Below are 144,179 nucleotides of genomic sequence, written 5' to 3' on the forward strand. Positions count from 1 at the left end.
CAGTTTTCAGCTGATTGGTGTTGGTCCTGGATCCCCACAGATCCCATATTGCAGATTTATCCTTTAGATTGGTCATCAACACTTCAGTCTTGAACACAGAGGTGTATCTAGGTTTTCTGGCACTCAGGGGATAAGAATTGAGTTTAGCCCCCACCCCCCCAAACACATATGCGATTTGCACACTTAGTTAATTGCTGACGAGCTGCTCTCCCTAATTCTCTCAATGTTCAGTGAAAAACTGAGAGAAGCAGGAAGAAAAGTCACTGGTTCAATGAGCACATACGGAATCAGCTGCGTTCAAAAGCGCTGCTGATTACTGACCATGGGCACGTACCCCAATGGCTAAATCCGCTGCGGGAAAAGTCTACTATATTTCGACAGACTGCAATGTATGGCTTGGATAAAAATCCTGTCCCGAACTCAACAGCCTCATTGGCATACAGTATACAGAGGCGAAAATAAGTATTTGATACACTGCCAATTTTCCTTCCTACAAAGAATGGAGACGTCTAATTTTTATCGTAGGTACACTTCAACTGTGAGAGACAGATTCTAAAAATAAAAACCCAAAAATCACATTATATGATTTTTTACATAATTAAATTGCATTTTATTGCATGAAATAAGTATTTGATCACCTACCAACCAGCAAGAATTCTGGCTCTCACAAATCTGTTTTTCTTTAAGAAGTCCTCCTACTCTGCACTCATTACATGAATTAATTTAATCTGATTGAACTCGTTACCTGTATAAAAGACACCTGTCCACACACTCAATCAATCACACTCCAACCTCTGCACCATGGCCAAGACCATAGAAATTTCTAAGGACACCAGGGACAAAATTGTAGACATACACAAGGCAGGGATGAGCTACAGGATAATAAGCTGGCAGCTTGATGAAAAGTTGTTGGCACAATTATTAGAAAATGGAACAAACACAAGATGACTGTCAATCTTCCTTGGTCTGGGGCTACATGCAATGTCTCGCTTTGTGGGGTAAGGGGGACTCTGAGAAAAGTCAGAAATCAGCCCAGAAGTACACGGGAGGACCTGGTCAATGCCCTGAAGATAGCTGGAACCACAGTCTCAAACATTACTGTTAGTAACACACTACGCCGTCATGGATTAAAATCCTGCAGGGCACGCAAGGTCCCCCTGCTCACGCCAGTACACATCTAGGTCCTTTTGAAGTTCACCAATGACCATTTGGATGATCCAGAAGAGACATGGGAGAAGGCCATGTGGTCAGATGAGACCAAAATATAACTTTTTGGTAGCAACTTGACTCGCCGTGTTTGGAGGAAGAAAAAAGATGCGTACAACCCCAAGAACACCGTCCCAAAAATGAAGCATGGTGGGGAAACATACTTTGAGGGTGCTTTTCTGCAAAGGGGATAGAATGACTGCACCGTATTAAAGGGAGGATGGATGGGGTCATGTATCACAAGATTTTGGCCAACAACCTCCTTCCTTTAGTAAGAGTATTGAATATGGATCATGGCTGGGTCTTGCAGCATGACAATGACCTGAAACACACAGCTAAAGGCAACTATAGGATTGGCTCCATAAAAGCATTTCAAGGTCCTGGAGTGGCCTAGCCAGTCTCCAGACCTGAACCCAATAGGAAATCTTTAGACAGAGCTGAAACTCAATGTTACCCAGTGACAGCCCTGAAACCTGAAAGATCTGGAGAAGATCTGTATGGAGGAGTGGGCCAAAATCCCTGCTGCAGTGTGTGCAAACTTGGTCAAGAACTACAGGAAACGTCTGACCTCTGTAATTGCAAACAAAGGTTTCTGTATCAAATATTAAGTTCTGTGTTTCTATTGTATTAAATACTTATTTTATGCAATAAAATGCAAATTAATTATGTAAAAATCATACAATGTGATATCTGGATTTTTTTTTTAAGATTCTGTCTCTCACAGTTGAAGTGTACCTACGATAAAAATTACAGACCTCTCCATTGTTTTTAGGTAGGAAAATTTGAATATTGTGCTAAAATGGGATCATTATACAGTATAAAATACTACTTTCAAAAAGGACAAAACATATTTCTATATTCAAGACATTCTTTATTTTTAAGCCATTGCTGTTTTCTCTACACAAATCACAAATACAAGTAATGAACATGTAAAAGTTCATGTGATTTTCTTTAAAAAGCTTTGTAAGGTGCCTCTTCTTGGTAGATCGTTATATTCGGAGACACGGAAAACTTTATTCTCAATTGAATCAAAATTGAAGCTATTTATCTTTCCGCTCACTAACTGACAAATGCCAATTTCATAAAAGGTGCCGACAGTTACTGCAAACAGTTCAGTCGTGGGATTTAAGGTTGCTGCTGCCTGCGCCGCAATCTGGTTTTGGGCAATCCCTGAAGATTTACCATCAGAAAATATTATAACTTTTCTCTTTACATTGGGTCTCCCACTGCTACTGAAATACTTCCGCAGGTACTTTAAAGCATCTGGTAGGTCTGTGGACTCATCTATATATGTAACATTAGACAAATTGGACATTGCATCCTCTAAGTTGTCAGTTAAAGGTACTTCAAGCCTTTGTGTCCCAGTATTGCTGTACTGAATCACAGCCAGTCGTAGCATTCTGTTGAGGTTCATGCCTTCAGAGAGGATCTTAGAAGTTGTGATCTTTACAAATTCTTTTACTTTTTCAAAGTTGTTGTAGCCAACACTGCTGGAGCCGTCCATCAGGAATACGATGTCAGTGGGTTCATCGAACTCAACTGCAAAAAAATCAAAAGCAATCTTAAAGAGGTTGTCCACTGCTTTAACATTGATGACTGATCCTTAGGATAGCAGAGGAAGAAACAACCGCACTCTTATGGATTCTTGAAGTAAAAAATAAAGTGGCTTTTTATTCGTGCAATACAATTCATATATTGTAGTGGGCACAAAGACGTGAAGATTATTGCAACAAATCTGGACGTTTCCACCCTATCCAAGGTCTTTTTCTATTTTTTTTTCCAAAGAATGTTTTTATTAACATTTTTCAGATTATAAAAACACATAAAATATACAGTGCCTTGTGAAAGTATTCGGCCCCCTGGAACTTTTCAACCTATTCCCACATATTATGCTTCAAACATAAAGATACCAAATGTAAATTTTTGGTGAAGAATCAACAACAAGTGGGACACAAATGTGAAGTTGAATGAAATTTATTGGTTATTTTAAATTTTTGTGGAAATACAAAAACTGAAAAGTGGGGCGTGCAATATTATTCGGCCCCTTTAACTTAATACTTTGATGCGCCACCTTTTGCTGCGATTACAGCTGCAAGTCACTTGGGGTATGTCTCTATCAGTTTTGTACATCAAGAGACTTCTTGTCCATTCTTCCTTGGCAAGCTGCTCGAGCTCAGTGAGGTTTGATGGAGATCGTTTGTGAACAGCAGTTTTCAGCTCTTTCCACAGATTCTCGATTGGATTCAGGTCTGGACTTTGACTTGGCCATTCTAACACCTGGATACGTTTATTTGTGAACCATTCCACTGTAGATTTTGCTTTATGTTTGGGATCATTGTCTTGTTGGAAGACAAATCTCCTTCCCAGTCCAACAGGTTTTCTTCAACAATGGTCCTGTATTTGGCTCCATCCATCTTCCCATCAATTTTAACCATCTTCCCTGTCCCTGCTGAAGAAAAGCAGGCCCAAGCCATGATGCTGCCACCACCATGTTTGACAGTGGCGATGGTGTGTTCAGGGTGATGAGCTGTGTTGCCTTTACGCCAAACATATCATTTGGCAATGTTGCCAAAAAGTTCGATTTTGGTTTCATCTGACCAGAGCACCTTCTTCCACATGTTTGGTGTGTCTCCCAGGTGGCTTGGTGCAAACTTTAAACGACACTTTTTATGGATATCTTTGAGAAATGGCTTTCTTCTTGCCACTCTTCCATGAAGGCCAGATTTGTGCAGTGTACGACTGATTGTTGTCCTATGGACAGACTGTCCCACCTCAGCTGTAGATCTCTGCAGTTCATCAGAGTTATCATGGGCCTCTTGGCTGCATCTCTGATCAGTCTTCTCCATGCTTGAGATTAAAGTTTAGAGGGACAGCCGGGTCTTGGTAGATTTGCAGTCATATGATACTCCTTCCATTTCAATATGATCGCTTGCACAGTGCTCCTTGGGATGTTTAAAGCTTTGGAAATCATTTTGTATCCAAATCCGGCTTTAAACTTCTCCACAACAGTATCACGGACCTGCCTGTTGGGTTCCTTGGTCTTCATGATGCTCTCTGTGCATCAAACAGAACCCTGAGACTATCACAGAGCAGGTGCATTTATACGAATACTTGATTACACACAGGTGGATTATATTTATCATCATTAGTCATTTAGGATCACATTGGATCATTCAGAGATCCACAAAGAACTTCTGGAGTGAGTTTGCTGCACAGAAACTAAAGGAGCCGAATAATATTGCACGACCCACTTTTCAGTTTTTGTATTTCCACAGAAATTTAAAATATCCAATACATTTCGTTCAACTTCACAATTGTGTCCCACTTGTTGTTGATTCTTCACCAAAAATGTACATTTGGTATCTTTATGTTTGAAGCATGATATATGGGAAAAGGTTGAAAAGTTCCAGGAGGCCGATTACTTTTGCAAGGCACTGTAGCTAGGGGAAGAATGCAATAGAGATTTTGGGGTATTTAGAATTAAGCTCTGAAATGGTTAGTATCCGTCAATGTGAATGATCTAATAAAATATCAATAGATCTAAGTACCATTTCATATCAAACGAAAAAAGTATGATGAGATTGTCCACGTTGGAAGTTAGGGTTTTGAATTAGGGGTAGGGAAGTGGAATTGCTAGGGTATAATTGTCATGACTCTGTTGTCAGGTGTCCCGGGACCAGGGGCTCCTTCCCTGCACCTACCTGTGGATAGAAATCACGCACCAAGAAGAAGCATCAACGAAACGCGCGTCGGGTTGAGGGGAGACAGCATGCAGCCACCATTCATGTCTTAGCTGTGATTTCTATCCACAGGTAATATGTAGTTTTCTTAGCTTGTGGAATGCTGACTAGTGATGAGCGAGTATACTCATTGCTCCGGTTTCCCCGAGCATGCTCGGGTGGTCTCCGAGTATTTGGAAGTGCTCGGAGATTTAGTTTCTGTCACCGCAGCTGCATGATTTGCAGCTACTTGATAGCCTGAATACATGTGAGGAATACCTGTTTGTTAGGAAATCCCCACATGTATTCAGGCTGTCAAGTAACCGCAAATCATGCAGCTGTGGCAATAGAAACTAAATCTCCGAGCACTTCCAAATACTCGGAGATCACCCGAGCAACGAGTATACTTGCTCATCACTTAAAGGGCCATTATAAAACAGTGGGTCTCCTATACTGTTATTGCCTATGCATTGAGTGGCTGGGCTGCCCAAAATTAGGACGGACCCCCAAAACCCCTTTCATGAGACGTACAGGAGGGCCTCCTGAAAAAAATGTTCCCATTATAAGAAAGTGAGTCTCCCATAGTGTTTGCCTATGCATTGAATGCAAGGACTGCCTTGCCCCAATGTTACACACACCCTTGGAACAGACGTACTGGATGTGCACATGAAACCAAAGTTCCCATTATTTTTCATTTGGTACTGCCATACTGTCAGCCTATGCATTGAATGCAAGACCTGCCCTGCCACAAAGTTACATGCACCCCAATAAGCCTTTAAACCCACATACTGGATGGCCACAGGAAAACCAAGATCACCTTATTCTTTTGGTACTGCCATACTGTTAGCCTATGCATTGAATGCAAGGCCTACCCTGCACCAAAGTAACACGCACCACAATAAGACTTTCAACAGATGTACTTGAGGGCCTCATGACGCAAATGTTCCCATTAGAAGGAAGTGAGTCTCCCATAGTGTTTGCCTTTGCATTGAATGCAAGGCCTGCCCTGCAACAAAGTCACATGCACCCCAATAAGCCTTTTAACATACGAACTGGAAGGCCACAGGAAAACCAAGTTCACATTATTCTTTCGGTACTGCCATAGTGTTAGCCTACGCATTGAATGCAAGGCCCGTCCTGTACCAAAATTACATGCACCCCAATAAGCCTTTGAACCCACGTACTGGATGGCCACAGGAAACCAAGTTCACATTATTCTTTTGGTAATGCCATACTGTTAGCCTATGCATTGAATGCAAGGCCTGCCCTGCACCAAAGTAATACGCACCACAATAAGACTTTCAACAGATGTACTTGAGGGCCTCATGACACAAATGTTCCCATTAGAAGGAAGTGGGTCTCCCATAGTGTTTGCCTTTGCATTGAATGCAAGGCCTGCCCTGCCACAAAGTTACATGCACTCCAATAAGCCTTTGAACCCACATACTGGATGGCTACAGGAAAACCAAGTTCACATTATTCTTTTGGTTCTGCCATGCTGTTGGCCTATGCATTGAATGCAAGGCCCATCCTGCACCAAAGTTACATGCACCCCAATAAGCCTTTGAACCCACGTACTGGATGGCCACAGGAAAACTAAGTTCACATTATTCTTTTGGTACTGCCATACTGTTAGTCTATGCATTGAATGCAAGGCCCGCCCTGCACCAAAGATACATGCACCCCAATAAGCCTTTGAACCCACGTACTGGATGGCCACAGGAAAACTAAGTTCACATTATTCTTTTGGTTCTGCCATGCTGTTGGCCTATGCATTGAATGCAAGGCCCGCCCTGCACCAAAGATACATGCACCCCAATAAGCCTTTGAACGCACGTACTGGATGGCCACAGGAAAACCATTATTCATTTGGTTCCGCCATACTGTTAGCCTATGCATTGAATTCAAGAGCTGCCAAAAATTAGGAGGCACTCAAATGCCCCTTGAAAGAGACGTGGAGGAAGGCCTCATAAAAAAGTTCCCATTATAAAGGAGCGGGTCTCCTATACTTGGAATGCCCATACACTAAGTGTGTGGGCTGACAAACATTTGCCCCTGGGGGTACATGTTTTTTTAAATTTAATGGGCATAATAAACACCCTTTCAAAAAACTAGAGTGGCTGTAGCATCACAGATCACATTCACCCTCGTGTTCTAGTGGTGGTGGATGATGAGGATGAGGAGAAGGAGGAGGATGACACCAAATAGCCAAAATCAGGAAGCGTATACCCACATGTGGGTGTGAAGAGGTGCATGTGAATACAACTCCCAAAAAAGATACTGTATTGGCAGTTATGTTTCGCTGTTATCATTTGGTGGTGTAGAGAAGTCTGGCCCAATCCAGCCCCTGTTCATTTTTGTAAGAGTCAGCCTGTCTGCATTTTCTGTTGACAGGTGAATGCGCTTATCAGTTATAATTCCTCCAGCGGCACTAAAATCCCGCTCTGACAAAACGCTAGCAGCAGGACAGGCCAGGACCTCTAAGGTGTAAAGAGCCAGTTCATGCCACGTGTCCAGTTTAATGCCTAATAATTAAAAGGCACAGAGGAATCACGGAGGGCGTTGGTATGGTCATCAAGGTACTCCCTCATCATCTTCCAAAACATTCCATTCCTTGTGACATTACCCTGCGCCTCTGGGCCAGGGCGATAGGAGGGTCTGAGAAAACTCTCCCAGAACCTTGCCAGTGTTCCCCTGCTTCTGCTGGATTGGAGCTGTGTCTCCCTCACCTGTACTCCTTGGTTGTCCAATGAACTGTGACGTCTGCCACCAGCGTTTTCAGATGGGAATTTTTTTTAATAATTCCGCAACAAGGGCCCTTTCGTACTGCACCATTTTAATAGACCGGTCTCTGGAAGAAGAGATTGAAAGTTCTCCTTGTAGCGTGGGTCTAGAAGTGTCACTAACCAGTAATGAGTGTCACTGTAAATTTTCATAATGTGAAGGTCACGGGAAAGGCAGCACAAGATAACGTCAGCCATGCATGCCAGACTGGTAACAGGCAAGCCTTCCGTGTCCTCACCAACAGGATGACTGACCATGGTGTCCTCCTCCTCCCTGTCCTCAGGCCATCCACGCTGAACAGACGGTATGACAGTTGTGCTTGTAGTATCGTCTATAGCGCATGAAAGTAGCTCCTGTTCTTCATCCTCTTCCTCATTCTCAACCATCCACGTTGGGATGACATGAGTCTGGTCTGTGTGTAATTACCCTGTATGCTTCCTTGCTCCATGTCCTCATGCTCCGCCTGCAATGCATCCTCTTTCATTGTGAGCAGAGAGCTTTTTAGAATGCAGAGAAGTGGGATGGTGATGCTAATTATGGCGTCATCTCCGCTCACTATCTTGGTGGATTCCTCAAAATTTTGGAGGATGGTAAATATGTCTGACATCCATGTCCTCTCCTGAGGTCTTATGTGTGGTGTCTGACCTGAATAACGACAGCCTTGTTGATGCTGGTAGTCAACAACTGCCCTCTTCTGCTCACAAATCCTTTACAACATATTCAGTGTAGAGTTCCACGCGGGGGGACATCACACACCAGTTGATGAGCCGGAAGCTGCAAACGCTGATGAAGCACGGCAAGGGCGGCGGAAGCTGGAGCTGACTTTCGAAAATGGGCACACAGACGGCATACTTTCACAAGCAGGTCCGGCAGCTCTGAGTAGCTTTTGAGAAAACGTTGAACAACGACGTTAAGCACATGGGCTAGGCATGGTAAGTGTGTGAGCTTGCCTAGCCTCAGACTCGCGACCAGGTTCCGGCCATTGTCACACATGACCAGGCCTTGCTGTAGTTTCAGCGGTGTCAGCCACAGATCTGCCTGCTCTTTCAGAGCTGTCCACAACTCTTCAGCATTGTGTGGTTTGTCACCTAAGCATATTAGCTTCAGTACAGCCTGTTGACGCTTGGCTGAGGCAGTGCTGCAATGTTTCCAGCTTGTGACTGATGTGCTCATTTCAGAGATGGAGGCTGAAGAGGAGGTGCAGGAGCTTTAGACTGTGGGGCAACCCTGATTGACGTAGGGCCTGCAATCCTTGGCATCGGGAGGATGTGTTCCATTCCAAGGTCCGTCTGGGTCCTGGCTTCCACTATGTTAACCCAGTGTGCCATCAGCGAGATGTAGCGTCCCTGCCCACAAGCACTTGTCCATGTATCCGTGGTTAGATAGACTTTCCCAGTAACAGCATTGTTCAGGGCATGAGTAATGTTGAGAGACACGTGCTGGTGTAATGCCGTGACAGCACACCAAGAGAAATAGTAGCGGCTGGGGACCGAGTACCTTGGGACTGCCGCCGCCATCAGGTTGCAGAAAGCTTCCATCTCCACAAGCCTACAAGGCAACATTTCGACCGCAAGCAGATGAGAAATGTGTGAATTTAGTACTGTGACCTTTTGGGCACTGGCTGCGTATTTACACTTGCGTTCCATTGACTGGGGTATGGACAAATGAAGGCTGCGCTGGGAAAAGGACATGCTTTATGATGGTGGTAGTTGAGTGTGGGCAACGACAGGTGCAGGGCAGGAGGCATCTTTGCAAGCACCGTGGACAGAGAATTGGCTTGCACGCACAACAGTGGAAGAAGCAGTGATTTCACCCACAGACACTGTTCCTGGGGTTTGGCCCATAAAGTTGGGTGCTTTGCTGCCATGTGCCTGATCATGCTGGTAGTGGTCTGGCTGTTAGTTTTGCTACCCTTGCTGATGCGAGCATGGCAGGTGGTGCAAATGGCCTGTTTGGGGTTATTGGCAGAGTCTTTAAAAAAACAACCAGACTCGGGAAGACCTACCAGTTGTACTGCCAACTTCCATCGTGTTGGTTTTACGAGGAATGGTTACCTGCCTTCTGTCTGCGGCCACCACAATGCTTCCTGCCTGTTGGGGTGCTATGCCTCCTTCCCCCTGTGTGTTGCTGTCCTTGCTTTACATGTCCTCCTGCCAGGTTGGGTCAGTTACTATATCATCCACCACCTCAGCTTCCACTTCCGCACCCTGGTCCTCCTCCTGACTTGCTGGCAGTTGTGCCTCATCATCGTCCACCTCTTGTTGCACACTCCCTGATCAGCTGTTCTCAGTGATAGCAGCCACTGGAACTGCTCATTTACTTAGCCGCTAAGTCTACTGTATAGTGGCTGTGGCCGGGTATTGCACAACATCCCTTTATTGATTTGAACATGAGGCGGATGTGCAATACCCGGCCACGGCCACTATGAGAAGACGGAGCAGCTCTGTAACTGGTCAGTTCTGGCAAAAGCGAACACAGTGAATAGCTAATCAGTGGGGGTTATGGGTGTTGTGCCACGATCACCGAGAACATCTGATCGACGGGCGTGTCGGGTGTTGCACCACCATCGCTGAGAACAGCTGATCAGCCGGGTGTCGCTCCACCATCGATCAGACATTTATGACCCATCCTAACACTAGGCTATCAATGTTAAAGTTGTGGACAACCTCTTTAAACCTGTTCTACATGCAATACTACTTCAATGATTTTTACTGTAACTTCACTGTAACTAAAGTTAGCATGTAATTAGTGTTGCATGCCAGATTCTGTTTAACTTGCTGGGAATTGTAGTGCTGGGTACGACCAGCAGGAAAAGTTGGAAGCATTTAGACATTTTTGTCCCAAGCTAAGTTGAAAAACTAATTTTACTATTCAATATGCTTTTCTTGCATAGTTTGAACTGTGTGTGGGTGTGGTGCACATATCGTAGTTGCTCTGCAAGACCAATGCCTGGAACGCTTCTCCAAGTATTTAACTTTAAAGGGAACCTGTCTCCTGATATACGGTTATTCTGCAGGTTAACACTGTTATTATGCTGCCCGCACACTGTCGAAATCAGCGGGCAGAAAATTTTCTTTATTCTCCCCACCAGCATTCAGTATTCAGCCAAGGGGTGGGGGTGGCACTGATTCAGTCACCGCTTTGTTACAGAGAGACTGCTGTAACCGCGCCATCGGCCCTGACTGACAGCTGAGCCTCAATGTAGAGGGAGTGTCAGTCAGGGCCGACGGCGCGGTCACAGGGGCTGCTCTGTATGCTCAAACCGTGACTGAACCAGTGCTGCCCCCGCTTCCATGACTGAATCCCGAATGCTGGTGGGGCGAATAAAGATAATTTTCTCCCCGCTGCATTTGGCTGCGTGCAGGTGCCAGACAGCATCATAACGCTGCTAACCTGTACATTAACCCCGTATTTGCAGGGTTATTCATGGTGACAGGTTCCCTATAAGAATTATAATCTTATACAGTGCCAGCACTTATCACAGCACTGACTAATTCAGAAAGGACATGTATAAACAATATAAGATATTAGAAAGTAACACAGGTCAGCAATACAAACGAGGAGTGAGCGTCCTGTGCACAGGAGCTTACAATCTGAGGAGATAATGCTATAAAGCATCTGTACTGCTTCACTAGATGCCTATACAGGTGTATAATGATTCACTTGCTTTACAGTCAAGGAACTGGAATGATAACAGTGAAAAAAGTAGTACTATTTGCAAGAAGAGCCATTTTTTGAGCCAAAAAGTGGTGAGCGGAGCCGAGTGAACCAGATCTCCAAAAAGTCAGACTGCCCATCACTAGTAAAAAGCAGCCTTGCAAGATGCCTTGCTCCCAGAAGTCCCCTCGGTCTTTTTCATATAGTCGATGCGCCAGAATGTGGAGCAGGGTAAGAAAAACGCACACTGAATGTGATTAAAGGTTTGTGTTAGCCATACACTGCATGCATTCATCCTACCCTCACCACATTCTGGCACAGCGACTATATGAAAAAGACCCAGGAAGGGTAGAAATGTCTAGGTTTTTTGCAATAATCTTCACATCTTTATGCCCACTATATGAATTGTATTGCATGAATAAAAAAACACATCATTGTTGAATTCATGAGAGTGCGGTTGTTTCTTCCTCTGCTATATATTGAGGACCACCCATTTCCATCAACGCCTATCATCACCGTGTGCACGATAAACATCTTTCTCTTATCAGCGATTCAAATCAACAGGGAAGGATGAGCAGTACAAGGCCGCGGCCACTGTCAGTTATCGAGCTGCTTCGTCTACTAAGTCCTTCAGGCTGGTACCGAGAACAGCTGATCGGCGGGGTTGCTAGGTGTCGCACCCCCGGCCGGTCAGACATTGATGATCTATCCTAAGGGTAGGCCATCAGTGTTAAAATAGTGGACAACCTCTTTAACTAAGGTCGGGTACAGACGGTATCAGAGTGCACAACAGACTGCACATGGATTGCACAATGACTAATGTTACCTTACGTGTTAATGCAGGTAGACCTTAGGTCCATATTTAAAAACTTGCAGCATGCACTATTCTGGTCTGTTTTAAGGATGAGAATAGTACTTGCCATGGCAGATAATTCTTGCACCTGTTCGCAATGTGGATGAGTGCGTAGTAATGTGCGCCGACTGGGGGTGGTCCCTTTTTCACCGCGAACAGACTAGAGGCAGAAACTGGTGTACGTTCAAAAGGTCCTCTTTATTGGCCTTCCTCCCGATGACCACAGCAACATGACAGCTTCCGTACACACAGGCCCGGGTACCCTGCACCTTCTTCTCTTTCCTAAAGTGACATTCCTCGCGGTTCTATCACTGTGACTGCCCTAGGCCTACCACCACAGCGCTTCGCCCGTCCGAATCCGTCCGTCTGGTAACCCCGGACGTCTTCTGTCCTGCGGCTATCCTGTCAGGGCCACCCCCCTGACTGTCTCTCCTTCCAGTCCTCTCCAGAGCTCTTCATCTTTCAGTCTCTTCCTCCTTCAGTCTCTTACTCAGCTGAACTCCTCGTCCTGGACTGGCTTGCCTGGACTCGCGCTCTCTCTCTCTCTTTTATTCCCCTTCCTGGGAATTCCCCTCTCGAGTCCCCGTAACTCCACCCACCATGACTTTGCGGTTTCTTTAGCATTAGCTGCTGTTAAGTCCTTTCCCTGCTTTCTTCTGTCTCCCTCTAGTGGCCAAACCTTAGTACTGCACCGTCTCCTTTTCCTGCTGTTCTTTGTCTCCCCCTAGTGGCCAAAACCCAGTACTTCACATCTTTCACTATTTTTAGCTGTCTCCACACATGTATATACAAATTAACTTCAAGTATGTTTACTGCACATTTTCCATTCACTGTTCCTTTTCAGACAGGTCCATGGGTCAGTCCACTTCCCTACAAGTGCATGGAGCTGCACACAAAATTTGAGCTGTGACTGACTCAATTATTTCAACAACTGCCTAGAATACCTGCATATGTCATGCTCCAGCTCCATATACAGATAGCATTTGCTGCTCTGACTGGGTCTCACAACCTGAACTTACAGACTCACAGATCCCTGTACAGCTGGAAGCTGGGGTAGGGAGACCCACTGTTAATCTAAGCATTGGAATTCATATACATATCAAGAAATACAACTGAAACATGGCAGTTATAAAAAGTGCTGTTTACCATAGCATCAGACAACGACAATGTATTCTACATATATAGGGCCATGTTTTTTAAGAATTTTTTAAGCTGTGGGGATGATTACCTTGACATATAAACTCTGGACATGTGGAATCTGGAAAAAAAGCAGAAACATTATAAAGAGGGTACACATTTTACAAGACTATTATATAAGACCAAGATAGCATGTTGGAATCCTTTACAACCTTTACAAGTATATCTTGTAATGTTATGCAGGGTGGTCTCATCAAGCAGATCTTCATATTCTGTAATCAACACCTGCATTCCCTGTGCCCTGGTCCCATGGCAGGTGATTTCTTGTAAGGCCTTCATATGTGGTGTTCGCTTAAATAGGTCTCCTACACCAATGCCTACCACCTGTGAAAAAATAACCCTGGTACACGTCACTTCATACAGTGGGTACAATACCGCACAACTACAAGGCACAGGAAGGTTGTAAGGTGTAATGTGATAGAATCAGTATCAATCAAAAGCATTTTAGCTTAATATCCATGAATATATTACCTGGCGACAGAGGCGAACATACCATTGGTCCAAACTATTTAGTTGCACAGGGGCTCAAGAGATAAGGGGACCACTATCATCTCCAATGCGGGTAGAATTGTGCATTATGTTGAGCTATTGGACTGCAAAGGTCCAATACAGTTGTGTGAAAAAGTGTTTGCCCCTTCCCGATTTCCTATTCTTTTGCATGTTTGTCACATTTAAATGTTTGTAATCACCAAATAAATTTAAATATTAGACAAAGGTAACACAAGTAAACACAAAATGCAGTTTTTAAATGAAGGTCTTTATTATAAACCCCTTTCCGACCTTAGATGTATAGGTACGTCTTACGTTACCTCCCCATGTTTGCTGCAGGCTCCGGTGATGAGCCTGCGAGTCTTCCGGCACATATTAGCTGATTTCATCAGCTAACATGTGCCCCTAACAGCCACAAGTGGAATCGCGATCTGCGCGCGGCGGTTAACATGTTAAATGCCGCTGTCAATCTCTGACAGCAGCATTTAACATAATTGCGCCGGAAGTGTGTCACAAACCTCGCTCATCGGCGCCCGTGTCACATAACCGCGAGTTGCCGATGGGTTTGCGTGACAACGCAGGATCTGCAGGAGACTCCTGTGGTTGCATTACAGGATAGCTATGAGCACAGCCGAGCGGCCGGTGCTCATAGCAGGTGATCATTTTAGCTACACAGAGCAGGGCTGAAGCACTGCTCTGCGTAGCACAGGTGATTGGATGTTCACAGCTTCTAATCTCCCATATAGACTGCTGAAGCAAGTGAAAAGTAAAAAAAATAAAGTTTCTAAAAAAAATTAAAAAATATAAAACTTTAAATCACCTCTCCCATATGCCCCAATCAAAATTAAACAATAAAATTAAAATAAAAAAATACACATATTTGGTATCGCCGCGATCAAAATCGCCCGATCTATCAATGTATAAAAAGATTTAATCCGATCGGTAAACGGCGTAATGAGGAAAAAAAAAGCAAAACACCATTACAACTTTTTTTGGTCACCGCAACATTGCATTAAAATCCAATAATGGGCGATCAAAAAATTGTATTTACACCAAAATGGTATCAATAAAAACATCAGCTCGGAACGCAAAAAATAAGCCCTCCCCTAGCCCAGATCACGAAAAATGGAGAGGCTTCGGTTCTCGGAAAATGGCGGCTTTTTTTTTATTTTTTACATCTTTAAGTTTCTTTTTATTTAAGTGATGAAAATAAAATCCAGACGTGTTAGGTATCTACAAACTCACAATGACCTGGAGAATCATAATGGCAGGTCAGTTCTAGCATTTGGTGAACATGGTAAAAAACAAAATAAAAAACAATTGTGGAATTGCAGTTTTTGTTTTGCAATTTCACCGCATTTTGAATTGTGTTCCCGGTTTCCAGTGCACTACATGGCAAAACCAATAGTGTCATTCAAAAGTACAACTCATTTCACAAAAAAACAAGCCCTCACTTGGCCACATTGAAAAATCAAAAAGTTATGGCTCTTGGAAGAAGAGAAGCAAAAAATGGAATCTCAAAAATGGAAAAGCCCAAGGTGGTGAAGGGGTTAAGGGAAAAATAATCCAAACCTACAAGGCCCTGTGTGAAAAAGTGATTGCCCCCTAAACCTAATAACTGGTTGGGCCACTCTTAACAGCAACAACTGCAATCAAGCATTTGCGATAACTGGCAATGAGTCTTACAACGCTACGGAGAAATTTTTGCCCACACATATTTACAGAAATATTGTAGTTCAGCCACATTGGAGGGTTTCCGAGTATGAACCGCCTATTTATCATGCCACAGCATATTAATCGGATTAATGTCAGGACTTTGACTAGGCCACGCCAAAGTCTTAATTTTGTTTTTCTTAAACCATTCAGAGGTGGACTTGCTGGTGTGTTTTGGATCATTATCCTGCTGCATAACTCAAGTGTGCTTCAGTTTGAGGTCACGAACTGATGGCCGGACATTCTCCTTCAGGATTTTTTGGTAGACAGCAGAATTCATGGTTCCATTTACCACAGCAAGTCTTCCAGGTCCTGAAGCAGCAAAACAGCCCCAGACCATCACACTACCACCACCATATTTTACTATTGGTATGATGTTTTTTTTTTTTTTGAAATGCTGGGTTACTTAATACACACATCTTTCCAAAAGTCTTGGGGATAATCAAGATGTTTTTGGCAAAACTGAGACTAGCCTTTACGTTTTTATTGCTCAGGAGTGATTTTCGTCTTTGAACTCTGCTATGCAGGTCATTTCTGCTCAGTCTCTTGCTTATGGTGGAGTCATGAACACTGACCTTAACTAAGGCAAGTAAGGCCTGCAGTTCTTTAGATGTTGTTCTGGAGTCTTTTGTGATCTCTTAGAAGAGACGCTGCTGCATTCTTGGGGTAATTTTGGTTGGCCGGCCACTCCTGGGAAAGTTCACCCCTGTTTCATGTTTTCACCAACATCAAAAGTCAAATATGAAGCACTCAATAATTGTTTTGGAATACACTGAAATATTTGATTGACTTTTTTTGATCTTGCTCCTTCTACACGACCATCACACCATGAGTCTCTACCCAAATTGTCATTTATCATTCTGTGAGCCTCCCTTTAAATAAGAAAAAAATTTGCAATATAGGCTGACTTTTTGTGAATTATTTGTGGCTCTGCATAAAAATCCTCAAGTCCAAAATCTAATACAAAATTGTAAATTAAAAAAATTAAATAAAAAACACGATCGTCGCCTCCTCAACTGCTCCTAGTAGTGTTTTAAAGAGGTTGTCCACTACTAGGACAACACATTTTTATCACTCATGTTTTGCCCCATTAAAATAAAGTAAAAAGCTTGTACTCGCCTACCGTGCCGGCACCACTCCAGCGGTATCCTCACTCGCATTCCTGGTGCTCACGTGATATTGTTATGTCACGTGAGCCCTGCGCCCAATCAGCGCTGGTGTCATTATCTCCTCCTTCAGACATATAAGTAATCAAGGAAAAGTGAGAGCTGTCGATCACTTCCTGTTGATTACTTATTATGTCTGAAGGCGGACCAGTGACACCAGCTCTGATTGGGCGCATGGCTCACATGACATAACAATATCACGTGAGCACCAGAAACGTGAGTGCCGACACCTCTGGAACGGTGGTGGCACAGGAGGTGAGTATAAGCTTTTTTAATTTAATAGGGCAAAACGTGGGGGGAATGAGAAGGGGGTGTCCAAGTAGTGGTCAACTCCTTTAACTGCTTTTCTCGATAAATACTAGCTTCCTCTATTGAGTTTTCATCCAATGTTACCATTACAGTTACATGAGAGGAAATGTGTTTATGAGAAGCCAGAATGTAGCAAGACGGATACAATGTAACAAAACAGGCAGACGAGGTGAGTAGTCTTCATTTTTTCTGCCTAGTAACATCTTCTTTCTTGGTAAATGCCATATTCTAATCAGAATACTAATCAGAATCACATTCATTAGTAAAGTTTTTTTACACACAGTTCACCATTGTGATTTTCCCATTCATGATATTTCTAATACTGTTTACACAACAAGGTTACTTACATTCATGTTTGGCACTGTACAAAGCGAAGATAAGGATTTACTATCTCGAGTGTCAAATCTACCATCTGTTAACACTATTGCAACTTTATGGGTGAGTATGGATTCTTGCAAAGTTTTCTTGGCAAAATCTAATGCTTCTCCTGTGAATGTTCCCCCTGCCATCCACTGCATGTTCTTCACAGAACTGAAGCGAAAAAAAGGGCAATAACATATGAAAATAAGAATCATAAATATAATAACATTGTTATACATTATTGTCCACAGCATTGATTCACAAACTGCTGTAGTGGTTATGGAGGGAGACAGGCTGCAAAGACAGGGAGTGGAGCTGGATGAGGAGCTGGTGGCAGAGAAATCAGGTAGAAGAGGAAAGAGGGTCTGCGGAGGAGGAGAAGGGGAACTAAGGACAATGCTGTGGGCGGGCCAGAAGTCAGCAGCCAACTAGATGCAGTGGGTGGGCTGTGAGGATGGGAATTATGGATATGCGGGGCTTAATTCTCATTACTTCTAGTCTCTTGATGTGATCGTTCACTTGTTTGACCACCGATAACAGCAAACTCAATATATTACATTCACAATATTCACTTCAGAGTCTATGCAAAGACCCCTCACATTTGTTATGCCGGAAACCAACCAGGCTATAAATGTAGACAAATCTGAAGCTGGGTTCCTTATGCGTTTCGGAAAGACCCTCTGATGAAGGAAATTGAGTCTCTCCGAAACGCATAAGGTATCTGTTAGGGTTGGCGGTTTGTATCATAAAGTGCAATTGCAACTCGGGGTCCACCATGCAGAGATATAAAACTGCTGCTATAGAGTAATGACGGAACCAGGACAGCGAGCGATTACTAGATCACACAGTGTAGTGTGAACGATACACAGAGTACCCAGCTCCGTTACTTCAGCGAGCGGTACTGAACAAAAGAGCACTGCGTGCAATACCCTGTTAAATGTCACAGGGATAAAGCAAATATGACGCTAGGTATGGTCCCTATTGCTCCCCCAGGGAAGTCTAGGCTGGTTGTGCTTGCTCTGAAACTCAGCTGAGCTAACTACACACACACGACCAGAGGCAGAAGCTAAGCTAAGTGGGAGATCCCACCCTACACTGCCTGCCTAGACACACAGTCACCACCATAAGAGCGGCCCACGTGCAAACAGAGTGGTATCGTATCCACTCACATAATCACAAATGACACTAGAGCACCGGCGTGCGTCTAAGAGAGTCTATTATACAATAGGCTCAAGTCCAGTCAGGACTTTGACCATAGACCAATCCGGAGCTGCCACATGACCAGAGCAGCTGACGATCAACCACCAATGTGAAGGTGCCACCTCACGGACATGCTCAGTATGGTGATCTCCGGACTTAGACTCCAGATCGCTGGACTGTCCCCGAACATCATTGGTTACTAAAGACTTGGCAGGAAAACCAGCAGCAACCAAGCGTACAGCACGAGCTTGAGCTAGACGCTGGGACCGACGTCTATGCTCACCAGCGCCTGCAGTGACCGAGTCTGAATGGGAGAACAACGAGGCAGACAAGGCTTGGGATCCACCCTGTGCAGTGGGAGAATCCCATAGCCTAACAGTATCAGTGCAGCCCCCTCAGGCATCCATACCTTGGAGAGAGTGTGACATCACATGCCATCTGCTCCAGCGCGCTGAATCCAGCTTCCGGTATGTCTCTGTTTGGGACACCCTGAATACCACAGCGCAGCTCCACTGTAACACTGTTACTTTCCCTTATTATGTACATGTACCAAACAAACTATGCTTTTTTCTGCAGTACACTTATTTAATTGATAAACCTTTATAGAATGGTTGATTTCCTGCATAAGAAATGTGAGGGGTCTCTGCAGAGACTATGATTGTAATATATTGAATTTGCTGCTATCGGTGGTCAATCAAGTGAACAACCATGACCATACTTACCCTATTCACTATTTTATATAGATTTTTTTTTATATTGGTTGATAATTCACATAAGCGGCTACTTGATGAGTAATTTAGCCCGGCAGGGCCATCTTCCATAGCACGGTGGATTTATTTATATTTTAGTGATTTCCTATATTGTGGAACACTAGAAACGTGTGTTATTTACCTGCAGCTTGAGAAGCATTTTTTGGAGTGGGTGCAGGTGCATCATATACTAGGGATTATGGATATGTGTTGTGCAATGAATCATGGTAAATGTAGTCTGGATATCCCAAGAACATAAACAGTAACACAATGCGGGTGTCACGGTCACGTGTGTCTGGATGCAGCGAGTACCGCAAGGCGAACCCATATGACACACGTGACCCTGGATACACCGCCTCCAGTTGGGCGAATTTAAATAATAGGACATGCAGCTGGATACACCGCCTCCAACTGGCGAATTTAGATATTACACGTATATATAAAGTAGTCTGGAAACCCCACCTCCAGTAAGGCAAATTTAAATAATAAAGGGGAACCTGGGTAACATTAACAATGGTGGGCCCTGCAATAGGGAATAGGAAAGTGGAGACCTCCTGTACTCCCCTGAGCCAGTGTCCCTGCACTCCTAACGTTCCCTATGCCGGTTCTGCACCAAGCGATGCACAGGAACCTAAAAACCCTAGCTCGCCCTGAACCTAAACCCTCACTAGGGAATTGGTCGGTGCGGAAACTAATCCCACTACTGCACTAAACACACATGAGGGAAAATGACAATACAGGGGAAACATCACTTAGCTTTGCTCTGTTGCGTACGCTCCGAGCAACAGAGCCCACCACCTGTGTGCATCTTCTCCTACACCCGGATCCATCACCATAACTGGATCCTTCACCATAGTGCAGCCTTGGAGCAGAGTCCACCACCAGTTGCAGCTGCCCAGTAAACAGAGTTCCAAAGATGAGTCCAGCTTCTGCCAAAAAGTCCAGCATGCTTGAGTCCAATTTTCAGCAACCAAGTCCAGCATGCTGAGTGCATCTCTCACCATTGTCTCCACTCCACCAAGCCATGCAAGCACCTCCTGCTGACACCATAAACTGTGACTCCACCACGCCATGCCAGCCCTTCCTGCAGACAACATAGCTGCCACTCGTCCCCTCTGGCTGGGCTGCGCAGGACTCATGTTCAGCTCCTTCTTTCACCCAGGCCTCCTTGTGAATGACTAACACACAATATCACCAACAGTGATTGAACACACCTGGCTCTCTTTTATAGAGCCTCACACCTGAATTATAATTACGTGCACTAAACCAAAGAAACTAAAGTGCACTACCACTCACCACCACCGGGGCAACTTAGAATGAACGACACCACATGTAATAATTCTAATGGCCAACGGGGGCAATCACATAACTTTGGCACCTAGCCAAAGGGAAAAAAGTTCACTTATCCATTTAAACTGTCAGATCCACGCTGGATCATGACAGTACCCCCTCCTTAATGAGGGGCCTCTGGACCCTCAAGACCACTCCCCATTAGGGAAACACCAACAGCGGGGACGCCCAGATCCTGAGTTCACCCCACCACTACCTGACACTTCAGGTTAATGACAAACGCACCGCTGGTATTGGCAATAATGTTCGTTTTGGAGGCACCACTCATTTCCACAGTGCCGACCTGGGGAACAAGGTTATGCATGTGAATGTTTAGTATGTGCTGGTAACACTTCGCAACACACTTCCAGTGATGGTTTTTTTTGGTGGCCACCCATACACTCTCGTTCACACACAGGTCCGGACCTGAACATTTATTGCACACATTCGTTTGTCATATATTTGGTGAACTCCTGCTGTACACGACAACAGAGGCGCCCCCCTGCTGTCACCGCACTCACACCCCTGCTATTCACCAAGGGACACCACCCTCCAACCCTTTTACCATGAGGTCTGCGCCTCCCAGGGTTGGTTAATGGCGAGGGGTGAGATTTGTCCCTACTCCCCCGCAGCACACCTGCTGCTCACACCTGGAGGAGAAGGGGACAGGAATATGGAGGAAATATACACTCGCTGGTCGCCTTCCTCCAAACGACCAGGAGGGGGCGGCCTCTTCGGTGGTATAGAAGATTTGGCGTGAGCCCCGCGGACTATCACCAGACTGCTCACTACAGGGACGTACCCCTTCACCTCGGGGAACCCCAGACAGCACCATGGGATCACCAACTCCACCCACCTGTCTGGTTACGTCCACCTGTATGAACAAGTCCCGCTCACCAGCAGCGACTCAAGGGGGCTTTTGCCAGACCCGCAATTTGCCAAAGCCGCCATTTTGATTTCCTGGTTGCCTGAGCAGAGGCCTCAGACCCTGATAACTGCTGCTGCAGCGGCTCTAACACACCTTGCCGCTCCCCACTCACCTCAGTGAGGCCCGGCAGCAATTACTCACAGGTCTCCACATGGCCAAAGCTCACCAGAAGGAAAAAAAACGTAGGGTTGGTGATAATGTCACGGTCACGTGTGACTGGACGCAGCCACTACCGCAAGGCGAACCCATATGACACACGTGACCCTGGATACATCGCCTCCAGTGGGGCGAATTTAAATAATAACACGTGCAGCTGGATACACCGCCTCCAACTGGCGAATTTAGATATTACACGTATATATAAAGTAGTCTGGAAACCCCGCCTCCAGTAAGGCGAATTTAAATAATAAAGGGGAACCTGGGTAACATTAACAATGGTGGGCCCTGCAATAGGGAATGGGGAAGTGGAGACCTCCTGTACTCCCCTGAGCCAGTGTCCCCGCACTCCTAACGTTCCCTATGCCGGTTCCGCACCGGGCGACGCACAGGAACCTAAAAACCCTAGCTCGCTCTGAACCTAAACCCTCACTAGGGAATTGGTCGGTGCGGAAACTAATCCCACCACTGCACTAAACACACATGAGGAAAAATGACAATACAGGGGAAACACCACTTAGCTTTGCTCTGTTGCGTACGCTTCTAGCAACAGAGCTCACCACCTGTGTGCATCTTCTCCTCCACCCGGATCCATCACCATAACTGGATCCTTCACCATAGTGCAGCCTTGGAGCAGAGTCCACCACCAGTTGCAGCTGCCCAGTAAACAGAGTTCCAAAGATGAGTCCAGCTTCTGTCAAAAAGTCCAGCATGCTTGAGTCCAGTATTCAGCAACCAAGTCCAGCATGCTGAGTGCAACTCTCACCATCGTCGCCACTCCACCAAGCCATGCAAGCACCTCCTGGTGACACCGTAAACTGCGACTCCACCACGCCATGCCAGCCCTTCCTGCAGACCACATAGCTGCCACTCGTCCCCTCTGGCTGGGCTGCGCAGGACTCATGTTCAGCTCCTTCTTTCACCCAGGCCTCCTTGTGAATGACTAACACACAATATCACCAACAGTGATTGAACACACCTGGCTCTCTTTTATAGAGCCTCACACCTGAATTATAATTACATGCACTAATCCAAAGAAACTAAAGTGCACTACCACTCACCACCACCAGGGCAACTTAGAATGAACGACACCACGTGTAATAATTCTAATGGCCAACGGGGGCAATCACATCACTTTGGCACCTAGTCAAAGGAAAAAAGTTCACTTATCCATTTAAACTGTCAGATCCACGCTGGATCATGACAGCGGGGTTGGCTGCTGGATGTAAAGGGTAGCTCAAAATGTAAAATAAAAGTTACAGAGGGGTTGCTGGGCTCATGCATGGGGAATGCAAAATATTATTCTTGTGTCCAGGTCACCTCTTTAAGTATTATAATAATTAGATTATTTCACGATAATATTGATAATGTGAATAATTTATGATGTAGTATATTATTAAGTATAACTTTTACAAATGTGCTATTATTTTAAAGTGACAGTATATCCTTAAAAATGATTCTACAGTATATCCTTAATAATTCTTTTTCTCATCTGAGCTATGTTTTTGGATACAGAACTACAGATTCCTTACATAGAAAATAAGTCAAAGATGCAATAATTAAAATAAAATTTGTAGGGCCTCATTTTGTTATATTATTAAATTCATTGAATACATGTATTCAGTAAGCTCCTAAGCCCCTCCTAGTTGAGGCAGCAAACAGATATTTAAGCACTAGAGGTGTGCCCGATGCTATCTCATCGGGAGTTTAGTGTGTGTGTGTGAGTACGTATGTATGTGAGTTCGTGTGTGTATGAGTACATGTGTGGGTACGTGTGTGTGTGAGTACATGTGTGTGTATATGTGTGTGTACATGTGTGTGCGCGTGTGTGTACATGTGTGTGTGTGAGTACGTGTGTGTGTATGTGTGTGTACATGTGTGTGTGTGTTAGTACATGTGTGTGTGTGTGAGTACGTGAGTGTGTGTGTCCCGCAGCTGCCTGCCCACCCACCAACGTGCAGTCACAGTCAGCAGGAAAGAGGGTGGTTTGCGGCCTGTGCTGGAGATGTGAATTCATGTGTGTGTGTATATGTGAGTACATGTGTGTATTTGAGTACGTGTGTGTGTATGTGAGTACATGTGTGTGTACATGTGTGTGTGTGTGTGTGAGTGTGCGTACATGTGTGTATATGTACATGTGTGTGTGATAACCCCCTCATTATATCCCCCTCATTGGCAGCAGCGGGTCCGGCGGGGGGGTATGGCGGTGTGGCCAGCAGCGGCGGGGGGTTCCAGCGGCAGGGTGTCCTGGCGGCGGTGGCAGCGGGCAGCCGGCAGGAAAGACCGCGGCTTGCGGCCTGTGCTGGAGCTGGGGTGTGGCGCAACCAGAGGGCACCCACACCCCGTCTCCAGCACAGCCGCAAGCCATGGTCTTTCCTGTCGGCTGTGACTGTACGGAGGCGGGTGGGCAGGTAGCGGCGGCGTGTCCAGCAGCAGCGATGGCGTGTCCAGCAGCGACAGCGGGTCCAGCGGCGGGGGGTCCGGCAGCGGTGGGGGGGTCCGGCGGTGGCGGGGGGTTCCGACGGTGTCCCGCTGGTGGTACTATGGCGGTTGGCTTACTTCCGGTGCGGTGGATTGTGGGATTTGAGGACATCCAGATGGAAGTGGATGATGGACAATTTAAGGCAATTATATATATAGATACCTACACTTTTTTGCTTTCTAATATGGGGCAAGGCCTGAAGAGCCCCGGTTTTCTGGCAGCTGCAGGATTTGTCCACCTTTATTTCCACCCTGGCCTCCTTCCTCAGCTTTGACATAATTTCCAGGGGAGCCATCTGGAGTTCCAGTGTCTGGTGGAGCAGCAATTCTTCAGCTTCCATTTCCGTCCTGTTTTGATGGAGATCCCAAGGAGAGCCGTGGTTTCATCAACCAGTGTCAGATCAACTTCACTCTCCACGCTCATCTTTTTTCTTCGAACCATACCAAGATTGCGTTCATTTTTCACTCTGCTGTCTGGGCAAGCCCTGGCTTCATCATACCCCATTTGGGAACATGGAGGACTCGCAATGCTGTGAGATTCTTGGAGATGTTCTGGGCAGTATGTGAGGAACCTGTTTGCACCTTGTCTTCTGCCTCATCCCTGCTGACTCTAAGACAGGGTACATATACCTTGGCTCAGTATGCCTTATGCTTCCACACCCTGGAGGTAGATTTGGCCTTGAATGAAGAGGCCCTGGTGGCAACCTTTCGGCAGGGTCTGTCCAGTTAAATTAAGGATGACTTGGCAGGCAGAGATCTACCATCCTTGCTGGATGCCCTTATACACTTTGTTGATAGAATTGATGTCTCTTTACTCTAACAGGCTCAAGTGTCTTCTCTTTTCAGGGACCCTACCAGGTCGGGTTCAGCCTCTCTGCGCCCTTTGCTGCTACAAGCTACACCACCTGCTATAGAGATGCAGGTAGAGCGAGTCAAACTCTGTACAAGAGTGACAGCTAAGGTATCAAGACACCATGTGCATGAACTGTGGTGGCAAAGGTCATTATATTTGTCAGTGCTCAGTGGAGCACGGAGAACCCCTGCTTCAAGGGTTGGTCAGAGAGATGACACTTGGTGAGAGAGATTGCTCTCTAAAACTTGTAACCGTATTTACCCTGTCCTGGCACAAGAAGGCCCTCTCCGCGGCTGCCCATCTGCAGCTTCTTTAGCAATAACCTTTTGCGGCTTACCGTCCTTGTGGAGTGTGTCAATGACTGCCATCTGGACATCTGTCAAGTCAGCAGTCTTCCCCATGATTGTGGAGCCTACTGAAAAAGACTAAGGCTGAGTTCACACTTAGCGTTTTTTTTGCATTTCCGCGGCGGTTTTAATCGCGCGATTTTGCCGCGAAAACGCGAAAAATAAGCATCCCATGCATTCCTATGGGATTCCGCAATGCTGTGCTAATGCTGCGGTTTTTACCGCGGCGGAATCGCTTCACGGTAAAAACCGCAGCATGCTCATTAATTTGCGGAATTGCGGCGATCCTGCACCCATAGGAATGCATTGTTCCGCTTACTTCCCGCATGTGGCTGTGCACACCATGCGGAAAGTAAGCAGAACATTTGCGGATGGTACCCACGGTCCGGAGGAGAGGAGACTGTCCTCCGGGCTTTGGGTACCATATTCCTGTAAAAAAAAGAATTTAAAAATAAAAAATATTGTTATTCTCACCCTCCGGCGTCCCGCGCAGCCTTCCCGCTTCTCTCCACGCATCCGTTCCCAGTAGTCCTTTGCGAAAATGCTCGCGATGACGTCCGTTCTCGCGGGATCGCGAAGTCTCGCGGTCATTCGCGCGACATCATCGCGAATTACCGCGAGACGTCGCGATCCCGCGAGAACTGACGTCATCGCGGGCATTTTCGCAAAGGATTACTGGGAACGGATGCGTGGGACGTCGGAGGGTAAGAATAACACTATTTTTTATTTTTTTTTACATCCTATCTTTTACTACTGATGCTGCATAGGCGGCCTCAGTAGTAAAAAGTTGGTCACACTGTCAAACACTGTGTTTGACGAGTGTGACCAACCTGTCAATCAGTTCTCCAAGCGATGCTACAGATCGCTTGGGAAACGCTAGCATTTTGCAAGCTAATTACGCTTGCAAAATGCTAGTTTTTCCGCGGGAAAATCGCGGGAATTTAAAATGCGATTTTCCCGCGGACTGGAATTCCGGAACTCTCGCGGTAATTTCCGTGAGAGTTCCGTTACGTGTGCACTTAGCCTTAGGGATCTTCTTAAGGCTGTGTGCCCACGTAAGCGTTTTTTCCGCATTTTTGAAGTGTTTGTCCTGGTCAAAACGCTTAAAAAACATATAGAAGAAGCATCCCATTCATTTTAAATGAATTCCGCACTTTTTGTGCACATTGATGCGTTTTTTTCAGCGCAAAAAACGCTTAGCGGTAAAAAAACGCAGCATGCTCATTAATTTTGCAGAAAAGTCTGCGTTTTTAGCTGTTTTCTATGAGTCAGAAGACACGCGGAAAAATGCAAAAAACGCATGGAAAAGGCACAAAAAACGCGCGGAAATAAAATGCGCGCTTTCTGGGAAGGTGTCCGGTTTTGAAGCAGAAATTTTCTGCATACGTAAGCACATAGCCTAAAAGCTTAGGAAGCCTTTGCATGTGTTTTTTGTTAATTATTCTAGTTTACTGAGATAATGACTTGGGTTTGCTTTGACTGTAAGCCATAATCATCAACATTAACAGAAATAAACACATGAAATAGATCACTCTGTTTGTAATGACTCTATATAATATGAGTTTCACTTTTTGTATTGAAGAACTGAAATAAATTAAATTTTTGATATTTTAATTTAGTGAGAAACATCTGTATGTGTAATAATGAGAAATGACACAGGAAAAAGTATTCAACACACTTTAATTTAAATTAATTAATTACATTTGATTAATACTTCGTACAAAAGGCCTCCTGATGAAGTACTAGATGAAACCTGTTGGGGCGGTGGGGACGCTTTAACAAGTAGAATTTTTATGTAAGTACTGTACTTGTTTCCATACTTACATCTATTTTGTGTAAATACTGCTTCATATGTAGATTGATAAGTTATGACAAGCATTCTATCATATGTAGTTTGTACTCTAGAGCGTCTCCATTTAGTCTGTTCGGCAGCTTCTTTGTTTCCATTTGAATTTGTGTTGATTTTAACATGTTTAATAAAAATAAAACATTTAAGGGTATATACTCCATGGTTATTTATTTAATCTCTTCTTATATGAGTTTGGTTACCCTAAGCACAATTTCTAGTGGGTTTTTCTGCTGTCTACCTTATCTGAAAGCAGCTTACTGTAGACTTAGAAACCCTGATTCGGGTGATGTGTCACCTGCCAGGCTGCTTACTGTAGCTTTGATTAAAACACTTTTTATCAGCAGGAGATTATCACTGTTCTCATATCCCTATTAATGGATATGGACATATTTTTTTAAAATTGACTTTCAGCTTAGAAGATAGTTCAGGAGATGACATAATGGTTACAAATCCTTAATTCCAACAAGCTTGGATTTATTTGAAGCATTTCACTGTAACTTCGTTTTGTAGGTTGCTACGTCATGTGATACATAAAAGCTGTACAAGTACGTGCATTTAAGGGAACTTGTGTCTTAGATGAAATGTAATATAAATGCACAATACAATGTAGCACATGATACCTGTGCTATTATTTGAGTTGTTCTTGTGCTTCACCCCAGATTGTCTATGGGCTAAAAAAAACCCCTAACATATTGCTAACAAAAGTATGGAAAAGTTTGTTGAAACAACAGTAACTAAGTAAAAAAATGCCTTCAAAGACATCAATATGCTTTTAATAACTGGTAACATTGTAAATGAGAACAGATACCTCTTAAACTGGGTGAGTGTTTTAATGTTGGGGTCATCTGTAGAAAGAAGCTCTTGTTTGCCTTCATGGCTGTACTGAACGATGACAAAACGGTTGGCAACAACTTCTTTACTCTGGTAAAAGAGCAACAAATACACAAAAAATAATGTTATATATATTACATTTACTATTGTCATTGAGAAAAATGGCTTGATTGCACATTGTGATCTTGTATGGTAATTGTAACAGTTCACCACTAGATGTCGCAATTCAATTAAAGAACATAAATGAATGAAAAATAGTTTACAAGAGAATTTACTAATAATATCCTGCTATAAAATTAGACACTAAGTCGCTTTCTGTCTCACATCACATGTAAACCCAGTAAAAAAAAAATCTGCCCAGCCACATGCTGAGCACATAACCCCCAAAGTATGCATTCATGTGCATTAAAGTTGTATATATTTCACATTAACTATTAGTGAGAAAATAGTATACAAAACTGTCTATGTTCATTCCTGAGACAGAAAGAAGGTCTCATAGGAATGGAGACAGAAACAACTTAAAGGGAACTTGTCACCAGGGTTGGCCGATATGAGATAAGGTCATTACCTTTCAGGGCTGATATACAGCATTCTGTAAAGCTGCACATCTACCCCAACCGGGCCTGCAAGACAAGAAAAAGACCTTTCATTATACTCACCTGCAGGGCGGTCCTGTCTGATGGGTGTTACTGGTCTTGATCCGGCACCTGCCATCTTCTTCTCATGCAAGCCTCTTTCTTGCTTTGTGCGGATGACACATCCTACGTCATCCACACGGTCTCCCCGGCTTCGCGCTCCGGCACATACATACTTCTTTGCCCTGACCAGGGTCTGCCCTGTACTGTCTGTACAGTACTGCAGTATGCATGCGCCAGGACTCTTTGTCCTTTGCAGACACTGGTGCACTGCAGGACTTTGCTCTACCCTCAACAGGCCAGAGATGTACGTATGAGTGATGCTGGGGAGTTTGTCTGAATGACACATCATCCACACAAAGCAAGAAGGAGGACGGCATCACAAGAAGATTGGAGGCGCCGGACCGAGACCAGCGACACCCCTCGGACTGGACCGCCCCACAGATGTTTATAATAAAAGCTCTTCTTCTCTTTCAGTTCAGGTTGGCGGCAGATAGGCAACATTATAGAATGCTGTATATCAGCCCTGAGCGGTGGTGGCCGTATCTCATATCAGTCAAACCTGGGGACAGGTTCCCTTTAAGAGTTCTCACACATGACGCAGAATAATTTAGCAAGTCTAATTGCAGGTTACATAGTGCATCGGGGGATCAAAATGGACACCTTAAAATTCTAAGGTGAGGATACATCGTCAGTATTCTCACATTTTCACATACAGTATGTTATATTGAAATAAACATATCCAAAATACAGTAAATTGTTCCAAATAGCTTATATATCAGCCTTAGTTACATGGGAAATCAGAATTAAAACATTGGATTGATATTTAAAATGTTCCCAAAGGTTTTTTAATACCTTACTGGGAGCACAGTCTGCGGAACAAATAAAAATAAAAAATAAAACAAAACAAAAAATAGATACCACACTCCCTATTGTTGTTTCTAGTCCTGCCTCCCTTGGAAAAAATATTAACAATATATAAAAATAATTTGTACGGAAAGAGGAGCTTAAATTAGAATGTTTTTTAACAGTCCTTATGGTCATAAATGAAATGTTAAAAGTGGATACGTACTTTCTTTGCAATTATCAACAAAAAAGGAAAAAGGAAAATAAATGTCTAAAAATGTAACCCAGTGTGTCGCGAAAAAACAAGCAAAAATTATTTCTATATCTGAATGAGAAAATAGTACACATGAAAATAATCAACTTTGTTATTTACCTTATTAAAGAAATTATCACTTCCTATATTGATTTTTCACTCTCTATGGGTAAAATCTGTCGTCAGTGAAGACTTTCACATCATTGAGACAGGAGTTGACAGTTGGTACTTATAAGATTTTATAGTGAGGGGGAAGGAGGAGCTAGAGGCCGACACAGACATTCTGCTGCAAGTTTTCCTGAAACATCAGTTACAGTTCTCCATAGAACTTTACGAGCACTAACTGTCATCTCCTATCTTAGGCTACTTTCACACTTGCTTTGTTTTGCAGCGCGTTTTTCCCACAAAAAAACGCATGGAAAAAACGCATACAAACGCATACAAATGCTGCGTTTTTTCAAGCATTTTTATGAGCATGCATGAAAAAAACGCAGCGTTTTTATGCGTTTGTATGCATTTTTAGTGCGTTTTTACCGCGTTTGCGTTTTTTTCCAACATTAGTTGGCCCCTCACACTAACCCAAACCATGACTTTACTAACCCTAACCCTTAACCAAACCATACCCTACCCCTAACCCTGACCTTAACCCTAACCCTTAACCAAACCATACTAACCCTAACCCTTAACCAAACCCTACTAACCCTAAACCCTAACTAACCCTAAACCCTAACCCTTAACCAAACCATACTAACCCTAGCCCAAACCCTAACCCTAACCCTGACTCTAACTCTAACCCTAACCCTAAGCCCCCTTAACTAACCCTAACTCTAACCCAAACCCCTAATTTCCATTGTCTAACCAATGGTCAACAAAAAAACGCATGCGCAAAAAACGCATACATGAGCATGCCAATGCGCACATATGCGCACCCATAGACTTATAATGGGTGTCTTGCTGTAAAAAAAAACGCATTGCGCGCGCATGCGTTTTTTTGAGGCAAGTCGGACACCCAAAAAATGCAACAGGATGCATTTTGTGCGCCCGAGCGCACACCACAAAAAAACGCATGCGCGTAAAAACGCATACAAACGCATGTGTATGCGCACATAAGCGCATCCCATGCAAAATATAGGGAAAAAAAGCGCATGCGTTTTTTAGCGCTAAAATACAGCGCAAAAAACGCAAGTGTGAAACCAGCCTTAGTCATGGGAAAATCTCCGGTCCCTGAAGATAGATTGTACCAGTGATTTGGCAAGGTTTTGGCAATGCTACATTTTAAAAAAAGTTTTGAGAAAAAAACAAAACAGGTACTGCAAAATGGTTTTTAATAGACAATTGCCAAATCATTTTTTGGCCGCATTTCTGGACTGTTTTTTTTTTTTGGTAGTTAAAACTGAAAATTTAAATTCCGATTCACCCAATTTTTTCGTAGTCCCAAGATCAGTTTTTACTCCGGTTGCAATACTCTCTATTTGTAGCATCTTCACTGCACTTTAATTTTGCAGAAAATACATAAATCACAGAGTAATGCCGTATTTTTACATTTTGTTTTTAGAGCACTTTCTATGCATCACACCATTGTGTACTATACCGTTTTCCTGCCTTGTTTGGTCATTTTGTTGATCACACGTAGGATAAATTCTTTCTGCAGAGTAAAATTAGTGAATCCCACACTTTCAGAACTATCCAGAACAAAGAGTACCATGACTGGTCCACATGGACATTCTGTACAAAGACAGTAACAGATCCAAGAAAATAAGGTTAAGAAAAATGTTTACATTCTTTTTTATTATAATTATATTACCATTAAAATGGACTGTCAGCTCTTTTAGTAAATACTTGCTTTACCCATGGGACAACAGTGCTGGAGCATCATTTCAGGACGAAGAAAAATAGCCGAATTTACAACTCAATTAATAAAAAATATATTTTATTTGTTGATACAAAGTTAAAATGTAGGTAAAGGTAGAAACAAATACACAGGAAACAAGAAGAGGATAAAATACACTGAGTACAGATAAAAAAATATCTCAAATAACAAAAATATGTTAATCATAGCAGAACTATGGCAATTCATGAATAATAAATTATATTAAAGGCTGCTAATGTTTTAAATATCCAAATAAGTATATAAAGACAGATCCTCATAAAAAACATATAGCATAAAGTAGGAATGGCAAAAAAAAGGTAAAAAGTATGGGCAGGGAAAAATCATTGTAATATTTATCAGAAATGATAAAGTGCATGCGTAGCGCCCCTGAGGGTTCTGTCGCCACAGAGGTACTGCACCTCAGCTAGAGGTGTGGTTCTCCGCTCTCAGGTAAGGAAGGGGCACTACCCAGAACCCACACTCTTACATCCAACACTGTACCTCTCAGGGCCTTATTATTATTACTACCTTTATGCATTATTTGCAGTATATTTTTTACTTTTTAGTTCAGGATATTTGTGTTTTTTGCTTTTTGTTTTCTCTGGTTAATGGTCATGTGTTAATATGCACTTACATTGTGCATACACATTAACTTACTTTCTCAGTTCAGATTTGTTTTTTATTCATTTCATTGTGCATTCAGTGCATATATGGGTGTGACCGCCCTCTTTCTGAGCTGGGAAAGCCATCCAGTCTGGCCTAAGCTGTTACTAGTGGTTCAGCCGCTCGATCCTTATTCACATTCACGCCACTTGGCAAGTGAAAAGGTTTTAAATACTAGAGTAGGGACTGTCCCACAAGGGTTGCCGTGACGTGGCAGGATGGCTTGTGCATTATTTTGATCAAAATTATGTTTACTAAATACCCTTATTATTATTACTACCTTTATGCATTATTTGCAGTATATTTTTTACTTTTTAGTTCAGGATATTTGTGTTTTTTGCTTTTTGTTTTAATAATGTGGTATGGCAGAGTACAAGATAATATACAATGACTGCAAAAGAAGTTACTATATTACCAATATAAGGTGCAAGTGCCTATACAGTCATGTAAAGCCACTAATAATAAGATGAAAAGGATCAAATCAATAAGTGCTCACAGTGTGAGAAAAAAATGACATGCTGCCATATGGTAGAAAGATTAAGTACCTGCTGGAAAGATAAGTGCGAGGGTCCAGCTGCTGTCCCAAGGTTGCGTTCACCTTGTTTCCTGTGTATTTGTTTCTACCTTTACCTACATTTTAACATTGTATCAACAAATAAAATATATTCTTTTATTAATTGAGTTGTAAATTCGGCTGTTTTTTTTGTCCTTAATTTATCTTGTCAATATGCTCTCTATTATATCCATATTACACATATAATGGCATATATGGTATTATTCCTCATGATGTACTAAAAATATACATTTAACTGCCATTTTTTATATCGTATTGTGTATTGTGTTTTTGAGATTGTGACTGGAGCATCATTTAGTGGAACCCAGCGTTGTGCCGTTCCTTTGTTATTCCTTTGTTATTGGTGCTAGAAATGCTACATGTTAATTAGTATGGAAGTGCATTTGGGACGTAATAACACAATGAATTACTACAAAACAGTTATACATTTTCTATTTTTTGTACTCAGACCTATCATTTCAGTAGTAAAATTATAGTTGCTTATGATATATGATAAATCTAGTGCATTTTGGACTGTCTAATCAATGTTTACCCAACTATTACTTGACTTACTTTTTAGCCTAAAAGTGAAGAACACCTTTAGCAAATATGGCATATTTTACAAACATAATTAGACACACGACTATTTTTAATCACTTTGGCACTCCGATTCAAACTGTTGATTCTTTGTTCTGTGGTCGATGTCTTTTTTTGTTGAGCCACAGCAGATACATTTTTTCTTTGGGTGTTTTAGTTCTTTTTCATTTACTCTGTTTGTCTGTTTTATCACCTTTCGGGTGCAGCTTTTAATACATTCTCATACTGGTGATTCCTGCTGGTGATAGACTTTGTTGGATTCATTCACTGTGCTGAAGTTTGTGTTGTTGCCATTGCTGATTCTTTATACATTTAGGGAACTTCTACTCTACCAATTCTAGGAGCTGCTAAGGGCATTCATTGTAAGCTGCTGATGAGTGGGGGGCACCATTGCTTTACCTTAGGGTGCCAACCTCCGCGGTCAGGCAGGGACAGACCAGGGTCAGAGACGGGCTTTTCCTAGTCTGAAGAGGGACTTGTCAGGTTCAGGTATTTGTCTTTCTGGTTTGTACGTTACCCATGTGAATGTGCTTTGGCAGTCATAACACATACTGTGTATAGAGGGCTAGTACACTGTGCATACAGATCTATCAGAGCTATTATACTGCACATACAGAGCTGTAGGGCCATAATACTATATAAAAGAAGCTGTGGTGCCATAATACTATATAGAAGGAGCTGTGGGGGACCATTATACTATATATAGGGATCTGTAGGGGACATCCTAAGGTCATCAGTGAAAAAGTAGTGGACAATCTCTAAGTCCACATGTGAAAATATAACGATGCAAATATAAATATAAAGGTTTGCTGTTACTCACCACAGCAAGCTGTAATAATGAAAAGACAAATGACATGGTTATTTAAATAGTTAAGCATCATAAATTATCTGCATAAAACGATTTATACGTGAAGGTAACAGAGAATTTTGAAAAGTCTAACACTACGGTCTACAACATCTAATGAGAGGATTTGGAGTCATTATAAAAACAATTATGATTTAGGCAACCCTAAATATTTTAAGAGATTAAAATATTGCTGTAAAATGGGACTTCACAAAGAATAAATATACGTACAGTGAGTTATAATGTTTACATGTAGCATGCAAGAAGTTTCAGACCCATCTATGGCGATGAATTGAAGAAGAAATGAGAATATCAGTTGGCCTAGCTCAATGTATCATTATCTTTTGGCAGAACATCTGATCCTGGTGTTTTAAGTGTATTTTTGTATAAGACTAAGATAAATTTACTAGGTTATCTGATCCATCTCCGGAAACAGAGAGGATTTTTCATAGTAAGTAAATTGCAAAGTTTCTTTTGCATGAGTGCACACAGAGTGCTGAGTAAAGGCTCAATAGAAACTATATGAGCGGGCACTCTTCTCTTTGTAAAGGCTCATAAACCACTCCGGTATCCTGAGCAGAGTACATCATACAAGTGTTTTGAGTGCTCAGTGGGGGGGTCTCAAGACTTGAACACCCCCCCCATTTAGCAGGGCTTTTCAGCTTCTATCAAATACAGTAGTTAACAAAAATAAAAAGCGGCTACTTTTTAAGATATTGGGTGTATAAGGAATATAAATTGCAATTTTACTTCTACAATTTCAAAATATCCACACTGCAACTTTCACATTGCAAACTCTTTATCTTTCAAATAATAAATATTAGTCGTATCATGCATCATTCAAGATATGGCAGCTTCAAAGGAAGGAATCATTTACAAAAAAATATATCTACTGTATATAAGTGCTTATGTTGATTTTCCAGTTTTTTTTCTCAGTATTGTTAAATCATATGGCGAAACCGCTAGGACGTTGAACATGAATGATGGATCAGATAAGAAAAAATGTGCAAACAAGACCATGGGTAAACATAAAAAACAAAAGTTTATAGGTAATAAATAAAACAATTAAAAGTAAAAGTTGACCAGCTGAACCAATGCAGCGGTGCAAAACACAGATCTAGTGCTTGGGATGCATTAAATAGTAATAATACCTCTATATATAGATGCAATACATAGGACAACAATAAAAGAATGATGAGCCAGCTTATGTGTGTTGGTATTAATAATGTAATGGTATAATACAATAAGTAATGGTACCAAGAGCAAGCCTGAAGATAAAGTTCAGTTACTAGTCCATAAATGTGCTGGATAAGTAGGTATGGTAAAGTGCAAATGCAAATAGAGGTAGGAAAAAATTATAGAGAGGTAATTACCCAAGAATAGGTGTGCAACCAGGTCCCGGAGAACTTGAATGATGTACGATACGGCTGTTATGTAATATGTTTAAAAGATAAAGCTAATGCAAAGTGCCTATTACTGTGTACATGATAATACGTGTGTAATATAAGGGTTAGGCTACATTCACACAGTTGTGTGACAATTCCTTGTGCTGTCCATTTTTTTTCTTGGACAGCACACTGACGCATTAACTTTCATTGATCCATACTGTATACACATCAGTTTTAAAAACCGATGTGTCTCTAGTTGGTGAGACTCAGAGCTTGTCCTATTTTCATCCGTTTTGCGGATCAGACGCTATCAGTAAAGTTTATGGGGATTAGTATAAGACTAGAATCACACAGCTGTGTGAGTGTTACCGTCCGAGAGAAACAGACTGATAGTTGGTTCTGTTATTTTTCCACTGAAGGTATGCTTGCTTCCAAGCCGATACAAAACTCTTGGAAGGTCACGTTTGTATTCAACTTTATCATTAAGCAACAAATCTGTGATACAAAGAGGTAAAACTAAAGCAAATCAGAAGCCTTATTTGCATCCATGTCTTATAAATGCCATAGACTTGAAAGGTTGAGTCTGAGTCACATACATCAATCTCAGCTGTATGACTTTATTTGATTTGTGAATACATCCATTGTATTCTATGGGTTAAAGTACTGTACTGTAAAGGGGAAAAAAGGAATCGGACTGCACTTGGACATATCACACAAATGTGTGAATGTAGCCTTAAAGGGGTATTCCCATCTCCAAGAACCTACCCCAATATATAGTAGGTATAATAATAATAATAATAATAATAATAATAATAATATTAGAAAACCTGCTGACAGATTCCTTTTACAGTGATCCTGTCACCAGGTTTGGTCGATACGAGATACGGCCACCGTCTTTCAGGCCTGATATACAGCATTCTATAATGCTGTACATCTGCCCCCGACCTGACCTGTAAAAGAAGAAAAATAACTTTTATTATACTCACCTGCAGGGCGGTCCAGTCCGAGGGGTGTCACTCTTCTTGATCTGGCGCCTCCCATCTTCTTGCGATGCCATCCTCCTTCTTGGTTTGTATGGATGACGCGTCACTGCATCATCCACACAGTCTCTCCATCACCCCTTGGACAGGACTGCCCCGCAGGTGAGTATAATAAAAGTTATTTTTCTCTTACAGGTCGGGTCAGGGGCAGATATGCAGCCTTATAGAATGCTGTATATCATCCCTGAAAGGTGGTGGCTGTAACTCGTGTCGGCCAAAATTGGTGACAGGTTCCCTTTAATCACACTTCTAGCCAAACATCACTATAATATGAAAACAGCACAAACCAGACTGCAGCTCTGTTCACCCCATAAATCAATGCAATTTGGTTATTTAGGGTGTATGCAACTGGAAAAGTTTTGTTGTCAACTGAAGCTATAATGCAGATGTGACCAGAGAGTAACTGTATACACGAAAGCTCCTAAACACGGGTGCTGCGTGAAATCTGTCTATTTCTCATATTCCGTTTCAGGTGGCAATATACCAAAGGTAAAGAAAGCATGTAGGTGTAGTGTAACTTTCTGTTTTTAAAGATGAAGTAAAATGGGATTACTTACAGCTCATTCTTTGGATGATGTCAAGTATTTCACACTCCTAAAAAGAAAAAAAAAAATCCACAATGTGCAAACAATTCTTTGCAAAAACAATTCCTATGCTTAATGTGATTGGTGAAAGGCCTATAGCAAAGACCAGCTAAAATATACCATGTTTGGTATAATGTACAGGTTAGGTCGGGATACAGTTGCTGATCTGAAGAGCACAGTCTACTATAATAAAATGCACACTGTGCAGGATGTAATCCACAGGAGGCTCATGAGTGGTATTACGGTTTGCCTGCATTCATTCAATAGTAAGATTCATTTGTTACCTTCAGAGATGAACGAATTTGTTCAGATTCGGTTCCGAATACGATCGGAATCAAATATTGTTTTTGCAATATTCGTTGAACACAGCTGAACGCCATTAGAATCAATGGGAGTAGAAATTATCAAATATGTTCGGAACCGATCATAAGACATACATGCGGCACGAATAATGTTCGAATATGGCCCGAATATGTCAAAATCAGATTCAGGGCCAAAATTCGAACAAATTCGCTCATCTCTAGTTACCTCTAGTGCATAAAACTGTCCTGGTCATGTGAATGATACACATTATACTATGACATAATAGGTTATTTCTCCTATTAGCCAAAATGGCATAACATACACTGGATATATAGGGCACAATTCATCACACCTTTTATTCCAGTATACTAGCTTATAAAGCTTTGAAAATTCACAAAATGTTGGCGCAATTCGAGGCTGTGCTTTAACTTTGCAACTAGTGATAAGCGAGCGTATTCGGATAAGGAGTCATCCAAGCACGCTCGAGTGCTAATAGTATTAGAGCACTCCAAAGATACTCTATGTTCTAGTCAACGTGGATGCATGTTTCATGGCTCTTCGACAGCCGCAACACATGCCGTGATTGTCAAGCAAACAAGCAATCCCTGCATGTGCTGCAACTGGTGAACAGCCGAGAGACATGCAGCCATGGCGCTTCTAGCATAGTATTAGAGCACGCCAAAGATGCTCTATTAGCACTTGAGCGTGCTTGGATGACTCATTATCTGAGCACAACCTCCCAATTGTGCCAACATTTTGTGACTTTATAACGCTTTTTACGCCAGTAAACCATCAATATCACTATTTCCTACTTTTAGCATTTTCACCCAGTTTCGAGAAAGTGGCAGGTCAGTGGTGTAGCCACTGCTGCTCACCAAATTCATGAAGGGTGGCATTTGCTACCCCACAAATCATCCACCAGTGGTGACTGGAGTAGGATTTCTGGTGATGTGTAGACTGAGGTAAATGCCACTCATCCAACATGACTGATTCATGAAGAGCATCTGACTCCAGCACATCTCCTCAAGACCAGAGCGAACAATGCCAGTGTCGATCAATTGGACCCATAGCTCATGCGTCTGTTGTACAGTGGGTACGGAAAGTATTCAGACCCCTTTAATTGTTTCACTCTTTGTGTCATTACAGTAAATTCAAAAAAGTTCATTTTTTTTCTCATTAATGTACACTCTGCACTCCATCTTGACTGAAAAAAACAGAAATATAGAAATTTTTGCAAATTCATTAAAAAATAAGCCATAAGTCTTTTTGGGAATGATGCAACAAGTTTTTCACACCTGGATTTGGGGATCTTCTGCCATTCTTCCTTGCAGATCCTCTCCAGTTCTGTCAGGTTGGATGGTGAACATTGGTGGACAGCCATTTTCAGGCCTCTCCAGAGATGCTCAATTGGGTTTAGGTCAGGGCTCTGGCTGGGCCAGTCAAGAATGGTCACAGAGTTGTCCTGAAGCCACTCCTTTGTTAATTTTAGCTGTGTGCTTAGGGACATTGTCTTGTTGGAAGGTGAACCTTCGGCCAAGTCTGAGGTCCAGAGCACTCTGGAAGAGGTTTTCATCCAGGATATATCTGTACTTGGCCGCATTCATGTTTCCTTCAATTGCAATCAGTCGTCCTGTCCCTACAGCTGAAAAACACCCGCATAGCAGGATGCTGCCACCACCATGTTTCACTGTTGGGATTGTATTGGGCAGGTGATGAGCAGTGACTGGTTTTCTTCACACATACCGCATAGAATTATCACTAAAAAGTTCTATCTTCTTCTCATCAGAACATAGAATCTTATTTCTTATAGTCTGGGAGTCCTTCATGTGTTTTTTAGCAAACTCTATGGGGGCTTTCATATGTCTGGTACTGAGGAGAGACTTCCGTCGGGCCACTCTGCCATAAAGGCCTAGAGGGCTGCAGTGATAGTTGACTTTGTGAAACTTTCTCCCATCTCGCTACTGCATCTGTGGAGCTCAGCCACAGTGATCTTGGGGCTCTTATTTACCTCTCGCACCAAGGCTCTTCTCCCACGATTGCTCAGTTTGCTGGACAGCCAGGTCTGGGAAGACTTCTGTTGGTCCCAAACGTCTTCCATTTAAGGATTATGGAAGCCACTCTGCTCTTAGGAACCTTGACTATTGCAGAAATTCTTTTGTAACCTTGGCCAGATCAGGGCATTGCCACAATTCTGTCTCTGAGCTTCTTGGCCAGTTCCTTTGACCTCATGATTCTCATTTGGTCTGACATGCACTGTGAGCTGTGAGGTCTTATATAGAGAGGTGTGTGCCTTTGCAAATCAAGTCCTATCAGTTTAATTAAACACAGCTGTACTCCAATGAAGGAGTAGAACCATCTCAGGGAGGATCACAAGGAAATGGACAGCATGTGACTTAAATATGAAAGTGTGAGCAAAGGTTCTGAATACTTATGACCATGTGATATTACATTTTTTCTTTTTTAAAAGGGGTGCAGAGTGTACATTAATGAGAAAAAAATGAACTTTTTTTGAATTTATCAAATGGCTGCAAAGAAACAAAGGATGAAAAATTTAAAGGGGTCTGAACACTTTCCGTACCCACTGTATTTATCAGAAGAGTACTCTACCTGCCTCTCCCTGCTTTTTCCAGAAGTGATTGCTGACTGATATTGTGTTTCTGCATACTCATAAGCAGTCTATCACTGGTTGGCGACAGGCCGGTACAGCGCTTGTCTCTTGAATACACCGGACTCATCAACAATTTGTAAAACTTATTTTTCGGTACTCCTAATATTCTATTAATAAGGAGGTAGACTTGAATTATCCTTATTAATTGTAATTGTTCATTTAATGTGTAAGATAAAAACTCACAACACTGAAAAAAGCTTTTAGGGGCAAATACTCACTTTGGCTTCATTCCAACTATTTTCAGGCTGATTACTGTATATCTTATTAGTAACAATAAGCTATCACCAAAAGCTGTGATATTTGTGATTGTTTCGTAAATTTTTAATGTGCCCATCATTTTATCAGACAATATCGGAAAAAACTGGAAGACCCAGGTACATCAGAGGGTTGTCCAGTCCTGACAAAATTGGCAGACTTGACCAACTTTAGTCTGATTTGTATGATTCTCCTTGCCACAGATCTGCATCTCGGCTTTCTCAAGTATAATATGGTTTCTGACTTTAACATCTTTTACATTAGGTATCTGGTAATACTCGATGGTTAGGTTTAGTCTTTCTGAACTATTAGTAACTGTAACAATAAGCTAGTATACAAAGTCCAAACAATGAGTAACCACAAATATATCCAGGTTATAGTTTGCTGCTAGGCACATACATTTGGTCCTGGGAGTCCTGGCATGCCGGGGGGACCCTGCAACACATAAGTTTCATGTTAACAATTTATCCAGGACATAAATATATGGAGTTGTTTGGAGCTACATGGAATAAACAGATTAACAATGTATGTATACATTTCAGTAGTGACTCTAGATCATTCCTGAGGGCTTTGACATCTGCTCCCAACCACACAGTAAAGTTTGTGCTGAGTACATGTCTGTGGATTGAAAATACTAAATGAAGGTCAGTCCAAATCTTAAACCTCTTCACTGTACAGTAGGCCACAGCACTGAGACTTTATGGCAGCAAACGCCCAGGACCTCCACACTACTTGGCCACAAGCAGCATATGCCACTTTAAGGTACCTGTGTAGGGCCGTATAAAAATTTTGTCTCCTAAAACCAAATCCTGCTATAATATGAAGCATGAGAAATCACGTTTTTTCCTTAAGAAAGTCCACAGAAAATCCAAGCAAGTCCACAGAGAATTCACTGTGCATTTGTCCTGTTATATCATAGCCTAATATAAAATCTGAAGGAACACACTTCCATATACCTTTTATATGAAATGAATGGCCTTGTAAGGGGTTGGAGAATTAACCCCTTTAAGCCTTCTTATTGTATGTATATATTTAACATATTTATATTGTTGTTGCTGTAGTACCCATGTATTATATGTTGTCTTAATGCTGTTACTTGTGTATGATAGGGATAGTGCAGTCTGTGTTGTAGACACTAAATGGAGGCATTGAGTCCACTACATGCAGGATACACTGCAGCACACATAGGAGTTAATTTGTAGGAGGGGTTCATAGGGGAATAAGCCAGGAAGGTCTTCCTGTTCTAGTCAGTCTGGGGCCTGACCCTGTAGTGCTTGGAGGGGAAATATGCCCGAGCTGCCTATCTACCCCATAACGTTAAAAGGTATTCCCAGTCATTCACAGGGGGAAATTAGAGAAGAACCAGCTACAGCAGAACCAGTAGTAGAGAGGAAAAGAAGGAAGTAGAGGAAGATGGAAGGTCATAGTAAAAGTGTAAGGGCAGGTCGCTCCAGTATGTGGTGGATAGCCTCGTGGGCTGGATCTCTGTTGTCTGAGACGAAGCAGACAGGCGAATGTTCTACTGTTGTGACACTCCACAGGGAGGACACTGAGGGGTCGTCTAAGACACCATGTCCTGCGGAAACACTTAGTGACACAAGGAACAGTGAAGGGAAAGATGAAGTTATGTGCCGTCTTTACTGTGATGGAAATGCTGGAAACTACGTGGATGTTTTGTGTCCTGAAGCTAATAAATATGTTCAGTTAAGAGTTGCCTTGGACTCTGTCTCTATTCTTTGGGATCCAGGACCAGCTTCAAGTCAATGCTGCCAAGAAGACACTGGTAGCACCGTGAGTACCGATGGTAACATGCAAGAAGAAAGGTACTGTTCCTGTAGAGTGAGGCCAGGGTGTTCAATGCCCGACAACCTCAGCCACGACTACCACCCAGGCGGACCTTTACAATTGGCATAGTTGGCAGGATGCCGACACCTTACAATGCGGAGGACCCGCAAGGAAAGAAGATGATGTTGATTCAAGTGTTCCTGATTGACCAGTAAAAAGACCCAGAAAGATCTGGATGTGACAAGTTTGACCCGAGGAGTGCGGGTTGAAGATTCTGCAATTGTGAGTAAATTACCGGATGTGACTGAAGAGCTGGATTTGTCAAGGACTGTGATTGTGACTGACATTGTGAGTGATAAGATGGTGGCCATGAAGATGGAGGACTTTGGTGCCAAAAATGACTGTAATGACACACTTTGTGAGCATGAGAGTGCAGGCAATGGTGCCAAAAGTTGACTGTCAGTCCCCCTGGTCCGCCCTTGGTGGACGCGACGAAGAAGAACAAGGACTCGCCCCTTTCAACAGGTTGCAAGACCATGGGAGGAGTGGCTAGAAGCGACCCCACCTCGGAACGGTCGGAGCCCAGAAGAGGAACTAGTGTGCATAGGCCACGTAAAATTAAAATGGCGGCAGGAGGAGGAAAGAATATGACCCAGATGGAAGGACGCCGCCACAGAAGAGTACCTGTTACCGGAGAAGAGTAACCGGCTGTTGCCAGAACCCGAGCTACAATGTCCACATAGCCTGAAACGCCATCAACCTGAGCCAGAACCAGCGACCACCCCGTCGGAACATCTACCGGAGAAGCATGCCACGGGATTCTAGGCCGAGGCCTCCACAACAACTGGAACAGAAGTCGGAGCATCACCGGGAGGCAGAACGTTCATGTCCAGAGCTTGTTTCTTCAATCCAGTGGGGACCGGAAGTAAAGACAGCCCCGGAGGAACCAGAGCCGGAAGAGAAGGCCAAGCTGAAACTTCATCATCGGGAGCCAGAGCGTAAAGCAGCATCCGTGTAGGGATCTGTCGTATGCAGGACGGATGCGGCCGGAGCTTCGATATCACCAACAGTGAGTGAACCATGACCCCTGACACCAGAGGGCTGGTTCTTGCCAAGACCTTCTACCCCGATAGGCCATACTGTCCATCGGTCCACTGTCCTGGGGAGTGAGCCACTTGATTTGTCCCAAAGTCATCGGGGATGATAGGTCAGGTCCATGATGGGCGCAGGTGCGGAGTCGGATAACAGGGGTCTGCAGTTTCATCTTGAATGGAGCAGAGTTGAGCATGCTTGGCCTCTGCTCTCTCCATTATCTATAGCAGTGTTTTTCAACGCCAGTCCTTTCAAGATTTCCTTAGTATTGCAAAGGTGATGGAATTAATGCCTGAGCAGGTGATGAAATTATCACCTGAGGACTGAAGTTGAGAAACACTGATCTATAGAGAGAGTAGAATTGGGCGAACCTGAACAGTAAAGTTTGAGCACGGACACCAAACACCGACTTCACCAGGAAGTCCGTGTTACTGTTTGGGTTCAACAGTAACCGCCAGTTAGAGAGCTGCTGTACCCATGCTCTCAAATGACAGCGTGAGCCCACAACTGTGATTGAAGGTAAAAAGTTTCTCTTCTTTCACAGGCATCGGCTAATGGGACTACTATTTCCATCAGCATACGCCTGCTCCTGCTAATAACAGTGAGAGTAGGCGATGGCTGATGGGAGTATGCCTGCACTCTAAATAAATAATTTATGATTGCGGGGGTCAATCCTGTCAAAGGAGTTCTTTTAATCACTTAGAAGCTTCTGACACGGTTGACAGTAGTATTTTAGAGGTTAGTCAGCTCCAAACGGTTTCGGAACCAGTTGGGGTCGATGCCACAGGGTGTTAGCTGTCACCCATGGGATTTGTGCCCGCTGGGATGAACTATTCACTTTTTCTTTGGTGCCTTGAAAAAACGGCTCTGAGGAATAAGGTCTTTTATTGGCCACTGTTAAAAGGATCATGATCAGTTGTTAAGAGGTTAAATGGGTTGTCCACTACGCAGACCTGGCTTCACTACAAGTTCGCAGGCAGGAAGAAAATCTTGTGCATGTGAAAGATTTGTACATTTGTGACAGGCCTATGAGCACAATATCTAGAGTATGTCAATTAAACGCTCATGGAAGCGATTACAGGATCGGAGGCCAGACTGGTCTGGAAGAATCAACACTCACCCAGACTAGTCCTGTCTTATTTGTATATAACCAGTCTCATTTTAAACTTGTTTTTAAAGAGAGAAGTTTCTATGACACATAAAAAAATGTTGGTCTTATTCATTAAGCCTTGTTTTTCATATGCCAGTCTTAATTATGGATGTGCAAGATATGCATAATTCATTAAATGGTGCACGTAACTTAAAGAAGTACTCCTCCTCCCAACAAAATCTTTATCCTCTTAATATTTTGCAGTCATCATATTATATAGCACTGTGTACTTACAGTTGCTCATTTTGCCTTTCTACCCCACTAACTCTTCTCTTTTCCATTCGATCTATGACATCACGTGATTAAAAACTGTCTAGCGAAATGCTACTAAGCTCTATGTAGTCACTGTAAATGTCCGTGGCACGGGGAGGAGGGAGAAGCTGGGTCAGGAATTGAAGAGGAAAATGATTTCTGCAGGGAAAAGAGACTTTCTATTTATACATAGACCTAATTGAAAAGAGAACAATTAGCTGGGTAAAAGGGGAAAATGAGCAACTGTAAATACACGGTGCTATATAATATGATGACTGCAATGTATTAAGAGGATAAAAACTTTGTTTGAAGAACTTTTGTAATGAATAAAGCACATTGTATCACTGGCATGCGTGTCCGAGCATCTCACCAGAAACGTTACTCCAGTCGATGACTGGACAAATATTTCTGGCGTAAGTTACGCAACAACTTTTGATTGGATGGGATTGGACATGCCCCGTTCTCCCACAGCTCTGTCCACTTTGGCAGAGCTGGCCAAAGCTATTGTGAAAAACTGAAAGCTGTAATTTTTTTTCTGCAACTTCATGTTGTGCAAAAAAATTGTGACATTTGGTTCTATTTTAAAAAACAGTATTATGGCGAAAACACCTTCATGAATCACAACCTTTGTTTTAAGACTACGCTTATTGATAGTTATAGTGGCACATTATTTAGTGTAGGGGAGCTGCAAGGTTCCCTGTAAGAATTTTTTGTATAGTAGACAAGGTTTATTTCATCACATTCCTATTCAGAGTGTTGTGTTTACAAGTGAAGAATAAATCTACTTGGATAAGAACACTAAGTTTTGTGTGTTATTCGGACTCAGTTTCTTATACAGATAAATTACTTTAATCTGGCATCCAGTCTGGAAATTTCTACAATATGGCAAACTACTTGATTCTCACTAATTTAAGAATAGAACTAGGAAAAGTAGTTGGAGAGAAGGTACTATATTAAAAGTATCTAAAGTTTTTTTTTAAAAGGCTCATAAAGACAAATACTATATAAAAAATATTTGTGGATATTTGGCCTACATTATTATTTTTATTGTGCAGAATTCCATTCCATTCATTCCATCCATTGTGCATTCTTTAAAATGTATTCATGTAGACATTCTGATAAGGATCATCATTAGAGAGATTTTTTTTTCTTCACTTTACATTTGTAGAATACACATGGAATATGCTGCAAAGTTCGGTCAGAGAGGAGTCCGAATGCTGAGGGGCAAAACTGGTAAGCAATGGCACTGTATGTTGCCTACTGTAAGGAGGAAGGGAATGGTTGTCCAACTGCCCATGTGCTGTTTTCTCCATTATAGTCTGCATGAGATATAAAAATACTTTTACCTGCTGATATGGCTTTTCCCCATTTTACTTTTCTAAAATGTCCCAGTACTTGAGCATTTTATGCTCCTCTGTCTCTTTTCTCTCTTGTGTACAGTACAGGAGATTGCAGTTCTGGAATATGACCGCACTGGAGGATAATGGGTTTCGATCGCTTCTCGTTTGTTCTTCTGAAATCTTTGTGTGTTAATGTGAATCTTTTTTTCTCAACAGATTTTTTGTGACCTTGTTAATTATTTGAATTAAAATTTGTGATGGTTCTGTGATCACGACCCGATATCTTAGAAATTTCAATAGTGCCCCATCCCTCTGTATGACTTGTAGCAATTTTTGGACTTTTCAATTCAATAAATCTTTCTGGACTCATTTTGCATGAGAAATACAAGCTGCCTAATAATTCTGCACACCGTGATAAAGAGTGTTGTATCCTCAGGCTATGTGCACATGGTGCAGATTCTGCTGTGGATCCGCAGCGTTTCCGGCTCTGTGGGTCCGCAGCAGATTTAGCTGCGTTGTACAGTACCATTGTTTTCAATGGTTAACTGAAAAACGCTGTGCACATGCTGCAGATTTTTCCGCGTGGATTTGCTGCGGGTTCAAATCCGCAGCATGTCAATTCTGTGTGCGGATTCCGCTGCGGTTTCACACCTTCTCCATTGTAGAGGTGTAAAACCGCAGGCTAATCCGCAGGTAAACCGCAGGTCTTTTGACCTGAGAATTTACCTGCGGATTTTTCCAAATCCGCGCGTAAAAATCCGCAGGACCTAAATCTACGTGTGCACATAGCCTTAGGCCTCACACTTCGACATTACACAAAATACATCCCTTGATATACTTAATCTAATAAGCATTTAAGGTTATACAACTTAGAGTTGGAAAATCTGCATAAAATGATGATCAAAATTAGAGCTGAATATCTTCAGTTCCCCGCTTCTTCGGCATGCTATAGCGCATACCGAATAAGCTACAGCGGGAACACGGCTTCCTGATCGGTGCCGCAGCTGTATGTGTTGCTGCTGTGTCACAGTGACAACACATGTATGGAGAGCCTGTGTGTTGGGCTCTCCATGCATGTGCTGTGACTGTGACACAGCCGCGACACATGCGGCGATCAGCTGTTCAGCCGGTGCGATCCAGGAAGCGTGCCGAAGAAGCGGGGAACCGAAGATATTCGCTCAACTCTAATCAAAATATTCACTTGCCTAATAATTCTGCACACAGTGTATCAATTGATTATTTACAGTTTGGAATCCTAATAAAATAATACAAATTTGTATTGGAATGCGGATGGGATGCCTAAAGGCGTAGGAAACTTGTTGCATAGGTTTATGAGCTTTATCTGTCATGTTTTAGCTTCCGTACCTTCTTTTTTATTTTTACATTTGTGGCGCCCCTGAGGCTCAGTCGCCACAGAGGTACTGCACCTCCTCCTGAGGTGTGGTATCCCACCATCCAGGTAAGGTGGAGACTCCAGACCACCCTCCAACACCTGCACCCCACACCACAAAGTAGTGTAGCAAAGCACCTTCGGCGGCTCCCTGCTTGGAGTGTAGCATAGCACCCCTTGGTGGCTCCCTGCTTGGAACACGAAACATGCTGGGAGGTGGGTGGAGTTAGATTACATTAAAAAGAGCGGGAAGAGTTGAGGAGGACAGTTCAGTTCAGTTCAGTTGGTTAGAGAGTTGGAGAGAAGAAGATCCGCGGAGAGAGGGATAGATGGATGGAAGTGCTGCAGCAGACCCCAGTGACCTGGGTCTGCTGGCATGGGAACGGGAGAGAGAGAGAGAGCAACATAGACTGAAAGCCAGATTCTCCATAGAAAGAAAGACTAGTATGGAACGTGAGGAGTAAAAGAGAACAGAGGATGTGGGTTAGAAGAGAACCCTTCCTAGAAGTTCTAAGCGCAAGGCCAGGGCCCGGTCCCCGAGGTTGTATGGATACTAATGGTCCTGCAGCAGACACCGGAGGAATAGAAGTAGTGACCACTTTATTCCCACACCAGACTTGGGGGCACAACAGCAACTGGATAGTGAGCCGGGACTTAGTAGCCAGGCATCCCCGAAGCAGGCTACAGCTGTCTGCCGTACAAGTAGAGTTCATAAGAACACCGGACAGGAGGCACTCCAGTGTAACTCAGTACAAGGAGTACTTCACTCAAAGGCTCTATAAGAGGAGACGTTCAGAAAGGCACATGTTGGCGGAGTGTTGGAAAGGAGTATTCCATCTGGCCTGGAGGATGACTGAGTCCCTGACCCGGAGGACTCGGTACGGAGGCAGTCACCTGTTTGTACAACAGACTGTGAGTAAAGCTTTGGAACTACATGCCCTGGTGTCTTCCACTTATTCCTGCGCCAACCTGCCCAGCACTGCTACATCCTTTGCGCCTGACACTACACCATCTATGTGTCACTTCATTTACTCTGCCCTGGGACTACAGCCCTGCCTGTGGAGGGCTATAACATCATTACTGCACCACACCATTTGTCCCAGAGGATCTGTCTGCAGCGTCGGCTTATATCTTCATTGCCGAACACCACAGGTGGCGTCACGAATCACTTATAAACTTTCATCACCATAAGCACACTGAAACAATCCCTTTTACAATGGGCGCCCAGGGCCACGGGCCGGGTTACAGCTGCCGTGACATCTCCTATTGAAGCTCATCGGGCCCGGTACCGAGTACCCCACAGCCCTGGGAGGGCAACCCACATTCTATTCAATTTTGCTTTAAAATGCCATTTAGTAGATCCTATAGATCCTAATAAATGAATAAGGCAGCATGTATATACTTTATTTTGTTGATATGAACCTATTTTTAACCCCTTACCTACATAGGATGTACTGGTATGTCCCGTTTTGAAGTGCCTTCCCAACATTGGATGTACCAGTACGTCCTGGTGATTGTGCGGGTACAGGAGCGGTGCCCGCACGAACGCCGCCAGGAGCTCAACTTTAGTGATAGACTCTGCTTTCACAGCCGGGATGGGTGCCGTGCCCACCCTGCCCCTGCCTCTCTAACTTTTTAAATGCTACAATCAATAGTGATTGCAGCATTTAGAAGGAAGGGAGAGGGAGGGGGCTCTCTCTCCCACCCGATTGGCGCCCCTGTCCTGAGTGGGGGGGACCAATGGATGCCATTACAGCAGGAGATCAAATGATGACCTCCTGATCTGTCAGCTACTGTGGTATAGTCTAACAGGCGTTCAGTGTCTTACTGACAGGTATATACTGTATAATGTATTGCAGTGCTGGTGCATGGCAATGTATTATACCAGTGATTAGAGTCATAAAAGTTAAAGTCCCATACAAGTAAACAAGTAAAAAAAAAGTTTAAATAAATTGTAAAAATATTTTTTTAAGAATCACAAAATAAAGAAAAGAAAATGGAAAACATATATAGATTTATGTAAAAAAAGTACATATATTTGGCATTGCCACGTTCAGAATGACCTGATGTATGAAACTGTAAAAGTAGTTAACTTCTTCAGTAAAAAATAAAAAATGTGCTAAAAACTATGCTTTTTTATCATACTGTTAAACAAAAAGTAAAATAAAATGCGAACAAAACGTCGAATGTAAATAAAAATGGTATACCTGAAAACGCCATCTTGTCCTGCAAAAAACAAGCCATCACATAGCTCCATCAGCGGAGAAATAAATAGCTCTGAAAATTGCAAAAACTATTGTTTTTTCTTAAAAAATGTTTTTATTGTGTAAAAGCGGCAAAACATGAAATAAAAGGAAGCAAAGCTGTAATCAAACTGACCTGAAGAATAAAACTGCTTTATTGCTTTTACAACGGCATTAACCCCCCAAAAAAATACAGTTTCTGAATGGCTGTTTTGTGTTTATTCTGCCTCCCAAAGATTTGAATAGAATATTTTGTGCCAGTGTTACCCATTTTTATGTATGAAAATGTTAAATCTTGGGCTAAAACAAAATTTTTGTAGTAAAAATGTAATTATTTTTTATTCACTGCCTAATGGTATAAAATTCTGTGACACACCTGTGGTGTCAATATGATCACTGCACCCTGAGGGTATGTGCACATGGTGCATATTCTGCTTTGGAATTTTCTGCGCAGATTTCACTAAATCTGCAGGTCAAATGCATATTTTCTGCGGATTTAGTGCTTTTTTTGTGCGGTTTCACTGCATGTTTTGTGCAGTTTTCCCCTGCGGTTTACCACCTGTGGATTTCTAGAATGGAGCAGGTGGAAAACTGCACCAAAAGCGCACAAAAGAAGTGACATGTGCACAGTGGATTTTCTTTCACATAGGTTGCAATGGTGCTGTACATCACATGTAGTTCTGCTGCGTATAAGCAGGGCCAAATCTGCTGCGTATATGCAGCAGAAACGCACCGTGTGCACATAGCCTTAGACGAATTCACTGAGAGGTGTAGTTTGTTAAAGGAGGTCACTTTTCAGGGGTTCTGCTGTTCTGGCACCTCAGGGGCTCTTCCAGTGGGTTATGGCACCCACAAACCTAACAGCAAAATCTGCACTACACTATGGGGTTGTTCTGTTGTTCTTGCACCTCTGGGTCTTTGCCAATGTGACATGGCACTCTGAAACCATTCCTGCAAAATCTGCTCCAATATGGTGCTTCTTGACTTCTGAGCTTTACGCTGTTCCTCAGAAGTAGTTTACGACCACATATGGTGTACTGGCGTACTCACAAGTAATTGTGTAACAAATTGTACCATTCATATTCTCCTATTATAACTTTTGAAAATTAAAATCTTGGGGCTAAATTAAAATTATAGCAGAAGAAATGGTAATTTTCCATTTACTCAGCCCAATGTTATCCAATTCTATGAATCAACTGGGGGTTAAAAATGCTCACTAAACCCCTATATGAATTCCTCAAGGGTTGTAATTTTCAAAATGGGATAAATTGTGGTAGTTTCTGCTGTTTTGGCATGTCAGGACGGAGCTCTTCAAATGTGACATAGCATCGCAATCTATTTTAGTCAAAATTGTGCACCAGGATTCAATTGTTCTCCTTCCCTTATGAGCCCTGCTGTGTGCCCAAACTATAGTTTTCAACCATGTATGGGGTATAGTGTACTCAGGAAAAATTGCTCAACAAATTGTACAGTCCATTTTCTCCTCTTACCTTTGTGAAAATTAAAAGATTATGGTTAAATCAGTATTTTTGAGGGAAAATTGTATTTTTTCATTTTCACGGCTCAACGTTATAAAATTCTGTGAAGCACCTGTGGGTTCACACCTCTAGATCAGTTTCTTGAGAGGTGTAGTTTCCAAATTGGGGTCACTTGTGGGCGGTTTCCACTCTTTTGCACATCAGGAGCTCTGCAAATGCAACATGGTGTCCTCTATCTATTCCAGTGAATATTGCACTCTTAAAGTCAAATGGTGCTCTTTCCCTTCTAAGCCCTGCCATATGCCCAAATAATAGTTTTCCACCACATATGGCTTATCATTGTACTCAGTAGAATTTATACAACACGTTTTATGGTCCATTTTCTCCTGTTACCCTTGTGAAAATGAAAAATTTGGGGCTAAAGCAACATTTTTGCGGGAAATTTATTTTTTTCATTTTCACGGCTCAACATTGTAAAATTCTGTGAAATACCTGTGGTTTCAAGGTGCTCATCATACCTCTACATAAGTTCCTTGAGAGTAGTGTCCAAAATGGGGTCACTTGTGGGGAGTTTCCAATGTTCAGGCTCTGCAAACACAACATGGTGTCTGCTATTGGAGCATCCCCAGGGCTGTGGGATTACTCGGTACCGGGCCGGTGTCTTAAAGGGATGTGTCGCGGTGGCAGTGACCCGGTCCTTGGTCCTGGGTGTCCATGTGAAATAGGTGGAATGAAGCTGAATAAAGTTTATAGGTAGATAGCTCGTGACACCACCTGTGGTATCTGGTCAGAAGGGAACTAACACTGCAGTTCAGATCCTCTGGGACAGATGGTGTGGTGCAGCAAGGATGGAATAGTTCTCCACAGGCAGAGCTGTAGTCCCAGGGCAGCGGTAATAGATGTTGAGGTAGATGGTGTAGTGTTAGGCACAGAGATTTAGCAGTGCTGAGTAGGTGGGCGCAGGAAGAAGGCAATGACACAGCTGAATGCAGTTCAAATGCTTTACTCACGTTTCTGGCATAGACAGGTGCCCGCTTCAGTGCTATGTCCTCCAGGTCAGGGGCTCAGCCAACTCTCAGGCAGATGGAGTATACCCTTCCAGCACACCCTCTCGGGTGCCTTTTCTGAACGTCTCCTTATTAGCGCTAATCTGAAGTACTTGTAGTTATGAATTACACTCAAGTTCCTCTTTCTTGCTGTTCCTTAGAACTCCACTCACATGACAGGCAACTGTAGCCTACTTCAGAGACTCCTTACAATCATCTCACGGCTCACATACGTTGCTGCTGTGTCTTCAAGTCTTAGGTGGGAATAAAGTGGTCACAACTTCTATTACTCCGGTTTCTGCTGTAGGATCATTAGCATCACACACAGCCTCGGATACCAGCGCCCGGCCTTTGGTGCTTAAACTTCGAGAAGGGCTCTGCTCTAGCCCTAGTCCCCAGTCTCTCTCCTCCTCATGTTCCATTCTTATCTATCTTCCTTCTGAACAACTGATCTTTCCTTTTCTCTCTTTCCTTGCCAACAGCTCCAGCTCACAGGAGGCTGCTGCAAACATGTCCTCTCTCCATCCCCCTCCGGGGATCTCCTGTCTTCCTCCCCTCTCTATAGAATCATAGAATCATAGAATCGTAGAGTTGGAAGGGACCTCCTGGGCCATCTGGTCCAACCCCCTGCTCAAAGCAGGATTTGCTAAATCATCCCAGTCAGATGTCTGTCCAGCCTCTGTTTGAAGACTTCCATTGAAGGAGAACTCACCACTTCTCGTGGCAGCCTGTTCCACTCATTGATCACTCTAACTGTCAAAAAGTTTTTTCTAATATCTAATCTGTGTCTCCTCCCATTCAGTTTCATCCCATTGCTTCTAGTCTTTCCTTGTGCAAATGAGAATAACGTTGATCCTGCTACAATATGACAGCCCTTTAGATATTTGTAGACAGCTATTAAGTCTCCTCTCAGTCTTCTCTTTTGCAAACTAAACATTCCCAAATCCTGCAACCTTTCCTCATAAGACAGGGTTTGCAGACCGGTCACCATTCTGGTCGCACTTTTCTGAACTTGCTCCAGTTTGTTGATGTCTTTTTTAAAATGTGGTGCCCAAAACTGGACACAATATTCCAGATGAGGTCTGACCAAAGAGGAGGGAAATAATGACTTCACGTGATCTAGACTGTATGCTTCTGTTAATACATCCTAGAATTGCATTTGCCTTTTTTGCTGCTGCATCACACTGTTGACTCATATTCAGTCTGTGATCTATTAGTATACCCAAGTCTTTTTTACATGTGCTGTCACTTAGCCCTATTCCTCCCATTCTGTATATGCTTTTTTCATTTTATTGCCCAGATGTAGTACTTTGCATTTCTCCCTGTTAAAAACCATTCTGTTAGTTGCTGCCCACTTCTCCAGTTTATTTATATCTTTTTGAATCTTCTCTCTCTCTTCTCTCGTATTAGCTATCCCTCCTAGCTTTGTGTCATCAGCAAATTTAATCAGTTTACCCTCAATTCCTTCATCTAAATCGATAAAGATGTTGAACAATACAGGGCCCAGGACAGAGCCCTGTGGTACCTCACTTGAGACATTCTTCCAACTGGATGTGCAGCCATTTACGACCACTCTTTGGGTCCGATCGCTAAGCCAGTTATGAATCCACCTAACAGTTGCCTTGTCCATTACATACTTAGCCATTTTTTCAATAAGGATTGTATGAGAGACTGTCAAATGCTTTGCTGAAGTCAAGATATACTATATCTACAGCATTTCCTTGATCCACCCAATTAGTGATTCCTTCATAGAAGGAAATTAAGTTAGTCTGACATGACTTATTAGTTACAAACCCATGCTGACTCTGTTTAATCACTTCATTCTTATCCAGGTACTGACATACATGTTTAATAATTTGTTCAAAGATCTTTCCTGGTATAGAAGTCAGACTCACCGGCCTATAGTTGCCTGGGTCCACCTTCTTCCCCTTTTTGAAGATAGGAACAATATTTGCTCTTCTCTAGTCTTCTGGCACTTCTCCTGTTCTCCAAGAATTTTCAAAGATTATGGAGAGGGGTTCAAAAATTTCTTCTGCTTTCTCCTTCAGTACTCTGGGGTGTAATTCATCTGGACTTGGAGACTTGAATTCATTTAGGTTAGCTAAGTGTTTCCTCACTATATTTCTGTTTATAGATATCCTGGATTCTTCTATTCCCTTAATAGGACAGTGAAGAACAGTTGATGTTACATTTCCTTTCTGAGAGAAAACAGATGCAAAATAGGAATTTAAAAGTTCAGCCTTCTCAACATCCTGTCTTACCATTTCATCATTTTCATCCTGTAAAAATCCTATAGCATCTTTGACTTTTCTTTTACTTTTGACATATCCCCAAAATCCTTTATTATTGCTTTTGACATCTCTTGCAAGCCTCAATTCATTTTCAGCTTTAGATAATCTGATTTGTGCCCTGCAGGTTCTGCAGACAGCAATATATTCTTCTTTAGATATGCCTCCCTCTTTCCATTTTATAAACATTTTTTTCTTTCTTTTTAGCATGTGCTTAAGTTCTGTGTTCATCCATCCTAGTTTCCTTAAATGCTTCCTATTCTTCCCTCTTTTCAGAATTGTTAACAACTGTACTTTGAAAATTTCATTTTTCAAGATTTCCCATCCTTCCTGGACATTTTTGTCTTTAAGGATATCCAGCCATTGGATCCCTCCAATTCTCTTTCTGAATCCCTTAAAATTTGCCTTTCTGAAATCTAACCTTGACATCTGAGTCTTCACAGGTCTTCCGCCTCTAGTTATCCAAAATTCTAAAATAGCATGGTCGCTACCTCCTAGAGTCCCAGCCACTTTTACCTCCTCAACCATTTCCTCCCTGTTTATAAGGATTAGATCCAAGGTAGCAGTTCCCCTTGTTTTCTCCCCTACCTTTTAGAAGATAAAGTTGTCAGCAAGAGAGGATAAGAATTTCCTTGACCTGTTAGTTTTGCCTGAGAGAGATTCCCAACAAATGTCTGGATAGTTGAAATCTCCCATGACAACTATGTCATATTTTTTGGAGAACTTGGCCATTTGATGCATAAAGAGTTCATCCATGTCTTCAGCTTGCACAGGCGGCCTGTAGTAAATCAAAAGGAATCTACAGTGGCGCTCAGAGTAAATGGTGCTGCAGAATTAAACAAAAAAACACTATTTTGTCAGTATAATCATAAAGAAATAAATAAAAATAAAAATAATAAATTCGCGCACACAAAACCCTTCACCTTAATAAGGAATTGGTTGAGATGAAAAACTATTAAGTAGCAATAAACACAATATACCAAGGAAGTAAATAATTCCGTAAAAAAGCAAAATACTTAAAATTAAAAATTAAAAATATGCTGTTGGAGATTCAACTGGAAAAAGTCCAAAATAATTAATCACTTCAGTAAAAAATCGGAATATATTCTGAGGTTATAACAATTTATTTATTTAACATACACATAGGGGTAAAATACTCGTTTAGAAAACAAAACCTCAGTGTAAAACATATGAAATAATCAGCAATAAATATAAATGGATATAGCGCTATATCTCTAAATGAAAAAAGGGTCAAAAGATATGTATGTACCACCACTTGAAGTAAAAAATGTTACTAAACGTCATCCAACTAAAAAAAAAAAAAAAAAAAAAAGAAAAAAAAATTTTTTTTTTAGACAAATAAATATTTTCAGATAAATGGCAAATTAATTGTAATCACATGGAGATTGCCCCGGCCGGTGGCTATATCTCCTACCAAATAATTTCCTATATAAAAAAGATACCTTTAGTATTCCCAATAGAAATAGCAGGCTATTAATGAGCAGCTGTGGCACATGAGATCTGTACTTGCGGTTCCATTAGATACGGCAGCTCCATTCTATGAAATAAAGGAAGCGGGACCTGAAGTAACACCGGTAACATATGTTCAGCAGCGTTCAGGCTGTGTAGTGTTTGTCTCCATTAGTTTCAGCGTCTCCGCTCTCTGGATTGAAAAGAACAGAACCTAGTGTGACGCTGGTGTCACGTGTTCAAATGCGCTCCACATGAAACACTGGCGCTAGAGACCGGTGCGGTATGCGCCTCCACAACAACCAAAAGATAGGGGACACTTGCGCCGATCAGTTGCAGAGAAAGTTCCGATAGTCCAAATTAGCAGCTGCAGGTCTGCTATTAAACGAAATAGAAGTCGAACTAGACTTGCCACAGATGATCACACGACCAGAGCTTGCCTGCTGGCTAAACGGAATACAGGTTGCAGAAAGGACCAAAAAGCATGGTCTCATGTGCCACAGCTGCTCATTAATAGCCTGCTATTTCTATTGGGGATACTGAAGGTACCTTTTTTATATAGGAAATTATTTGGTAGGAGATATAGCCACCGGCCGGGGCAATCTCCATGTGATTACAATTAATTTGCCATTTATCTGAAAATATTTATTTGTCTAAAAAAAAATTTTTTTTTTTTTTTTTAGTTGGATGACGTTTAGTAACATTTTTTACTTCAAGTGGTGGTACTTACATATCTTTTGACCCTTTTTTCATTTAGAGATATAGCGCTATATCCATTTATATTTATTGCTGATTATTTCATATGTTTTACACTGAGGTTTTGTTTTCTAAACGAGTATTTTACCCCTATGTGTATGTTAAATAAATAAATTGTTATAACCTCAGAATATATTCCGATTTTTTATTGAAGTGATTAATTATTTTGGACTTTTTCCAGTTGAATCTCCAACAGCATATTTTTAATTTTTAATTTTAAGTATTTTGCTTTTTTACGGAATTATTTACTTCCTTGGTATACTGTGTGTATTGCTACTTAATAGTTTTTCATCTCAACCAATTCCTTATTAAGGTGAAGGGCCTGTAGTAAATGCCTACAATGGTGTCCTTTCCATTGTTCTGTCCTTGTATTCTTACCCAAACAGTTTCCACAGAACTCCCAGTCTCTGAAGCTTCAATCTCTGTGCAGATGTACGCGTTTCTAACATACAATGCGACACCTCCTCCTTGTTTATCAAGTCTGTTTCTTGCAAATAAGTTGTATCCTTCTAGTCTTGTATTCCAATCATGTGTATTGTCCAACCAAGTTTCAGTGATTCCAATAAACTTATTGAATGTGGTTTGGAGCACTTTGAGGGGAGCAGTTTTTAAAATAGTGTCACTTTTAGATATTTTCTGTCACATAGGCCCTCAAAGTCACTTCAAATATAATGTGGTCCCCGAAAAAAATGGTTTTGTAAATTTTGTTGGAAAATTGAAAATTTACTGATTAACTGTTATCACTTCTAACTTCCTAACAACAAAAATATTAGGCCGGTTTCACACTAGCGCATTTTCAACGCGCGCACGGCCGGGGGTAGCTCCGCCCCCGATCTGGCTCTCTGCCCGGCGTGCCCGCCCCTTCCTTGTAGCGCCGCCTCCTAGCGGACAGCGGCGCCTGCGATCGGCGCACCCTATCTTTAGCATAGGGTGCGCCGATCGTGCGCAGGCCGTGCGCTAGTTGCGCTTTGACCTGCGCTGCGCACTTTTGACGGTGCGCCGTGCGCGCCAAAATCAAACTTTTCAGATTTTGGCGCGCACGGCGCACCGTCAAAAGTGCGCAGCGCAGGTCAAAGCGCAACTAGCGCACGGCCTGCGCACGATCGGCGCACCCTATGCTAAAGATAGGGTGCGCCGATCGCAGGCGCCGCTGTCCGCTAGGAGGCGGCGCTACAAGGAAGGGGCGGGCACGCCGGGCAGAGAGCCGGATCGGGGGCGGAGCTACCCCCGGCCGTGCGCGCGTTGAAAATGCGCTAGTGTGAAACCAGCCTTAGATTTAAAAAAAGATGCAAATGTAAAGAAATTTACCACTCACATGAAATATAATATGTCACGAAAAACAGTCTCAGAATCACTAGGACCTTTGAGGGCTGGTCTTATTAGGCTGGTAAGGGACCAATATCCATAGACCTTCCAAGCCTGTTTATATCAGCCCTCAGTTGTCTGTTTTTTTGGGGTCTTCCCAATTTTAATAACCATCAAAGGCAAATCAGACAGCTGGGGGTTGATAATAAAGGGCTGGATATTGGTCCTTTCCTAGCATAATAAGACCAGCTTACTGCTGTCTGCTTTCCATTGGCTGGTTATTAAAAATATAGGGGACCGCACATCATTTTTAAATTATTTATTTATTTTACACTGTTCTTCCCTTGAACTGTCCCTACACTGGTCAATCCTTGTCATGACTGTGACAGCTGTCGAAGTGCCCACAGCCTAAAAGCTTGTGCTGTGGCATTTCAACAAGCTTTATTAAGTATTCAAACTCCGAACAGTAACTTTCAAGAGAAGTCTGTGTTTGGCATTCAGTACCGGACATTAGGGTTCTGGTATGAACACTGAATATTACATTTGCGGGTTTGCTCATCCATAATTATCTCAGAAAGTGTCACTGGGCAGAATTGTAAAATTTGGCCTGGTTAAGGGGTTAAAGATCACTTTCCTGTCTGAAAATTTTATACTCAAAATTTCCATTTCTTAGTCTTTTAATTGTTCATTTTCCATCTCTTTATTTGTTGTTAGTTTATTATATGCTGGCTGAATTATACAGCAATTAAAGAAGCAATCCTGTTTTTATCCTCTTAATATATTGCAATCATTATATTATATAGCACGGTGAACTTATGTAGAAACAGGAAGTCTCTTTTCCCTGCATGAATCATCCCCTTCTTCATCTGCTAATCCAGCTGCTTCTCCACTCCTCTCCCCTTACATGGACTTTTGCAGTAATAGCTCATGCTGAGAAAAGAGACCTCCTGTTTCTACATACGTAGAGCTTAAAGGGATTCAGCTTGTCAGTTATTAACCCCATGATGTCATAGACCTAATGGAAAAGAAAAGAATTAACTGTGCAGAAAGGCAAAATGAGCAAATGTAAGTACACAGTGCTATATCATATGATCACTGCTATATATTAAGAAGATAAACATTTTGATGGGAGGATTGCTTCTTTAAATGTTTTCATGTTGAAGTCACCTCATTCACATTGCAATGCAGATAAAATGCATTTTAATGTAATTTTAGTTTCCTACATTTTCATGAAAATCATGTTTATAAAGGAAATCATTTCTTAAATACAAAAACTATAGCACATACTTGTTCTCCTTGTGGCCCAGGATACCCCTTATGTCCTCTTTCCCCTTCTTTTCCAGATTGGTAGTTCTGTAAAAAGTAAAACATTGTGTGGGGGTGCAGACAAATTGCTCAGATTTAAAGCATGTTGCATTACTTTATCTGTGACAAATGAAGCAAATAACTCAATACTGTCACAGCACATGTTCTGACTTTCTGTTAAAATATCCTTAAAGGTTTTTTTCACAACAATTTCAGAATGTTGGGTGTCCGACACACAGCACCAGCATCACTAAGCTGGAGTTTTTAAGTTTGAGTTTACCTGTATTACGTGGCAGCAGCTGGATATAGACAGTGTACGGAGCAGAACACAACAGCTCCGTTACACTTTTTAGTGGCCCCTGCCGGTTGCTATAGATCAGCTCCTCTACAAATAATAATAGCTGATTGGTGGGCTTGCCCGGTGCAATGTACTCTGTTCTAATAATGATGACTTATCTTGGGGAAAACCTTTTTAATTCGAGGTGATGTTTGCTATCCTCTGTATATCATTATTAAAATTTCATGCAGCAGGTCCGACCGATTGAAAGATTACGTTCTCACAGAGCAGGTTCGGTAAAGTTATTCCTAAAACTGACTGGATCTAATCATTGTGTATAAATGGACTTACATCACCTCCATCATCTCCAGCGAATCCTTGCTCTCCTTTCATTCCAAGAAAGCCTTTTATTCCCTACAAATAGGAAACAAATCATTTATCTATCATTTATCCATCTTTTTTAATATTTTAACATAGGTGGACATACATAGTTTCATCTTCATTTAAGGAGCACCGTTGACAATATTTTATTACCTAAGCTCTATATATCACTGAATAAGGGGATATGGGCTGATTAACACTTTTTATTCACTGCATTGTGGCGATATTGGCTTTTGAAGGTTAAGGCTCCCAATGTGTAAGTTGTTTTCTCTTCAACCAAAAAGGCAGTAGAATCTTCTTCTTTGGTGCGTCTACTTTTTCCCTCTGATGATGCCTAATCATAAGAATACGGCATCATAAAGGGGCAAAAAAAAGGAAAAGTTAATATTTGATTTTTGGCATGGTCTGATGAGACTTTGTGTCTCATTTGACCATGTTGAGAACTCTTCACTTCTGTCGCTTCCTGTCATTACAGCTCTGGGAGAGGAGCAGAGCAGCAGAAGGAGCTCCGGACCAGAGAAGATCATTGTGTCACATACCATTCTTAGTACCTCCAACATGTGGTGTCTGGAAATACGCCAATTGTCTTATTTCCAGATATCTGTAGAGCGTTTTGACAAATGCTGCTCTCACGCTGATCTTCACACCTCTGGCGCTCCCACTTGGCAGTTTTCCTTCCCTCCTGATGCTTAAATAACAGGAAGCACTGGGAGTGATAAGATCTCAGCAAGATCAATACACTTAGGTAGGAAGGAAGGTTCATCCCTGCGCTGCCGCTGCGGCAGCGCAGGGATGAACCTTCCTTCCTACCTAAGTGTATGCTTCAACCAGGTCCTGCACTGACCTGTGGATCTGCAGCAGCCGCCATTAATATATGTCTTTCATTCACTCTCACCAGGTGAGTAGTTCTCTTGATGGGCAACTCTGTGTAACGTTTGATAAGACCCTATTTGCGCTTTTGTGTCTTCCTCTTTTCTCTGACTCAGCAAGATCAAGTGAGACACATCAAGCCACCCTGAAAATGCCTGTTTGTGCATTCCTCGTGGGCTTTACTTGAAAAAAATTGTAAAAGGTCATCTTTAAGGCAGTTATTTATTTCTGCAAGACTTTGTATAATCATTAGGTTTTCTGAATTTAAAAAAATGCTGCTGAAATACCAAATGAAGAAGTTTTTATCAATATTTTCTGGACTATTTGCATTTGCCTCTTCTTTAAAGCCAACTTGTCAGCTGACTCATGTATCCCAAAACCACAGGAAGCCTGAATCAGATACTGACTCTGCCATGTATATTCCGTTTAGAAATGCTGAAGCATTTTCAGAGAAAACATTGATATAGGAGCTGGGGACCATGTGACTAAGATGACTAGTCTAAAACATAGGTCGCTACGGCTCCCCCCATGTTCCCCTTGACTGACAGATCTTTCCTTATTCACACACATTAAGAGAGACGTGTCAGTCAAGAATGGCAGGTTGGGGAGAAGCCGACAGAAACCTGCCTCTTGGGAGAGGGTCGAGGAGAAGCATTCAGGGACCTGCCTCTTGCACTAGTAATCCTAGTTGCATGATGCTTAGCCACCATTACCAATTATGTGTTCTCTGAAATGCTGCATTCGTTTAGAGTGAAACATACATGGCTGTAATAACAGAGCCAGTGACTGATTCATGCTGCCTGTGGTTCTGACAGCATGGATCTGCAGGTACAATCTCTTTAAGCATAATACGAGTATAAACATAAAGGTGAAGTAAATAAAAAAACAATTAGAAATTGGCTTTGCAATACCATATTAAATGGCTCACAAGAGGCACCATTCTTATTTGAACCTCAAATATTTAGCTTGGATGGATTTTTGTAGTTGAAATGTGTGGCATCACCGTTTTCAAAGTTTTTCCTACATAGCGGGTCACCTGGTCATCCGTTGTGCAAAGATCTTTAAAATGGTCTTTGATGGGAAAAATTCTGGAATGATGCACTCAAGACAGACAAGGCAAAAGTAAAGGTTTTTGATCTTGGCATGTTGAGTCAAAACAAAACAATGACAACTGTACAACATGTTGATATCAATGTTATGTAATGGAAGTTAGTTTAAAGGTATTCTGGCAGCTAATTATGTTTCAGTTTATTCCTTTTTTCTCTGTACGGTGTTCTTCATATTGTCTCTATGTCATTGATTTCTTGAATACACACACATAAAAATCTGGCATATTGAAGTATGTACCTTAGGACCATCTGCACCCTGTAGTCCAGGAAAACCCTAAAAGAAAATATTAAAATTAAAACTTTAGACTGGGCTTTTTTGCCAAGCTAAACAACTTATTGTGCTGAGAAAAAGCCACCCTTAACGGGAATTCCTACTTATCATAAATTGCATTAAGTAGAATGAACAAAATGTAAGAGTTTGGCCTCTGAGCATGACTGAGTTGAGGAAGGGCAGATGTCCACATGTGCTCATGCTCTTTTAACTTTTTCAAGAGATTTTTTAAAATTAGATAACCACTTTTGCTTAATATGTCCCCTAGTTCTTATCAGTAATAGTGCAGGGAAAATAAATCATTATAATTTGGTGATTGCAATTGGATATGATGAATACCTAACAACTAAGCTGAGATCCTGTTGTGAAGAACTACAGGTGCTTCTCACAAAATTAGAATATCATCATATCAAAATGTTAATTTATTTCAGTTCTTCAATACAAAAAGTGAAACTCCTATATTATATAGAGTCATTACAAACAGAGTGATCTATTTCAAGTTTTTATTTCTGTTAATGTTGATGATTATGGCTTACAGCCAATGAAAACCCAAAAGTCATTATCTCAGAAAATTAGAATAACTAACAAAAAACACCTGAAAAGGTTTCCTAAGCGTTTAAAAGGTCTCTTAATCTGTTTCAGTAAGTTCCACAATTATGGGGAAGACTGCTGACTTGACAGATGTCCAGAAGGCAGTCATTGACACTCTGTTTGTAATGACTCTACATAATATAGAAAAATATTTAGAATTTAGAGGCCTCAGTGGTTAATACCTTTTAATGGCTAACTGAAAAGATGGTAACAAATTGCAAGTTTTCGAGGACTGAGGACTCTCAATTCGAAATATTTTTCTATCTATTGGCTAACACGGTACGAAGATATATATCTTTCCTGTATCTACATAATATATGAGTTTCACTTTTTGTATTGAGGAACTGAAATAAATTAACTTTTTGATGATATTCTAATTTTGTGAGAAGCACCTGTATGTGCAGTACCTGGAATATCTAACAATGTATATGGCGACAGCAGGCTTTATGCCATGGAATTCTTAGAGATTTCATGTTTTTAAAAAGATAGTTTGAAAATAATGTAACAGGAATGTGTCATCTGAAAAACTGATGTCAAACATATTTTTAAACATTTGGCCATTTGTCCTAAGGGCATGCGCAGACGATCAGTAGACACAGCGTTCAACCCACAGTGTCCAGCTGTTACACCATAGTGGATGAGATTTCAAAAAATCTCATGCCCACTATGCTTCCACAGACGCCTGCGACTCACCTGCAGAGACAGACATGGGGCGCGTCTTTCCAGACCACAGCATGTCAATTTCACCTTTGGCCTGGCTGAGAAGTTCAGTAACTCTTTCCACTCACTTGCTTTTCATATATCTCTGCCCTCTTTTGGCTCCTGTACAGCTCAGCCATGCCAAGTGTGCTCCGAGCACCTCATTGCAAGTTGTAATGAAGAACATTTTTGGGAAAGTAGTAATGGATTTGGATACTAAATTTGATTTTTTTTATTAGTGTTATGTCGCCTACAAGGTGCTCTGCGTGGTTTGAACATCTATTTGGTGCACACAGTTTCCCATTAATATATAAAACTTTGGCTAATTGAAGCTTAAAGTTATTCTTTGGCTTTTCAACAGGCAATACACTTTAATAATAAAGATGCTGTATTATTAAATTGGTATCACAGTTTAAAAATATTACAAAAACTAATTTTTATCATCTTTTTTCCTTTATAAAAAACAGATTTGTATAATTTCATCTGTTAAAGACCAATCTATCAAAACATAAAATGATTTAACCAGTTGGGTTAATTCTGTAAAGCAAAAACAATTAGAAATGCCATAGTTGCCAATTTTTAGTTGAGGCATATCCCCTCAAAAGTGCAATTAGAAAGAGATGAAAACAAAATATAAACAAAAAAAACAAGCCCGCACCGAACGGGGATACACAACTTATGACGCACAATATGTCATAGGTCGAGAAGGTGTTAAACTTTCTCTTAACTAGTGTTTTCTGGGTTCCATCTTGCATCTTAATATCCCCCATCCCAAGCCCCTTCTTCTATAATGTCCCCCATCCTGGACCCCTTCATGTGTTAATGTCCTCCATCCTAGGCCCCTACTGATTACATTACGAGGGGTGCCTGAAAACTTCGAGGCCCACCCATGAAATCTTTTTTGCATGCTCTTGTTTTGCAATGCAATATGTTATTTAGTTAGTTGAATGGTCTCATGAGCAATCTGGATTTATTTTGATTTTTTTTGTTTCCGTTACAGCATTTTAAAGTTGGGTCGCGAGGCTGAAATATGGAAATGGAGAAGTTGGCAAAGTTAGCAGGCATCCCTCCCACTCTGGCCCGGTTGCACCTACTTCATCTGCAATCGTTATGCCCTAGGATGTCACATAATATAATATTTAAAACATCAAAGACAATCTCTGAAGGGTGCTATACATCTGCCGTGCTTTCAAATACTTCTCTCTTGCTGCAGATCTAATAAATGTGAGGCCCTCTAAAGTTCCCATGCACTTTATCTTCACTACCTTCAGTGGTGACATTTAGGGGTGGTTGAGAATTGAATGTGAGTCATGGTCACTTAAGCTGTGACAATTTGCTTAGGGGACATAGGCAAGCAAAGACCACTTTTCACACGATTGGTCACAGTTCATATTTTAAAGACCAATAGAGAAAAGAGGCCATGTGTCACGTGACTGTAGTTTGATATCCCTGGACAAAGGGCTCCTTCCCTATTCCTAAAGTTAGGGCGTCCTGGCAATCCCTGCTCCCTGGTTTACTTTTAATGGTGAAAATGCTGGGGCCATGCACCTTGCTGAGTTCCTGAATCAGCTCCTATCTGTCCCCTCCCCAACCGAGGGTGTAATGTGGGTGGTAGAACCACTGTGCCGTGATCCGAGGAGAGCCTGGAGTGGTGTGATTAGGTGAACACTAGTGGTGGGTGAACCTTAAAATGCTCAGGTGCTTGTTGCTAGGGTCAAGCAAATTGGAATGCTCGGGTGCTCGACCCGAGCAACGAGCACAATTAAAGTCTATGGGAAACTCAAGCATTTTTGCAAGGGCTACTCCCGGCGGTCTGCAGGTGGACTAAAAATTGTGGAACACGATTGGAATAGTGCTCAAATGACATGAGAACAGCATGGGGAAGACCCGTCAAAGCATTTCTGACTCCCAGGTCACTGCTGTGAACAATGTTGTCAGAGACTTACGCCACTTTTACAGACACAATAAAACATACAAAAACGAAACCAAAATGGATTTATCTGGAAAAATGTTAAGGAACATCCTTTGCAGGGTAAAGACTTGTATATAAGGCAAAATAAATAACCAAAAGCAATAAAGCTCCACTTGGGCTATGTTCATGCGTAGTGTTTTTGATGTGCTTTTCAACTTTAGCATTGCTTTCATCCAAGACAAATGCATTCACTGGGAAATGTCATATTAACATTTTACAACCTTAACTGGCCATGTGGAGTGTGACAACATCATCAGACACATCCTGTTTCATTTTTTCATTTTCATTTCATGCGGAGGAGCGGGTGCCAGTGGCAGGACTCTGAGGTGAATTCATCATTGCTGATAGATGTACAGCAGCACACATGTGAGACAGAGAGTCCTGCAGCGCTCCCCACTTTGGCTGCACAAATTTATGGACTAGGGGCTCAGTGGGCAAAACTGGTGACCACCCATTGCCGCCATAAGCTGGACCTTGATTTGTTGTAATTCATCTGAGGACACCACGCCAGCCATTGCTGGTGTTCCAGCTGCCATCAGACTGTATGTTGATGAGGCCCAAAGAAGACGACGATAAGTGTCATTTCAATACCAGACTGTTGTGTTAACCCTTTTACTTCCCTTATTTATTGTTTATTAATTCCGTGCGAGGAGACCATTACTATCCTTCTTGTTAAAAATTAAAAAGCATTGTTATACAGCTTTGTTCTGCAATCCCTGCGTTACTGCATTCCCGCATCTGCTTACAGACGCACCCCAATACCCCTTTGAAGAGACTTACAGGAGGGCCACCTGAAAGCAATATTCCCATTATTAGGAAGTTGGTACTCCCATACTGTTTGCCTATGCATTGAATGCAACAACTGCCCCAAATTTGGACACACCCCAATTCCCCTTTGAAGAGACGTACAGGAGGGCCACCTGAAAGCAATGTTCCCATTATTAGGAAGTTGGTACTCCCATACTGTTTGCCTATGCATTGAATGCAACAACTGCCCCAAATTTGGACACACCCCAATTCCCGTTTGAAGAGACGTACACGAGAAAAATCATCCTTAAAACCCATCCTTCGTGATAATATATATGAATCTAATGAAAATGTAGAGTCCCTGTGGGTAGAGATAAGGGGAGGGGGGGGAAAATAATAAATTACTGATAGGGGTTTGTTATAAGTCTCCAAAAATAATGGAAGCAACAGAGAATATCCTCATAAAGCAAATAGATGAAGCAGTGACTTAAGAAGATGTCATTATTATGGGGGACTTCAACTACCCTGAAATACATTGGGGAACCGAAACCTGCAGTTCCAGCAAAGGTAATAGGTTTTTGACAACTATGAGAGACAATTACCATTCACAACTGGTTCAAGACCCAACAAGAGGGGGGGCACTGCTAGACCTAATATTAACCAACAGGCCAGACCGCATATCAAATATAAGGGTTGGGGGTCACTTGGGTAATAGTTATCACAAGTTAATAAGTTTTCATGTATCCTTTAATAAGATGTGTAGTAGAGGGGTTACAAGGACACTGAACTTCAGGAAAGCAAATTTCGAACGGATGAGAGATGATCTTGGTGCAATTAACTGGGACGATATCCTGAGACATAAAAATACACAAAGAAAATGGGATATGTTTATTAGCATCCTGAATAGGACCTGTGCACAATATATACCGTATGGGAATAAATATGCTAGAAACAGGAGGAAACCACTATGGCTAAATAGAGCTGTAAGGGGTGCAATAAGAGATAAAAATAAAGCATTTAGAGAATTAAAGCAAGTAGGTAGTGATGAGGCATTAACTAAATACAGATTAAATAAATTCTGTAAAAAGCAAATCAAGACAGCAAAGATTGAGACAGAGAGATTCATTGCCAGAGAAAGTAAAAATAATCCCAAAATATTCTTTAACTATATAAATAGTAAGAAACTAAAAAATGATAGTGTTGGTCCCCTTAAAAATAGTCTGGGTGAAATGGTGGAAGAGGATGAGGAAAAAGCCAATATGCTAAATGACTTTTTTTCAACAGTATTTACACAAGAAAATCCCATGATGGATAACATGATCAGGGATAAAAATTCTCCATTAAATGTCACCTGCTTAACCCAGCAGGAAGTACGGCGGCGTCTAAAAATCACTAAAATTGACAAATCCCCGGGCCCGGATGGGATACACCCCTGAGTACTGCAGGAATTAAGCACAGTCATAGATAGACCATTATTTTTAATCTTTAAAGATTCCATAATAACAGGGTCTGTACCACAGGACTGGCGCATAGCAAATGTGGTGCCAATATTCAAAAAGGGGGCAAAAACTTAACTCGGAAATTATAGGCCAGTAGGTTTAACCTCAACTGGAGGTAAAATCCTGGAGGGTTTTCTAAGAGATACTATACTGGAGTATCTGGAGAAGAATAACCTCATGACCCAATATCAACATGGGTTTACAAGGGACTGTTCCTGTCAGACTAATCTGATAAGCTTTTATGAAGAGGTAAGTTCCAGACTGGACCAAGGGAATGCAGTGGATGTGGTGTACATGGACTTTTCAAAAGCTTTTGATACGGTGCCACACAAAAAGTTGATACATAAAAAGAGAACAATGGGGATAGGGGAAAATATGTGTAGGTGGGTTAAGAGCTGGCTCAGGGATAGGAAACAAAGGGTGGTTATTAATGGAGCACACTCGGACTGGGTCAAGGTTAGCAGTGGGGTACCACAGGGGTTAGTTTTGGACCCGCTTCTTTTTAACATATTTATTAATGACCTTGTAGGGGGCATAGAGAGTAGAATTTCAATATTTGCAGATGACACTAAACTCTGCAGGGTAATCAATACAGAGGAGGACAATTTTATATTACAAGAGGATTTATGTAAACTAGAAGCTTGGGCTGACAAATGGCAAATGAGCTTTAATGGGGATAAATGTAAGGTCATGCACTTGGGTAGAACGAATAAGATGTATAATTATGTGCTTAATTGTAAAACACTGGGCAAAACTGTCACTGAAAAAGACCTGGGTGTATGGGTGTATGGGTGTACGACAAACTCATATTTAGTGGCCAGTGTCAGGCAGCTGCTGCAAAGGCAAATAAAATAATGGGATGCATTAAAAGAGGCATAGATGCTCATGAGGAGAACATAATTTTACCTCTATATAAGTCACTAGTGCGACCACACTTAGAATACTGTGTACAGTTCTGGTGTCCGGTGTATAAGAAAGACATAGCTGAACTGGAGCGGGTGCAGAGAAGAGCGACCAAGGTTATTAGGGAACTAGAGGGTCTGCAATACCAAGACAGGTTATTACACTTGGGGTTATTTAGTTTGGAAAATCGAAGGCTTAGGGGTGATCTTATTACAATGTATAAATATATGCGAGGATAGTACAAAGACCTTTCTAATGATCTTTTTACTCTTAGACCTGTGACGGGGACAAGGGGGCATCCTCTATGTCTGGTGGAAAGAAGGTTTAAGCATACTCACAGACGCGGATTCTTTACTGTAAGAGCAGTGAGACTATGGAACTCTCTGCCATATGATGTTGTAATGAGTGATTCCCTACTAAAATTTAAGAAGGGCCGGGAGTATAATATTACAGGGTATATACACTAGTTTCCTTAATATTGCGTTGATCCAGGGAGCTAGTCTGATTGCCATATGTGGAGTCGGGAAGGAATTTTTTTCCCCAATGTGAAGCCTACTGTTTGCCACATGGGTTTTTTTTTGCCTTCCTCTGGATCAACATGTTAGGGCAGGTTAGGACAGGATATGGATTGAACTAGATGGACTTAAAGTTTCCCTTCAACCTTAATAACTATGTTACTATGTTAGGAGGGCCACCTGAAAGCAATGTCCCCATTATTAGGAAGTTGGTACTCCCATACTGTTTGCCTATGCATTGAATGCAACAACTGTCCCAAATTTGGACACACCCCAATTCCCCTTTGAAGAGACGTACAGGAGGGCCACCTGAAAGCAATGTTCCCAATTTCAGGAAGTTTGTCCTCCAATACTGTTTGCCTTTGCAGTGAATGCACCACCTGCCCCAAATTTGGACACACCTCAATAACCCTTTGAACACATGTACAGGAGGGCCACCTGAAAGCAATATTCCCATTATTAGGAAGCTGGTCCTCTCATACTGTTTGCCTATGCAGTGAATGCAAGAGCTGCCAAAAATTTGGGGGCACTACAGGGGGGTATACATGAACATACTTATTGTTATGCTGTAATGTCTATTTTCTGTACAAGTCCCCCCTGAAATGTAAAGTGCTGCGGAATATGTTGGCGCTATAGAAATAAAATTATTAATATTATTATACTGTATAAACATTTTTTGTTACGGGCATCATAAACATCCTTTAAAAAAAATTATGTGGGTTTTGCATGAACGACCACAGTCACCCTGGTGATATAGTGGTGGTGGATGACAAGGATGAGGAGAAGGAGGAGAACAACAGCAAATAGCCAAAATCAGTAAGTATATATCCATGTGTGGGTGTGAAGAGGTGCATGGGAATAGACCTCCCCAAAAAGACACTGGATTTGAGTATGTTACGCTGCTATAATTCGGTTGTGTAGAGAAGTGTGGCCCAATCCAGCTCTTGTTCATTTTTATAAGTCAGCCTGTCAGCATTTTCAGTTCACAGGCAGATGCGTTTATCAGTTATAATTCCACCAGTGGCACTAAAAACCCGCTCTGACAAAATGCTAGCGGCAGGGCAGGCCAGGACCTCCAAGGCATAGAGAGCCAGTTCATGCCATGTGTCCAGCTTGGATACCTAACAATTATAAGGTACAGAGGAATCATGGAGGACATTGGTACAGTCAGCAAGCTACTCCCTCAGCATCTTCCCAAACTTTGAACTCCTTGTGAGGGTACCCCGCGCCTCAGGGCCTGTGCCATGGGAGGGTCTGAGAAAACTCTTCCAGAACTTTGATAATGTTCCTCTGCTGGACTGGAGTTGTGTCTCTCTCACCTGCACTCCTTGGTTGTCCAAAGAACTGTGACCTCTGCTGCCAGCATTTTAAGATGGAAATTTTTTTATTAATTCCGCCACAAGGGCCTTCTGGTACGCCCCATTTTAGTAGACCTGTCCGTCTCGAGAATAAGCGATAGAAAGTTCTCCTTGTAGCATTGGTCTAGAAGTGTCACCAACCAGTAATGACTGTCACCCAAAATTTTGAGAACACCAGGGTCACGGTCAAGACAGCATAATATAAACTCAGCCACACGTACCAGACTGCTAACAAGCAAGACTTCAGTGTCCTCACCAAGAGGGTGACTGACCATGCTCTCCTCCTCCTCCTCCCCCCTGTCCTCAGGCCATTCACGCTGAACAGACGGTATGACAGTTGTGTAGGTAGTAACATCTGTAGCACATGAAACTAGCTCCTGTTCTTCCTCCTCTTCTTCTTCCTCATTTTCACCCAATTCACATTGGAATGAGATGAGGCTGGGCTGCATGTAATCAACCTGTATGGTTCCTTGCTCCATCTCATCATGCTCTGCCTGCAATGCATCCTTTTTGATTTTGAGAAGAGAGCGTTTCTGAAGACAGAAAAGCAGGATGGTGACTCTAATTATGGCGTAATCGCCACTCACCATTTTGGTGGAGTCCTCAACGTTTTGGAGAATGGTACATATGTCTGACATCCATGTCCACTCCTGTCCATGGTTAGGTGAACTTTCCCAGTAACTGCATTGTTGAGGGCATGGCTAATGTTGTGGGACATGTGCTTGTGTAAGGCAGGGATGGCACACTGGGAGAAATAGTGGCGGCTGGGGACCAAGTACCAAGGGACAGCCGCCGCCATCAGGTGGCGGAAAGCTTCCGTCTCCACAAGCCTAAAAGGCAACATTTTGAGTGCAAGCAGTCGCAAAATGTGTGAATTTAGTAGCGTGGCCTGTGGGGCGTTTTGCTGTGTATTTGTGCTTGCGTTCCAAGGACTGGTGTGTGGACAACTGAAAGCTGCACTGGGACAAGGACGTGGACGTGCTTGATGATGGTGCTAGTTGAGTGTGTGCAATGACAGGCGCAGGGCAGGAGTCATCTTCACATGCACCGTGGACAGGGATTGGCTTGCGTACACAACAGCAGAAGAAGCAGTGGTGTCACCCTCAGACAGTGTTGCTGGACCCTGGGGTCCAGTTGGGTTCTTTGCTGCCATGTGCCTGATCATGCTGGTGGTGGTCAGCCTGGTAGTTTTGCTACCCCTGCTGATGCTGGCCTGGCAGGTGGTGCAAATGGCCTTTTTGGGGTTATCGGCAGAGTCTTTAAAAATCAACCAGACTCGGGAAGACCTAATAGTTGGACTGGCAACTTCCGTCATGTTGGTGTTACGGGGAACGGTTGCCCGCCTTCTGTCTGCGGCCACTACACTGCTTCTTCCTGCTTGTTGGGGTGCTACACCTCCCTTCCCCTGTGTGCTGCTGTCATCGCTCTGCATGTCCTCCTGCCAGGTTGGGTCAGTTACTATATCATCCACCACCTCGTTTTCAACTTCCACACCTTTGTCCTCCTGTCTTTTCTGGCAACTGTGTCTCATCATCGACCACCTCTTGTGACATGTTCCCACCGTCACCTTCGTGTGACCATGGCTGCACAAATATTTGGGCATGTCTACATGTCATCTCCTCTTGCCCCGCTTCAAGTGGACCGGGCAAGGGGCCCGAATCTATAAATAGAAAAGAGAACAGCTCTTCAGAGGGTCCAAGTGTGGGATAACTTGTCTACGGGCACTCGGCATGGTGGGAGGAAGGAGGATCAGGGTGAGGAACATGCGGTCTAGACTCACGGCTACTGAGACATGATCTTGTGGAAGACAGGGTGGTAGTGGTGGTGGCAAACTGACTGGAAGCATTTTCCCCCATCCAACCAACAACCTTTTGACACTGCTCTGGGTTCAATAGTGGTGTGCTGCTGCGGTCCCCCAGTAATTTGGACAGGAAAATCAGGCGAGAAGATGTGGGTGTTTGTTATGGCACTATTTCAGTTTGCCCACGGCCTTGGCCTCGGCATGTACCATCATCATCATGTCCAGTTCCCCTTCCCTTGCCATGCGCCTTTCCCATTTTATATGGAGGACAATATTTTCCACGTTCACTACAAATGTCTGAATTTGGAGCGAACTTATATGTGATCCGTGTGATGACAAACCACAGTTTGAAATATCTGGCCTGTAGGTAAATATTTTTTTTTCAGAAAACTTGTCTTAAAAACTGGCATAAAACACTGCCAAAAAATTAAATTGAGGCCTTAAATGGCACAATTTTGAGTGCACTATGTGATCCATTTGACAGACAATCCACAGTTTGAAATATCTGGACTAAAGGTAACAATTTTGTTTTCAGAAAACTGGTCTCAATAATTTGCCTAAAACACTGCCCCCAAAAAATAAATTGAGGCCTGAAATGGCACAATTTTGAGTGCACTATGTGATCTGTTTGACAGACAAACCCCAGTTTGAAATATCTGGCCTGTTGTAGGTAACTATTTTTTTTTCCAGAAAACTGGTCTCAATAACTTGCCTAAAACGTTGGGGCTATGTCGATAAATATCTGTAATAGGCTGCAGCAGACAGGACTGGAAAGGACCCTTTTGCTATATGCAATGAAGTCTGCCACATACACTGCCTGTCTACCTACCACTGCACCTTTGTTAGTCCTCAGAAGGACTGTTGGTTGAGATGGATTTGTGTATTACAGATGGTATACCCACACTTACTACTAAACACCCAAATCTCTCCCTAGCTCAGCAGCATCTCTCCCTACAATGCCTGAGTCCGGAGAAGACTGTGTCGAACATGGCACTGCCCAGTCTGCTATAGACCTGATGATTGATGATGCTGTACGGCCTGCCAATCAATGTAATGCCACATCCAAGCTGGCTGTGGCATAACAGTGTGTGGCAAACAATTCCTGCATGTTCATTTGCTCTCTAAAGAGCACCAAACATACAGGGCGGGGATCCGAGCTCCCGCCGAGCAACCCTGGAAATACTCAACGAGCTCCGAGCATCTCGAGCAGTGAGATGCTCGGGCGAGCACCAAGTAATGACAAGCATGCTCGCTCATCACTAGTGAACACCTGACTTTTCGCTAGAGCCCCTAATGTTGGGATTATATTTGGCTCCAAATGGACGGCAGGTACTACTCCTGTACAGACCTCGGATGCATGGCAGCTGACCCCAAAAGAGGCAGGCAGATGGAAAGACCAAGTGTAGATGGACTTGATAAGTACAGGTAGGCCTGACAGGAATACTGAGAGACACGTCAGGTGTAGACAGGTATGGCTAGTATACAGACTGGCATGGTAGGTGCAGGCAGGTACGGCTGGTATACAGACTGGCATGGCAGGTGCAGGCAGAGTTGACTGGTACACAGAATGGCATGGCATGTGCATGCAAGAAAGGATGGTATACAGACTGGCATGACAGGTGCAGGCAGGTACGGCTTGTATACAGACTGAAAGGCAGATGCAGACAGGTACGACTGGTATACAGATTGGCAAGGCAGGTGCAGACAGATACTGGTGGGTATGGCTGAAAAACAGGCAGGGTGCTACAGGTGGACACAGCTGATATACAGGCAGAAAGATGATGGCGGGCACAAGTAATATGCAAGCAAGCAGGTGCTGGCGGGCACGGCTTATATACAGGCAGGCTGATGCTGATGGGCACAGCTGGAATATAGAGAAACAAGGCAAATATGGGTAGACAGGTACAGCACAAGTAAACTGACTGTCTGATACTGGGGACCTGACAAATAGCAAGGAGGTGGTGCCTTAAATAATAAGTGTCTTTCAGCCATTGTCTGGGGACACTTTAAGACGGTACGCATAGCCAGAGGAGAAGGAAGTGCGGGACGGGGCCATGGTTGTGAGTGATTCAGCGTCACTGCTGGGGGAGGGAATTAGCGTGCAGGGACACCGGCACTACACAGGGAAGTGGGGAGTAGTTGTATATAAAAATACACAAACCAGATTAACAAGGGAAGACCTATAGGAATAAATGAAAATACCAATCATGCAAATATGCACTCACAAATAATAGAGTGGAACACTGGGAAGTAAAAGTAAGGAACAACCAAATAGAAGGGAATGAGGATATGCACACAGACAAATCACCAAGCAACAGACTTTAGAACAACATTCCAACACCTCCCTAACAATCACTTCCAACTCCATACCAGGCAATATAACTAACTCTGGCAATTCTGATTGTTAGAGGTGAATATATATATAGCAGAGGGAAGTGGACAACACTGAACAGCTGAGATCATCAAAGCAGGAAAGCTTAAAAGACTCTCAACTGAACAGTTTTAACCCCTTCACTGCTAGAAGAAACCTGCACCTATGATGGGGAAGATATTCTAATCAGTGCAGGAGTATGTGTAATCAGACACTGCGGCCTTTTGGACTCTGTCTGTCGTGGTAAACCCATGACACCATATAATGCAGATACAAAATATTACAAAAGACAGGGGTGAACAGAAGGGTTGTGCTCAGTACCTAAGCCTCTGTCTATTGCACAGTACATTAGTAAGTTGGTTATCTATGTGTGCTTTATTGTTTTGGGCCCCTATCACACGTACAGCTCTGGCAAAAATTAAGAGGCCACTGCACAGTTTTATAATAATCAGCTTCTCTACATGTCTGACAGCCTTTCCATTCCAGTGTCAGTTGAATTCCAACTAGAGTATACCTCATTCTACTTAATATGCTTCTGATTAGGTGATCACCTGATCCAAATCTTATTTAACAAAGGAAAGTATAAAAAACCCTATTGCAGTGTTCACAATCCTCTTGCAATAGGACAAGCTGGATGGCAAAACAAGTGCTAGTAATATCCCAAACCAAAAGTAATAGGAATTAAAAAATAACTTTTAACCATGCCAAAGGCGTTGAAAAGATTAGTCTTGAGTGAGGAAAAGAAGGGCTCAATTCTGCCTTTACTAGCAGAGGGTTACAGTGAGCCTCATGTTGCCTCCATCCTTAAAATGTCTAAAACGGCAGTCCATTACGACAAGGTCAAGCAGCAAACATTGGGGACAACAAAGTCTCTTCACTGACCGGGATGACCGTTATCTTATTCGAATGTCACTCAGCAACGCAGGATGACATCAAGTGACCTACAAATGGAATGGCAAATGGCAACTGGGGTGAAGTGCACGGCAAGAACAGTTCGTAACAGGCTCCTAGAGGCAGGGCTCAAGTCAAAGCCTTTCATCCATAAGAAGCAAAGGAGAGCCAGGCTGAAGCTTGCCAAAGACTATAAGGATTTGACCATAGAGAACTGAAGTAAGGTAATCTTCTCTGATGAGTGTAATTTTCAGCTTTGCCCAACAACTGGTCTTCTAATGGTTAGATGGAGACCTGGAGAGGCATACAAGCCACTGTGTCTTGCACCCACTGTGAAATTTGAAGGAGGGTCGGTGATGATCTGGGGATGCTTCAGCAAGGCTGGAATTTGGCAGGTTAATCTTTGCGAAGGACATATGAATTAAGCCGCATACAAGGTTATCCTGGAAAAACAGTTGATTCCTTCTGCTCAGGCAATGTTCCCGAACTCTGAGGACTGGTTTTTCCAGCAGGACAATTCGCCATGCCACACAGCTAGGTCAATCAATGTGTGGAGGAAGGACCACCACATCAAATCCGTGTCATGGCCAGCCCAATCTCCAGACCTGAACCCCATTGAAAACATCTGGAATGTAATCAAAAGGAAAATGCATAGTCACAAGCCATCAAACAAAGAAGAACTGCTTAAATTTTTATACCAGGAGTGGCATAAGGTCACCCAAAAGCAGTGTGAAAGACTGATGGAAAGCATGCCAAGACGCATGAAAGCTGTGATTAAAAATCATGGTTATTCCACAAAATATTGATTTCTGAAATCTTCATGAGTTAAAACATTAGTATTGTTGTTTCTAAATGATTATGAACTTGTTTTCTTAGCATTATTTGAGGTCTGCAAGCACTGCATTTTTTTTGTTATTTTGACCATTTCTCATTTTCTGAAAATAAATACAAAATTTAGTGCTTGGAAATTCAAAGACATGTTGTCAGTAGTTTATAGAATGAAACATGGATTTTTGTGATAAACTCACCGTAAAATCCTTTTCTCCGAGACGCTCATTGGGGGACACAGATACTGTGGGTGTATGCTTCTGCCACTAGGAGGCTGACACTAAGTGAAAAAAGAGGTTAGCTCCTCCTCTGCCGTATACACCCTCGCCCCCATTGCGGGCGGAACTCAGTTTGGTGCCAAAGCAGTAGGAGGACAACAAAATCAGCCTTAATACAGGTACAACATGTCAAAAAAAAAACACCACCCTTATATCAAATAAGTAAATGCATATTAATAAAATAAAACAAGAGTCAACTGGCTAATAGGGTGGGTGCTGTGTCCCTCAATGAGCGTCTCGGAGAAAAGGATTTTACGGTGAGTTTATTGCAAAAATCCATGTTTCTCCTTCACCTCATTGGGGACACAGATACTGTGGGACGTCCTAAAGCAGTCCCTTTGTGGGAGATTGACTCACCGATCCAAGCTACATGCACCTCTTGTTTAAAGGTGCGCCACCACTGCTTGGAGAATCCTACCCAGGCTCGCATCTGCCGAGACCTGAGTGTGGATATTATAATGTTCGGTAAATGTGTGTAGGCTGGACCAGGTTGCTGCCTTGCAAACCTGTTAAGGCGAAGCACCCAAGAGGCGTCCACTGCCCGAGTAGAGTGCACTCTGATCCCTGCTGGAATCGGCTCACCTCTAATGTGGTAGGACTCCTGAATAGAGTTGAGCGACTTTTGGTTTTTTAGGGTCGCGTTTCGTTTCGTGAAACCCGACTTTTCCAAAAGTCGGGTCGAGCAAGATCGTCCGATTATAGGGAAAAGTCGGGGTCGTCCCGAAACACGAAACACAATGTAAGTCAATGGGGAATAAAAGTCAACAGTGAGAGGAGGACAGGAAACACACCTACAGTGCCCATTTGAATGCCAAAAGCATCGATTCTTCTTACTTAAGCTTGTCAACCTTAATTAACTTCATAATACAAGTTACGCACTGAAAAATGGGGGTTATTTGGCTAAAGTTGTGGGGGGGGAGGGCTGGCTGCAGGTTTTCATGTGCCCTGGGCGAAAGAGCGCCCCTTTAACACATACCACAACTCATCATGCTCCGATACGGCAGAGAAATAGCGGTATAGTACAATGAAAAATACCTCACTTTTTACATCTCATGACGAGGCCCATCTATTTCTCCATACAGAATCATTGGTCCCATATAATGTTTGAAACAGTATATGATGAGCTCCACATAATGCTACAGTATATGTTGGTCCCCATGGATGAAGCTCCACTGTCTTATGGGCCCAAATAATGCTCCAAACATAATGGGCCCCATTTCTAATGCTCTAGTGTATAATGGGCCCTGTAAATGCTGCTCCAGTGTCTGATGTCCACCTTTAGAATGTTCCAGTGTATGGTGGGCCCCATCTATCATTCTCCAGAGTATAGTGCTCCCCAAAAATTGCTGTCCCAACATTGAAAACAATCAAATAAGTCTCCTCGCTAGGGAATCCCTGTACTTGTCTGGATTCCTCGTCGTCCCCATCTTCCATCTCACTGCACAGTATTTCAACTTTGCAAGTGCTGTGATCCTGGGCAAGCAGGGGGGGCCCACTCGTTGGCGACGGCACTGGCACAGGGCCCCTGATAGTACGGTGGTGTGTCTGATGGCGGGTGGGCCGAACCTGCACTTTCATCTGCAGCTTCCTCTTTGTCACCGTGTAAGATGGAACTGTATATGGGAAGGGTAACCTGAGTTTCATCAGGGTCAGATTCAGGTCGTGTAGCGTGCGAGGGGAATGTAGTGGTCTGGGTCAATGTACCAGCAGATTCATCGAGCAGTGGCTGGGCATCAGTGCACTTGTGTCGCCCCCAGGAGTACGGTCGCCACAGTGGCATTACCTTCTTCCTAGGGAGTGTGATGTCATGCTTGGGAGCAACGAAGGATCTCTCTAGCAGGTTAACTGATTGGGCGGCGTTATTCCCAAGAGTCATGACCCTCCAAACAGCGTTCATGAAGGCAAAGTGTTTGTTTTACGTGGGCAGTATGGTTGCAAAGCTGAACCTTAAAGGAATGTCCAGAAGGGCACCACCAGGAGTGGAGCCTACGGTTAAATTCGACTCCACCTGGGAAACCTCAACCATGCCAGCTACAGAACAGATGCACACATTGCAAGCTTAATTCCGTTAACGAACGAGACTCCGTCATGCCCCGCGGTCCGAGTCCGGCTTACTAGAGGGACACATGAGGCTCTGGCACATGAGATTGGCCAATAACTGGTGTGTCATGCCCTTACATGTCCGTGGCTGCATGTGCGCTACACTGAAAAGGCCAGCGTTTGTCGCTTACAGGTGCAGATAACCCGCTGAACAACGTTAGTGATGGGGATCACTGATTACAATTATTACCCGCGAACAATGATTTCCCAGTGCAGGTGAACCGCAGTTCCGGAATTAGGCCTAACCGTCATTCCTGAAAAAATGAAAAACTTACGTGTGCAAACCACAGGTGCTGTAGCTTGCTTAACAGCTCGCCAGCCGTTCTCACGCCCAGTATGGATTACACGTGATTGCACAAAGGTGAGAAAGGGTACCGTATCCCCAGATAACATGTATGGATAGCGTACACATTCAAAATATATGTCTCAGGAGGCAGGCTCAGACGGTGTTAGGCCCAGTATGGATTGCACGTGATTGCACAAAGGTTAGAAAGGGTACCGTATCCCCAGATAACATGTATGGATAGCGTACACATTCAAAATATATGTCTCAGGAGGCAGGCTCAGACGGTGTTAGGCCCAGTATGGATTGCACGTGATTGCACAAAGGTTAGAAAGGGTACCGTTTCCCTGGATAACATGTATGGATAGCGTACACATTCAAAATATATGTCTCAGGAGGCAGGCTCAGACGTGTTAGGCCCAGTATGGATTGCACGTGATTGCACAAAGGTTAGAAAGGGTACCGTATCCCCAGATAACATGTATGGATAGCGTACACATTCAAAATATATGTCTCAGGAGGCAGGCTCAGACGGTGTTAGGCCCAGTATGGATTGCACGTGATTGCACAAAGGTTAGAAAGGGTACCGTATCCCCAGATAACATGTATGGATAGCGTACACATTCAAAATATATGTCTCAGGAGGCAGGCTCAGATGGTGTTAGGCCCAGTATGGATTGCACGTGATTGCACAAAGGTTAGAAAGGGTACCGTTTCCCCGGATAACATGTATGGATAGCATACACATTCAAAATATATGTCTCAGGAGGCAGGCTCAGACGGTGTTAGGCCCAGTATGGATTGCACGTGATTGCACAAAGGTTAGAAAGGGTACCGTTTCCCCGGATAACATGTATGGATAGCGTACACATTCAAAATATATGTCTATACATCAGGAGGCAGGCTCAGACGGTGTTAGGCCCAGTATGGATTGCACGTGATTGCACAAAGGTTAGAAAGGGTACCGTATCCCCAGATAACATGTATGGATAGCGTACACATTCAAAATATATGTCTCAGGAGGCAGGCTCAGACGGTGTTAGGCCCAGTATGGATTGCACGTGATTGCACAAAGGTTAGAAAGGGTACCGTATCCCCAGATAACATGTATGGATAGCGTACACATTCAAAATATATGTCTCAGGAGGCAGGCTCAGATGGTGTTAGGCCCAGTATGGATTGCACGTGATTGCACAAAGGTTAGAAAGGGTACCGTATCCCCAGATAACATGTATGGATAGCGTACACATTCAAAATATATGTCTCAGGAGGCAGGCTCAGACGGTGTTAGGCCCAGTATGGATTGCACGTGATTGCACAAAGGTTAGAAAGGGTACCGTTTCCCCGGATAACATGTATGGATAGCGTACACATTCAAAATATATGTCTCAGGAGGCAGGCTCAGACGGTGTTAGGCCCAGTATGGATTGCACGTGATTGCACAAAGGTTAGAAAGGGTACCGTTTCCCCGGATAACATGTATGGATAGCGTACACATTCAAAATATATGTCTATACATCAGGAGGCAGGCTCAGACGGTGTTAGGCCCAGTATGGATTGCACGTGATTGCACAAAGGTTAGAAAGGGTACCGTATCCCCAGATAACATGTATGGATAGCGTATAAAATTCAAAATATGTCTCAGGAGGCAGGCTCAGACGGTGTTAGGCCCAGTATGGATTGCACGTGATTGCACAAAGGTTAGAAAGGGTACCGTTTCCCCGGATAACATGTATGGATAGCGTACACATTCAAAATATATGTCTATACATCAGGAGGCAGGCTCAGACGGTGTTAGGCCCAGTATGGATTGCACGTGATTGCACAAAGGTTAGAAAGGGTACCGTTTCCCCGGATAACATGTATGGATAGCGTACACATTCAAAATATATGTCTATACATCAGGAGGCAGGCTCAGACGGTGTTAGGCCCAGTATGGATTGCACGTGATTGCACAAAGGTTAGAAAGGGTACCGTATCCCCAGATAACATGTATGGATAGCGTACACATTCAAAATATATGTCTCAGGAGGCAGGCTCAGACGGTGTTAGGCCCAGTATGGATTGCACGTGATTGCACAAAGGTTAGAAAGGGTACCGTTTCCCCGGATAACATGTATGGATAGCGTACACATTCAAAATATATGTCTATACATCAGGAGGCAGGCTCAGATGGTGTTAGGCCCAGTATGGATTGCACGTGATTGCACAAAGGTTAGAAAGGGTACCGTATCCCCAGATAACATGTATGGATAGCGTACACATTCAAAATATATGTCTCAGGAGGCAGGCTCAGACGGTGTTAGGCCCAGTATGGATTGCACGTGATTGCACAAAGGTTAGAAAGGGTACCGTATCCCCAGATAACATGTATGGATAGCGTACACATTCAAAATATATGTCTCAGGAGGCAGGCTCAGACGGTGTTAGGCCTAGTATGGATTGCACGTGATTGCACAAAGGTTAGAAAGGGTACCGTTTCCCCGGATAACATGTATGGATAGCGTACACATTCAAAATATATGTCTCAGGAGGCAGGCTCAGACGGTGTTAGGCCCAGTATGGCTTGCACGTGATTGCACAAAGGTTAGAAAGGGTACCGTATCCCCAGATAACATGTATGGATAGCGTACACATTCAAAATATATGTCTCAGGAGGCAGGCTCAGACGGTGTTAGGCCCAGTATGGATTGCACGTGATTGCACAAAGGTTAGAAAGGGTACCGTATCCCCAGATAACATGTATGGATAGCGTACACATTCAAAATATATGTATCAGGAGGCAGGCTCAGACGGTGTTAGGCCCAGTATGGATTGCACGTGATTGCACAAAGGTTAGAAAGGGTACCGTTTCCCCGGATAACATGTATGGATAGCGTACACATTCAAAATATATGTCTATACATCAGGAGGCAGGCTCAGACGGTGTTAGGCCCAGTATGGATTGCACGTGATTGCACAAAGGTTAGAAAGGGTACCGTATCCCCAGATAACATGTATGGATAGCGTACACATTCAAAATATATGTCTCAGGAGGCAGGCTCAGACGGTGTTAGGCCCAGTATGGATTGCACGTGATTGCACAAAGGTTAGAAAGGGTACCGTATCCCCGGATAACATGTATGGATAGCGTACACATTCAAAATATATGTCTATACATCAGGAGGCAGGCTCAGACGGTGTTAGGCCCAGTATGGATTGCACGTGATTGCACAAAGGTTAGAAAGGGTACCGTATCCCCAGATAACATGTATGGATAGCGTACACATTCAAAATATATGTCTCAGGAGGCAGGCTCAGACGGTGTTAGGCCCAGTATGGATTGCACGTGATTGCACAAAGGTTAGAAAGGGTACCGTTTCCCCGGATAACATGTATGGATAGCGTACACATTCAAAATATATGTCTATACATCAGGAGGCAGGCTCAGACGGTGTTAGGCCCAGTATGGATTGCACGTGATTGCACAAAGGTTAGAAAGGGTACCGTATCCCCAGATAACATGTATGGATAGAGTACACATTCAAAATATATGTCTCAGTAGGCAGGCTCAGACGGTGTTAGGCCCAGTATGGATTGCACGTGATTGCACAAAGGTTAGAAAGGGTACCGTATCCCCGAATAACATGTATGGATAGCGTACACATTCAAAATATATGTCTATACATCAGGAGGCAGGCTCAGACAGTGTTAGGCCCAGTATGGATTGCACGTGATTGCACAAAGGTTAGAAAGGGTACCGTATCCCCAGATAACATGTATGGAGCGCGTACACATTCAAAATATATGTCTCAGGAGGCAGGCTCAGACGGTGTTAGGCCCAGTATGGATTGCACGTGATTGCATAAAGGTTAGAAAGGGTACCGTTTCCCCGGATAACATGTATGGATAGCGTACACATTCAAAATATATGTCTATACATCAGGAGGCAGGCTCAGACAGTGTTAGGCCCAGTATGGATTGCACGTGATTGCACAAAGGTTAGAAAGGGTACCGTATCCCCAGATAACATGTATGGATAGCGTACACATTCAAAATATATATCTCAGGAGGCAGGCTCAGACGGTGTTAGGCCCAGTATGGATTGCACGTGATTGCACAAAGGTTAGAAAGGGTACCATTTCCCCGGATAACATGTATGGATAGCGTACACATTCAAAATATATGTCTATACATCAAGAGGCAGGCTCAGACGGTGTCAGGCACAGTATGGATTTGACGGCCCAGATTACACAGCGGAGGAGCAGGGAGAGGTAAAGATTGCAAATGCTGGGGCCCTGCCCAAGCAAGGGGGGCCCACTCATGGGCGTCAGTACTGGCACTGGGCCCCTCATAGTACAGCGGTGTGTCTGACGGCGGGTGTGCACCACCACCGTCAAAGACACTTGATTGCACTATGAGGGACCCTGTGCCAGTGCCCGCGCCCAAGAGTTGGCCTACCCACCTGTCCAGGGCAACGGCACTCGCACGGTGTCGTGCGCTAGGTGGTGACCCCGGCCATGGGGGGGGGAGGCAGCACAGTTAGGGAGTTTTAGAAAGTGGCATATGTTGATGTTGGACATTCAGCTGATGCAAAAGGCGAAATAGGTGAAGTCCCAGGAAGAGGTGGACCAAAGCAAGCCATTTTTCTGTCACCCTATGTGTCATCAGGGGAAGGTGGGACAAAATCCTTGGAAACCCATGCATGGTTCATTTTAATGAAGGTTAGATCATCCACATTTTGGGTTGACAGACGGGTCCTTTTTTCTGTCAGGATTGATCCAGCTGCACTGAAGACTCTTTCCGATAGCACACTTGCAGCTGGGCAAGCGAGCTCCTGTAAGGCATATTGGGCCAATTCAGGCCAGGTGTCCAGTTTAGCGGCCCAATAGTCAAAGGGGAATGACCTGTGTGGGAGAACATCGATATGGGAGGAAAAGTAGTTTGTAACCATAGTTGACAACTGCTGTCTCCTGTCACTTTCCATCGATGCAGTATTACCAGTTGTGTGAGCGGTATTTGAAAAATCAGTCCACAACATTGTCATGAAACCCCTGTCTCCAACGCCACTTCTGCTGTGTGCACCACGAACACCTCTGCCAAGCTGCCCCCGGCCCGTACGGCTCGTGTGAGAACCATCACCACTGCTGTGTGCTGGGAATGCCTCAAGCAACCGATTTACCAGAGTTATTATTATTATTATTATTATTATTTATTGTTATAGCGCCATTTATTCCATGGCGCTTTACATGTGAGGGGGGTATACATAAAAACAAGTACAATAATCTTAAACAATACAAGTCATAACTGGTACAGGAGGAGAGAGGACCCTGCCCGCGAGGGCTCACAATCTTCAAGGGATGGGTGATAATACAGTAGGCGAGGGTAGAGCTGGTCGTGCAGCGGTTTGGTCGATCGGTGGTTACTGCAGGTTATAGGCTTGTCGGAAGAGGTGGGTCTTCAGGCTCTTTTTGAAGGTTTCGATGGTAGGTGAGAGTCTGATATGTTGTGGTAGAGAGTTCCAGAGTAGGGGTGATGCGCGAGAGAAATCTTGTATGCGATTGTGGGAAGAGGAGATAAGAGGGGAGTAGAGAAGGAGATCTTGTGAGGATCGGAGGTTGCGTGCAGGAAAGTACCGGGAGACGAGGTCACAGATGTATGGAGGAGACAAGTTGTGGATGGCTTTGTATGTCATGGTTAGGGTTTTGTAATGGAGTCTCTGGGCAATTGGGAGCCAGTGAAGGGATTGACAGAGGGGAGAAGCTGGGGAATAGCGGGGGGACAGGTGGATTAGTCGGGCAGCAGAGTTTAGAATAGATTGGAGGGGTGCGAGAGTGTTTGAGGGGAGGCCGCAGAGCATGAGGTTGCAGTAGTCAAGGCGAGAGATGATGAGGGCATGGACTAGGGTTTTTGCAGATTCTTGGGTGAGGAATGAACGGATGCGTGAAATATTTTTGAGTTGAAGTCGGCAGGAAGTGGAAAGGGTTTGGATATGTGGTTTGAAGGAGAGATCAGCATCAAGGATTACTCCGAGGCAGCGAGCTTGTGGGACTGGGGAGAGTGGGCAGTCATTTACTGTAATTGATAGGTTCGTAGGGGGGGTCACGTGAGATGGGGGAAAGATGATGAATTCTGTTTTGTCCATGTTGAGTTTCAGATATCTAGTGGAGAAGAAGGATGAAATAGTGGACAGACATTGAGGGATTCTGGTTAGTAGGGAGGTGATATCTGGTCCAGAGATGTAGATCTGTGTGTCATCAGCATAAAGATGATACTGAAAGCCATGAGATTCTATGAGCTGTCCCAGGCCAAAGGTGTAAATAGAGAACAGCAGGGGCCCTAGGACTGAACCTTGTGGGACTCCGACAGATAGGGGGCGAGGTGAGGAGGTGGTGTGTGAGTGGGAGACGCTGAATGTCCGGTCTGTTAGGTATGATGAGATCCAGGAGAGGGCCAAGTCTGTGATGCCGAGGGATGAGAGGGTCTGTAATAATAGGGAATGGTCCACTGTGTCAAAGGCAGCCGACAGGTCCAGGAGGAGGAGGACAGAGTAGTGTCGCTTGCTCTTGGCAGTTAAGAGGTCATTGGTGACCTTAGTAAGGGCAGTTTCAGTGGAGTGGTGTGACCGGAAGCCAGATTGTAAGCGGTCGAAGAGGGAGCAAGAAGAGAGATGGGAGGACAGTTCAAAGTTGCTTGTTTATTAGCCAATATTAGGTCAAGGTTCTCCTGTGGCATGATGTTTTGTAATTTGTCTTTATAGCGTGGATCCAGGATGCTGGCCAACCAGTAGTCGCCATCGTTCATCATTTTGGCAATGCGGGGGTCCCTTTTTAGGATCTGCAAGGCATAATCTGACATGTGGGCCAATGTTCCCGGTGTGAATGATGCACTGCGAGTGCTGGGTGGAGGAGCACTTTCTGGCAAATCCACATCCCTCCAGTCACGCACAAACCCTGTACCAGACCTTGCCACGCCAACATTTTCACTTGCCCCACGAGATGCATCCTCCTCCCCTAAGTAATCATCCCCATCATCATCCTCCTCCTCCTCTTCTTCCTCCACCTCGTCCAGGAGAGGTCCCTGAGCAGACAATGGCTGAATGTCATCAAGGATTCCCTCCTCCTCTTCCTCCTCATCAACATTGGCTGCAGACGCCTGCTCCTTAAGGTGCGTCAAAGTTTGCATGAGCAGACGCATAAGTGGGATGCTCATGCTTAGGATGGCGTCGTCTGCGCTTACCAGCCGTGTGCATTCCTCAAAACACTGAAGGACTTTACAGAGGTCTTTCAGCTTCGACCACTGCACACCTGTCAACTCCATGTCTGCTCTCAAAGTGCCTGGCCGTGTATCCTCCCACAAATGCATTATGGCCCGCCTCTGCTCGCACAGCCGCTCCACCATGTGCAGGGTGGAGTTCCACCTTGTTGCAATGTCGATAATGAGGCGGTGGTTGGGAAGGTGGAGCAATCGCTGCAGCTTTTGCATACGAACGGAGTGTACAGGCGACCGGCGGATGTGCGCGCACAGTCTTCGCACCTTCTGGAGCAGGGCTGTTAACTCCGGATAAGTTTTGAGGAAGCACTGCACCACCAGGTTCAAGGTGTGAGCCAAGCAAGGTATGTGGCTGAGTTTTGAAAGGGCTATGGCTGCCACAAAATTACGGCCGTTATCACTAACTACCTTGCCTGCCTCAAGATGTACACTGCCCAGCCATGACTCAGTTTGTCGCTTCAAGTACTCGGCCAGCACCTCGGCGGTGTGTCTGTTGCCCAAACACATCATCTGCAACACAGCCTGCTGACGCTTTCCACTAGCTGCTAGATAGGGGACACATCGTGTGCAACAGTGGCAGCTGCAGATGGAGTGCTCGTACTACTGCGCTCTGTGGACAAGCTTTCGCTTCTGGAGGAGGAGGAGGAGGAGGGTCGAACGCCTACAGCCAACTGTTTCCTATACCGTGGGCTAGGCAGCACTGTCCCACCACCGCTGTCCCCTGTGGACCCTGCATCCACCACATTAACCCAGTGCGCAGTGATGGACACGTAACTGCCCTGGCCATGCCGACTGGACCATGCATCAGTTGTGAGGTGCACCTTTCCGCTCACTGACTGCTTGAGTGCATGGACAATGCGGTCTTTCACATGATGGTGGAGGGCTGGGATGGCTTTGCGAGAGAAGAAGTGGCGACTGGGTAGGTCATAGCGTGGTACTGCATAGGCCATGAGTTCGCGGAAAGCTGTGCTTTCCATCAACCGAAAGGGCATCATCTCAAACGAGATTAGTTTGGCAATGTGGGCGTTCAAACCCAGTGTACGCGGATGAGAGACTGAGTACTTTCTTGACCTACTCATAGTGTCTGGGAGGGTGAGCTGAACTTGAGAGCTGCATATGGTGGAAGTAGCGGTGGACAGGGCGGACTGAGAGAGGGTTGATGATGGTGATGGAGTTGGTGTTCTTTCTGATGGCCTAGAATCAGTCTTTCATTGATATAACAGTGGGATTCCCTGACTGCTGTGGCCTTGCAACGACACCTCAACATTTGCTGCTGTGCTAACCGGTGGGCTTACAGTGGGGGAAACAATGTAGCGTTGCTGACTACCTTCGTTGTGATCAGTTGCACATGTGGCACTTGAGGTTTGGTGTTGTGTCCAGGCTTGCAAGTGCATGCTGGTTAAATGTCTAAGCATGCAAATGGTATTCAAATTTTTCAGATTTTTCCCTCGGCTAAAGGTCTTTGCGCACTTCTTACAGATAACCTTGGCCTGATCATGAGGATTTTGTTCAAAAAAGTGCCACACTGCACTCTTCCTACTTTGGCAGACATTTTGCGGCCTAGCACGCTGTGATCTTTTGACCCTCTGGACAAGCTGTCCAGCAACTCTTTTGATGTTTGGAACCTGTCTTTGGAGTGCTCCGGGCCTGCCAGATAACAGCTGTTGCGATGTCGATGTCTGCTGTGGATGCTCCTCATCTGAGCTATTGGAAGCAGCACCCTCTTCCCCCAATGGATGCCAATCTGGGTCAACAACTGGGTCATCCATCACCTCCTCTTCTATGTCATGTGCACCTTCCTCTGTGTCACCGTGTATGGTGGTATAGTGTGCGGGAAGGGGCACCTGAGTCTCATCAGGGTCAGAATCTGGCTCTGTACACTGCGAGGACAATGTAGTGCTCTGAGTGAATGTACCAGCAGAATCATCCATCAGCGGCTGTGCATCAGTGCACTCCATGTCAGATTCATCTTGGCCTGGGTAATTCACCATTTCACTTGATAATCCAGGCATGGTATGTGAAAACAGCTCCATGGAGTAATCAGTAGTATGGCCTGCGTCATCCTTCAATCTTGGTTGGGGTGAAGGACACAAGGAAAGGTGTGGTTCATGAACATGAGCCTCCAATGACGACTCAGTGCTTTTACTTTTTACAACTGAAGAAGAGGAGGCGATAGAGCTGGAGGCTGAGTCAGCAATGTAAGACAAAACTTCCTGATGCTCTGGCTTTAAAAGCGGTTTGCCAACTCCTAGAAAACTAAGCGTTCGAGGCCTTATGTAGCCAGACGATGACGCAGGCTCAACACCTCCTGCATTCGGTCCTATTTTGCTCTTGCCACTACCATCAGATCCACCACCAACACCATCATTACCAGCTGCCAACCCCCGCCCAATTCCACGGCCTCTTCCACTAGCCTTCCTCATTTTTGGTAGAAATGTAGACAAAATCCAACAAACTATATAGTAATGTAAAACAAGGTACAAGGTGTCTATAGGACAGGGGAGATTTAGAATTTCTGCAGACACTTGTGGACACTTGACACTTTTGGATTGTGTGAGGCCCACTGATATCTGAGCGCTATGTGACAGGCTCGATGGCACAGCTATGACCAAAGTGACTAGAGGATAAGGGAGATTTTGAATCTCTGCACACACTTTTGGACACTGGACACTTTTGGATTGTGTGAGGCCCACTGATATCTGAGCGCTATGTGACAGGCTCGATGGCACAGCTGTGACCAAAGTGACTAGAGGATAAGGGAGATTTTGAATCTCTGTACACACTTTTAGACACTGGACACTTTTGGATTGTGTGAGGCCCAATGAATATCTGAGCGCTATGTGACAGGCTCGATGGCACAGCTGTGACCAAAGTGACTAGAGGATAAGGGAGATTTTGAATCTCTGCACACACTTTTGGACACTGGACACTTTTGGATTGTGTGAGGCCCACTGATATCTGAGCGCTATGTCACAGGATCGATGGCACAGCTGTGACCAAAGTGACTAGAGGATAAGGGAGATTTTGAATCTCTGCACACACTTTTAGACACTGGACACTTTTGGATTGTGTGAGGCCCAATGAATATCTGAGCGCTATGTGACAGGTTCGATGGCACAGCTGTGACCAAAGTGACTAGAGGATAAGGGAGATTTTGAATCTCTGCACACACTTTTGGACACTGGACACTTTTGGATTGTGTGAGGCCCAATGAATATCTGAGCGCTATGTGACAGGCTCGATGGCACAGCTGCTGTGACCAAAGTGACTAGAGGATAAGGGAGATTTTGAATCTCTGCACACACTTTTGGACACTGGACACTTTTGGATTGTGTGAGGCCCACTGATATCTGAGCGCTATGTGACAGGCTCGATGGCACAGCTGCTGTGACCAAAGTGACTAGAGGATAAGGGAGATTTTAAATCTCTGCACACACTTTTGGACACTGGACACTTTTGGATTGTGTGAGGCCCAATGAATATCTGAGCGCTATGTGACAGGCTCGATGGCACAGCTGCTGTGACCAAAGTGACTAGAGGATAAGGGAGATTTTGAATCTCTGCACACACTTTTGGACACTGGACACTTTTGGATTGTGTGAGGCCCAATGAATATCTGAGCGCTATGTGACAGGCTTGATGGCACAGCTGTGACCAAAGTGACTAGAGGATAAGGGAGATTTTGAATCTCTGCACACACTTTTGGACACAGGACACTTTTGGATTGTGTGAGGCCCAATGAATATCTGAGCGCTATGTGCAGGCTCGATGGCACAGCTGTGACAAAAGTGACTAGAGGATAAGGGAGATTGGATTGCTTTTAAAAAAGCAGTTTGCAGAGCAGTGGGTAAACAGCAATGCCAGCCTGTCAGGAAGCCTTAAAAGGCAGCCCAACAACCAACACCACTGATACACCACAATATAGCCTCCCCTTGCACTGCACACACAGTGACTGGTGTGTTGTGCAAGCCAAATTGCTAGCAGCAGAAGCAGTTTTTTTTTCTTCTCAGCAGGACAAAAAAAAAAAATTGGGATTGCTTTTAAAAAAGCAGTTTGCGGAGCAGTGGGTAAACAGCAATGCAGGAATGTCAGAAAGCCTTAGAAGGCAGCCCAACAACCAACACCACTGATACACCACTATATAGCCTCCCCTTGCACTGCACACACAGTGACTGGTGTGTTGTGCAGGCCAAATCGCTAGCAGCAGAAGCAGTTTTTTTGTCTTCTTCCCTGCCTAACGCTCTCCCTACAGAATCAGCAGCAACCTCTCCCTATACTGAGATCGGCAGAAGTAAGATGGCGGTCGGCGTGCACGCCCTTTTATACCCCCTGTGACGCCCACCAAAGCAAGCCAATCACTTGCATGCCCTTCTGAAAGATGGTGGTGACCCCTGCCTATGTCATCACGTTGCCCACAGTGTCCGTGGATCCTGATTGGCTGAAAAAGAGCGCAAAACAAACTTTTGAAACGCGACTTTGGCGCGTAAGTCGCCGACCTCGTGGCCGACCTCATCCTAGGGTCGGGTTTCGTTTCATGAAACCCGACTTTGATAAAAGTCGGCGACTTTTGAAATTTTTCGACCCGTTTCGCTCAACTCTACTCCTGAATAGTCAAACGAATCCATCTGGCTATGGTCGATTTTGAGGCAGCAAGTACCTTCTTGCGCCCTTCGGGGAGCACAAACAGCATGTCCGACTGCCGAAAGGGTGCTGTCCTCGACACGTACCTACGGAGGGCTCTTACCAGGTCTAATGTGTGAAGAGCCTTTTCCACAAGGTGCACCGGTGCTGGACAAAAAGAAGGCAAAACAACATCTTCATTATTGTGAAAAGAGGACATGACCTTCGGCAGAAAAGGAGGGGCTGGTCTGAGCACCACCTTATCCCTATGGAAAGTGAGGAACGGAGCTCGGCAGGATAGGGCCGCCAGCTCTGAAACCCGCCTGATAGAAGTGATGGCCACTAGGAACACCACTTTCCAGGAAAGGTACCTCAAAGAGACATCCTGAAGTGGTTCAAATGGAGCTTCCTGCAGAACACTTAGGACCAGGTTAAGGTCCCAGGCGTCCATAGGCGCCTTATAGGGAGGTACCAAATGGGAGACTCCCTGGATAAAAGTCTTCACCTGCAAATTGGTAGCAATTCTGCGCTGGAACAGTACGGATAAGGCTGATATTTGTCTCCTGAGGGAACTTGGGGCCAAGCCCGAGTCTAGGCCCAACTGGAGAAAGGCCAAGATGTTAGGAATCGAGAATCTTAGTGGAGAAACACTCCGGCCTCGGCACCAAGCAAAGAACACCTTCCAAGTGTGGTGGTAAATTCGTGCTGAAGCAGGCTTCTGGGCGCTAAGCATTGTAGCGACCACCTTGCTCCCAAACCCTATCTGGGTTAGAATCCAAGATTCAACGGCCATGCCGTCAAACAGAGGGCCCCTGAGTTCAGGTGGCAAATCGGCCCTTGAGAAAGCAGATCTGGGCGCTCTGGCAGCCGCCAAGGAACGTCAGCGAGTAGCTGCATTAGATCTGCATACCACGCTCGACGGGGCCAGTCCGGGGCCAGCAGAATCGCCGGAACCCCTTCCGTCTTGATCCTCTTGATGACTCTCGGGAGTAGTGGCAGCGGGGGAAATAGATATGAGAGGCGGAACTGGTTCCATGGCAGAACCAACGCATCCACAGCAATTGCTTGCGAGTCCCTGGCCCGAGCGACATATGTGGGCACCTTGGCGTTCACTCTGGACACCATCAGGTCCACATCCGGAGTTCCCCACAGCTGACAAATCTACTGGAAGACCTCGGGATGTAGTGACCACTCTCCAGATGCAAGACCCTGCCGGCTGAGAAAGTCTGCCACCCAGTTTTCCACGCCCGGGATGAGGACTGCCGAAATCACCGAGTGGTTTGCCTCGGCCCACTGAAGAACGTGCCCCACCTCGCGCACAGTTGCTCTGCTGCGGGTGTCCCCCCTTGGTGATTTATGTAAGCCACCGCCGTGGCGTTGTCCAATTGGATCCAGACCGGGTGGCCTGCTAAGAAGTGATGAAACTGCTGCAGAGCCTGCTGAATCGGGAGGCATGCCTCCTGTGGTGACCACCGTCCCTGGGTCGTGTGGTGGCGAAACACCGCTCCCCAGCCAAGGAGACTGGCATCGGTTGTTATCACCAACCAATGGTCTGGGGGGAAGTATTTCCCCTGGGTCAGAGAGTAACTGGTTATCCACCAACCGAGCGACTGCCTGACTTGAGAGGACAGTCGGCATCGCCGATCGAACATGAAAGGATTTTTGTCCCAGGCTGACAAGAGAGCATGCTGCAGGGGGCGAAAAAGGAACTGAGCGAACGGTATCGCTTCCATCGCTGCCACCATTCTTCCTAGAATCCTCATCCTGAAACGAATGGTATGAGGGACTGGTTGGCGAAGAGTCCGAACTCCCTGCTGGAGCGCTAGGGCTTTTTCCTGAGGGAGAATTACCAACCCTCGGCAAGTGTCGAAGATCATTCCTAAGAAGGAAATCCTCTGAGCTGGCACAAGGGATGACTTCTTCGCATTGACCAACCACCCTAAGCGGGCAAGAGTAGCTAGCGTGATGGTGACATTTTCCTTACATGTCCGTATTGAAGGGCCCTTGACCAATAGGTCGTCCAAGTAAAGCAAGACGACTATGCCTCGAGAATGCAGAATGGCCATGACAACTGCCATAACCTTTGTGAACACTCTGGGAGCTGTGGCTAGCCCGAAGGGTAGCGCTATGAACTGAAAATGTCGACCATTGATGGCGAAGTGTAGGAACCTCTGATGAAGAGGAAAAATGGGAATATGCAGATATGCGTCCTGGATGTTGATCGAGGCCAAGTATTCTCCCTGCTCCATGGTCGATATGACTGAACGAAGAGGCTCCATCCGGAAATGCCTGATCCTGATGAATTTGTTCAGAAGCTTCAAGTTCAAAACAGGTCTGACAGACCCATCCTTTTTGGGAACCGCAAACAGGTTGGAATAGAGGCCCTGAGCGCTTTCATGTTCTGGTACAGGAACAATGACCCCATTGTGCTGGAGCGATTCAATGGCTCCTAATAGAGCCCTTGCCTGGGCATCCACCCTGGGAAGACGAGAACGAAAAAACTGTCTTGGAGGGTACCTGACAAATTCTATTTTGTAACCTGAGGTCACCAACTCCTTTACCCATGTGTCGCTTGCGACACTAAACCAGACGTGGTGAAACCAGAGTAGGCGGCTGCCCACCCTGCTGGTGTCGTCTGGTAAACGCATCGAGTCATTTGGCTGATGATCTTTGGGATCTGGATCCCCTCGATCTGGGCTGTTGAGAACGCATTCTCCCCAATGGGTTGGCTCTATGAGACCTGCCGCTCCCTATCCTGGTTGGGGCGGCCTGAAGCGGCGGAGTTGGCCGCTGTGGTCCACCCGGGGTTGCGAAAGGCCCGAAAACATGCCTGAAACGGGTGACGAAAAAACGGCTTGACCTTTTGTTGAGGGAGAAACCCGCTCTTTTCTCCTGTGGAGTCAGAGATGAGTTGATCCAACTTCTCTTTGAAAAGACGGCCGCACTGATAAGGCAGAAAAGTCAAGGACTTCTTGGAAGTAGAATCAGCCCGCCATGTCCTTAACCATAGAGCTCTTCTGATAGAAATTGCGTTAGCGGCAGCAAGTGCTGAGCAATTGCCCACATCCAAAGATGCATTGATTACGTAGTCTCCGGCCATCGCCATCTGACTCGCGATCTCCGATATCTCTGCAGGTAGATCTTGCTCCTGCGCGACCTTGTTTAACGATTCTGACCATGACATCATAGCCTTGGCTACCCAAGTTGCTGCGAACGAGGGAGCGAGTGAGTTCTGACCCTGACGCTTCATATACTGAGCGAGCTAAGCTCTCTATGAGGCGATCCGTGGGATCCTTAATGTCACGCTCACCGGTATAGTTGTCAGGAGTGGCGTGACAGGCAAGCGTCAGCGGTCCCAGTACAGATGAAGAGACCCAGGAGGCAGGTTCCTCTCGGTGGCCGGGCAGGAGTGCAGTGCATGAAGTCAGAAAGCCGGTCCTAGGACCTGCGGGGGGGAGGAGCGACGGAGAGCGCTCAGTGCCCACAGGACCTTCCACCATGTGACCGCGCGTCAGAGGAGAGGGCAGAGCTTACCCCTGGGACGCAGCAGTGACAGGCAAGGGACACAGTTACACCGGGGTTTGAACAGAAGCAGTAGTCAGCCAAAACAGGGGGTCATACACAGGAGAAGTCAGGAGAAGCGGAGGGTCAAACACGGGTCGAGCAGTACAGTACCAAATCAGAAACCAGGAGACGTAAACCAAGTCCAGAACAGATCATATACCAACAAACGTATGAGAACAGGTGAGAGGCACTAGCGATGCAGGGTTGGGCACACTCAAGATAGGAGTATAAACGACAGGGAGGGGTGCTCACCTGAAGATATAAAAACCCTCCCTGGCCCCAAAGAGAGGCTCTCCCTATTAACCCCTGCACCACCTGTCCAGGATCCTGAATAAACCATGACTGTACCCCTCCTTCAACGGGGGACCTCCGGACCCCCAGGTCTCCCCGGGTACTGCGCATGATATGCCCTGACCAGACGATCTGCGTGCACTGACCTGGCCGGTACCCATCATCGATCGTCCGGACCATATCCCTTCCAATGGACGAGATACTGTAGAGAACCGCGAACCCATCGAGACTGCACGATGTTTTGTCCCTCGAATTCCATATGACCGTCCACCGATACCGGGAGCGGTAAAGGTGTGGGTTCCTCCCGCACCGAACCTACAGGTTTGAGTAAGGATCTATGAAAAACGTTATGCAATTTCAAAGATGATGGGAGGAGCAAGCGATAAGCCACGGGGTTAATCACTTCCATTATCACATAGGGCCCAATAAATTTGGGGCCCAACTTCGCGGAAGGCAGTTTTAACATTATGTTTCGTGTCGAGAGCCATACCTTATCCCCACAGCATAGGGCTGACCCGGATCCCTTTTATTATCAGCGAAGTGTTTGTACTTTTCCTGCGCCTTCCCAATACTTGCTCGAACCTTTGCCCACAGATCACTAATCTGTCTGACCGAATCTTCGACCCCCGGACAGTTTGAATCCAAACGTAAAAACTCACCAAAATGAGGATTTAATCCCAGATTAATGAAAAAAGGTGATCTACCAGTGGATTGATTAATCCGGTTATTAAAAGTGAACTCCGCCAAGGGCAATGCGTCACACCAGTCATCTTGCAATGTTGAAGTCAAACACCGGAGGATTTGTTCCAATGACTGATTGGTGCGCTCCGTTTGTCCATTGCTCTCCGGGTGGTAGGCTGAGGAGAAAGACAGAGAAATCCCCAACTTCCTACAAAAAGCTTGCCAAAATTTTGTTATAAATTGTGTCCCCCTATCGGATACAATATTAGTCGGTACCCCATGGAGACAAATTATTTGGGAAAGAAAATGCTTTGAAAGAGCCTCGGCTGAGGGTAATTTGGCCATGAGTACGAAATGTGCCATCTTTGAAAATCTATCCACGACTACCCAGACCACCGTGTTACCCAAGGATGGAGGTAGATTGGTGATGAAGTCCATGGACAGATGAGTCCATGGTCTTCTCGGAATTGGCAAGGGTACCATTTCCCCGGCCAGCGAGAAATGAGAGCTCTTTGAACGGGCGCAAACCCCATAGGCTGTGACATGCTCCTTAATTTCTGCAGACATTGATGGCTATAAAAACACTCTTTTTACTGCCTCACATGTGGCCGCAATACCTGGGTGAGCACCCAACTAGTCATGAATCTCCCGTAAAAGCTCGGAATGCAAATGCTGTGGTACAAACAATCTATGAGGAGGCTTGGCCCTTGGAACTAAAGATTGAGCCCCCACAATCTCCAGCTCCAATTCTGATGAAAGTTCAGCTATAACCACCCCGGGTTGAAGAATGGATGACGGTGGCTCGGGGGCAGACAATGTTTCAAAACTTCATGACAACGCATCCGCCTTCATGTTCTTAGATCCAGGCCAGAAAGTGATAGAGAACTGAAACCGAGAAAAAAAAAGTGACCACCGGGCCAGTCTGGGAGTCAATCTTTTCGCTGTTTTAATGTACTCCAGATTTTTGTGGTCAGTGATGACCGTAATTGGATGCTCTGCCCCTCCAAAAAATGTCTCCATTCTTCAAACGCCAACTTTATTGCCAGGAGCTCCCTATTCCCCACATCGTAATTTCTCTCCGCCGGAGAGAATTTTTTGAAGAAAAATGCACAGGGTCTGAGATTAGACAGAGTAGCTGGCCCTTGAGACAAAACAGCCCCTACCCCCACCTCAGAAGCTTCGACCTCCACAACAAATGGCAGGGATGGATCAGGCTGTACCAGTATCAGAGCAGACATAAAACAATTCTTCAGAATCAAAAAAGATTGTTTGACCAGGAGAGACCAATTTTTGATATCGGCCCCTTTACATGTGAGATCGGTGAGGGGTTTCACTATCGGTGAAAAGCCCTTAATAAATCTCCGATAATAATTTGCGAATCCCAAAATGCGCTGAAGACCCTTTAGGTCCTGGGGTTGAACTCACTCTGCAATGGCCTGCACTTTTTTGGGATCCATCCGAAACCCCTGTGGAGAAATTATAAGCCCTAAAAAGGTCAGCTCCTGGACAAAAAATGTACACTTTTCCAATTTGACAAACAATTGATTCTCCCTGAGTCTCTTACATGTGATAAATGAGAGTGCTCGTCAGTTGAATAAATCAAAATATCGTCTAAATAAATGACTGACAACAAAGTGGCCAATTAGGTCCGCAAATATTACATTGATGAAGTTTTGAAAAACTGCTGGAGCATTAGCGAGACCAAATGGCATCACAAGGTTCTCAAATAACCCCTCAGTGGTGAGAAAAGCAGTTTTCCATTCATCCCCCTCTTTTATTCTTATCAAATTATAAGCCCCCCTAAGATCTAATTTGGAGAACCATTTTGCCCCCGAAAGTTGGTTGCACAGATCTGGGGTAAGGGGTATGCATTCTTGATGGTAATTTTATTGAGCTCCCGAAAGTCGAGGCAGGGACGCAGGCCACCATCTTTCTTTTTGACAAAAAAGAACCCCGCTGCTATCGGGGAAACCAAAGGTCTGATATGCCCTTTACGGAGACTTTCCATTATATATTCTTTCCTTGCCAAACGCTCCGGTCCAGACAAATTAAACAACCGGGCTTTGGGTAATTTGGCCCCTGGAATCAGGTCGATGGTGCAGTCGTATGGCCTGTGTGGGGGTAATGCCTCAACCTCGCTTTCGGAGAACACGTCCTCAAAGTCCTTAAGGTATTCCGGAATACCCTCCAGACAAACAGAAGACTCAAAGACAGGTTTTGCAGGGGAAACACAACACACAGCTTTATAGGAACAGTCAATACATTTCGGGCCCCATTTAACAATCACTCTTCTCTCCCAATCAATAACCGGGTTGTGCCATTGAAGCCACGGCATGCCCAATACCAGCCCTTCGGGCAAATTGTCCAAAAAAAAACATCTCATCTCCTCAACATGGGAGGACCCAACCTGTAAAACAAAATTATTGGTAACTCAACGAATACCCGAACGGGAGAGAGGGGAAGAGTCAATGGCCACGATTTTCAGTGGGGTCTCCATCCTGACTGTCCCTATCTTGACCCTGGAGATGGTGCTGGAACTGACCAAGTTCACGGATGAACTGCAGTCCACCAAGGCTGTAGAAATAAAACAAGTATTGTCTACCACCAGCTCGACATTAAGCAAAAATTTAGGGCATGAGGAAAAAAGTAACTGAGGGTCTGGGCAGCCTCCTCGATCACTACCCAGACCTAGTAGTTTCCCGACAGCTTGGCAGATGCCGGACAAGACGGGCAGTCTCTCCTCCAGTGTCCTGATTCCCCTCAGTAGAAACATAGTTGTTTATCACGCAGGCATCTCCTCTCCTTTTCTCTGATTGAGGTGGTGCCAATTTCCATGGGTATAGAACTGGCCTCCACCTCCTTGCTTCCAGAGAACAGAGATGTTTCGGAGTGCATCACTCCTCTGGATCTCAGCCAGCGATCCATCTGCACCGCCTGGGTCATGGCTTCGTCCAGGGTATCGGGGGGCAGGTGCAGGGCCAGGGCGTCCTGAAGGCGTTCCGACAGGCCTCTACGAAACAGTCCTCGGAGTGCAGCATCATCCCAAGTGACTTCGGCTGACCACCGCCGAAACTCTGAGCAAAACCACTCCGCAGAGTGCCGACCCTGACATGCACTCATCACCATGTCCTCCGCCAGGCGTACTCTGTCAGGCTCATCATAAATATGGCCCAAGGCCTCAAAGAACGCATCTACAGTCATACGTTCGGGTGCAGAATGTGCTAACGAAAATGCCCAGGCTTGTGGGGCACCCCGCAGCAGAGAAATAACTACCCCCACACTTTGAAATTCTCCCCCAGACGAACGGGGCCTCAAGGAGAAGAATAATTTGCATCCCTCCCGAAAAGCCCTGAAAGCCTTTTTGTCTCCGGAAAAGAAATCGGGTAATTTAACCGGAGATTCTAGAGACGTAATGGATACATCCCTACTCTCGGGAGCCATAGCCACTTGCACAGTATTGACCAGCTGTTGCTGGGTGTGGGCCAGACTGCGTTGTTCCACGTTCATTTTTTGGAACATTTGTGAGAGCTGCTTAACTTGCTCAGATAGTGCCTGCATAAGATCCATGATAGTAGCAGAAAACCCCCCCACACACACTCGTCTGGTCAGAGGGAAACAAGAGGAGAGAAGGAAAAGAACGGTATGATCGTTTATAATGTCACGCTCACTGGTATAGTTGTCAGGAGTGGCGTAACAGGCAAGCGTCAGTACAGATGAAGAGACCGAGGAGGCAGGTTCCTCTCGGTGGCCGGGCAGGAGCACAGCGTCTGAAGTCAGAAAGCCGGTCCTAGGACCTGCGGGGGGGAGGAGCGACGGAGAGCGCTCAGTGCCCACAGGACCTTCCACCATGTGACCGCGCGTCAGAGGAGAGGGTGGAGCTTACCCCCAGGACGCAGCAGTGACAGGCAAGGGACACAGTTACACCGGGGTTTGAACAGAGGCAGTAGTCAGCCAAAACAGGTAGTCATACACAGATTGAGCCACGCAGTACCGAATCAGAATATCAGAGAATAGTCGGGTGAAGCAGGGGGTCAGACACGGGTCGGGCAACGCAGTACAGTATCAGAACGTCAGAGAGTAGTCAGGAGAAGCGGAGGGTCAAACACGGGTCGAGCAGTACAGTACCAAATCAGAAACCAGGAGACGTAAACCAAGTCCAGAACAGATCATATACCAACAAACATACGAGAACATGCGAGAGGCACTAGCGATGCAGGGTCGGGCACACTCAAGATAGGAGTATAAACGACAGGGAGGGGTGCTCACCTGAAGCTATAAAAACCCTCCCTGGCCCCAAAGAGAGGCTTACCCTATTAACCCCTGCACCACCTGTCCAGGATCCTGAATAAACCATGACACTTAAAAGAGGAAACACTAGGTACGCATAGCAGGGTTTTAGCGGCTAGGCGCGAAACCGGTGGATCCACCATCGGAGATTCCGTCCAATTTTTACGGAGGTCAGGGGCAAATGGATACCTTGTTTCGAGTGCCTTTTGGTCCGAGAAACGCCTGTCTGGCCGTTCTCTGTGTCGCTGCACTATGTCCTCAAACTCGGGGTGAGAGGAAAAAATCCTGTGCGGCCGTTTTACTCGCTTAAATGCCACCTTATGCCCCGTAGCTGCTGCGGGATCTTCCTCAATCCCCAAGGTCTGATTGATGGCTTCTATGAGGCTGTCCACTGTTTCACTTGACCCTGGAGTGTCCAGGTCAAGGGGCTCGTCTGAGTCGAAATCTGAGGTCTGCTCGCTATCAACCACTGGTGACAGGGAGCGAGAAGCAGAACTTACGGATGCCAGGGCACCGGATGGACTGGGTGACACCGCGTGGATTCCTTTCCCCCGGGTCTGCCTGAAATGAGAGCGGCCCCTGCAGGCCGGAGGCTCGTGTGAGGTGGAGGTTCCCTCTAAGGTCGGCGAGCCATTGTCCCTGCCCCTATCTGGGGCCTGAAGGGACTCGATTGCCCTCATAAGTGACGCCATGGACTGTGAGAGTGATAGGGCCCACTCAGGGTGGTTCGGCACATTGGTCGTGGTCACAGGGGAGGGCTCCTGAGTGCGTTCGGACTCGCAGGCTTCGCATAATCACTTGCTCTGCGCCCACAGAAACGCAGCCTGACAAGAGATGAATGCAACGTAAAAAAAAAGTGTGCGTCCTTGTTTTTTCGGACATGCTGTATCTGTCCGCTGCTGGGGAGGGGGGAAGGAGGTAGCACCTCGTTTTTCCTGTAGCGTGGCCTCTCGGGCAGCACTTACCCCAGGCCCGCGCCCCCACTCCTGGACACCTCCACATCCAGAATCACGCGCCACCAGCTATGGGGCGGGCTGCCAGCATATGAACCGCTCCAGGCGTGGTACTTCCGGCTAAGCGGCCTAGCCACGCTCCGAAGCTGGGGGCTAAATTTATTCGCCGCCGCCCAGTGCGAGGCGGGCCGCCGGAAGTGACGCGCGGCCCGGAGGTGGAACTTCCGGCCGCGGCCTAGCTCCGGATAAGCCGTGGCCTCAATTCTATCCCCTGCCCGACGGGGGGGGGGGGGCGCGGACTTCCATGGCGCCGAAAAATGGCGCTGTTTACTGGCATGGGCTGCTGCTGCTGCCACGCCGCCTGACAATGCCGCCACGCTCAGCCCTGAATGGCCAGTGGCCTCCCAGCTAAGGGCTCCAGCCCCAATCTTCGCAGGAGCCCTCCCAGGCCCTCTCCTCACCGACGATCCTCTTCAGCTTCCTGAGCTCAGGTATGTGAGGGGGCCTCGAAAAAATAGGACGGTGCAGGCACCCTAGCTCCGTCTAACCCCTTCAGGGGTGTGGAGAGGGACTGTCCGCCACCTTGCAGCACTGCAGTCTCAGCATTGGTGGAGCAGTGGGGGCTGCACGGACTAGTCTTGTGCCTCTGTACAGCCCATGGTTTCAATATCTAAGGGTGGTCAGGGCTAAGTCCGGCATTATGTCCCACGACGCGGGAGAGGATACGTGGAGGTGACACTCGCACGTGCTCGCCCATTGTTGGTTTGGGGAAATCAGATCCTTTCAATAGGATCCGTTGCCCCTGTCTAATCTGCATGGGAAAAAGAAAAAAGTCTGGAGAAAAAAAACAGACGTATGCCTCCATGGACACTAAGCAAAAAACTGAGTTCCGCCCGGAATGGGGGCAGGGGTGTATACGGCGGAGGAGGAGCTAACCTCTTTTTTTACTTAGTGTCAGCCTCCTAGCGGCAGAAGCATACACCCACAGTATCTGTGTCCCCCAATGAGGCGAAGGAGAAAGAGCAATTTACATTTTACTCAAAAATATACCTATAAAGAGAAAAATCAGACAAACTGAAAATTTTGCAGTGGTCTCTTAATTTTTGCCAGAGCTGTATAAAGCATGTACGTGAAAAACCAGTACTGGTATCAGTGTTTTTCATCAGTGTGGCGTCAGTGTTTTTCCAGTATGAATAAAGAAAGAATTAAATTACAAAGCTACTCCTATGCTTTGCAATATTAAACACGTACAGCATACGCATGATACACAGATGCCATCTGGGCGCTATATGTGTTTTTCACTGACCTATAGACTCATATTGGCCCTTGTGATCAATGGTGCCGGAAAAAAAGAGACGTGCATAGCAGCATTGGTTATTAAAGATACGTGTTGTATTTGTGAAAAAAAACAGATGCCACACATACTGAAAGCACAGACGTGTGAAGAAGGCCTTACAAAGACTTTTTAAAGGCTGGCTAACCCCTTGTATATTCTGTATCTATGCCTTGCTCTTGAGAGTTGAAGTACTGTATTGTGAAGGCTAACTGTCCATCTGACATAGAGGCAATATTTGGTATGGTGGTCTGATATGAACTAATGCCTCGATATCCCTTCAGCATAAAAACTATTGAACATCAAAGAGGGTGCTGAAAATAATGAAAACAGCCTGAGCATCTGTACCTACTTCATTAGAGCCTTGCCAATGCTTGATAAGAACTGCGGACTATCATGTTGTTCCAGACCAGACATTTTCAATATCTGTGCTTTCATTTTTCATCTCCTTTCAAGAGCCATAACTGGTTGATTTTTCCATAAACATAATCGTAAGAGGTCTTGTTTGGTCGATGAGGTGTAATTTTAAATGACACCAATCATTTTAGCATAAAATACAGTGGAAAAGATTCCAAGTGTATTGAAATAGAGTAGAAAACGCAATTCCGCCATTGTTTTTTGGGGGGTTTTGCTTACAGTGGTGTGGGGCAGTACAAGCTACCTGGCAATTCTGGCATTTTGATTTTTTCACTTTTCGGCTTTTACCATACAGGTTAATTAATTTTACATTTTCATAGATCACACTTTTATTAATGAAGCTATTTCAAAATTTTTTTTTTTAAAAAAAGTCTTTATTTTTAATGGGGGAAAGGGTGTGATTAAAATGTTATATTTTTTTATTTTACCTTATTTTATTGTCTCATTGGGAGACTTGAACCTGTGATCATCTGATCTTTTGTTCCATAGACTGCAATACAATACTACCGTGGTTGAGGATAAATGCACCAACCATGAAAAGCTGGAACGCTGATATTTCTTTTGTAAAGGATGTAGAAATATGATGTTCATAGACAGGTATTAGCTAACAATTATTGATCTGCGCTATATACACTTCACGACTGATGTGCCCCCTGACCAAGCTGGGTGAAACGTTGGTTGCGGCACAGGGACTCATACCTGGAGGGTAGCACATAACGTGAGAAGTTACTAATTTTCTATTTCTATCATCTCTCTGAGCGCCTTTTGAGACTGCATAGTATGTGACTGAATATTTAAGGTTACCTATAAGCCGAAATTACTTTTTACACCTAGAGATTTACCGTATGTTTTTTTTACACTGGTGTTGTGAATTGCACCAGGTAGAGTGACTATGCATGATGAATGTAGAGTTATATTACAGTGGTGGAGGGTAACTTTGAGGCTGTGTACCCACGTTACGTTTTTTAAGCTTTTCCGCCGCTGTGGAAACGCTTAAAAACGCATTCCCATGCAATTCTATGGGATTCCGCAGTTGTTGTGCCCGTGCTGCGGATTTTCCCGCTGCGGAATCGCATAGCGGTAAAATCCACAGCATGTCCATTATTTCTGCGGAATTGCGGCGATTCCGCCGCCATAGGATTGCATTGAAACGCTCACTTTATGCATGTGGCTATGCCCACCATGCGTAAAGTGAGCGCTTCATGTGCGGATGGTACCCAGGGTCTGGAAGAGAGGAGACTCTCCTCCATGCCCTGGGTACCATATTCCTGTAAAAAATAGAATTAAAATAAAAAATAGGGATATACTTACCCTCTGTCGGCCCCCGGAGTCCTTAGTGGTGCACGCGACGCTGCCAGCAACTTCCGCTCCCAGGGATGCATTGCGCGAATGACCTCCGATGACGTAGCGGTCTCGCGAGACTGCTACGTCATCAGAGTTCATTCGCGCAATGCACCCCTGGGGAAGGAAGTTGCCGCCAGCGCCAATGAGGACCGGGATCGCCGCTGAGGAGATCGGGAGCCGCCAGGAGGTGAGTATATCCCTATTTTTTTTAAATTATTTTTAACATTTTATCTTTTACTATTGATACTGCATAGGCAGCATCAATAGTAAAAAGTTGGTCACACTTGTCAAGCACTATGCTTGACAAGTGTGACCAACCTGTCAATCACTTTTCAATGCGATGCTTCAAATCGCTTGGAAAAGCGCAAGCATTCTGCAAGCTAAAAACGCATGCGTTTTCCCGCAGCGGGGAGTTGCGGAAATGATGCGGACAATTCCGCAGCATTTCTGCAACGTGGGCACATAGCCTAAGTCTCTGCTTTTTCTATGATTAGGAGTCCAATGGTTGATCCTACTCAGAGATTGAAATCTATTTCTGTATACAATCATATAAAGCTGGCTAATAATCACTAGCTCGGACCACCCACTGGACACCTAAGCATAGACACAGCAAAGATTTAAATACATGAAGAACATGTAATAATGAATCTATTAGGTTGCTTTTTTTCATGCCTAATACACAAGTAAATTCACTGCAAAAAATAATTATTTAAGTGGGTTGTCCACAAAACAGCAGCTCTTCTGTCTATGGGCAGTATCTGCCATTAAGGCTCGGTCTCATTCAGTTAAATGAGGGTGTACCATGTTATACGCGTAAATATGGCACTGCTGCTTCGCCTTTTTTTCTAATCCCATACAAACACTTTAATTATCTTACATGAAATCCAACTGATCCAGATATTCCTTGACCAGGTTCGCCTTCTTCACCCTGTTAACAAGAAAATGTTATATCTCATTATATATTGTGATCTAATTTTTTTTTCTTCAGGAAGCAAAAACATGCCAGATCCTTGTACAAATGACTTTTCTTCTGTAAGGGTACTGTTACACTTAGCGATGCACCAGCGATCCCGACAACGATATGGATCGCTGGTGCATCGCTAAGTGGTCGCTAGTGAGCTGCCACACAGGCAGATCTCACCAGCGACATAGCAGCGGTCGGGGGTCGCCACTTACCTGTCAGATGCGGCGATCCTGACGTCCTCCCGCCCGCGTCCACGTGTCGCTCGTCAGCGCCACAGGAAGCCCAGCAGGAAGCGCCCGACGAGAAATGGTCCAGGACGTTCTCGCGCGATCAGCGATGATCAGCGGGGGAGCCGGTCGGAGGTAAGTATCAGACATAGCGATATCGCTAGCAATATCACTGCTGCGTCACAAAATCAGTGACGTTACAGCGATATTGCTAGCGATATCGCTATGTGTAATGGGCCCTTAATGTTGCAGCAGAAGATTGTAATGGTTTAATGATAAGATTACCCCCAGCTGCATTGAGATCTCTCACAGAAGTGAATGGAGAGAGACCCTTTCCATGCAACAGTAGATGGGGTGAGTCGGGTGACTACCTTTCTAGACCTAGGTGTTGGTCCCTGTGGAGGGACTTGTGGTATTTATGACATATCCTGCCATGCTGAGAAGAGGTTACCCCCTTAATATTTATCAATTGATGAAAAAAGCGTATACAGTGGGGAAAAAAAGTATTTAGTCAGTCAGCAATAGTGCAAGTTCCACCACTTAAAAAGATGAGAGGTGTCTGTAATTTACATCATAGGTAGACCTCAACTATGGGAGACAAACTGAGAAAAAAAAATCCAGAAAATCAAATTGTCTGTTTTTTTTTTCATTTTATTTGCATATTATGGTGGAAAATAAGTATTTGGTCAGAAACAAAATTTCATCTCAATACTTTGTGATATATCCTTTGTTGGCAATGACAGAGGTCAAACGTTTTCTGTAAGTCTTCACAAGGTTGCCACACACTGTTGTTGGTATGTTGGCCCATTCCTCCATGCAGATCTCCTCTAGAGCAGTGATGTTTTTGGCTTTTCGCTTGGCAACACGGACTTTCAACTCCCTCCAAAGGTTTTCTATAGGGTTGAGATCTGGAGACTGGCTAGGCCACTCCAGGACCTTGAAATGCTTCTTACGAAGCCACTCCTTCGTTGCCCTGGCGGTGTGCTTTGGATCATTGTCATGTTGAAAGACCCAGCCACGTTTCATCTTCAATGCCCTTGCTGATGGAAGGAGGTTTGCACTCAAAATCTCACGATACATGGCCCCATTCATTCTTTCATGTACCCGGATCAGTTGTCCTGGCCCCTTTGCAGAGAAACAGCCCCAAAGCATGATGTTTCCACCACCATGCTTTACAGTAGGTATGGTGTTTGATGGATGCAACTCAGTATTTTTTTTCCTCCAAACACGACAAGTTGTGTTTCTACCAAACAGTTCCAGTTTGGTTTCATCAGACCATAGGACATTCTCCCAAAACTCCTCTGGATCATCCAAATGCTCTCTAGCAAACTTCAGACGGGCCCGGACATGTACAGGCTTAAGCAGTGGGACACGTCTGGCAGTGCAGGATCTGAGTCCATGGTGGCGTAGTGTGTTACTTATGGTAGGCCTTGTTACATTGGTCCCAGCTCTCTGCAGTTCATTCACTAGGTCCCCCCGCGTGGTTCTGGGATTTTTGCTCACCGTTCTTGTGATCATTCTGACCCCACGGGGTGGGATTTTGCGTGGAGCACCAGATCGAGGGAGATTATCAGTGGTCTTGTATGTCTTCCATTTTCTAATTATTGCTCCCACAGTTGATTTCTTCACTCCAAGCTGGTTGGCTATTGCAGATTCAGTCTTCCCAGCCTGGTGCAGGGCTACAATTTTGTTTCTGGTGTCCTTTGACAGCTCTTTGGTCTTCACCATAGTGGAGTTTGGAGTCAGACTGTTTGAGGGTGTGCACAGGTGTCTTTTTATACTGATAACAAGTTTAAACAGGTGCCATTACTACAGGTAATGAGTGGAGGAAAGAGGAGACTCTTAAAGAAGAAGTTACAGGTCTGTGAGAGCCAGAAATCTTGATTGCTTGTTTCTGACCAAATACTTATTTTCCACCATAATATGCAAATAAAATGAAAAAAAACCAGACAATGTGATTTTATGGATTTTTTTTTCTCAGTTTGTCTCCCATAGTTGAGGTCTACCTATGATGTAAATTACAGACGCCTCTCATCTTTTTAAGTGGTGGAACTTGCACTATTGCTGACTGACTAAATACTTTTTTTCCCCACTGTACATTAGGCCTGTTCCACACTTCAGTTTTTTTACGTCAGTCCAAATCCGCCAGAGTGTGAAAAAACGGATCCGTTTTCGTTTTGCCACAAACGGATGACACAGGATCCGTTTTTTGATGGATCCGTTTTAGCTGGTAGTTCATGAAATTTAAAATGACATGACTCTGGAAAAGGAAAGAGAGAGATAGAGATAGAATATTTTTTTCTGCCAGAACGGAATTTGGGGTTAAAATTCATGAAAGGAAATTCTTTTAGGCATGCTCAGTATAAAAAGGCGTATCCGTTGGCGGATTCCGTCAATTAACGGTTGCCAACGGATCCGCCGCTCATAGGTGTCCATTATAATGCATGGCGGACAGCGACGGATCCATTGCTATCCGCTTTTTCGATGTACACAAAAAACGTTTCATTGTCCGTCCACTCAAGACAGCGAACGCCAAAATTATGACGGATCCTTCAAAAAAATGGATGCAACAGATGACTATCCATCAAAATCCGCCGCAATGCAAGTCAATGGGAAAAAAAACGGCGGATCCGTTTTTTTTTGCAAAACGACGGATTTTGACTAACGTCAAAAAACTGAAGTGTGAAACAGGCCTTAGGCCGGAGTCATACTAAAGCAAGATATGGCCGAGTCTCGCAGGTTAAAACCAAGCTCTGGCACCGGCACTCCAGAGCGCAGCGTGCAGCTCCATGTATTGCTGTGCGGCTGCACGCTGCGCTCCGGAGTGCCGGCGCCAGAGCTTGGTTTTAACCTGCGAGACTCAGCCGTATCTCGCTGTGTGTGATCCCGCCCTTAGTCATACATCTGCTTCCCATCACATTCCAGCATTTTAATTCCTACATTTCCAATAAGACTTGTTCATGACTAGAAGAGTTTCTAATTCTGCAGTCCATTGGTAACAAAGTGTTGGTATTTAGTTAATAGAGCTTTGCTGTCATTGTGATGGATAACGTATGTTGAAGTCCTGAAAATGCAATGAAATCTAGATTATGATAAAACAGTTTTTAGGAGACTTTTTTTCTTTTCTTTGAGATCTTCCACCCCTCTGCAGATCCTGCTGGGTAATGCATCTTTATTATGTATTCACACATACAGTTTATACTTCCTATGTGTCTCAATGGTGAACTACTTGTCTCGAAACACTGTAGGCTAATTTAGCTATAGCAAGGAAGGTGTAAGGTGTAGGCCCCTTACCATTCCTTTCGCAATAGTACACTTTTTGTGTATTTGAGGAGCACTTATCAATTCTGTGATTTTTTTTTTTTTTTTGGTGGCCCGACAATTTGGCCCCAATTCAATTCATTAAAGTTCTATATCTAATATAAAACTAGCATGAAACACTTTGAAGAGTCGTAAAAGTTTTGCACAATGCAAAGTTGCCAAAAATGTTTGCAATTTTGACATTTTCATATTGCACTCTGGTGCGTTCCCAGTGTAACAAATGTTCTTTTCAGCATGCGCAAGAGACAAATGTACCCTCACCAAAACGCTGTAAAAAAAAAATGACCCAAAAACTAAACAATATACGCAGCAAAAAAAGCTTTTTGTAAGCAGTTTACACTGCGTGCAGAATTATTAGGCAAGTTGTATTTGAGAAGATTCTTTTTATTATTGAACAACAACTATGTTCTCAATCAACCCAAAAGACTCATAAATATCAAAGCTTAATATTTTTGGAAGTTGGAGTGGGGTTTTTTTTAGATTTGGCTATTTTAGGAGGATATCTGTTTGTGCAGGAAACTATTAATGTGCAGATTTATTAGGCAACTTAATAAAAACCAAATATATACCCATCTCACTTGTTTATTTTCACCAGGTAAACCAATAGAGCAACACAAAATTTAGAAATAAACATTTCTGACATTCAAAAACGAAAAAGAAAAATCAGTGCCCAATATAGCCACCTTTGTTTACAATGACACTCAAAAGCCTTCCATCCATAGATTCTGTCAGTTGCTTGATCTGTTTACGATCAACATTGCGTGCAGCAGCCACCACAGCCTCCCAGACACTGTAACGAGAGATGTACTGTTTTCCCTCCCTGTAGATCTCACATTTTATGAGGGACCACAGGTTCTCTATGGGGTTCAGATCAGGTGAACAAGGGGGCCATGTCATTATTTTTTCTTCTTTTAGACCTTTACTGGCCATCCATGCTGTAGAGTATTTGGATGTATGTGATTTAGCATTGTCCTGCATGAAAATCATGTTTTTCTTGAACGATACTGACTTCTTCCTGTACCACTGCTTGAAGAACGTGTCTTCCAGAAACTGGCAGTGGGTCTGGAAGTTGAGCTTCATTCCATCCTCAACCCAAAAAGGTCCCACAAGTTCATCTTTGATGATACCAGCCCATACCAGTACCCCACCTCCACCTTGCTGGCGTCTGAGTCGGAGTGGAGCTCTCTGCCCTGATCCAGCCTTGGGCCATCCATCTGACCAATTAAGAGTCACTCTCATTTCATCAGTACATAAAACCTTAGAAAAATCAGTCTTAAGATATTTCTTGGCCCAGTCTTGATGTTTTATCTTATGTTTCTTGTTCAAAGGTAGACATTTTTCATCCTTCCTTACCTTGGTCATGTCCCCGAGTATGGCACACCTTGTGCTTTTTGATACTCCAGTAACATTGCAGCTCTGAAATATGGCAAAACTGGTGGCAAATGGCATCTTTGCAGATTCACACTTGATTTTCCTCAATTCATGGGCAGTTATTTTGCGCCTTTTTTTTATCAACACGCTTCTTGCGACCCTGTTGGATATTTGCCATGAAATGCTTGATTGTTCAGTGATCACGCTTTAAAAGTTTGGCAATTTCAAGACTGCTGCATCCCTCTGCAAGACATCTCACAATTTTTGACTTTTCAGAGTCTGTCAAATCTCTCTTCTGACCCATTTTGCCAAAGGAAAGGAAGTTGCCTAAAAATTAAGTACACCTTATATAGGGTATTGATGTCATTAGACCACACCCCTCCTCATTACAGAGATGCAAAGCACCTGATTTACATAATTGGCAGTTGGCTTTCAAGCCTATACAGCTTGGAGTAGGACAACATGTATAAAAAGGATGATGTGATTAAAATACTCACTTGCCTAATAATTCTGCACACAGTGTAAATTCAGCTTAAACTAGGCTTTAAAAAAATGCAGCAAAAATTGCAACGTGTCAACATAGCCTAAGAGGGTAGGTGCACACAATCTTTTACACTGCAGTAGTTGGGGACATTTCACCTTCTCTCTACACCTCTCTCTTTTGTTTTTCTTTCTCTGCCTCGTTCTCTATCTCTCCCTCTCTTTCTGCCTCATTCTCTCTCCCTTTCTCAGTGTGTATATATGTATCTATTTATATAATTGCCTTGTAATGTTTTCATTTCCTTTTCTGTTCAGATGTCACCTGTCACGCCGTTCTGTTTGTATTTGCTTGTCGGCATGACAATGCATATTTTTTGCTTTAACCCCTTACTCCTTTCCCCCTAATTGAGCAGGGATACTGCTGGCTTTTACCTGTATGGAGCCTGCTCAGTTCCCTGCTCTGCTGCGTAGCTGCACATGTGTTGTTAGGTCTTTGCTCTGCTGCTTGACCATCCGCATGTGCGGTCCCTGGTTGCCGCTGTGGAAGCTGTCCACGGGTTGCGAGGTCATTTGCAGCTGGTGCATGACTTTCCACGTGTGTCTTGGCTGGCAGCCATTGCCAGGTGCTCTAGGCTGCAGTTCCTGCACTGACTGTGCTGTAAGGGTTTGTGTGCTTAGGGCGTGCGCAGCCACACCTTCCCTGCTTTTATCAGGGTTAGTGTGTGTACTTGAAATGCTGTCCCCAGCCAATTGCTGAGGGTCAGCTCCTTTATAAACTTACCCTGCCCTATGGGCGGGGCCAGAGCAACTCACAAAGCTCCTGGACTTTGCCATGTGTGTCTCGTGTCTGTGGACCTCGTCTGTCTTGGTTATGGAACCAAAGTCCCTGCCTTGATTCCTGCTTTGTCCTGTTCCCTCGCCCTGCCCCGGAGGCGGTATATCCGGGCCTGAATCCATGGTCCTGTACCTGTCCTGTACCTGACCCTGTCTAAATTCGCCCTGGCCTAGAGGCGGTGTATCCAGGCTTGAATCTTTGATCCTGTACCTACCCCGTACCTGACTATGTCTGAACTGTCTGCTGTGTTATGTTCCTGGAATCCTTCTGTGTTTGGAGCCCTGCACCCAGTGACTCTGATACTCTTGTAACCGATGTTCCTGCTGAGCATCTACTATGCGGTGCTAGCTCCATGCAGGCCCAGCAATCCTATGGTGTTAGCACCATCACGCTTGAGTTCCTTCCTAGGTCCGATGCCTGGAGCCTGATGACCGCAGTCTGGAACCTGATGACCGCTGCCTGGAGCCTGGAGCTGGATGACTGCAGTGGTGCCTGTAGGTCGTGTTGGATGTCTGGAACCAAACGACTCCCGTCTGATGTCTGCCGGTGACTCTGATGCTCTGATGTCCTGTGGGTGACCCTGATGTCCTCGTGTGTCCTGATGACCTCGTGTGTCCTGATGTCCTCGTGTGTCCTGATGTCCTGATGACCCCGTGTGTCCTGATGTCCTGATTACCTCGTGTGTCCTGATGACCTTGTGTGTCCTGATGTCCTGATGACCTCGTGTGTCCTGGTTTTGTCTATGTACTGACTTTACTTTAAGTAAACTTTACTTTATTTATACCTGAAGTTGTGTGGTGTCATAAAGTCCTACGTGTCCTTGTCCACATGCTCAGCTGCCACAGTATCCCTGTCGCTGCCCTTCCCTAGTTCGGGTAGGTCCGGGTCCCCCTCTGTGGTATAGAGGGTCCATATTGCGTCCCCGGGGGATACCCGCCCCTCACCATCGGCGTGGAGGCGCCTGCTGGGCTGCGTCTGCGGCTGCAGTCATGACATCACCGTATTCCAGAATTCCAAGCGGATGAAGTTCACCGACCGCCATATTGGGACACCCAAGTGATCTCTCAGTACACGGGGAGTCTCATGTCTAATAACAGGTGCTTCTCAAAAAATTAGAATATCATCAAAAAGGACAAGGAGGGTAAACCACAAAAGGTCATAGCTAAAGAAGCTGGCTGTTCACAGAGTGCTGTATCCAAGCATATTAATGGAAAGTTGAGTGGAAAGAAAAACTGTGGTAGAAAAAGGGGTACAAGCAATTGGGATAACTGCAGCCTTGTAAAGATTGTTCAGATAAGGCCATTCAAAAATTTGAATGAAAAATCCAGTTTAGAAGCGGATAAATAAAATGTCCAATTTTATTAAAGAAAATAATCACATCCATAAAAGCATGGTAAGTGTGATTCTGGTGATACAGCACTGTGGCTTGACAAATTTTTATTCTCAGCGCTTTGATTGTTCACACTGTCTAAACAATCATGAATAAGGCTCATCAGAGCTTAAATGCATCGGTTGTATCCACTGTGAACAGAGATGCACTTACAATGTTTTTATGGATGTGATTTATTTCTTTAATAAAATTGGACATTTTATTTACCTGCTTCTACGCTGGATTTTTCCTGTTCCTTTGCCTCAGCCGGATCCTAGGATTTTCTGTGCGCTTCTCAGCAGGATTATGGCTGCATCAATGGTGAGCTGATTATCCTTTTCCCCTTTTCAACTTGTTTCCATTCAAAAATTTTTGGGAGGTTCACAAGGAGTGGGCCATTGTGTTTTATCAAGACCAAAGTCAGCACAGCCATCCACCAGGAAACTTTAGAGCACTTCATGCTTCCCTCTGCCAACAAGCTTTTTGAAGATGGAAATTTCATTCTCCAGCAGGACTTGGCACCTGTCCACACTGCCAAAAGTACCAATACCTGGTTTAAAAACAACAGTATCACTGTGCTTGATTGGCAGCAAACTTGCCTGACCTTAACCACATAGAGAATCTATGGGGTATTGTCAAGAGGAAGATGAGAGACACCAGACACAACAATGCAGAAAAGCTGAAGGCTGCTATCAAAGCAACCTGGGCTTCCATAACACCTCAACAATGCCACAGGTTGATCGCCTCCATGCCACACCGCATTGATGCAGTAATTGATGCAAAAGGATCCTCGACCAAGTATTGAGTGCATTTACTGAACATAAATTTCAATAGGCCAACATTTCGGATTTTAAAATCATTTTTCAAGCTTTTGTTATAAAGTATTCTAATATATTGAGATAATTGAGATAATGACTTTTTGGTGTTCATTGGCTGTAAGCCATAATCATCAACATTAACAGAAATAGACACTTGAAATAGATCACTCTGTTTGTAATAACTCTATATAATATACAAGTTTCACTTTTTAAATTGAAGAACTGAAATAAATTAACTTTTGATGATATTCACCTGTACATCCTAGGTTGGGGATGTCAACTTGACTTCCACTGAAGGCACATCAGGCAAGTGGCAGCCATGTGTTAGACCCAGGGAAATTAATTGATCCTCTCAGGAATAAGGGCAATTGGTAATAGGCCCTAAGCTAATGGCCAAATAGTTAATCTGCCCCTAAGTCCTTGTGCACTGAATGATGGGAGAACAGCTTTGTTTCTTTCCCAGCTGCTACTCAAACATTATGTTACAACCTCTCTTGTACAAATGCACATTCTCATACATTAGACGAACAAATGCATGAATGAGTCTACAATTCTTGGAAATCACACAACTTATTTCCTGTTAAGATATAAGAGGATAAAGCAGTCTGGTTGTTAAGAAACTGAATACATTGAGATAACAACAAACACACAGTAAATTATATAATCTTGAAGTTGTTTAAGCTAACAAAGTAAAAATCATGAATTATTTTTTCTTTGTTTGATGCTTAGCCATTTGTAAAAGTAAGATGTGGCTGAGACCAGAACAACTACTATCCAAGATATAATCAGAGATATAGCCTATTAGAAATACGCTAATGGATGTGCAATAGTTTAACATGACGCATGTTGAATTAGTGCCAAAATAATTAAAAAGCGTTCTGTCTCAATTACAGATAATTGAAAGACTTGTGTGTTCTTTTAAACAGAGGTCAGCAGTGTATACTGTGATTAATCATGTTAAGAAAGGCTCTAACGATATATTAAACACAGCATCCATCCACAGAAAGAAAATGTCTGCATAGAGGTAAAAAAAAAATTAAATCTGATCTGGCAATGTCCGAAAAGTTGTGGGTTTGCACACCAAGGAACATATTTTTGGGATGTCAATAAACCCCTATTAGCCTTTCTCCAGGAAACATATCATTTACCCTATTCCCAGGTGCTCCTGATTCTCCTACTGACCCTGGTAATCCTTTTGACCCCTTTTCTCCCTGTATAAATAAAAGAAGCCATGGTTAACCAATTATAAAATTGACAATCATGTCATAATAATAATCTTTATTTTTATATAGCGCTAATATATTCCACAGTGCTTTACAGTTTTGCACACAATATCATCGCTGTCCCCAATGGGGCTCACAATCTAAATTCCCTATCAGTATGTCTTGGAATGTGGGAGGAAACCGGAGTACCCGGAGGAAACCCACGCAAACACGGGGAGAACATACAAACTCCTTGCAGATGTTGTCCTGGGTGGGATTTGAACCTAGGACTCCAGCACAGCAAGGCTGCAGTGCTAACCACTGAGCCACCGGATGGTATCAGTGTGCTATCAGCGTGACATGAACCGTAGCCTGGGAAAAAGCAGTACAGTTCAATCTGTTCCAAGGCACCAGGTGCTGAAGACAGCTCTAATCATTGTCGCCTGGTCTCCCTAAGCTCAGCTCAACCAGGCGACAATGATGAGAGTTGTATTCAGCACGTGCTGTGTACATCGTGTGTAAAATTAAGCATTAAATAAAAAGATTGGCATGGGCTTTCCTGTAATTTTGATAGCCATAGAGGGAAAGCCCTCCACTGGCGGCTGATGTTACTAATCTGGGAAAAGGGACAATATCCCAAAATGTTTCAAGGCTACTAATAACAGCTCAGCCTTTACTGGTTAATTTATGGGGGACCCCAGAAAAAAGACATAGGCTTTCCCTTTGATTTCTAACCAGTAAATGCTAAACAGACAGCTGTGGGTTGATATTAATCGCCTAGGAAGGAGCCAGGAATATTGCCCCCCCCAGGCTACCAACGTCAGACCTCAGCTGCCTCAGAAATGGTGCATCCATAAGATGCGCCAAATCTGACGCTTAGCCTCACTCTTCCCACTTGCCCAAGTGCAGTGTCAAGTGGGGTAATAGGGTTGAGGTTGATATCAATTTTGCATTGTCAGTGCGTTTACTGATGTCACCGCTAGTGTTGAGCATATCGGGTATCGGCCGATACTTGCTGTATCGGAATTCCGATACCGACATCCGATATTTTTTCAATATCGGGCATCGGAATCGGAAGTTCAAAGTTGATTGACAGACGAAATGACGTCATCATGATGCGCGGTGTGTGCGCATCATGATGCGCCGTCATTTCGGGCCTTCCGGGGGTCTCTGCCGGCCTGCCGGGGGGCTGTGTGGACTGCCCGGGGTCTGTACCGGCCTGCCGGGGGGCTGTGCCGGCCTGCCGGTGGTCTGTGCACCCTGTGGGGGTCTGTACCGGCCTGCCGGGGGGCTGTGCCGGCCTGCCGGTGGTCTGTGCACCCTGTGGGGGTCTGTACCGGCCTGCCGGGGGGCTGTGCCGGCCTGCCGGGGGGCTGTGCTGATGTCCGGGGGTCTGTGCAGGCATCGTCCGATGGGACTACAAGTCCCATCGGGAGATTCCTGCTACCATGACAGTGATTGACACATTAGCCAATGATGGGACAGTAGCAGTCCCATCATCCGGCTAATGTGTTAAATGTTTAAAAAAAAAAAAAAATACTACATACATACTACATACATACTACATGCATGCTACATGCTACATACATACCACATATATACTACATGCATGCTACATACATACTACATGCTACATATATACTACATGCATGCTACATACATACTACATGCTACATACATATTACATATATACTACATGCATGCTACATACATACTACATGCTACATACATACTACATATATACTACATGCATGCTACATACATACTACATGCTACATACATACTACGTATATACTACATGCATGCTACATACATACTACATGCTACATACATACTACATACATACTACATGCATGCTACATACATACTACATGCTACATGCATGCTACATACATACTACATACATACTACATACTACATGCATGCTACATACATACCACATATATACTACATGCATGCTACATACATACTACATACATACTACATATATACTACATGCATGCTACATACATACTACATGCTACATACATACTACATATATACTACATGCATGCTACATACATACTACATGCTACATACATACTACATATATACTACATGTGGGAATTTCCCACACAGCTTTTACCATAAAGTGAGACTAGGGACTTTTTTTTTTTAAGTGGCGGAGGAATACAGTGCGGAAGGATACCTACCTTCCGTCATTGGATTCCTGCAGCCCGTAGAGAGCGGCAGCATCAGCTGATGCTGCAGTTCTCTACCCAAGATCGTCGTGGGACACACTCGTGGACTGCTTCGGATCATGGGTGAGTATTTTTGTGGTTTGTTATGTTAATATTTATTCCGTAGACGACAATGGCTTCGGGGAACAATGTGACAAGTATTGGTAAGTATGTTACTCTATGTTATATGTACTGTATGTCTATGTATGTATTGTATGAATGTATTGTATGTAGCATGCATGTAGTATGTATGTAGTATATATGTGGTATGTATGTAGCATGTAGTATGTATGTAGCATGCATGTAGTATGTATGTAGTATGTAGTATGTATGTAGTATGTATGTAGCATGTAGCATGTATGTAGCATGCATGTAGTATATATGTGGTATGTATGTAGCATGTAGTATGTATGTAGCATGCATGTAGTATGTATGTAGTATGTATGTAGTATGTAGTATGTATGTAGCATGCATGTAGCATGTAGTATGTATGTAGCATGCATGTAGTATATATGTAGTATGTATGTAGCATGTAGTATGTATGTAGTATATATGTGGTATGTATGTAGCATGTAGTATGTATGTAGCATGTAGTATGTATGTAGCATGCATGTAGTATATATGTGGTATGTATGTAGCATGTAGTATGTATGTAGCATGCATGTAGTATGTATGTTTTATGTATGTAGTATGTATGTAGTATATATGTTTTATGTATGTAGCATGTAGTATGTATGTAGCATGCATGTAGTATGTATGTAGTATGTATGTAGCATGTAGTATGTATGTAGCATGCATGTAGTATGTATGTAGCATGCATGCAGTATGTATGTAGCATGCATGTAGTATATATGTAGTATGTATGTAGTATGTATGTAGCATGTAGTATGTATGATGCATATATGTAGTATGTATGTAGTATGTATGTAGCATGTAGTATGTATGTAGTATGTATGTAGCATGTATGTAGTATATATGTAGTATGTATGTAGTATGTATGTAGCATGTCTGTAGCATGCATGTAGTATATATGTAGTATATATGTACTATGTATGTAGCATGTAGTATGTATGTAGCATGCATGTAGTATGTAGTATGTAGTATTTTTTTTTTTTTTTTTTTTTTTTACATTTAACACATTAGCCGGATGATGGGACTACTACTGTCCCATCATTGGCTAATGTGTCAATCACTGTCATGGTAGCAGGCATCGCCCGATGGGACTTGTAGTCCCATGGGACGATGCCTGCACAGACCCCCGGACATCAGCACAGCCCCCCGGCAGGCCGGTACAGACCCCCACAGGGTGCACAGACCCCCGGACATCAGCACAGCCCCCCGGCAGGCCGGCACAGCCCCCCGGCAGGCCGGTACAGACCCCCACAGGGTGCACAGACCCCGGGCAGTCCGCACAGCCCACCGGCAGGCCGGCACAGACCCCCGGCAGGCCGGCAGAGACCCCCGGCAGGCCCGTACAGACCCCCGAGAGGCTGTACAAGGGCAGGAAAGGGTTTTTCCAATTCCGATACCGGAAGTCTCATAGACTTGAATGGGACTTCCGGTATCGGCATCGGCGATACCGATACTTTTTTTAAAGATCGGCCGATCCATTCCGATCCGATATTTTGAAGTATCGGACGGTATCGCTCAACTCTAGTCACCGCTCATCACAAGTTTCAGATGTAGCAGAGTTGGAGATCGTCGTAGAACATCTTAAGTAACAATTAAGATACTTTTGTATGTGTGTGTTTAATTATTTTGACTACAGGGTTATTAATGGGGTAAAGCAAAGAAAAAAGAATGAACCAGCTCACCCACAGCAGCATATGGCTTGCTGAAGCATGGAACTCATGCGGTCACACGTATAGTGCTGATCAGGAAAAGAAGATGTGTTCCAGCTTCTTTGAATCCAAAAATTTATTAGAAAGTGCTTCTTAAAAACTATGGCAATGGTAAAGTTCTAATGCTAATAGTTTAGTAAAGGATGTCTTGAGAGTTTGCAACTAGTGATGAGCGAACCCCCTGATGATCGGGATTGACAAGTTTGCCCGAGTTTTTTTGTAAAGTTCGAGTTCGGGGCCGGAGATGACGCGAACTTGTGTCCGAACCCCGAACTTGGACTTTACAGATGTGGGATGGGGTGGGGCTGTAAAAAGCATTAAATTAATAATGATCATTATAATTATAGTTACCTGTCCAACGACGCGTCCTCCCATCCCTCTGTCTCCCGGCCGCATCTGCTTCTAGCACCGCTCATTAATTTCCGGTGGTATTCACTGCACTCGGCAGTCTTCGGCTTTTTCCGGCAGTGTTCGTGCGGTAATGTCCAATGCGGCAGGGAGACAGCGGGACAGGAGGACGCATCGGTGGACAACTTTACAGTTCGGGTTCACCCATCCCTATTTGCAACGCATAACTATATCTTGCCATGTGAACTTTATCATTGCCATAGTTTTTTTAAGAAGCATTTTCTAGTACATTTTAGTAATAGGGTGTCTGTTTTTTATTTTTAAATAAATGTGTAAAACAAGGTGTTGAGTTTTATTTTAAATAAAGGATTTTTTACTTGCTGTGTGTTTATTTCCAAACTTACTATGGGGTTAGTAATTGGGGCATCTTATGTTTAGCACAGGCAATCAGATGATCACATATTTGGTATTGCCGCATTCAGAATCACCAGATCTATCAATATATAAATTAATTAATCCAAGCGGTAAACAACGTAACAAGAAAACAATTAAAATGCCAGAAATACATTCTTTTGGTCGCCGCAACATTGCACTAAACTGCAATAACGGGCAATGAAAAGATTGTATCTACACTAAAATGGTATAAAAAAAAGGTCCGCTTGGTACGCAAAAAATAAGCACTCATCCTGTCCCAAATCACGAAAAATCTTTTTTCTTTTTTTTTTTTTTTTTCACAAACTGGATTGTTTTTCATCACTTAAATAATCAGTTTTAGCATTTAGTGAACATGGTAAAAAAAATCAATTGTGGAATTCCAATTGTTTTGCAATTTAACTGTACTTGGAATTTTTTTCTCATTTTTCAGTACACTATATGGTAAAACCAATGGTGTAGCTCAAAAGTACAACTCGCCTCGCAAAAAAATAAGCCATCATATGCCCATATTAACGGAAAAATAAAAAAGCTATGGCTCTGGAAAGAAGAGGAGCAAAAAAGGAAAAACAGAAAGCTCAAGGTGGTGAAGGGGTTAATTGCCTGGGAGCCTGGGATATTACTCTCCTCCCTAGAATATTAACATTAGCCCTCAGCCTTCATCTTTCCAACTACTGCTTCGGAAAATATTGGGGTCCCCCACAAGGTTTTTGTTCAATTTTTTTTTTTAAATTTATTAATAAGAACAGTAATGTCATATCATAGCAACTGTTCTCTTGCTTTGCAAGTGCCAGTGCTGTACTGATGAATGCCCTGAGTCTGGCACTCCACACTTCAACATTCAACAGTCTGGCACTGAAGGCATTGTGAGATCCGACTGCTTGAACACAGATAGCCTTTTAGGTTACCAGAGTTCACAGATATTGGTTGTTCCAGCAGCTGCGAGGCATGGAAACCTCATGGGCAACTTTGAGGGACATTTCAAGGTTACTGCAGTTTGGAGGCTGTGAACTAAGGTTACTTTGGGTGTGTATTTTGTGTGTATTTTACTGTACTTTTTAATAAAAAATAAATCAGTGAAGAAAATGGCGTGGAGTCCCCAGAATTTTCAGAATCAGCAGAGGGAAAATCGACGGATGAGGTCTGATGTTAATATTCTGGGAAGGAGGGCAATGTTCCTAAAGGTTTGCAGGCTATTAATATCAGTTCACAGCTGTTTGGTTAGTATTTACTGGATATTTTATAGGGGGATCACAGAAAAAAATGTAGAGTCCCCTCATAATTTCAAAGCAGCAAAAGCTAAACAGACAGCTGTGGACTGATATTAATAGCCAGGAAAGGGACTAGGGAAATTGGCCCTCAGTCGCCACAGAAATTCTGGCACTTAGCCTTGCTCTTTCCACTTGCCCTATGGCAGTGACAAATGGGGTTATATGTGTGGGGTTGATGTCAGCTTTGTATTTTCAGGTGACATCAAACCCAGGGGTTAGTAATGGAGAGGCGTCTGTAAGACACCCCCATTACTAACCCCATATTAAGTTTGGAAGTAGATACACAGCATGAATAAAATCCTTTATTTGAAATAACAATCAACACCCTGTATTACACACTTACAGTATTTAAAAATAAAAAATAAAGCTGTACTTACCTTACACCAATTCCATTGAAGCCCTTGTCCCCTGCAATAAACAGAAAATAATGAGCAACACAAATACTCACCTTACTCCTAATCCACTGATGCCCTTGTCCCCTGTAAAAAAATAAAAATAATAAATAGCCATATTCCTCATTTGTCCAAGGTGAAGATACTGTCCCACGATGATCTGGTCTCTTACGGCAGGGTTCCCCAACTCCAGTCCTCAAGGCCCACCAACAAATCATGTTTTCAGGATTTGCTTTGTATTGCACTGATGAAGCAATTATCACCTGAGCAATACAAAGGAAATCCTGAAAACATGATCTGTTGGTGGGCCTTGAGGACTGGAGTTGGGGAACCCTGTCTTACGGCACCGCTGCATGAGAATATTCTCAAGCTGAAAGCAGTGCCATAAGTGAGGTAACTTTCTCTTGGAAGCTCAGCACTAGGCACTGGCAGAAGCGATTACACTCCTGTCAGTGTGATCTGGCTGGCGGGGATAGTGGTTGCTTCACTGATGTGACCAGTATCCAAATCATCCAGATTGTCATGGGACAGAATGGTCAAACAGATGAGGGATATGGTTGTTTATCATTTTTCTTTTTTCATAAGAGACATGGGCATTGGTGGAATAGGCATAAGGTGAGTATTTTTGGTGTTTATTATTTTCTGTTTTTTTTCTACTGGGGACAAGGGCTTCAATGGAATAGGCATTTGTTATGTATAAATGTGCTTTTTATTTCAAATAAAGGAGTCTGTGTATTTCTTTCAAATAAGGATTTTATTCTGGCTATGTCTTTTTTACAATATAATTATGAGTTTAGTAATGGGGGTATCTTATAGATGAACCTCCGTTACTAACCTGTGGGCTTGATATCAGCGTCCAAAAAACAGCTGACATCAACCCCACAACCATTACCCCATTTGCCACCGCATCATGTCAAGTGGGAAGAACCAGAAAAACTGCCAGAATTGGCGCATCTAATATATGCACCTTTTCTGGGGTGGCTGCAGACTGCTATTTTTAAGCAATATCCATGGCCCTTTACCAGTCAGAGAATACCAGCCCCCAGCTGTCTGCTTTAAAATGGTTGGTTGGGAGGCAAGTCTTTTTTAAAATATTTATCTAAATAATTAACAAAAATGAGTGGGGACCCCTCTATTTCTGATAACCAGCCATGATGAAGCTGACATCTGAGGATTGCAGCCCACAGCTGTCAGTTTTGCTTGCTCTGGTTTTCAAAAAAAGGAAGAGACCCCACATCATTTAAAAAATATATATAGCTCTGGCAAAAATTAAGAGACCACTTCCAAATGTTCGGTTTGTCTGCTTTTCTCTTTATATATATGTATGTATGTATGTATATTTATGTATATTTTGGGTAAAATGTAAATTGTCCTTTTAGTCTACAAACTTCTGACAACATGTCTCCGAATTTTCAAGCAATACATTTTGTATTTTTTTTCTGAAAAGGAGAAATGATCAAAATAAAAAAACAGTGCTTTCAGACCTCAAATAATGCAAAGAAAACATGTTCATAGTCATTTAGAAAAAACAATACTAGTGTTTTAACTCAGGAAGGCTGAGTTCACACGTAGCGTTTTTTTTTCGCGTTTCCGCGGCGGTTTTAACCGTGCGATTTTGCCGCGAAAATGCGAAAAATAAGCATCCCATGCATTCCTATGGGATTCTGCAATGCTGTGCTAATGCTGTGGTTTTTACCGCGGCGGAATCGCTTCGCGGTAAAAAACGCAGCATGCTCATTAATTTTGCAGAATTGCGGCGATCCCGCACCCATATGAATGCATTGTTCCACTTACTTCCCGCATGTGGCTGTGCACACCATGCGAAAATTAAGCAGAACAATTGCGGATGGTACCCACGGTCCGGAGGAGAGGAGACTGTCCTCCAGGCTTTGGGTACCATATCCCTGTAAAAAATAGAATTTAAAATAAAAAATGGTGTTATTCTTACCTTCCGACATCCCGCGCAGCCTTCCCGCCTCTCTCCACACTCTTGTTCCCAGTAATCCTTTGCGAAAATGCCCGCGATGACATCCGTTCTCGCGGTATCGCGAAGTCTCGCGGTCATTCACGCGACGTCATCGAGAATTATCGCGAGACGTCGCAATCCCGTGAGAACGGACGTCATCGCGGGCATTTTCGCAAAGGATTACTGGGAACGAGAGCGTGGAGAGAGGCGGGAAGGCTGCGTGGGACGTCGGAAGGTAAGAATAACACCTTTTTTAATTTTTTTATTATTTTTTTACACTTTATTTTTTATTACTGATGCTGCATAGGCGGCCTCAGTAGTAAAAAGTTGGTCACACTTGTCAAACACTATGTTTGACGAGTGTGACCAACCTGTCAATCAGTTCTCCAAGTGATGCTACAGATCGCTTGGGAAACGATAGTATTCTGCAAGCTAATTACGCTTGCAAAATGCTAGTTTTTCTGCGGGAAAATCGTGGGAATTTAAAATGCGATTTTCCCGCGGAATGGAATTCCGGAACTCTCGCGGTAATTTCCACGAGAGTTCCGCTACGTGTGAACTTAGCCGAAGAGTTCAGAAATCAATATTTTGTGGAATAACCATGATTTTTAAAAACAGCTTTCATGCATCTTGGCATGCTTGCCACCAGTCTTTCACACTGCTTCTGGCGCAAAAATTTAGGCAGTTCTTTGTTTGATGGCTTGTGACTAACCATGATCCTCTTGATTACATTCCAGAGGTTTTCAATGGGGTTCTGGTCTGGAGAATGGACTGCCCATGACAGGGTTATGATGTGGTGGTCTGGTCTCTTAATTTTTGCCAGAGCTGCATATATTTATTTATAGCACAGGCATCAACTGATGAATACTCCTATAAGTGGTGCCTGCTCTCGCTGTTTTCAACGATAGCAGGTGTAGGCTGATGGGAGTAGTACTCTCTTATCAGCCGACACCTGTGACCGGAGGTAAACTTTTTACTGCTAGTCACAACTGCTGGCTCACGTGGTCACCTGATGGGAATGATCTTACCGCCTATCAATGCCTGTGTTTGCTGCGCCATCATGCAGATGACAGCGTGGCAAACAACGAATGTGTGGGCCCCTAATTCATCTGAATGGGGTCTGGGCTTGGGTACCATTCTGATACCCAAGCAAAACTTTTTTTTAGATGTTCAGCTGAACCCGCTGGACTCTAACATCGATGGGTTTGCGCATCACTAATTACAAACATTAATTTTGCAATTGCATCTATTTAACCTTGTTAATATTTACACAGACATTTTCTAAATAAAATATCATTATGTGATCCATATTACAGTGAATATTATTATTTATTTATTATGCTTTGCTTGTAGAGCACTGTCATATTTCACAGCGCTTCACAGACATTGTCATCGCTATCCCCAGTGGGAGGAAACTGGAGAACCCAGAGGAAATCCACGCAAACATGGGGAAAACAAACTCCTTGCAGATATTGGAGGGATTTGAACCCAGGATTCCAGCACTGCAAAGTAACAGTGCTATTCACAGAGCCATCATGCTGCCTGAATATATAATACGAGCATGTGTATTATGAGAAGACATTCATAAAAATTCAGTGCAATTCTCCTATAAAGTGATTTATGCTTTAAATATTCTTAAATGTCACATTTCAGTTGCGCATGCGCATTGCGTTCAGCGGCGCCACAGGCATTTGGAGTGCTGCCTTCTTTTAGGTCTATCTATCTATATCTATCTATCTATCTATCTATCTATCTATCTATCTATCTATCTATCTCTATCTATCTCATATAGTCCAACCTTTCAGTTTAGATTAATACATATAGTATAAACTAATAATGGTAAATACCTCAGTTCCATCAAGACCTGGTTCACCCTTAAAACCATTTATTCCAATCTCTCCGGCTTCCCCCTATAATTAAAATATAAAATATATATATTAAAAAATATATTACATTATTGTGTCATTGGATACAGTAATTTTAATAACTATTATCAAATGTGGACAAATGTTCTTACAATGCATCCATTTTCTCCAGTCATGCCTTCGTGTCCTGATGGTCCTAGGGGTCCATCTTTACCCTACAAAATCAATCAAAATTTACTAAATAAATCATTGACTACAACTTTTTCTTTGGTTATTCTGATATGAGTGACTGTGACACTGCCTTTGGGTCATATCATGCTTGGCTTGCTATGGCAATGTTTCTGGTACATGTAGATGTAATATTATGGCTGTCCCCATGTATCCTTAATACTAAGTAATTGATGAGTGTCTCTTGAGTTGTGCTGCACGTGTAAGTGTGTTAGCGATATTGGGGAGGTTACTGTAAGTTTAAGTAGTTATACTGATGCAACGCTAGAGAATATTAATATGTCAAATCATCAATCTAAAGCAGAGAGCGCATTGTATTGTAATCATCATGATTATTACCTTCTCACCTCGTGATCCTTGATTTCCAGGGGGACCTCTCAAACCTTGTTCTCCTTTTTCACCCTGGAAATATATTGTATTTGTAATACTTAGATGTCTCCTTAAAGGTGTTGGCCACCTTTATGGACAATTTTTTTTCTTACTTAAATGCATGTAATTGCACCTAAAAATCATTTTTGCAATTTCATAAAATTTTTGTTCCGTTGACTTCCTATTGCCTCTCTATTACACTGTCTATTGCAGGCTGCAGGTTGGTCACATAATCTTTACTTTAGCAGATATGTTGGGAACATGATTTTGTGGCACTAACTATTATATAGGTATGACAGGTTCTCCTCCTGCTCTTGTTACTGCAGGTTTCCTCACAGACTGAATAGCTCTTTTGTAAATACAATGTCTGCTGGTGGAGGAGCAGTGTCCAGAGCTGTAAATCAGTCTCCTATAATAGAAAAGCAGTTTTCTAATGTGATTAATGATGGATAGGACTGGTCACTGCTCCCTCCAGCAGCAATCATTGTATGCTCAGAAGTATTTGTTCAGACTGTGAGGAAAGCAACAATAACAAGAGCTCGATATGAACCTGTCATACCTATATAAGAGTAAGTGCCACATAATGATGTCCCAAACATATTGGTTAAAATGAACATGTCATCAGGATTTTGTTAAGTAAACACAGGCATTGTCAGGTTGGTGGTGTTACACTGATTAAAATGATACCTGGATTGAAGACATCTGTCTTGTGGTTGTTGTTTAATCTTCATTTCCCGTTTCAGTTAATGATATGCCCGTGCTCTGGGGTGGCCTGTGGTGGGATCTTTATTTGGTGCTCTGCCCTCATCTTAAAGAAGTTGTCCACTAGTTGGAAAACTTCTAGTCAAACCCCTCACTTAGCCCAGATAAAATAATAAGGCTTATACTCACCTCCCATCTATAAGACGCCCCCATTACTAACCCCATAGTCAAATTGTTAAAAAATAATACCCAGAAAAAGTTCTTTATTTGAAATAGTGACACAGACTCCTTTAACGAATCTAAATTTACCAAAAACAAGTCTACTCACAGCAACACCCAATCCACTGAAGCCAATCTCTCCTGTAAAAAAGTTAAAATCATAAACAACCATATTCTTCACCTGTCCTTTGAGAAGATAATAATCCAATTGCCTTGTGATGCATCTAGCTTTGCTAAATTTATATGGCAGGCTGCATTGTTGCATGGTGTAATTACAGTGGGGCAAAAAAGTATTTAGTCAGTCAGCAATAGTGCAAGTTCCACCACTTAAAAAGATGAGAGGCGTCTGTAATTTACATCATAGGTAGACCTCAACTATGGAAGACAAACTGAGAAAAAAAAAATCCAGAAAATCACATTGTCTGTTTTTTTTTCATTTTATTTGCATATTATGGTGGAAAATAAGTATTTGGTCAGAAACAAAATTTCATCTCAATACTTTGTGATATATCCTTTGTTGGCAATGACAGAGGTCAAACGTTTTCTGTAAGTCTTCACAAGGTTGCCACACACTGTTGTTGGTATGTTGGCCCATTCCTCCATGCAGATCTCCTCTAGAGCAGTGATGTTTTTTGTTTTTACGCTTGGCAACACGGACTTTCAACTCCCTCCAAAGGTTTTCTATAGGGTTGAGATCTGGAGACTGGCTAGGCCACTCCAGGACCTTGAAATGCTTCTTACGAAGCCACTCCTTCGTTGCCCTGGCGGTGTGCTTTGGATCATTGTCATGTTGAAAGACCCAGCCACGTTTCATCTTCAATGCCCTTGCTGATGGAAGGAGGTTTGCACTCAAAATCTCACGATACATGGCCCCATTCATTCTTTCATGTACCCGGATCAGTCGTCCTGGCCCCTTTGCAGAGAAACAGCCCCAAAGCATGATGTTTCCACCACCATGCTTTACAGTAGGTATGGTGTTTGATGGATGCAACTCAGTATTCTTTTTCCTCCAAACACGACAAGTTGTGTTTCTACCAAACAGTTCCAGTTTGGTTTCATCAGACCATAGGACATTCTCCCAAAACTCCTCTGGATCATCCAAATGCTCTCTAGCAAACTTCAGATGGGCCCGGACATGTACAGGCTTAAGCAGTGGGACACGTCTGGCACTGCAGGATCTGAGTCCATGGTGGCGTAGTGTGTTACTTATGGTAGGCCTTGTTACATTGGTCCCAGCTCTCTGCAGTTCATTCACTAGGTCCCCCCGCGTGGTTCTGGGATTTTTGCTCACCGTTCTTGTCATCATTCTGACCCCACGGGGTGGGATTTTACGTGGAGCACCAGATCGAGGGAGATTATCAGTGGTCTTGTATGTTTTCCATTTTCTAATTATTGCTCCCACAGTTGATTTCTTCACTCCAAGCTGGTTGGCTATTGCAGATTCAGTCTTCCCAGGCTGGTGCAGGGCTACAATTTTGTTTCTGGTGTCCTTTGACAGCTCTTTGGTCTTCACCATAGTGGAGTTTGGAGTCAGACTGTTTGAGGGTGTGCACAGGTGTCTTTTTATACTGATAACAAGTTTAAACAGGTGCTATTACTACAGGTAATGAGTGGAGGAAAGAGGAGACTCTTAAAGAAGTTACAGGTCTGTGAGAGCCAGAAATCTTGATTGCTTGTTTCTGACCAAATACTTATTTTCCACCATAATATGCAAATAAAATGAAAAAAAAACAGACAATGTGATTTTCTGGATTTTTTTTTTCTCAGTTTGTCTCCCATAGTTGAGGTCTACCTATGATGTAAATTACAGACGCCTCTCATCTTTTTAAGTGGTGGAACTTGCACTATTGCTGACTGACTAAATACTTTTTTGCCCCACTGTATACACTGAGTCACTGAGCTGTGCATGCTGCTGAGCTTAGTGCCCAGTGCTGACATGCCAAAGTTGAGCGGGATTTATATTCAATGAATTCCTTTCACCTCACTGACATCACCGTGAGTGTGAGAAAGTTCTCACGCTTGAGGTGCCATCAGAAAGGTCATCAGAGCTCAAAGCCAATGAACTCCTTTCACCTCAATTATGCATCGCGAGCGCCATGGGAAAAATTCTAACTGCGCTCACACTGACATAGTTGAGTTTGAATTTGACGATAGGGTTAGTAATGGGGCATCTTATAGATGACTCTCTATTATTAACTCATGGGCTTGATGTCACCTGACAATACAAAGGTGACATCAACCAGAATACTATCACCCCACTTGCCACCGCTCCAGGGTAAGGGGAAGAGCAAGGCTAAGTGCCAGAATTGACGCATCCTATGGATGTGTCTTTTCTAGAGCGGCTGAAAGCTGATGTTTTAGTCTGTTTTAAGTCTGGCCCCTTCCTAAGCTATTAATATCAGATCGCAGCTGTCTGCCTATCCTTTGCTGGTTATTAATTATATTGGGACCCTACATTATTTTTTTGGGGAGGTCCCCCATTTTAATAACTAAGTAAGACTAAATATACAGCTGTGAGCTGATGTTAAAAAGTCTGGAAAGCTCCATGGGTATTACCCCCTTCACAGGCTATAAACATCTGCCCTCAGCTTTCCACTTTCCCTCTGCTGGTTAATAAAATTTTGGGGGACCCCACATAATTTTTTTCGAAAATTAATTTAGTAATAAAATACATGTACAGTAAGCTACACATGCAAAGCACAGACTATATATGCCACTCACACATTTATGTCTGTCTTTCTGTATCTATCTATCTGACTATCTATATCTAATCTTCATGTATATATATATATATATATTTATTTATACACACATGCATATATATATTTATATCTTGAAGAATATTTCCTTGGAAAACAAGGTGTAAATGACATGTAGCATTGCTCTTTGTAGAAGCTCATGTTGTAATGTTAAAATCGTATTGCAATCGGATCACATTCACATGTAAATCGGATGCAATTGTTGAAAACCAGATTGTAATCGCATGAAAAATGCATGACACTAGCATGACACTTGTCCGACTTTTCAGGTACAAAATTCGACCGATTTTAATAACGTTAGTGTGTCTCCGGCTTACCAGCTCCAACCTGACAATGTCTGTTGTTTACTTGGAAAAATTCTGATGACAGGTTCGCTTTAAAGTAAAGATAATGTGACCAAACCCATTAACTCAATCTGAAGTCTGCAATAGACTCTATAATACAGCGGCTATGAAGCAAACGGTACAAAATTTAATGAAACCCAATTACAAAAATGATTTTTAGGCCAAATACATGCACTAAAGTAATAAAAAAATAGTCCACATAGGTGGACAACCCCTTTAACAGTTATGTAAATGCTTGCATCTGCTATAAAATACTACAGTGTACAATCATTTTACATTAGACCACGTTCAGACTTTATGCATTTTTTCACTTCCAATGTGGTTTCAACGCTGATAATGTATTACATAATACGGTGAAATAAATATGATTTGTGTTTTTAAAACCCCTTCACATGTAACTGAATTTTGTGCTGTGGCTTTTAGGGCATGCTATAGATTTCTAATCTGCAGTAAGCCTCTCGCAAAGGATAATATCTGTCTGTGGCAGATCTACAGTTTTTACTACTCTGTCTGATTATGACCATAGAGAACGACATCAAATGTGTAAAATAAAAGGAATGCGTAAATTGTTATCATTACACATAAGAGAACAAATTTTGTATTTCATCCAACCTTTTTCCCTGTAGTGCCACGCTTGCCAAGGTCACCCTGTGAAGGAAAAGTATGCAAAAAAAATTGGAATATTTCAAATTGAATGATTGAGACCCAAAAGAGAATGAAGCCACAATAATGATTCAAAAGTGAGTAGTCTTTTATGTATTTGTAAGTGATCGCTCACAACTTACAAGCATTACATTACAATATCCATAACACCGGTGAAATAAAACCACTGACTAAAAAAAGTCTGACATTTTTGAAGACTCTACAACATCTCTATGGATTCTTTATTTCCCTTTATTCATTTTATTGGCATAGTGTATGGAAAGAAATGTGCACAGGGCACTGATTTAACTTACACGTGATGGAATAAGTCCATAAAATTTACCTCATCGCCTCGTTCTCCCTTGTTTCCCTTCAGGCCCAAAGGTCCTTGTGTTCCCTAAAGGTTATAAAGAAAAGAAATTGCATCATATTTTTCACACTTTCTCATGTAATTTTTATCCTCTAATAGGCTCTTTAAGACATCAGTGATTTTTCTTGTATACAAAACTAAACTAAGCCAAGTTTCATCCTGTTGGAACAATGCTTAGAATTGTATATATTGCAACATCTGTTTACTGCTGATTAATAGTGCATGAGCTTCTGTCTCCAGCAATAGTGTTGTTATATTGCCAGTAAACCATTGTTAGTAAAAAAACAAGTTCCTGTTCACTGTGTGTGTAGATGGAGCACATTTTACTTTCACTTTTCAAGCTAACAGATAAGATGTTAAAATCCTAACCTATAAGAAATGGCAGTTGTAAGCTGTGTCACTGTAGAACGGCTGGACAGTACAGAGATTAATCCGCAGCCAACACATCCTTACATTGGATCAGATTTTTATTAGTGTTTAGTCAGTGTGTCAGTTTTTACGGTTATTGTTTTTCTTGTGTAAAAAAAAATACTAATGGCGATTTCCAAAGCTTCTAGCAAACGTTGAGTGAAAATAGGAAAGCTCATGGATTGCATCTGTGTGCTTTTCAATTTTTTCACTGACCCATAGACTTGCATTGGTGAGTTTAATTTGAGACTAATATCAAAATACAATGTCTCTGTGAATTCGTTTGGAACATTTGGTTCAGGAAAATACATGAACATGTGTACTCTCATACGTGAAAAACTGTTATATGCACATAGCATTTGATTCAGGCTAGCCAACCCTCCAAATTTTTCAAGAGGAAGATCCTTCAGGGAATAGAAGTTGTTTTTTTTTATCTGAAGTGTATTTTTTTAAGATTTCATTTGGTTGGACATTTTCTGGTGGTTATTTACTCCATTTGACAATGAACGAACTGATAGTATTTTTTCAAGCAAAAAAATGGCAACACACTAAAAAAAACACCCATGTGTCTACAGGGCATCTATTGTTTTCTGCCCATTGACTTCTATTAAAAAGTTTAGAGCGTCTTCAGAGCGGATAACACCATCTCTTTTTATCATGTGCAGAATCTGCCTGAAAAAGAAGTTGTGTGCACATACCCTAGAGTTACTACTACCTTGTACCATGGGAAAAATAATTGTTTATAATCAAGTTTTTATGGCACTGCGCAAAGAAATAGTGAAAAAATCATCTGAATACCCAGACACTGAGGTACAAACATGTTACATTTTAAAGGAACAAAGGTGTTACATTTTACTACTAGGACAACCCCTTCTCAATCTGAATATTTGGCACAGATAAAATAAAAGCACTTACACTTACATTCCATGTCAGCACTCACGTTCGTAGGGCTCTCATGCGGTTGTGTAAGGATTCCGGACTTTCTTGTTTTGCCTTGATCCAAGATGGAGTCTTGTATCTCGCCCTGTCATGGATCTTCCTGTCTGTCCTGATTATTTAAGTCCGGGTCGTGTGTTCCTCTTTGCCTGAGTATTTTGCTGTTTTTGTCTCCTAAGCTCCTGCCTGTCTGCTGGTGGACTCCCTGCTGCTGCTGCTCGTTACTCGGTGCTCTGCCTCTCTACATTCTGCCGCCTACAGTCCTCTGTGCATCTCCCTGATGCTGTATGTGCTTAACTACTGTCTGGACTGCTAGCTGGAGCTATTTGTCCCTGGAACTGCTGTGGCCAGTAAGGAATCCTGACATCATCATCTCCTCTAGGCCTGTGTTTGTTGGGCTGCAGTGCTGGACTTGAGAAGGACTTTTAGCACAAAAGGTACACAAAGTGACCTTCTCTGGTTTATGCCACTTCTATGTAATGCTGAACTTCTGCATTTAATTGCCATGTGCATTTCCTCCCTTATGATTGCTGGACTTCTACACTTTAGTGCTGTGTGTGTGCTCATTCTTAATATCGCTGGACTGCCTCATTAAATGCGGTGTGCTTGCTCTCATACTTTCTGCTGGATTTCTATGTTTAGTGCCTTGCACACACCTGCGTTATATTACTGTTGGACTGGTTATATTAGCGGTTGTGCCCCGCTCTTACTCTGGACATTTCTATATTGAGCTGTGCATTCGTTACTATTGCAGGAAGTGCTCTGTTAGTTTTACTTTACTTGCTTCCTTTCATATTGTGCTGTGTTTTCGTTACAATTGCAGGAAGTCCTCTGTTAGTTTTGTTACACTTGTTAAATATACTTATTTGCATCAACTCTGGTCTCAGTTTCATATTATCCCACGCAATCAGATTCCATAGTACCCATATAATTGTTACAGGTTGTTATGACACGTGATGCCTGCGCCCAATCAGCGCTGGCATCCCTATCCCAGCGTTAGTCAGAGCAGCCACATGCCTGATTTCTATGTGATGTTTGGGCGCTGGCACAGGAAATTAGTAAGTATTTTTATTTTATTGGTGCTAAACATTCAGATCGAGTTGGGTTGTTCCAGTAGTGGACAACCCCTGCAACAACACTATAAGATGCAGAGAATTGTTTAATTCCTTCTATTAATTTTTTTATACAAAGTAGAATAAAATTGCAATTCCACCATTTTTTTAAGAAAATAACATAGCAAAAAATGTTGTGCAAAAATGCCACAGGTGATCATACCCTTAGGCTTTCATATACTGTAGCCCTGGACCCTTTCTTATGTAATAGGGTGGTCCGGACTGGGGGGTGGTCCCCTACTCACCGCGAACAGATGATAAAGACACGAGACGGAGGCAGATTTTTAGGTACAACAGGTCCGAGTTTATTGGCTGTCTCCCTGACAACCTCAGCAATCCACCGCAGCACTTCCACAGCTTTCCGAATTCAGGCCCGGGTACCTGCACTTCTCTTCAGTCGTAGTGACGTTTCTTTACGGCTCAACTACTGGGTCTGCCCTAGGCTTTTCCACCGCCAGCACTTCACCGGTCAAAGGTCGTTGTCAATTTGGTACCCCCGGGGCCTCGTCTGTTCTGTTCTGCGGTTCTTCGTGTCGGGGCCACCAATCTGACTTCTCTTCTCCTCAGTCCCCCTAGTTAAGCTCTCCACACAGCACACACTCCGTCACAGACTCCTCTCCTCTTGAGCTCCTCCCGGGACTGGAACTTTCTGGAACCCTCCTGTCCTATTTATAACTTTCCCGGTTCCCTATAACTCCGCCCCCATGACCAACGGTTTCTCTAGCCATGAGCTGCTGTCAAGTCCTGAACTCACACTCTCCCCTGCCATCTTGTGGTCAACCCAAGATACTTGTTATGATACCAGTGCTGGATGACCGGCACTTCTGGGGTTAATGTTCTGATCTCAGTGCAGACTCTCACCTGCACACCTGGGACCTATTATGGTGGCCTCTCATTGGTTCTGGGGAGGCTTCTTATAGCCGCAGGAAGCTCCCATCCCCCGTCAGTTATACTTTCACCCTTGGCATTGTGTGGTGACCCCTGAGTGTGTTTGTGCTGTGTTCTGGTTACTTGATTCTCTGTGTATGACTCGGTCTGTTCTCTGGATATCGCTTTGGATTCTGCCTGGTACCTTCTACATCTGTCTGGTTTTGATCTCTGCTTGGCCCTGATTATCCTCCTGTCTCATCCCTGGTACTGTACTTATATCTTGTGTATGACCTTTGGCTTTGTCTGACCTTCCGCCTGTTTATCCCTCCTGTACCTCGCATGTCTGTATGGTGCTTGACCTCTGCTTCGCCCTACTCTGAGTGTTTTTCCATCTCAGTAAGCAGGCGCTAAGCCCCGCCCCCTTGCAGTCACATGACCGTTCACATGACCGAAGGTCCTGTGTCTGCTTTCTAGATTTCTACGTTCAGGTCCCGTGCATCTTTGTTTACCGGCTATTCTCGTCCCCAGGGGTCCCTGCGGTGTAGGTGAGTCCCTGTTTAGCGGAGGCTGTATGCCGGTGATATCAGGACCCTGATATTATAACTGACCAGTAAGTTTTTGGGGGTTTTTTATGCAGAGAGTTATGGATCCCATACAGTCTCTGGCTGACCAGATGAAAAGTCTGAGTCAGATGTTTCAGGTTTATCTCTGGAGCAGCAAGCTCTGGCTCATTCTCAGCAGCAGGTTTCTGAGACAGTGCGGGGGGCTTTAGCTGCTGGGTCTCTGGGGGCTGGGGCGAGTGATGTTGTTTTGGTGTCCCCAGAACCACCTGTTAAACTGCCTGACTTTTTTTCTGGAAACAAAAAGGAGTTCAGGGTCTTCATGGAGGATGTCCAAACTTTTTTTTAGTTTGAGACCACGTTCCTCTGGGGACGAAAGTCAGAAGGTTGGGGTCGTTATTTCTCTGTTAAGAGGGTCCCCACAAGCTTGGGATTTCTCCCTTCCTCCCACTGCCCCTGAGAGAGTGTCTGTGAATGCATTCTTTGAGGCCCTCGGGCACATTTATGATGAGCCTGACCGAGTGCGATTGGCAGAGGACATGGTGATGAGCGTCTGTCAAAGGAAACACTCAGCTGAGTGGTTTTGTACTGAGTTCCGCCGCTGGGCTGCAGATGTCTCTTGGGGCGACGCAGCACTCCGAGGACTCTTTTGCAGAGGCTTGTCCGAGCGGCTGCAGGATGCCTTGGCGTTACATCCCCCACCTAACTCTCTCGAGGACGCCATGACCCAGGCCGTCCGGATGGACCGCAGGCTGCGGGCCAGAGGGGTGATGCAGGTGGAAACTCCATTATTCCCCAGTGGAAAAGAGACTGCCCCTGAGCCCATGGATGTAGGCGCCCTCTCCCTGAAGGATACGGAGAGGAAACGCCGGAAGGACAAGCAGTTATGCTTTTACTGTGGTAAAACGGGACATTGGAAAAGGGAGTGTCCGGATTGCCCGTCTTCAAACCCGGTCGGCGGGAAACGACTAGGTCTGGGTAGTCAACGGGGAGACTGCTCAGACCCTCAGGTACCATTTTCCTCGTTTTCTAAAGTGTTACTGCCTGTGGAACTGTTTGTGGACGGTAGCTTTTTTCCTCTACAGCCTTCGTGGACTGCGGATCATCGATTAACCTCATTGACTCCCAATTGGTCACACACTGTAAGATAGGGACAGTTAGGCTCAAGGTTCCAATCAAGGTGATGGCCATTGACTCCTCTCCCCTCACTAAGGAGGGAATTCTCTGTATGTCTGACGTGTTTTCGCTCAGAATGGGCGCTACTCATGTGGAAAACCTAAGTTGTTTTGTGCAGGACAATCTACCTGCAGGGTTGGTGTTGGGCATGCCCTGGTTACAACGCCATAACCCAGTTATTAACTGGAAAACGGGGGAGATTGTTCAATGGGGGTTTAATGATTTTGAGTTATGTGATAAATCCGCACTGTTGGTCGAACCTGTTAAATCTGTGTCTGTATCATCTGTCGAGCTGGAAGGTATTCCGGAATGCCTGAAGGACTTCGAAGATGTATTCTCCGAAAGCGAGGCCGAGACGTTACCACCACATAGACCCTTTGACTGCGCTATTGAGCTGGTCCCGGGGGCTAAATTACCTAAAGCCCGTCTGTTTAATTTGTCCGGTCCTGAGCGCTTGGCTATGAAGGAGTACATTGCTGAAAGTCTGCGCAAAGGACACATATGTCCTTCAGTCTCACCTGTGGTGGCAGGCTTCTTTTTTGTAAAGAAAAAAGATGGCGGGTTACGTCCCTGTCTCGACTTCCGGGAGCTTAATCAGATTACTGTACGGAATACGTACCCCCTTCCGTTGATTCCCGATTTATGTAACCAACTATCAGGGGCAAAGTGGTTTTCTAAACTGGATCTTCGGGGGGCATATAATTTGATAAGGGTCCGAGAGGGGGATGAATGGAAAACCGCGTTCCTCACGACTGAGGGACTATTTGAAAATTTAGTCATGCCGTTTGGTCTTACCAACTCCCCTGCCATATTTCAGAATTTCATCAACGTGGTATTCTCGGATCTCATTGGTCGTTTTGTCATTATCTACTTAGATGATATTTTGATATACTCCCCCGACAAGCATTCTCATTTGGAACATGTACGAACTGTTCTCCAAAGACTGAGAGAAAATCATCTGTATGCCAAATTGGAGAAATGTGTATTCTGTGTACAAGAATTGTCTTTTTTGGGGTTAATTGTATCCGGTGAGGGTTTTCGTATGGACCCCAAGAAGGTGCAGTCCATTGCGGATTGGGTGCAACTCCGAGATCTTAAGGGTCTTCAGCGCTTCTTGGGGTTCGCCAATTATTATCGCAAATTTATCCGAGGGTTTTCGCAAGTGGTCAAACCTCTCACGGATCTAACATGCAAAGGTGCGGCTGTGAGAAATTGGTCCTCGCTCGCAAAAGAGGCCTTTGCGACGCTGAAAAAATGTTTTATGTCTGCTCTTGTCTTGGTACAGCCAGATCCTTCCAGGCCATTTGTGGAGGAGGTGGATGCCTCCGAGGTGGGGGTGGGGGCAGTGTTGTCCCAAGAGCCTGCCACTCTAACCAAACTCAGGCCATGTGCCTTCTTTTCCAGGAAGTTCTCTGCTGCTGAAAGAAATTATGATGTAGGCAATAGAGAGCTTCTTGCGGTTAAGTTGGCGTTTGAGGAATGGAGGCACTTTTTGGAGGGGGCAGGTCACCCGGTTACTGTGATCACTGATCACAAAAATTTGTCTTACATTGAGTCTGCTAAAAGATTAACGCCCAGACAGGCCCGTTGGTCACTTTTTTTTTCTCGTTTCCAGTTTACTATAACATTCCGTCCAGGGTCAAAAAATGTCAAGGCTGACGCCTTATCTCGGATTTTTAACCCTGTGTCTGTCCCTGAGCCACCGTCCTCCATTCTGCACCCTGGGGTGGTATTAGCAGGGATCTTGTCTGAATTGGAATGGGAAATTGAGGGGGCCCAGTCGCTGGCTCCTGCGGCCAAGCCAGGGGGCAAGTTGTTTGTCCCAGAGCAACTTCACCTTAAACTCTTGCAAGAGTTCCACGAATCCAAGTTGTGTGCTCACCCTGGTATATCAGCCACGCGACTGGCGGTGGCTAGGATCTTCTGGTGGCCTACTCTGGGTTCTGATATAAAGAAATTCGTTTCTGGTTGTGGGGTCTGCGCTCGTTCTAAAAGCTCCCATAGCCGGCCGGTGGGGGAGCTGATGCCCTTGGAAGTTCCCGAAAGACCATGGACCCATCTGTCCATGGATTTTATTACCAATCTTCCCTCTTCCAGGGGTAATACAGTGGTATGGGTAGTGGTGGACAGATTTTCTAAGCAGGCTCATTTTGTACCCCTGTCCGCATTACCTTCTGCTGAGATCTTATCCAGATTGTTTGTGCAGCATGTGGTCCGCTTGCATGGGGTACCCCTGAATGTGGTGTCTGATCGTGGTGTGCAGTTTGTGGCTAAGTTTTGGCGTGCTTTCTGTAAAAAATTAGGGATATCTCTGTCCTTTTCGTCTGCGTACCATCCTGAGAGTAATGGTCAGAAGGAACGCACTAATCAGTCTCTGGAACAGATCCTCAGATGTCTGACTTCTGCTAGACAGAATGACTGGTGTGATATACTGCCATTGGCTGAATTTGCCTTCAATAGTCGGGTGAGTCAATCCACTGGTATGTCCCCTTTCTTGATCAACTATGGGTTCAGTCCTCATTTTGGTGAGTTTTCTCGTCTGGATTCGGGGTGTCCCGGGGCTGAGGACTCTGTTCAAAGGTTAAAAGATACATGGGCAGAAGTTCAGCGGCGTATATCTAGGTCTCAAGGCAGGTATAAGTTTTTCGCGGACAGGAAACGAACACCTGGTCCCATGTTTCGGGTGGGAGAGAAAGTCTGGCGCTCCACGCGAAACATTAAGTTAAAGATTCCGTCAGCCAAGTTGGGCCCCAAATTCATTGGCCCGTACAAGATTGTGGAAAAAATCAATCCAGTAGCGTACAGGCTGTGCCTTCCACCCTCTTTCAAGATCCCTAATGTGTTCCATAGATCTCTACTGAAGCCGTTTGAAGCAGTCCGGGGAGAATCCAAGTCCGCTGCTCCTCCGGTTTTGGTTGAGGGTCACGTGGAATATGAGATTGGTCGCATAGTAGATTCTAGGTTGGTACAGCGGTCAGTACAGTACCTAGTTCATTGGAAGGGGTATGGGCCGGAGGACAGGTCCTGGGTGCCGGCCCGGTTGATGCATGCGGATCGTCTGGTTCGGGCTTTCCATGCTAGGTACCCGGGCAAGCCTGGGGGTCCAGAGGCCCCCCGTTGAGAGGGGGGTACTGTCATGATCTCAGTGCGGGTTTGACTCGCACACATGGGGTTAATGTTTGGAACCAGTGCTGATGACTGGCATTTCTGGGGTTAAAGGTTGTGATCCTGATGCAGGCTTACCTGCACACCTGGGGCTATGATTGTGGCCTCTCCCTGGTTCTGGGGAGGCTTCTTATAGCTTCAGGACGCTCCCATCCCTGTCAGTTATACTCTTGCCCTTGGCATTGTGTGGTGACCCCTGAGTGTGTTAGTGCTGTGTTCTGGTTGCTTGATTCTCTGTGTATGACTCGGTCTGTTCTCTGGATATCGCTTTGGATTCTGCCTGGTACCTTCTACATCTGTCTGGTTTTGATCTCTGCTTGGCCCTGATTATCCTCCTGTCTCATCCCTGGTACTGTACTTATATCTTGTGTATGACCTTTGGCTTTGTCTGACCTTCCACCTGTTTATCCCTCCTGTACCTCGCTTGTCTGTATGGTGCTTGACCTCTGCTTCGCCCTACTCTGAGTGTTTTTCCATCTTAGTAAGCAGGACGCTAAGCCCCGCCCCCTTGCAGTCACATGACCGTTCACATGACCGAAGGTCCTGTGTCTGCTTTCTAGATTTCTACGTTCAGGTCCCGTGCATCTTTGTTTACCAGCTATTCTTGTCCCCAGGGGTCCCTGCGGTGCAGGTGAGTCCCTGTTTAGCGGAGGCTGTATGCCGGTGATGTCAGGTCCCTGACAATACTGTACTCAATCTACACTTTTCCCAGCTGTTTCCCTAGTGTAATTACAAACATATGCCTACAGTGCACAAACCATCCCTTCTTCTTGCTGACAAGTCCGTTCGTCAGGTCACCTTCCCCACACTCCTCCTTTCTTTGTCTATTGTCGTCTTCAACAATCGTATTCCCTACCTTCGTCATTCTGAAGCTTTCCTACTGTCTGTTGTCGGACCGGTTGTTGAGCCAAACCCGCCATACGCGGGGGGGGCGAACCAAACCGGGAGCACAATTCTCCGAGCAGCCTACTGCTACTCACCGGCGCGCACGCCACATGACAACTTCTTTCCAGTTGGGCTAGGTACACCCGGATTTCTCTACAGCGTGTACCTCCCACTACTCTCCCCTTCTGTCACCCTCAACTGTCCGGAATGCCATGACCAAGGCCTTACGCCTACCAGGTCATTGTCAGCGTCTGCCTATTCTCCTGGGGTGTCCGTGGTGTCAGGAACCTGGCTTGTGACCACTGTCAGATTCCATATCTCTGTCTCTTTATCCTTCACTTTAAAACAAGTCATGGTCGGCGTCTTGGTCACACAGACCCTCTGTCACACAGACCCCCATACCCGGGACCTGTTGCATAATTCTTATGCATATTATACATTAAACCAACTTTCTAATAGCATAAGTATCCCCTTTTTTCTTTTACTTTTTCTTTAAACCTATATAAAAACAAAACAGGCATACTCCCCCTTCCTTTGACATAAGTACTTCCCCGTATGCATCCCGCTGTGTCAGGAGAAAACATCTTTCAACACAAAAAAAACCATTTCTCTTAACAAGGACGTAGAACTGTCCTGTGAACTGCACAACGGTGCATCGAATTCCCGGTAGTCCGGGCCATCTCCTGAGGGCTGGTGTTCCGCCAACTCAGCAAGGGACTCCACAACCGTGAAGTCCCAGGATTCTTGGGGTGTCTCTGTGAGTCCTTTTATTGGGGCACATTGTCTTCAGGACAAGCAATCGCTGCAACGGCGTAGTAGCCTCGGGGGCAGTACTCCTTGAAATAAGAGACCCAGTCTCCATCCTGCAGAGCCCGGCCGTGACAGATGGAAGCCACATTTAGATATACCTTTTGACCAGTGGTGAGGTCCCGTATGAACCCATAACCTTTCTCCCTGTTCGTATGCACCAGCCGCCCGATGGAACGTGGAACCGCCATGCCAGCCTCCCCTTTCTCATAAAGCAGCCCCCTGATCTCCTGCTCTCTGGCCTTCTTTTTCTCGATGACCTCCGCAACCAAGCGCAGGGTCCGGTGTAGGCCGCAGAGTCCGGTGGGCGGGCCACGGTCGAGGTCGGGGCAGAAGCAGCCGCAGGCTCCAGTGGTGCGTAGGCCGCAGCCAGCTTTGACAGTGAAGTCGGCGGGGCCGCGGGTGTGGCCGCAGCTGGAACCAAGATGGCCACGCGCTCCGGCAAATCAACTGCAGGCAGGGCCGCAGATGGAGCAGCGACCACAGACCCCGGTGAGTCAACCGCGGCGGGTGACAGCCCGATTACAGCAGTGACCGGGAGTAGGGCCGATGTAGCGGCAGTCAGCTTGGCGGGGGCCACGCCGTCATCCAGAGCAGGAGACACCACAGTGTGAGGAGTCAGGCGGGGAGGCCGAGAGCCGGTGTCGGGGCCCCGAGGTCTGTCTGGTACATGGAACGTGGGGACGAGTTTGCCTGGGGTGCCGCCGGCGGGGCCAGGGACACGCTCACCTTCCCAGCCGCCGTGGCTTCCAGCAGGCTTTCCCACCGCTCCTTCCCCAGCCGTTGGTTTTCACCCCACCGTCCGGCAGGGCCAGCCTCCAGGCCCGACAGTTCCACGGGGAGGCTCCCTGGGCAGGTCTCCCGACGAGTCTCCATTTCCTGGCGCCACCGCCATTCCAGGCGTACGATACCAAGACAGCTGTAGCGTCTCATTCCGTCTGGTGTCCAGTAGCTGAATGGCGCTAAACAGCCGCAGCAGGTCTCTCCAACCGGGCCACTCCTGTTCTTGGGTGGGGCAGTGGTCGGCTTCTCCACCCATCTTCCAGGGTCTAACATGAGGGGGCGGTTTCCTTCAATTGAACACCGCTCACCCAGGGGAGGGTTTGATATAGCCCTGGATCATCCAGTTCAATTGTAAACGCCTGTTTCTCTTTCTTTTGATGCCAAATCGCCACAGCCATTTTTCCAGTTCTTATACCGCTCCAGTTCTTCTGGTGACAGAAACCAAGTCCCAAATTTGTAATCCACAAGTAAGTCAGATCAAGTCTTTTTGTCTTCCTCTGTCGCAGGCTTGCCACTGAAGTTGAAGTATTGATGGCGGCTATCCTGCCGACTACGCCAAATGTAGTAGGGTGGGCTGGACTTGGGGGTGGTCCCCTACTCACCACGAACAGACAATAAAGACACGAGACGGAGGCAGATTTTTAGGTACAACAGGTCCGAGTTTATTGGCTGTCTCCCTGACAACCTCAGCAATCCACTGCAGTACTTTCACAGCTCTCCGTTTTCAGGCACGGGTACCTGCACTTCTCTTCTGTCGTAGTGACGTTTCTTTATGGCTCAACTACTGGGGCTGCCCTAGGCCTTTCCACCGCTGACAAGTCCGTCCGTCAGGTCACCTTCCCCACACTTACACCCCAGGTGCCACAGAATTTCAATGGTACCTTGCAAACGAGTCATGGACGTGCAGAATGCACTTATAGAAAGAGAACCCTTCCTCTGTAAAGCTACTTAGATGTCGCAGTCAGTATTATCTCTGATCTCGGCAGTTATAGCGGGATCATGTACACGTTACAGATGACGCCAGCTGCAGATTGTATAAGGGGGTATGGAGACTAGATTATGCCCTGCTCACCTTGCACACGTCCCTACGTCTCATTATATTGTGAAATGCAGTGTATATATACTGTATATACAGTATATATATATATATATATTTATGTATTGCATAAATGTAGGGAAAGTGTAGGTTATAGATTTAGCGCACTAGAAGGGCACAATAGAGTAAGATAGGAGTATGATAGGCCAATAGGATTTAGTTAGCTGGGAGGGGCCAACCGAGAGTAAGTTAGAAAGCTTCCTGGAGTGAATTAGTTAGGGCTTTGAACAAAGACAGGACAGTTGTGTCCCATAACGTTCAAGCTGGGAGCCCAGCCATCCAGGGCCTATGGGCTAATAGTCACACGGTGGTGGAGGATTACAGAGCAGCATCAATATGCTAAGGTAAAATTCGTGGGAACAACCCTAAATGTCCAGGGCGAAACGGACAGGGAACCCTGAAGCAGGTTGGGCTGACCAGACAAGAAGCTGCGGTACCAAACATGACTGTATAACCCTGCAATATTCCTGGAGAAGTGAGGGACAGTACAGCGAACAGAATGGTGATGTTTTGTGAAGAACCTTGTGCTGTTTCTGTGACTAAACTGGATGAGCTGAGTAAACTTGTTTTGTTAAAGTTGAACCTGAATTCTCACTGTCATTACGTAGTGTTGCAGGAAAAGAAGGACCAGCAGTACAGGGAGGACCCCACCTTACAAGTAAGTGCACTACAGAAGGGACAGTGTGTTTATGTAACGGTGGGTCAGGGTGCGACAGAGCAGCCATCGTTAGCCACGACTACCCCCTGGCCCCCGTTTCAATGGCACACAGCGGAAAACAGCACCAGGGCACTATCACATTAGTGGAGTCAGTTTGGTTTCCATTTGAGAGGCCATCACTGCACCAGAAAAAAAGTTGCTGCTCTTTGGAACTTGTGACAGTGTGTAAGTATGAACAGAGCCATATAATTAAAAAAAAAATTAAGATGAGTAAAGTTACACTTGTTTTGTAGAATTGTTGCAAAATGTTGTGAATGTATTGAGCAAAGCAAATTTTAGTGGGAATGTTTTTTGCTAATACAATTGATAGACACTTGTCTTTATTTTTATATTGTTCACATTTTATAAAATGAACCTGTTATTTTTTTATTATGAAGTTATTTACTGTATCTGGGAGCCCCAGATATTGGGAAAAACAGTCACAATTCAAGATCTAGCAACTCTGCTGTGCCAGGGAGATACTTAATCATCTGATAATCTGCGTTTATTTTCTCCTCAAAGTCCTTGGCTGACTGAGTCCAACATCACTGCAGACTAGCACCAGCACCGTCTATTCTCAAAAGATCATAAAGGGGTTAAATACATTAGTTAACATACAACTTAGGGCCCTGTCACACATAGCGACGCACCAGCGATCCCGACAACGATATTACCTTGTCAGGATCGCTGGTGTGTCGCTACATGATCGCTGGTGAGCTGCCAAACAGGCAGCTTCACAAGCAATCAGCACCAGCGACACGCGGGTAACAAGCGATGCACGTCGCTTAGTTACCCACTGTGTACCTTGGTTACCAGTTCCCTGCACCAGCACGCTGGTAACTAAGGTACACATTGGGTTTCTAAGTGCTGCGCGCAGCTTAGAAACCCGATGTTTACCTTAGTTACCAGCGCGCTGATCGCTGTTCTCCCGCCTGTCACACGCAGCGATGCGTGCTGGCCAGCGGGAGACCAGCGATCAAAAAAATGTTCTGGCCATTCCAGGACGATCAGCGATAACCGGCAGGGGGGCCGGTCGCTGGTCAGTGTCACACACAGCGATCTCGCTGGTG

At 44.1% G+C, this 144,179-nt stretch overlaps 1 protein-coding gene and 2 long non-coding RNA genes across 3 annotated transcripts; all 3 read right to left on the reverse strand.

Moving 5' to 3' along the window:
* Positions 1-2,075: 2,075 nt before the first annotated feature.
* Positions 2,076-31,630, reverse strand: LOC141084500 (collagen alpha-1(VI) chain-like). Its single transcript, XM_073569242.1, has 6 exons — positions 31,502-31,630; positions 28,154-28,266; positions 17,441-17,624; positions 13,569-13,740; positions 13,448-13,477; positions 2,076-2,745 (listed from the first exon to the last, which is right to left on the reverse strand). Exons 1-6 carry the CDS (start codon positions 31,613-31,615, stop codon positions 2,144-2,146), a joined length of 1,215 nt encoding a protein of 404 aa, XP_073425343.1. The 5' UTR covers positions 31,616-31,630; the 3' UTR covers positions 2,076-2,143.
* Positions 31,631-37,403: 5,773 nt separating this feature from the next.
* LOC141084507 (uncharacterized) lies at positions 37,404-56,644 on the reverse strand. Its single transcript, XR_012231015.1, has 3 exons — positions 56,203-56,644; positions 41,075-41,110; positions 37,404-37,459 (listed from the first exon to the last, which is right to left on the reverse strand). It is a non-coding gene; the product is annotated as an uncharacterized lncRNA (long non-coding RNA).
* Positions 56,645-59,565: 2,921 nt separating this feature from the next.
* On the reverse strand, positions 59,566-104,989 carry LOC141083589 (uncharacterized). The gene is made up of 4 exons (XR_012230761.1): positions 104,938-104,989; positions 62,451-62,486; positions 60,204-60,266; positions 59,566-59,623 (listed from the first exon to the last, which is right to left on the reverse strand). It is a non-coding gene; the product is annotated as an uncharacterized lncRNA (long non-coding RNA).
* Between the last annotated feature and the right edge of the window lie 39,190 nt (positions 104,990-144,179).

Source organism: Dendrobates tinctorius, unplaced genomic scaffold, assembly GCF_039654945.1.
Source record: "Dendrobates tinctorius isolate UK_male_01 unplaced genomic scaffold, ASM3965494v1 ptg000005l, whole genome shotgun sequence".
NCBI lineage: Eukaryota > Metazoa > Chordata > Amphibia > Anura > Dendrobatidae > Dendrobates > Dendrobates tinctorius.

Coding starts and splice junctions, on each gene's coding strand:
- LOC141084500 (XM_073569242.1), bottom strand. CDS start 31,615: ATGGTACTCTTTGTTCTGGATAGTTCTGAAAGTGTGGGATTCACTAAT. Junction 17,625..28,153: donor ACACTCACCCAGTTTAAGAG/GTATCTGTTCTC, acceptor TTTTCGCTTCAG/TTCTGTGAAGAACATGCAGT. Junction 2,746..13,447: donor TCCAGAGTTTATATGTCAAG/GTAATCATCCCC, acceptor ATTTTTTTGCAG/TTGAGTTCGATGAACCCACT.